Below are 144,179 nucleotides of genomic sequence, written 5' to 3' on the forward strand. Positions count from 1 at the left end.
ATTCAAAATAATGAAAATAAAATAAATATTTCTAAGTTATTAATGTAATATGTAGATGGATTCCCTGTGAGGGTAAAGTGGGTGGCCTACAATGCACTATGTAAGGTGCTACAGGTTAAACTATTGTAATTTAGACAATTGTGATGGTGTTTTTTTTTCTTTTAAATGAACATTGAAAATATGTACAGTATATACCAAGTCTAGAGAATTAGATTATATTTGTACGTGTAATTTGCCTGAATTCTACAGCAGCGGCACTCTGTTCCATGTTTGGTGAAACTGCCCCTTTTCATGTGACGCAAAACTGTTTCTTTCCGAATAAATGTTGCCAGCTTTGTGTACAGTCACAGTATGTGTTGCATTTCTTAGAAATAAATGTTATTTTCTACAAACAACGTGTATGCTTTCTAAGTGGACTTAGTTCAAAAACACACACACACATTATATATTATACACACATATATACACACACACTATATATATATATATATATATATATATATATATATATATATATAATATAACGCTACTGATATATTAAACATGTGTTATGCAAGATTTACTCCACTGTTCAGTTTATTTCCTTGATGTTGCAAAGTTTCAAATCAACGCGCTTAGCTCTGGGGTAAGTGCTTTACGATCCTATCCATCATCGTGGCACCGGGCGTGTTCAGAAGGTGTAGTATATCGATGCAATATACAAATACTCGTGTTTATATATATATATATATATATATATATATATATATATATATATATATATAGTACTATGTTTTTATTTTACATATGAGAAGATAATAATTTTTTCGAAAAAAATACAATTTTTGATGACCCTTTGCACTTAGAAATCCCTTTTTCCCATTTGAAAAATAAATGTGTGTGTATATATGTATATATATATATATATCTGAAATGCATCATGTTTTCAGTGCAATTGGATCAATATTATATACATGTATACACATTCCTTATCACAAACATAAATACATAATGAGTTATATACATATGGCATAACCGTATACATATTATATGCCATTAAAAAATACATTTTCATATTGTTATAAAAATGATGGTGATTATTATTAACATTCATACAATATTATTATTACTATTGTATTTTAAATATATATATATATATATATATATATATATATATATATATATATATAATTTAATGTAAAGAATGTCAACTTTTTTTTATTAAGCAGCCTTATAACTTCCCCTTTTCGATTATATATATATATATATATATAAAACTGTATTCCATATATAAATGCAAACAATGCAATATATAATGCATTACATTTTTCTGAAAAATATAAAACAGAATTTAGAACAGCACAATGTTGTGAACATATTTACATAAAACGACTATAATGTTTTTTTTTTTTAAATTGTAATTATCCCTTTATAAAATATTTAAAACCTGTATAAACATCTACAATTTAATAGTCTAATTCAGACGAAGAACAATAAAACAATAATAATGCTTATTAAAAACTCACGCTTTAGAGATGCCGTTATGGCTATGGCCTACACGATTTATGTCAGATTTTCACAGCTTGCTTAAAATTTAGAATAAACAAACACGTTTCTCCAGTTTCGAAGATAATGTGATCCTGACAATACAGCAACATTCCAGTAATATTAATAATGCTTTTCTCTTTGTTTTGTTTGTTAAAGTATACAACCGTTAATCTTTAAAAAATAACCAAGTAACACTTATATATCTCTGTGTGTGTGTACATATATATATATATATATATATATATATATATATATATATATATATATATATATATATATATATATATATATATATATATATTCTTTTACAGACGCAAATTACATTTTGGTGTAAAAAACTTGATACATTTTTCCCCGCCTCTGTTTTCTGTTTGTTTCTTGTTTTTTACACTGTATTTTCTGAAGTGCATTTCATCATTTGGTTTCGCTGGGTAGGCCTACTATTGTTTTGGAAGTGTTAGTGTTATCAATTCAGAGAAACTTCAACAAATACACACCGATCTCTTTATAGGGCAGCAGTGTGGAGCAGTGGTTAGGGCTCTGGACTCTTGACCAGAGGGTTGTGGGTTCAATCCCAGGTGGGGGACACTGCTGCTGTACTCTTGAGCAAGGTAGGCTTCTTCACCTAGATTGCTCCAGTAAAAACCCAAATGTATAAATGGGTACTTGTATGTAAAAATAATGTAAAATCATGTAATCATTGTAAGTCGCCCTGGATAAGGGCGTCTGCTAATATATATATATATATATATATATATATATATATATATATATATATATATATAAAATTGTGTTTTGTCACACTTGTACTTTGCTTGAACAAAAGTTATTGTATTTCTTGCTCTTATTGTATTACTTGTATTGTAACACTTGAAATGTATTTGCTTACGATTGTAAGTCGCCCTGGATAAGGGCGTCTGCTAAGAAATAAATAATAATAATAATAATAATAATAATAATAATAATAATAATAATAATATTCTATTGAAATATAATTGACAATGCAAGTGCTGATGGATCTAGCATCTTCTTTTTTTTTTTTTAATTTGATTTTTATAAGCCTATAAATGAAAATTTAAAAAAAATGCATTTTAGTGTAAGGTAGACCTTTCGGCATGAACCTTTCTACCAGTACCGATTAATGCAATTCATTGACTGTTATACGCTCAAATGCGCCTATTGGGTATTTAGGGTCCTGTTAAAATATAACAAAAATATATACACTGTAAAAGAAATACCGTATTTTACAGTACATTTACCTTAATATTAACTTAATAAAACTGTATTTGTACATTAATTCTATTCCGTATTATTAAAAGTATTTTAAAATGTGTTACAGTATATATTGAACAACTTTTTCAATTTTGAGAACTGAGACCTTTATATATAAACGCATTTTAGCCTAAACACTGACATCTGCATTCAGATTTTGTTATATGAAAATGCTAATATTTACTTTAAAAAGCACTATGCATTGCTGTTAAATCTGCATATATATATATATATATATATATATATATATATATATATATATATATATATATATATATATATATAAAGAACAAAAATGAAGTCGAGTAAATGTTAAAAAAATGCGACATATAGTCCTTTTAAAATGAGGCTGCTTCTTAAATACTTTATGGTTGAAATAGCGCTTTTCATTTGTCTGGCTTACAGTAATGCCGCAGGCTGGTTTAGCTCCAAGATATGGCCCAGGTGACAATGAACAAGTTCACAGTATTTTTCGAATTAAGATTGTAATGATCCTAAAGTTGGTTGCCAGGGAGACATAATCCTGCCACCCCTTTGGCTGGCACAGCTTGTCGGTTTACTTTCTTCCATCAAATATAACTGTGTAAACACGGGGCTCAGATTGACAGTGCGCCTTCGGCTATAGTTCATTTAACGGAGGAAATTTAACACCAGTACGTGTTATTGCACCTCCAGAGTACAATAGATCAACTAGATTGCTAGTAACAATAGCGATACCTTCCCTTTTCTCTATTTACTTTTATAAGTTATAATAAGATACACCTAACTAAGCAATGGTGCTCTGTACAAGGGTTTTTTTGTCAAATTTATAAGCAATCTGGCCAAATTTTGAACTTTTTTTTTCTTCTCCTTGTAGGTCCAAGTGTCAGTGAAACTTAATATGACTACAATGCAAATATTTAATAAAAGAAGGCTTTAATGGTGAGCTAATTTGATTGGGTTGACTAATTCCCCTTTAATTGAAAAAGAGCTCCTTCTTTGGAGTATAGCCTATATATATATATATATATATATATATATATATATATATATATATATATATATATATATAGAGAGAGAGAGAGAGAGAGAGAGAGAGAGAGAGAGAGAGAGAGAGAGAGAGAGAGAGAGAGAGAGAGAGAGAGAGAGAGAGAGAGAGAGAGAGAGAGAGAGAGAGAGAGAGAGAGAGAGAGAGGATTGTTGGTCATCTGAATAAACTGTTTTCTTTCCACAGTTTAATTTGCTCAGGGATAGGTCTTCATATCTTCAAATGGACAGAAGGTCGACTTTCTGGCTAGCAGGTCATTTCTGAGATCTTTCAAGGCCGCTTCACCCTGTTTATTTTATAGCACTGCTGCATGGCCAGCTTGTATGGAAAGCAGTTGATTAACTTTTTGACTCAGTAAAGGCTTTGTGCAAATCTGTTATGACCACTCATGAGGCTAAATGACCAGGAGTTATGTTTGTTATCTCATGAAAAGTTAGCTGGATATTTTTTTCTTATTTTTTTTTTTTGATGTTCTGCAACACAAATTAATTTTATATTGTACATTGGACGCTATACATGTATATCTGTAACACATTGATGTCAATTGAGCAGTATCCTGCTAACAGTAATGCGTATCATTTAAAATAATATCCTCTAGTCCCCCTTTCAGTGTGTCTTTACCAGGCGTGTGTTGCAGTTTAAGGTCATGCACTTCATTAAGACATCCACATAACTCTATACTGTATCTATAGGTTAGTCTTACTGTGAAGAACCGCTGATATAGGCTACTACATTAAAAAGTCATGGTTCTTTACAGAAACAAGCGAAATATTTGTTCCAGAGAAAGACAGGAGAAACCATAACGTCTCAAATAGAAACCTAGTCCACTAATGTACAAAACATACAATGACACAACACATATCCATAGTTAGTATTCATAGATTATTATTATTATTATTATTATTATTATTATTATTATTATTATTATTATTATTATTAGTAGTAGTAGTAGTAGTAGTATTAAGAAAACAAAATGTGGAAATTGAGACTTTTGGGGCCATACCATATTTCCTCTGTTATTGTGTATGTGGTTTAAGAAGACATTAACCTATAAAACGTATGATAGTGTCTTTAAAAATGCTGTTTTTTTTTATTTGAGCAATATCAAAAAGTTCTGTTAAGTTGTTTTCTTTCACAGTAGTTTGATTTCTTCCACTTATTTGAGTTGTTGTTTCTTCTTCTTCTTCTTCTTCTTCTTCTTCTTCTTCTTCTTCTTCTTCTTCTTCTTCTTCACCTTTGTAAAAATGCAGCAGTGTAAACAGAGGTTTATTTTTGGTAAATGTGCCTGTTTAGAATACCTATATATATATATATATATATATATATATATATATATATATATATATATATATATATATATATATATATATATATATATACACACAGTGCCTTGCAAAAGTATTCAGACCCCTGACCAATTCTCTCATATTACTGAATTACAAATGGTACATTGAAATTTTGTTCTGTTTGATATTTTATTTTAAAACACTGAAACTCAAAATCAATTATTGTAAGGTGACATTGGTTTTATGTTGGGAAATATTTTTAAGAAAAATAAAAAAAACTGAAATATCTTGCTTGCATAAGTATTCAACCCCTGTGCTGTGGAAGCTCCCAGTTTACACCGATGAAAGAAATTGCCCTAACGAGGACACAATTACCTTACCATTGGCCTCCACCTGTGAACCATTAAAGTTGCTGTCACATTTTCTGGATAAAAACCTCACTGTTGAAGGATCATTGGTCAGGCTGTGAATCTGAAGGAAAATGAAGACCAAAGAGCATTCTACAGAAGTTAGAGATAAAGTAATACAAATGCATAGATTAGGGAAAGGGTACAAAATAATATCCAAGTGTTTGGACATCCCAGTGAGCACAGCTGGATCAATAATCAGGAAGTGGAAGCTGCATCACACCACCCAGGCACTGCCAAGAAAAGGCCGTCCCTCAAAACTCGGCACTCAAACAAGAAGGAGACTTGTGAGAGAAGCCAGAGAGGCCAACAATCACTTTGAAGGAGCTACAGAGTTCAGTGGCTGGGAGTGGAGTAATGGTGCACCAGTCAGCCATATCAAGAGCTCTGCATAACACTGGCCTGTATGGGAGGGTGGCAAGAAAGAAGCCGTTACTCAAAAAGTACCATCTGAAAGCACATCTGGAGTTTGCCAGAAAGCATGAGAGTGACCCAGCTGCAATGTGGGAAAAGGTTTTGTGGTCAGATGAGACCAAGATAGAGCTTTTTGGCCAAAACTCAAAGCGCTGTGTGGCGCAAACCTAACACTGCCCATGCCTCAAGACACACCATCCCTACAGTGAAGTATGGTGGTGGCAGCATCATGCTGTTGGGATGCTTCTCATCAGGGACTGGGCATCTTGTTAAAATTGAAGGAAGAATGGATGGAGCAAAATACAGGGAAATACTGCAAGAGAACCTGCTTCAGTCCGCTAAAAAACTGAAGCTTGGGAGGAAATTCACCTTCCAGCAGGACAATGATCCCAAGCACAAGGCTAAAGCAACATTGGAGTGGCTCAATAACAAAAAGGTGAATGTCCTACAGTGGCCCAGTCAAAGTCCTGATCTCAATCCCATTGAGAATGTGTGGCACTATTTGAAAATTGCGGTCCTCAAGTGTCGTCCAACCAACCTGAACAACCTGGAGCAAATCTGCCAAGAAGAATGGGCCAAAATCATTCCGACACTGTGTACAAAGCTGGTACATACTTGCCCCAAAAGACTTAAAGCTGTTACTGCAGCGAAAGGTGGCTCTACCAAATATTAATGTGTGGGGGTTGAATACTTATGCAAGCAAGATATTTTAGTTTTTTAGTTTTCTTAAAAATATTTCCCAACATAAAACCAATGTCACCTTACAATAATTGATTTCGAGTTTCAGTGTTTTAAAATAAAATATCAAACAGAACGAAATTTCAATGTACCATTTGTAATTCAGTAATATGAGAGAATTGGTCAGGGGTCTGAATACTTTTGCAAGGCACTGTGTGTATATTATTATATATATGTGTGTGTAATGCTGCACTTTTCTGTACTTTGCAGATCATTATTTTATTATATTTTTAGAACACAGACCTATACAATACGAATATCTTTCTGAACCTGGTATCACAGAATTCTGGGCACTCGACCAACCGATTGATTGAAGCATTAAGGTACGGCTAGGGGTTGCTTAACATAAGACAACCGCACACTTAGGCGAAGCCACCCCCTGGAGTGCCTTAATGGTATTATAAATCGAATTTAAAATTACTATATTTATTTACTTTTTAAAGGAACACAGCATATGTTCAATAACAGTAAATCACAGTAAATCACTTCTAAAATCGTGTTATCTGCGCTTACATTGATCTATCTGCTGTCACCCTGATTTGGAGTTTAACATACCAGTAAGAAACTATTTAGTGTTACAAATGAAAAATGAACACTACATGCTTACAACATCCGGAGGTGTTCGTCTCATCATGAGCTGACAGACTACACACACTAAAGGTGTTGACAATAAGCCTGTATATACTGTAGGTCCACCCAGGCCTCTGCCTGCAACATACTTTAATGAAATACCTACAACATTGTCGAACGTCACTTATTTGAACCCGTTCAACGATGTAGCTTTCTTCCAAGTCACCCTACAGAAATTAACGCGTTACAACGATAAGCATAGAACGGTGCTTTATACCGTATTTATTGCGCAATATTTCAATGTAGGCCTAGATTCTAAGTTCAAGTATACGTGGTTACAATACTTTTATTGATTCTATTGCAAAAAAATAATGATGGGGTGGGGTATGCCCAATTGTGTCTTGTCATTGTCAGTCTTACTTAGGGCTGATGCTTTTTTGCATAGAGCTTGAACTCTTTTGTAGATCACATCTATATATGGCTGGTCTCTTTAGTCTAACTTGGACATGTGCAATGTTTTTGGACAGACTGTGGCTTTGCTAAATCAATTCTTTCGATTACTTAAATAATATTCTGTTCAAATAAGACACGTCTTTATAATATAACTTTCCTTAGCGCGCTAGGTTCTATAAAAAACAATTTTTATACATGATTTATAGTTCAAAATATCGAGCATTTTAAAAAGTTGAAACGCAGGGTTTTGTTTGATATTACTATTGGAAGACACATTTTACACAGGTTAACTATAAATCTTATATATGTATTAGTATATTCTTTAATATACTTATTTTGTTATGCTTACCAGTATGTAAACTGCTTGTATATAAATGTGTACTACAGTATGTTCCAAAATGAAGTGTCTATCTCACGGAGTTAAGCGCCCTCTTGTGGGGATTGTTGTAACTGTCACCCTAAAACGAGTTGTTTTTAGGTGTAATGGCGTGTGAGGGATCTATCTGTCTACTCTACACTTACAGTTTCTGTTTCTTTAGTTGTTGAATTGCAAACGTGTTTTAAATAGCTCGATGACAGCTACACAGTCTTTTATTTAGTTATCAATTTTAAGATGCACAATCAGCCATGATCAGTTGGTTTTACAAAAAGTGATTACATGGTTAAAATGTAATCACTTTTTGGACTTCCAACGAAAAATCACTGCCATCTTATATACTGGAAAGTGTCAGTGACCTGTCCTCAAGCGTCGTTTACATAGCGTGAAACAGAAGGTGTTTCTTTTTGCATTACGTTTTGGGTCTAGAAGTACTACATAATTATCTAAAAGGCGAAGCAGCAACGTAGGAATTTAAGTGTGTCGTAGAACGTGCATACTGTAAAAAAAACAAACAAACAAAAAAAAACTGTCTAGAACGTTAGGCTGTGTGGTCCAGTGGTTAAAGAAACTGGCTTGTAACCAGGAGGTTCCCGATTCAAAGTCCATCTCAGCCACTGACTCATTGTGTGACCCTGAGCAAGAATCTTAACCTCCTTGTGCTCCGTCTTTCGGGTGAGGTGTTGTTGTAAGTGACTCTGCAGCTGATGCATAGTTCACACATCCTAGTCGCGTAAAGCGCTTTGTGATGGTGGTTCACTATGAAAGGCGCTACATAAAGATTATTATTATTATTATTATTATTATTATTATTATTATTATTATTATTATTATTATTATTATTGTAATATTATTGAATTTCCCCATCTGTAGCAGCTGCTCATCTGATTGGTCGTTGTCTTCATGGCTTAGGGCGCGAGTGGCCTACAATGAACCAATCAGAAGGCTTCCTAATCAGCTGTGGACGACATTCAAACCAATCAGGCATAGCCTCCCTGAAACCCGGAAAGCCACAATTTCTACTCGTGCTGTCCGAAGAGCGTGTCCCGCAATGCCTTCGGTAATAAAGCAGTTAGATCTTTGCTGAAATTGTGTTTATTTTTGGGTTTCATTGTCATGAACTCTGCAGTTGAGGTATCGCTTTATCAAGTGAGTCTACCGTTTAACCACGTGTGTACGAGAATAAAGAAAGACAATGTTAAATACAGTTATAAAATGAACCGAGCGACATTGCCCTTCACGAAACACGCATTTATCAGATCCTTCGCAAAATGGTTTTAAGAAGCGTCGGATTTGCGTGCATGGCATTACACAGTTGCCGTATATTCTGGAAAACGGTATGCAGTTATGCGAGTTTGAGCCTCAAAACTGTTTGATGTAAGTTAGTACGTCTGGTTTAGGGCGTCAGCTCGTGCAGTTTGGACGGGAGGACCTCGAAACTGCGATGTTTTTCATCAGAACCGTTTTTAATGCTGTTTATAAATATTCACAAAATCTAAATTGAATTTAATAATAATGATACCACTACTACGACTACTACTAATAAAATCGCATCTACAGTATTTTCCATCACATACAGTACAGCTAACCATAGTCTAATCATCACTGTCTGTGTGCTATCCCAAGCGTACAGAAGCCGTTTTTAGTCCGACAAATTTCGAACACAAAAGCAAAGAATGGTTGAAAGACACGACATTAAAGACATTTTAAAATAAGTTAGTTATTTCAGCTAAAACCCTTAGTGTCCCTTTTCTGACTGGGTTTTCTGACTTTGACATGTTATGCTCAATATCTCTTTTCAGATCGACAGCTTTATGACGAAACCAAGCAATTTACTTGCCTGGACAAATCAAAGACCATCCCCTTCGGGAGAGTGAATGATGAGTTGTGACTGCAGTGACGGGTCTGATGAACCAGGTCCGTACTTATTAATACTGCTTTGAAATCAAAGGTTATATATATATATATATATATATATATATATATATATATATATATATATATATATATATATATATATATATATATATATAGGGCAGCTGGCTCAATTGTACATTGAGTTTTAGTTTTTAATTGTGTACAAAATGTAAAACAAATAATAAAATATAAACATATCCTCACATAAGTATTGTCAATAAATATTTTTAGTGATTCTGGACTTTTAATAGGACTGGAGTGAAGTTTATTGTAAAATGAAAACTAAGACTGCAGTTTTGCTGCCCTCTGTCAGCAGCCTAGAAATTGCACTTCATATGACCACTGAAGTGGCTCTGCAACTGCAGTTTGACATGAATAATAATGAATTGCAATGCAAGCTAAACTGTGGTTGTTTTGTGTCTTGCAGTAGTAGATTATTAAGTTAGTTGGGTACATGTTGGAGGCTGTGTGTAATAACAGTATTGTTTCAGGTGCTTTAATATATAGGGTGTCCCATACCCATACATCAGGCAACATAGGCATCATTAGTTTGCTGTCAGGAGTGAAATGCCTTTTAGCAAAGAGGAGTGAATTGCGATCATGTTAACAGGTTGTGGCTGTCTTATTTACAGAACATCCTAATCAGTAAGCCATATGATATTGCCTGTGATGCCAGTTTCACAAGCCTTTGTAAATGTCTGTCTGACCCAGGCTGAATGATGCAGCTGCTGTGCACTGTGGCACGTTTATGAAATAGCAGATCCTTCTCTCTAGCTGCTGTTTTAGGTCTTTTTCTAGCTGCTGTCTGATTTTGCTTTCACATTTCACTGAAACAAACCAACCAAACTCAGTTTGTATCCCCACACCGGCTGAGACCACCTACTGAGTTTTCATTTAAACTGAAAGGGGCCGAGCTGGTTGGGAGCGTTCATATATGCATTCAAAGTAACGGAACCACACTCCAGATCAAAATGAGCTGTCCGAGTGAGCCGTGGGAATGGTCCCTTGCCTGTCTATTGTCATTCCCAATATGATTTTCTTCATAAACACATATCACTGAGAAGGTAGTTGAGCCTTGACCTTAAAAGTGCTGGTAAAAATATTAAAGGGGTGAGGATTAACTAAGGACCGTATACAGTTTACAAAAAGGAGGCTTCAATAAAAAAAAAAAGTATTTCTTTTCTTCACTATACAGGGACGGCTGCCTGTCCAAATGGGAAGTTCCACTGCACCAATGCAGGCTACAGACCAGTGAATGTCCCCTCTTCCAGAGTCAATGATGGCATCTGTGGTGAGTTAGGTTTAAGGCCATTTTGAAAAAAACATTTACCACCATGCTGAGTTAGCATGTTTTGTAGCATCAGCAAGTTGTTTACTGTTATCCAAAAAGTGGTGCAAACTTGCAGTAAATGCATTGTGCTAAAATATTAATGTGCTAAAATATTAATTTTAGCGAGGGGAAAAATATATACAGATTGACTACAAATCTATAGAATTACAAATTTATACTCTCCTTTTTGTTCTTTTCCAGACTGCTGTGATGCTACAGATGAGTACACCAGTGGTACTGTTTGTGCAAATACATGCAAGTGAGTATTAGCCTTGGCTTTCAAATAAAAAGGTGCAGGGGATGCTTGTTTCCTGGTGGGCCTGATTTATGTTCAGTTTTGCACCAGTACAAACTAGCAATAAACAACTCTCACCGTTATTTTATCTGCTTCTACCTAAAGCCAGATTGTTTCTTGCTAAATATCTAGGCCCTACGTTTAGGTCCTTTGTTGTAACCACTAGGTCACACTGTCTGCCAGTCCACAGCTTTACTCACGATATTCCAGAGTTCCATGAGGGCACTTTGACACTTCATCTTTCTTGTTACCCTTTAGGCCAACCTTAAAAAGTAGAAAATTAAACGGAACAGTTTTTTCTTTCCCCTGACATTCATGGTTTATCGCAGAGCCACGGGGTGCAAGAATGTAACCTTTACTGTCCCCCAGCTGCTCCACTGCTTTGTGTTTCAACAGTGTATCATTTACCAAACTGACACACTTGACTGCTACCAACGTTCATAGTGATATTCACTGCTGATTGCTTTTTAAATGACAAATACATTTCTAAAAACCAACAAAAGCCACAATGGCCCATTACACAGTGTTCAGTTTGTATAAGGTTAGAAAGTTCTGTTCTGCACTGTGTTGCACATGCAGAACAAGGGTATAGTTAGAAAGAGAATAACTGTTATTATTTAATTTATTTTCATGATTTCCGCTGACGCAGAACCAAAATCCTTCACACTATGGACACTTGTGTCTTACATCGTTAGTAACACAAAAACAAGCACACCCACCGACAGTAAAACCTATTGCCACGGCTGTAAATGCAGAATTAGAGACAATGGAAATGTGAAAACGTGAAATTGACTGTATGCACATGGAATAATCTAAGTTTGTACAGACCCTTACAAAGTTTCCCATTGTAGCATAGCATATTAAGTGTAATAAAGCTTATTGCGTGGACGGTAAAGCATAGATGGGCATTGTAAAGCTGAGAGAGATATGGTAACACATTAAAAAGCATGGTACACGTGTGGTGTAATCATAGGAAAACTGCAGAAGTACCCTCAGATTCGGACAATATTAAAAAGTTGCTGTAAAGAATGTCCTAAGCAGGTTTCGTCACAATTGGCGGTCATTAACTCACTGTTGAATACCGCTAATGAAACAAGATGCAAAAATGTGATTAGGTTCCTGATGCATTAGTGAGCCTTTGTTTTGAAGGTATGAAATGCTGGAGAATGTTGCCGTATACTTAATAAAGTTAGCTCTGTGAAAACCCAGCGTCCATTACACATGGACGAGGTGTGCACCATTGCTGTAGACTGTCTCTGATCGGATCCCTGCTTGCTTGCCAGGGAGCTGGGGAAGAAGGAGCGAGAGACTTTGAAGCAGCTAGCCAAAGTGGTGAAGGCTGGGCTCCAATGAAAGAGCACCTGATCGAGGAGGCAAGGAAGACCAGAGAGGAGAAGAAGGTAGGTACCAGGCCTGGGCTCAATTATTAGGGGTTAAATGTGTGGTCCAGTGGTTAAAGCAAAGGGCTTGATACCAAGAGCTTCACGGTTCAAATTACAGCTCAGTCACTGTGTATGTGACCCTGAGCAAGTCACTTAACCTCCTTGTGCTCCGTCCTTCAGATGAGACGTAAAACCAATGTCTTATTGTAAGTGACTCTGCAGCAGCAGTTGTTGATGCATAGTTCACCCCCTAGTCTCTGTAAGTCTCTTTGGATAAAAGCATCTGCTAAATGACTAATAATAATAGCACTGCACTTTGTCTACAAGCACTGAGTATAGCTAGTAGGGCTGTCTAGTTGACATGTGTCCACACTTCAGTTTAGTTTACTACTACTACTACTCCTAAAGGTTTAGCCAATCACTAAACATTACAAAATAAATACATCGAGATATCAGCTCCTGATTCAGCACGTTCTGAATAGATTAAGGAATGGGGAGCACTGTTTCAGCAATGTAGACTTTAAGTGTGAGGCTGTGTGGTCCAGTGGTTAAAGAAAAGGGCTTGTAACCAGGAGGTCCCCGGTTCAAATCCCTGACTCATTGTGTGACCCTGAGCAAGTCACTTAACCTCCTTGTGCTCCGTCTTTCGGGTGAGACGTAGTTGTAAGTGACTCTGCAGCTGATGCATAGTTCACACACCCTAGTCTCTGTAAGTCGCCTTGGACAAAGGGGTCTGCTAAATAAATAAACAAATAAAAAAAAAAAAAAAAAAAAAAAAAAATAGTACACTGTGAGATCATTGCGTGAGTTGGTCTGTAGTTTTAGTGTCAAATGATAAACTGTTCAGTTTACTTTATTGCACCTGACGTGTACATCTTTCCAGATATTTGTGGTACTTGGAAGAGCTACAGTACAGGCTGATAAATGTTTGTCATGTTAGCAGAACGTTCATTGAAACTGATAGCGATAGTCGGTGTGTGCATAGCATCCTGCTCTAGTAAGTTAACCTTGTGGTTTTCCAAATGCTCTTTACTCCACCACACAAGTACCTGTCTGCAAATAATTCAGATTTATCTGATTGATTTCAACCTGTGTATTATGTACTGTATAACGCCCAATTAATGTTGATTTACAAGTTTACAAAACATGTAAACATGGCAGCTTTAGCAGTAGCCTACAATGAAGGATTTTTCTTATAGGGTGGGATTCCTATCCCTGCCAATGACAATATAGGGGAGCCGCCTGTATGTACAGCACCCTCTATTATAGTCCTGGTACTCTGAACAGTTAGCCATAGCAAGAATCTGTATTGAGACACTCAGCCATGGAGAAGAGCTGTTTAGAGGTCAGCAAGTAACCAGATGCATGTAGTAGGCCTTGAAAATGAATAACTAAACAGTTTCATTCTTGAATATTTATGCTAAGGCACGCAGCATGAATAAACATAGTCATATACACAGCAAAGCTGTTGGCAAGAGCAGCTGGTGTGATAAATAACAGTCGCAGGGACTTGCTGGAAATGCTGAAGTGAGATTGAGACTGAGGCAGGTTTGATTTCTAGCTTCCTGGAGCAGCTTGCAGGTAATCGCGTGCCTGACATTCAGAGCGTTCTGTAGTGTGTTAAACTGACACATTTACAAGGACTTTCATAGCAACAAACAGCTCAATGATTAAGCCTTGGTCTCTTGGTATTGCTGAACTCCTGCTTCAGTGACTCCCTTGCTGGGGCTGACAAAGGTTACAGTGACCTTCCCATGGCAGGTTGACGGCTTAGATTTTCAAAACAAGTCATTAAACCCACCTTTGTTTCCTTTTTTTCTTTTTTAAATGGTGCTCTTTTAAAAAGATATACTAAAGGAATTCACATGTACTGTTATGTGTTTGAATTGCATATGCTCTGCATACAAATAGTCCTATATTAGTAATCTGAACAGTGGTGGTATTTAGATCCAGTGCTGTTTTAAAGACCAGAGTCTCAAGTAGTTGGTTTCTCATTTTGTAACATTAACATAGATTTTTGGTATTAGACTTGATGTGGGGCTCACCTGGTGTGCAGGGTGAGAAATACAGTCAACAACTACCCCACCAGAATAAACCCTGGTTGCATGGCAACAGACAAGACAGATTGATTTATTAGAAATGAATTTGTGAGCCAAGGTCCTATAAATATGTCGTATGGTAAATTCAATACGAGAATGACATCCCCCTGGGCACATGTTTAATATCTTTCTAGTCCGACATGTTTACAGGCGCCCTGGTGTAACGCATTGGAAATGCATTATGATTAATGTTCCTGGCTGACATTTAACTACTATATTTATGGCCCTTTTTTTCCCTCCCTCAGGGGAGATCAGTGGGGTGGAGGAGTGAGTGGGTTACTGATAATGAATGAAGGTTTTTAAACCAAGATGAATGCATCTGTGTTGAAGTACTGCTATGATGGCTTGAGGTTCTGGTTCAGAGAGACCCTGAGGATTGAAAACACAGAGCACTGAAATGTCAGCTTTGAGAGACCTGGGATTGAGAGTTTGAGAAGCACAGAAGATGAAAATGAGATTAGGAGGCTGTGTGGTCCAGTGGTTAAAGAAAAGGGCTTGTAACCAGGAGGTCCTTGGTTCAAATCCCACCTCAGCCACTGACTCATTGTGTGACCCTGAGCAAGTCACTTAACCTCTTTCGGGTGAGACGTAGTTGTAAGTGACTCTGCAGCTGATGCACAGTTCACACACCCTAGTCTCTGTAAGTCGCCTTGGATAAAGGCGTCTGCAAAATAAACAAATAATCAAGAAGTGCAAAGGCTGCCCAACTTTGTTCTGCAAGAAACAGTGTTGATTTAATCAACCGATATAGAGATAAGCTGCAGATGGATTTTACAGCATCTAAAACATTTTCAAAAATGCAGCAGGGTATATGTTGATGAAATCAACTGCTGTGCACTGTAATTACCCTCATACACGTTTCCCATAGTAAAAGCATAGCAAAGTGTTATAAAGCACAGTGATATCATGGTAAAGTATAGGTAAGCACTGTAAAGCAAAGAGAGGTATGGTAAAGCACATTAATAAACACGGCTAACCAGGGTAAGCTATGGTAAATGCATAGTGTAACCATGGGAAAAGCAAGGTATAAATATAGTGCAAAAATACTGCAGTGAACTTTTATAAGGGTAAGGACATTGATTCAGAAGCTAACTGGCTTAATCTTGGATTGCGTTTGACAGAGAAAGCTGGAGAAGCTCCAGGAATCCCAAAGAGCCTTGGAGAGTGAGGCGGAGGCAAGGCGAAGGACCAAGGAAGAGGCTGAGGCTCTGGGGCAGGAGGCCAAGGAGAAGCGCCGCTCTGCCTGGAACGGTGAGACCATTCCTCTGCACTGCTCTGGACAAACGTTTTGCATCACCTACAATTTTAGGATTGAGACATAATTAAAAAAAAAAAAAAAAAAAAAAAAAAAACTACACGAACATAATTTTGATATCGCAAAAGTCTACTGGAAGCCATAATAGTAGTACAGTATTTCATGTTCGAAACTTTATAAAGCACACTAATATTTCCTTGTACATACTATTGAACGCAAATTTCTAGTTTTATAATAAAACTGTGTTTGGTGGCAGTAGCCAGTGCTACAGATTTTTTTTGTGTGCCGTATGATGGGACTTCCCTGTGCATTTGCTGTTTCTTTTTTTCTTTCTGTTTTTGAAGGTGTAACTTTTCACAGTTTGGTAGCTTTCTTTCACACCAGGAAGTGTAGCTGGAAATCCAGCTCTGGCTAGCAGCTCTGCGATTTGTTGTTTTTTTTAAAGGTTGAGGGAACAAGGAGGCTGATGTTCTGGTAGGATTCCGCTGTGATTCCGCTGTGATTCCACTGTGATTCCGGTGTGAATCTGCTGTGATGCTGCTGTGGTGCCACTGTGATTCCACTGTGATTCCGGTGTGAATCTGCTGTGATGCTGCTGTGGTGCCACTGTGATTCCACTGTGATTCCGGTGTGAATCTGCTGTGATGCTGCTGTGGTGCCACTGTGATTCCACTGTGATTCCGGTGTGAATCTGCTGTGATGCTGCTGTGGTGCCACTGTGATTCTGCTGTGATGCTCCTGTGATTCCGCAGTGATGCTGCTGCTTGTTGTGTTGCAGAGCTGCAGGTTGCCAAGAGGAAAGAGCAGGAATCCCAGCATGTGGCCAAGCTGTTTGTGGAGCTCGACTCCGACCACAGTGGAGTGTAAGAGACAGTCTTGACTTCATGACTTCCTCAAGGGTACAGGTGTAGTGGTGGGAGCTTGAAATGGCACACATTGCACTGGCCAAACCAACACCAGACCCTGACCAGGATCAGGCATTGCTAGCATGGGTAGCCACATGAACCCACCCTCAAGCCACAATTCTATGATATCTTTGAATTGTATTTGTCCTGAAGTTAATTGTATATCAATGTGTTTCAAGAAAAGTCAAGGAGGCAAACGTTTTGCCATTGTGGGTTCTGCAGTCAGTAACACTTGGATACATTCAGATAGGTTTTCCTGTATAGCAGCATATTTCTTTCCATACGTGTTAAGGGCTAACTCAAGAAATGTACAGGGATTTAAAAGTGTAATAAACAAGGTCTTAGCTTAGCATGTCAGCATTCTCAAGCATGACCACATTCTCTTATTGGCACTTTTTTGACCAATTATGGCAGTAGGACTCCATCTGAGCCTTGTACTCTTTCGTCATATGCTGCCTGTGTGCGGTCTGGTGGGGTCCTGTTACTTGTTACGCAGGAAGTGAATGGGGAGAGTACTTCCATCAGGCTCGTAGCAGATGGAAGCATCTAATGGGCTTCACCTGAATGAAAAAGTCTGGAAAACAAATAAGATCAGAAAAAACAAGTATGGGTTTTGTGAGAATGTTGTTAAGCTATTGAGAGGGACATTCCTCCCAGCCTGAGAAATAAATCTGCACTTACAGTAGTAGTTAGCCTGGACTTGCAGTAGCTCTGTATCCTCTTCTGTCGTACTGATCAGTTTCTGACGTGTGCCTCAGAATTTCAGCACCTGAAGTTCAGGCTCGCCCCGAACTGGATGGAGACGCCGAAGGGACAGTGACTGAAACAGAGGCTCGGGTGAGGAAATGGTTTACTTTTTATTTATTTTTCTGAACCTGCGGGCCAGTTGCCAGATAAGCTCTGCCACTCCTGAGGGAGACAGGCCTGTTTCTCCCACTCTGGACACTAGATGGTAGCACCTGCTTGTATAACATGTATTCGGTCACATTCCATCTGTAGCGCTCCTAGGTTAATATAGAGTGATGTCTGTACCAGCGTTTACATTCCATTGAAATTCACAAGAACCCACAGTGAGGCACACATATGCCTCTCTGTCTTTACACCTTTGCAATAGGTGTACAAGATCGTAGCTCTCCCTAAATATTGCTTTTTTGTTTAAAGTTTTAGAATCACGTCTAGTTTAGGGATACACTTCTATTGATACGCATTATTGTGTGCATGTGTGTGCGTGTGTGTGTGTGTGTGTGTGTGTGTATGCAAAGGGACAGTGTTTTCCAGGAATCGATAAATACTAGCCCAATAGATTTGGAAATAGTGGAAAATGAAATTGACCTGAAATTCTGAAATGCTAATTCATTCTGGTCGAGTTATTTTAAGAATTTTATGATGAAAACTGGTCCTAGTGATCTTTATTTATGGCTTTTTGTCATTTATTTTTGAGTGTGCAGAACATTTAGATTGGATCGTACCACTGAGAGAAAAACCCCACAGTAAGCATAAGCAGACACATGACAAATTACATTTATTAGAGAAAATTGTAAGGTACTGCACGCAGGCAATAAAAATGTGCATTATAAATATCATATGAGAAATACTGAAATTGAAGAAGGAATCTATGAAAAAGGAGTTTATGTTGACTCAGAAATGTCTAGACAATGAGGGGACGCTATAAAATAGGCCAACAAGATGCTCGAATATATAGTGAAAAGTGTTGAATTTAAATGAAGGGAATTAATGTTACAACTTTACAATGTATTAGTAAGAATATTGTGTTCAGTTCTGGTCACCTTGCTACAAAAAGGATATTGCTGCTGTAGAAAGAGTGCAAAGAAGAGTGACCAGAATTATTCCGGGTTTAATAGGCATGTCATATGCAGACAGGCTCAAAGAATTGAATCTATTCAGTCTTGAACAAAGAAGTCTACGCAGCGATCTGATTCAGGCATTCAAAATTCTAAAAGGTATTGACAATGTCGACCCAAGGGACTTTTTCGACCTGAAACTTTTTTACACAGAGAATTGTGAGGGTGTGGAACCAACTCCCCTGTAATGTTGTTGAAGCTGACACCCTGGGATCCTTCAAGAAGCTGCTTGATAAGATTCTGGGATTAATCAGCTACTAACAACCAAACGAGCAAGATGGGCCGAATGGCCTCCTCTCGTTTGTAAACCTTCTTATGTTATGTTAATAAGTATTCAAGATATATGTATGTACTTTTTTTTTCCATCAAAACAGGCCATCTTGGGAGGCACGGTAGGAGTTGACCTCAAAACATTTCAGGACAACATTTGGCACAAAATTAAAGACAAGTACATGGTATGTAACTATCTGTGTATTCTACACAAGGTTTGGGTGAAATCATTAGAAACACATGCCATATTGCTGTCGATTAGGCAACTAGGACAGCAATGGTTCAGTGTGACAAGAGGTATTTGTGACCATTCCTCAATGGTTACCAGCCTCTAGTTCCTTTGGGGTATTTGGGGGTGGAAATCTATAGAAATAAGCATATGCAGAGATGAATCTCAGCAAAGGGACTGTCGGAAATTAGGTTTAAACATACTTTCCTTTTCACACATTGCACTTGTATAAGCAGAGCACTCCTGAACCTTCAGCCGTCGTCAGCCATGAGGATGACCGTAGCCAAACCAGCAGTTGGCATCCTCATTGTGGAATAACTACAGTGACTCAATTTACATTCATGCAGTGTCCTCCATTTACAATCAGGGTATTGACAGCAGGATGTGTATTTGTCAGTTTGTGTTAGTGGAAAACCGTATGTATCCCTTATATCAGCATGCCGGGGTTCAAAGCAGTTGGAAGCATATTCTGCAGTGTGAGCCTTCTCCAGGTCATGGACCGAGGCAGCTACAATAAACCTGGGAGGCTGTAAAACTCCTGACTGTTGCTTTTTTCTAAAATACTGTCTCATGATATTACAACAGCAGTTTGTTATTAAACCCACGCTGAGTGTTTTGAATCATATTATATTAATTGCAAAGTGGTAAACATTATGCATTCAGTTAAATGATTATACCACAGACACAGTCATTTAATAGAAATGGGGGCATTCGTCACCCTATCGCTTCAACAAAGTTATTTAAAATATAATTACATTTGAGATAATGAGTGCATTGTAAGAGAATAATAATAAAAAAGAAACAGTGGTTTCAGAGATATCATAAACAGCAAGGCAGACGGTCTCGGTGTGCAGGTTTAGCTGAAAGCACAATTTATTTTTTATTATGCTCTATATGGACAATAATCAGTAAAGAGGAGGATTATTCAGTAGGTGACGGAAAGTTTAACTAATGTGTTCTTGTTTAGATTCACTTTGCATGTCATTTTTCTGTTCAGTTTGAAGCCCCATGTGGTTAAAATCAGTTCTACCCTCCAAGTATCGCTGGTACACCAGAGTGTAACCATTAACCTGCCCCCTACAACACTCTGCCCCTCATGAATGTTTTGAAAAAACATCAGTAAGAATTGCCACAAAGAACAAATGCAGTAATTCTTACATCCACTAGGGCAGAGTGTTGCAGGGAGGGTAGGTAATGGTTTTAATGGCCTTAACGTTGCTGCTGGATCGGGGAGCTAGGTGATGTGCAGAGGGCTAAACCACTAGCCTTTCACCTCTGGAGGGAGGCCTTGGGTTGAAATTAATGTGGTGGTCTCCAGTTAGCCCCCCAGTGTGTAGCAAGTTCTTATCGCTGCTGTGTGTGTGATTGCAGATTGCAGTGCGTGTCAGCAAGCCAGGGAGAGACTAGTGACTAAACTGTTTGGTGTGTTTACAGGTGACAGCTCCTGAACCCCCGTGCAGACTGGCTCTGCTAGAGAGCATGATGCTGAGTCTCAGCATGAGAACAGGGGGGAGAAAAGGAGGAGGGAGAGGGAGGTTATAGTTTTCCACAAAGCAGGCTGTCCCAACGGGTGTCTTTTTGATATGTCGCTCATTGAGCTCCACAGTATGGCTGTGGATAATCAGTATCAGCAACGTTTAACAATCACAAAAAAATAAAGCTTTGTGTAGTCTGGTTAAGTCTTTTTTTGTGTGTTTTGTTTTATATGGCTCAAAATTTGGACAGGCCCGGTATTCCGTGACCTTGACTTGGAAGGCTTCCCACCATACTTGAGATCGATTTTAGAAGCTTCCCCTGGATTTAATAGAGCATTTTACAGTGCAGGGGAATCGCCCAGGATTTTAGTGATAATAGATACTTAACTATAATATAAAATCACTTGCTTTCAAGATCAAAAGATCTTGAAATCCCTTGTCACTATTACCTTGATTTACGTGGCAAATATAAATCATTCAGCTACTATTTTTAAGTGCAATCCCAGGATAGGTGGTTAAGGCAATTCCCAGTGCTGTAAAATGCTCAGATAAAACTAATCCATTCATTTACCAGTATGACAATTACCTCCATGTTTTACTTACTTTGTGAGAATGGAGCATGAAGCACAGACGATTTGAAAGCGTCGTTTTTGTATACTTTGCCTTTCTGTGCGTCGCTACACATAACTACTGAAACAGCATTCCCTTCTGGTTACAAAGGATCTACATTCAGCAGATATGATTAGTATTCAGACAAACAAACCCTCTCCCTTACTAGCATAAACCCTCATAGAAGTTTCAAGGGGACTGGGTGTGTGGTGCATGAAGCATTCTTCCAATGGATTCCACTGAAGCTTGTTGTTTAAGGGTTTACTGTTGCAGTTTAAACAGCACTGCTGTCTCTTCCCATCTTCTAGAGCGCCCCTGTGCAGGTGCCAGACTTCGATGAAACGACACAAGCTGTTATTGATGGTAGGTTGTTAAAGATCATGCTTTATTTGTCGAATGTCTTGAAAAACTCCATGATTGTGTTCCACGGTGTTGAGGTAAAAGGTAAAAGGTCAATAATTGCAATCACACTATTCCCATAAGAAATCAATTAAAATATTTTTGGGGCATATACAATCCGGATCTTAACATTACAATTACATCATATGAATAAAACATATATAAATGTATTTATTGCTATGGCTATGGCTGAAATGCATTAATGAAATGATGACCCTTCATTCCCTAGTAAATTTGAACAGTAGATTTGCATATATAACAAACATTTACTGTGCTTCACCGCTGGTGTTTTTTTTTTTCTCGGATCACTCGGAATGTGCTATTTGATGCATGAAAAATAGATTGCAATGGAGTGGGGAGACCGACATCAGAGCTGACCCAGGAAGACTTCTGAACCGTGTCAGAACCACACGCAAATCTCAAAAGTAACGATCAGAGCAGCCAGCAAATCAGACCAGCAGTGCTCGCCCAAGCGCATATGTGTGGTTTGTAAGCTTTTCCGTGCTTGCCCATTTTTACATCCTCTATTACATTCTCATTTGTTGTGTAGGGCTCTGACCCAGGGCTCCATGATTCAGAGGTTTATTGGCTGTCTTCTGGACATAGCCTTACGGGTGCCTGATGATATGCTGCCATCTACTGAAAATGTTTCTGATCACACATATTTAGACTATGTGACTGAGGATCCTTGAATGGAAACCTCTCTACACTGCCTTCGTGACAGTGAGGTGTAGCCAGGCTTTGGGGTCAATTCCTGGTTTTCAGTTCCATTTCCATTTTTAAAATCAATTCCCAATTCTCTTCTAATCAATTCCAACACATTAGCAGTATTCTGTTAAAATGACGACAATTATTATGTCTCTCAAATATAAATTCCAATTACTTCGAAGGAATTGGAATTGAAAAACAGGAATTGACTGGGTGTAACTTGAGTTTCAAACTTTAAAGATGCAATTTACAATCCTGTTCAATTTCACAGTAAAAAATAATGACAGATTACCACTATGAACCCTTTTTTGTGTTATAGGGGATAAATCAACATAAAAACATGCATTTGCTATAATGTGTTTTTTTTTTGCCTTCGGGGCAGGGCAAGCAACATGCTGTGTCAGAGCTAATAATATTCCTAAACCTGTGTGCTAGCTTTCTGTTTAACTAGATTATGGGATTACAGGGGTCCCGACAAAGACAGAGAAGAACAGGGAAAGGGAAGGGAACATTAATATTTCATGATCCCCAATCTTCCTTTAGGGGGTTCCCTTACAAGCAGGCAATTAGTAGCAGAATATTCATGGCACTCGGGCACTTGGCTTTTTTTTTTTTTTTTTTTTTTTTTTCTTGTCAATTAGTGTCTTAGCAACATGCAGTCTGTGGAGTAGCAGCTGTGGGTCCCTTGTTGTGATTTCTACCCTGCCTGGTGCTCTGTGTGTCTGTGTGTCTGCGCGGATTCACATCTTTGCCGTGGTACTGTAGGTGGCTAGGACACTAGCAGTTTACAGTTTAAAGGTTTTTCTAAACACTTAACCATTGTCAAAGATCTGCATATCAAATAAACAGGTCAGGCTGTAGTGAACACAGTAGTATGTGTACAGTGTAAGGGTCTGGTTCGATATTCATTCAAGGTCATATTCACATACCCATGAATGGTGCACTCTTGTTGTCTCATCCACATTACTGTTGTGTTATCATAAAGTAACAATGCTGTGCTGGAGGGCTGCTTTTTTGATTGGTTACAAAATATATTCCTGATATGTTAGAGTCTGGTTTCACAGACCCTGATCACTCATCTCGGACTAATGTTATTGTAGATAAAGTAGTCCAAAACTAGGGCTAATCGGGGTCTGTGAAAACAGCCATAAACATTTAAACATGTTCAATCCTACAATTAGGGAATGGAACGGAATTTAGAATCCCAGATAGGCGGGGAGTTCTGGATGTCTGCAGAATCCTTCATGGGGATAGCTGGTGCAAGTAATTAGCTACTTTTCCAGGGCTTTTGAAAACTTGGTTTGTTCCAGTTCCATCTACTATCACCTAATTGGTTCCAAATTAGTTTCCTGCCAGCTTCCCTCGAGGGTGTGAAACCAGGAAGACGCCAAAGAGAACCCGAGAGGAGAGATGTGTGGCTCTTTCTCTTACAGAATATACGTGATTAATTTAACGCTAGCCTACCAGACGTGACCTTGATATTACAGTTACAAGAGAAAATTAATAAAATTACCGCCGACAGTTTTCACTAGAAGTGTTAGTCGGTGGTAAAATTGCTCGCTTTCATGTCAAAACTTTTTGTCTAAATTTGTAACAGCTGGTAGGTTTATTTTAAGTATATTTATTGTAAAAGATATGTTACGTCTCATTGGGGGTTTAATTGGTGAAATATTTTTTCAATTTATACACGCACACATACACTGTCTGGTGGGGTTTTTTTCTTACAGCCTATCAAAAATCTTGAGCAACAGTAACTGTCCAAGGAAACTTATAGTAGTATAATCCACATTACAAAATCCACACATAATTTGATGCAATTGGTAGTTCACCTCAGGGTACCACCGTATCTTAGCCCTGTATGTAAACATATGCTGTCGGAAACCACGTTTGTCCTGTTCTCATGTGTACTCAATAAAGGTGTTCCTAGTTCGACAAAAATAATTCAGCACTGAAAGAGTTCAAGAGGAGCAGGACTGAGTGTCAGGAGGAGTTCAGTTCAGGATGGGACAGCAGTGAATGTCATTCTCTCTCACTTCTTTAATGAGCTTTCCGAGTTCACAGTTATCAGAAGCCAGTGTACTAGTCTTGCCTTTCACTGTGAGTATCAGGAACGCTGTTGACTTTCTCTGAAACGGTTTGCGTTACGGGATTTTTGTGGTCACAAGGGTCAAATAAATGTTTCTAAATCCTGGTGGATCTAAATAATGCCGTCATCCTTATGGCCTCCCTGACGTTTTACATATTTTTACAGACCAGAACTACACTGAATAGATTTGCATGAGTGTTTGATTTTCATAGTCTTTGGTGCACAAGGTCCTATTTTAATGATTTAAACAGCGCCGTTATTTATATCAAACACTGTGTAGATCAATTGAATAGACCCCAATATCTGGTTCTGGGTTTAAAAAAAAACAACATAACATTCCATGCAATTACAATTTAGCCATAGCATGTACCAGTGTGTTACACCGCCACTCCACTGCGCAAGAGTTAACTAATTTTGATGGCAGAAGAAAATTACTGCAAGTGGAAGGTAGGAGTAGGCTGGGGGGAAGGGGGGTGGAGGAGTTCTATAACGTTAATGGCCTCTTTTTATCCGGCAGTAACAGTGCTACAAATTATGATCTAAATTGGCAGGCTGTGCTCAGTTAAGCGATGGAAGGTGATGGAGCTGGAAACTGGAGCAGAGTATTGAGTATTGATCGGGCTGGCAGAGATGGAGTGGGAGGGGAAGCGAAGCTGGGTCACAGGTTTGCATTTCGCTCCTCTGTCCTACAGAGGGAGGTACAGACTGTACAGACAAGAGTGTTGCGTGCGTCAGAAGCACCCAAACACTATGAACCAAATCCTGCTGCGACTTACAATTGTTACAAGATATCACATTATTTTTTACATACAATTACCCATTTATACATTAGGGTTTTTACTAGAGCAATCTAGGTAAAGTACCTTGCTCAAGGGTACAGCAGCGTCCCCCCACGTGGGATTGATCCCATGACCCTCCGGTCAAGAGTCCAGAGCCCTAACCACTACTCCACAGATCTTTTCTAAAGCATTGTCTTGGTCACCCTACTTAAATCTTAGCTGAAAATAAGTAAAAGTGTCTCTCAGAACCAGCCAGCTGGAAAAAAACCCCCGGTTTTCTTGTAGAACCCAATTAGCCATCTATTTTGATGCTGTTGAGCTTGCACTACAGTTAAATTAATTGAGATACTTTTATTACTGCCCTGCAGAGAAATAAAAAGGCTTGGTTCAAGCTGTCTTTAACATATTGACAGTGTTAATACGTTGACCTGGAGGACACAGATCCATCAATGCGCTCCAGTTAGTGAGGTGCTCCACCATTGGGGAGCAGCTCCTTTAAGTAACTCTGTGCGCTCAGGGGGAGACATGCTGTTTTTATCAGCTCTCTTGTTCTCACCTTTATGTATCACATTAAGTTCTTGATGTTATGCAGCACTCTTTGACATGTGGGTAGGGGGTTGGTGCTTCAGACACCTGTTGATTTTGAGGGTGGAGGTTGTAACCGTGCCAATGATGCAATTGCTGTTTTCTGTATAAAGGAGTACAGCGTTAATATCCCCTCCTATCCTATGGAGTTCTGTGTCTAGTGGGAAGCTGATTTTAAACAAAAAAAAAATCTAATGAATAACCGAGAAGAGCTGGCTCAGTCTGATTTTGATTTTGTCCTGTGAATCGGATTGGGATACTTTATCATTAAAAAGTTTTGTAAAAAAAAAAAATGGTAGGGAATTTCTTTGAAAACTGGTAAGAAATGGTATATTTGTTATGTGTTGTTAAAAGTAAATTTCCCTGGCACAGTGTCTCATGTCTATTCTACCCTGTGTGCTCTTCCCCTGCATTTGATGCCAGTGAAGGGACTCGGCCTCGCAGCAGGCTGTGTTTGATCATTGGACAATTAGGAACTGTATCACTCATCTGTTTCACCGGCTGCCTGTTATACGTCTCAGCGTTACTTTGATGTCCAGACAACACTCACAGGATATTCTTATTGTGTTGTTTACAGTGGCGTCGTGAAACAGTTTTTCTGCAAACTAGCAGGGACACAATTTTATTGCTGGCAACAAACAAAACTCTACCTGAAAAATAAACCCAGTTCTCAAAGGAAAGACTTAACCCTAATGCATGGGGACGGATAAAAAAACAAATACAGCTTTCTTCTAGTCTTTATATGGGGACATATGGAAGACGCAAATGCATGATGACCTCCTATGAGGATGACATTTTTACCGCCATATAAATCAAGGGAGAAAAAATGGACATAAATGGATATATTTATTCTGTGTCTATTACTTTTTTTCCCAGCTGTTTTCAATATTTTTATCCATGAATGGGTTAATGACAAAAACACCTGCTGGGTTAAACGCCTACTGGTCGGGCGCCCTACGAGTCCAGCGCAGGGACTTCCCAGAGTGGGCTGTGACTTCAGCAGCTTGGTAACATCCATCGCTTGGGTTTGGCATGAGGGGGAGAGACGGAGACAGCGATGGGTTTGTCAGCAGGAACAGAGGCCACCCAGCTGATCTGCAGTCCTCCTGATCAGTAACTGGGTTTCTTTCTAAATCATGCATTTCTCTGAAAACTGAAACCAAAGATAAACGCATCGCTTTCATATATGGATTATCCTTTTTTTTTACATGCTATGGATATACATCACGATTTTGTATCGACATTACAGGGGTGCAACACTACACTAATGTCATGTACAATATGAATCATGGCATGCAAGGCCGAATATGATATGAATCATGTGATGGGTCCTGATGGGCTACTTCCATGGTGCATACTATGATAGAATTATTATTTAATGATGAACTGTTTTGTTGAGAAAAATTAAATGACATATATAAAACTATATGGGGTATATAGAACTATAAAACACACTTGTTTCCTCATTCAAGAACCATTTGGTGAACTACAGTGAGCTGTGATGTGCTTTTGGTCTTGTATCACTATAGAAACGATACATGCCTCTACTACAGTAAGATAAACCATGTCAAGAAATCGCTACACAGAATAATTTCTACACCCCTCACTAACACGTGTCATTAGGTGCTTTTATCCTTAGCAGCATGGTGGACTTAATAAACTAAACATGTGATTTTTAGATAGCCTTGTCCAGACATGTACATTATTTAGTAAGTGTATTTCCCAAAGCCCTTTGTTTTTCTTACCCCAGGTCCTAGGAGGCTCCTCACTGTGAGGAGAGATCTGGCTCGGCTATCTGTTGACCCATTCTGCTTTTATCAGAGAGCTGAGTGCAGGTTTTTCCACTCCTGGTGAGAATGCTTGTGGGAGAGCTGCTGAGCAGAGCAATCAAGCAAGCGAGGCTCCATCTTAATGAGTTACTCAGTGTGATACGTGTGTTACAGTCCTGCCAATTAGCTGCTGTTTACAGCATTAAAAAGCCCTTTTAAGCCACATTAAACATGCACATTTGGAAATGTGTTTGTGTCTGTGAGGTTAATGAATTTCTGTTCTATGAAGGCGTTTAAATTAAAAAGTGAATCTGGAGATTTCTGCCTCAGAGCAGTTTTTATTTTTTTTGGGGGGGGGGGGGGGGGGGCAGTAAACAAATACTGTCGGAGTCATTTCAGCACAATAATACTCTGTAGATGAGAAGAAGACAAATAAATAAATAAACACATGCACTGACGGCATTTTCATTTTTTTCCTCCTTAAACCCTGTAAGCTACTGGTAGACTATTTTAACATTCTCCTATATTGGTAAAAAATGCTTGCCTATTCTAGAGAAAGACAGAGACACACACACACACACAGACACACACACACACACACACACACACACACACACACACGTTGATTTGAAGTAGGGAGAACTGTTCCATTCTCCAGAACCTTATACAGGTCTAAACTAAGTTGTGGCTCATTATCTAGGGTTAGGTTATTCTACTAACCATTTATAAAGACTCTATAGGTATCTAACCCTTCAGGGGTAGACATCAACATCAGCGTCACAGTACAGCCTGCGTCATCAGAAATCTGGGTCTCAAAACCTCTCTCTAACAAGGTAAAACTGCTAAGTTAGGCTCTTTGCGTAGGCTGTTGGCAGCTATACCATTATAACAGCTGCGCTTCAAGTTGACATGGTTTGAGTTTTTTTTTTTTAATTTAAAAATGCCCACCAGCATTACCCTGCTTGTATCGTACCTGCATGTGTGGATTAGAGCATGTTTATTGTCTGTGACATATTATTGGCTATGACGTGACAGATATTGCCAATAAAATGCATCTAGAAGCTATTTGTAATGTGATTGGGTGCGACTCGGAATCACACCCAATCAGAGTGGTCAATAGCACCCTAAAATTCATCTGTCTTGAAACTTGGATCCACGTATCGTAGGACCCTGTGAGATAAAGTTAAGCTGATAGGAGTACCGTACATATTTTCCCCACCCTTACTATTGCAACTCATCGCAAGACAAAGAAAGTGTTGGATGGTAGAAAAGATTTAGCCGGTTTGGCACAGGAAGCTGTCATGTGAGCTTCCTAACCCACAGGTATCGCACTATTTATGGACCATGATTATTCACTAATAAGGACAATATTCCACTAAATCTGTTCATTACTACCATAGCAGCATTAAGAATGTATATTTAGTTTTTGCCCTGCTCATTATATAAACTAAAGAACACCCTGAAAGACGCATATTAACTTGAGTAGCTTGTAAGGCTTTGTATTGGGAGGGTAGCTCTCCAATACGGATGTCTTACACCTAACTATTAAAAATAAAGCACCAGATTAAAAATCAAATATCATTCTGACATAATGTAGTCCCAGTCTTTTTAATGCGTTTAGTTTTAATACTCGACTAAATCCCTCAAGTTCACGTAAAACTTCTATAATTTTGCAGCTGAGTAATCTTCAAATTTAATAGCCGTAAGCCTCCCTAGCTCCATATATCTGATGTTAGTTTTCGTCCCCTCCCCCCTCTGAAACAGTCTTCTTGCATTTTATCTCCCTAATAACATAAAGCCCTTCCGCAGTCTCAGCAGCAAGATAAAGGAAATACCTTGCTATATTTTAATAGCTTCTCCCCGCTATCACTGGAGCAGAACTCCTCAGGTCCTCTCCCGTTCACCTTAGGACCAGCGCCTTCAGGAGCTCCCTGTGAATCCTGCGGACGCAACAGACCCGACCCCTGTCTCGTTACTTAACTCATCAAGCGCTGGACACGTTTCCTAATGTGACGGCTACTTTGTAAGTTAGTTGCCGAATCCTCAGGGTCTTTTTCATGAACTATTTATTATTGGCTGTTTTTTTTTTTTTTTTTTGAATCCCTGAATAGATAATCATGCCCTCACCAGTGCACTCAGAACATTTTGTTTTTAAGACTGGGGTGTGAGAAATGTATTGCCAGTTTTCCCCAGTCATCTTGATCACTAAATACCTTGGGGGTCTAATCAATTGATTTAAACTGCAGTGCATCTAAAGCCACCAGCATGATGAATCATTAAAAGATAAGCCCTGTGATTTTACTTTTTTTTTTTTTTTTTTTTACAGACAACAGTACGATAAAGAGACTTGCATGTACTGGTAGATGTTTGATCTCCCCACTCAGGCACATGAAGAACCCCATTTCAATGGACTAAACTGTGGTATTTCAATCCCCTGCTATTTAGATGAATAGACCACTTGTATTTATCTTTTTACTACAACTGTACTACACTAAATAGATTGGTGTCCCTGTGCAATGGTAAGCCAAACATTATTTTAACATTGCAGCAGGAACATTTGTTCTACTGTACTACTCATTATACTTCACGCAAACCAGCAGTGGTTGTGAAGACTGCTACTACATCCTGTAGTCACTGTGCCTTTATTCATCCCATTTCTTGTTGGAGGGTAGTGTACCTACACAGCATAAGCATTTTAAATACAGCCTTGACTTGCAACAATATCCGAGCACAATTTCACCACAGGAGTATGGATAATTGACTACTGGATACAGGGCTGAATTTGAAATAATTAGGTGTCTGCTGTAGAATGTTGTGTAACGAAACAACTTGCTAAAATGTGTGTTGCAGTCTGGGTAAGGTTCGCAGTGTGTACAGCACCTGCTGTAACACTGCCACCATAGGCAGCCGGTTCATACAGCACAGACTCAAAGAGACAAGTCTTTAACTCCTTCAGGAAATCTGCAGCATTGACTTTCCTCCAGAACAGCCCATGGCGTCATGAATCTTGCTCCTCAGGTATTTGCAAGCGGAGTAACAAAACGGCTTCAGAACTTGCTATTTTTAGTAGCCACTTACAATGCTGCCACAGCGTTCTTCGTAACACCAGCCTGAAACCCAGCGAATTGTTTTCCTAGCCGCCGAGGCCTTGTGCACAAGATTATTCTTACAGCTGTCACTTCTGTATCGTTTCTCGGGGGTCAAGCTATAGCAGCTGAACATTTGCTGGGCTAAACAGATGCAGTAAACCTGTGTATAATTGGCATCAGCCTCAGACAGGGCTTTCTCAGCTATTGGACTCTACAGAGCATCTGAGCACGTTTGCATGAAACCTGTATGTTGTACTTATTTTACTATTTGTGAAATGTTTCACGCTGTGCTTTTCATTAGCAGCATCCTTTACCTCTGGGCAAAGCAGACCGACAGGTTGTGTGTTTTATTTGACAGGCAGGGTTTTGTCAGGACTGCAAGCTCATTGCTGTTGAGACACTGGGTAAATAAACTGCTGATTTGAATAGGCAAATATTTAGGGGGGCTTTCTGTCTGCACTGTGAAGAGCCGTATTAATATGTACAGAAATGGCAGCTGGGATAGGGATTAAACTTCTAGGCACTGAGTGATAACAAGGCTTTACTCATTGTCTTCAGTTCTACTCATTGTCTTCAATTCTACTCATTGTCTTCAATTCTACTTAAGTATTGAACAACCCTCGTCTTCAATTCTATTTAGTTCTGAGAGGTCCATGCAGGTACATGTGAAGCAATCTTGAGGCAGTGAATGCAATTTAAAAGTTAAAAAAAGTGGTCAAAATGTAAAAAAATAAAAAATAAAACAAAATAAAACAATACACACACCCTACGTAAACAGTTGTAGCAACACATGGGACCATGATGTAACACAATAAAATAAAAAGGTCCTTATGTACCCTTTAAGTATTGACATTACTGAACAACCCTCTGGTGGTCAAACGGTGGTTCACAGTGTCTCTCTGTCATAGACTTGTTTCCTTTGCATGTCATCCTCCGTGTACCCTCCAGTGCCAACAGTGTTGTGCAAATTGTGAATCGCCCTGTATATTTTTGATGTACAATAAAACACTATATGCTCTATGTACAATACATAAATAAATCAACAGTGCACAGTAAGTGATCACCAGGAGGTTCCAGGAAGCAGCAAGAACTATATTTATCCTGAACTTCTAAAGCACTCATAAATAAAATAAACTTAAGTCAGGTTTGTCTACTGACAGAGTTGAAAGTGTCACATGATTTGTAAGGAGTGAGAAGACTATTTCACTTCCGATTCTCCAGGCAAGCTCAAAGGCACAGATAGAGAGAAAAAATGACGATAGTTCAATATTAAAATGATTGCAAATATCATGAAAATGAAAAGCAATTAAAATGATGTGCAGCTGCTAGCTCTTTAAAATTCACCATTGAAGAAGTCCAGCTTGTAATGATTGCAAACATAAAAAGAAACATAAAAAAACCCCAACATGGTATTGAAGCTTGTTACTCTTTAAGCATTCACCATAGGATGTTGTAACATGAACGAAGAAGCATTGATCTTGTTCTTGCATTCACACGCCCCATGCTGGAGTGCTGGCTGATGAAGTATGTCCATGTTTTATATTAACCCTGGCAGCACAGTGACCCCACGCCCCATAGTGGGATGCCAGTAGATGTTGCATGTCCAGGTGAGATGGAGGAAGTTTAGTCCAGCCTGCCCATTATATAAACAGCTTTCCAGTCAATTACCAGTGCCTGCAGAACAGGAGCTTTGGGGATTAAAGCCACAGCGGTGTGGCACGACCATCGCAAACAGCACTAGCCATATTCCACTGAGGAAAATCAATAATACATTTTCCTGTTTGACCGTAGACACCTTGGGCTACACATTTTTCATCACATGTAGGATTACAGGAATGATACCGTACAGCTAAGACCAAACGTTTTGCAACACCTAGATTTTTAGGATTAAGACATCATTTAAAAAAAAAAAAAAAAAACAACTATATGAACATAATTTAGATCTTTTATTTAACATCATGTAATCAAAGAAACTGCAAAATGATATCTCAAAAGTCTACCGGAAGGCAGCAGTGTGGAGTAGTGGTTAGGGCTCTGGACTCCTGACTGGAGGGTCGTGGGTTCAATCCCCGGTGGGGGACACTGCTGCTGTACCCTTGAGCAAGGTACTTTACCTAGATTGCTCCAGTAAAAACCCAACTGTTTAAATGGGTAATTGTATGTAAAAATAATGTGATATCTTGTAACAATTGTAAGTCGCCCTGGATAAGGGTGTCTGCTAAGAAATAAATAATAATAATAATAGTAGTACAGTATTTCATGTCAGTGGCAATGTCTCAGTTTTTCATTAAGTATATGGAAAACTACAAAGCGGTGTGTAATTCAATATGTTAACTTAACATTATTCAGCAGGATTCATTTGACTTTATGAAGCTAAATAAGTTAAATCTATAGGGTGATGCAAAACGTATAAATAGTGACTTCTCTGATACAGAATTCAGTGCAGGTTGTTAAGAAAATGCTAACCATAAAAAAAACCAAAAAAAAAAAAAAAAACATTACAGCTTTTCTGAACAAAATGGTGCAAGCACATACCCAGCTGTCAACTTTTGCTGCTTGCCAAATATCAGCCACTTACTTTGTCTCTCGATTTAGCCTTTTTTTTGTTCACAGTTTACTTTTTAGGTTTTTTTGAAGCAGCCGTCATGAAATGTAATTTGCTTGTGCTGCTGCCAAACCCTGGAATGCAGCGCTCCATCATATTCACAAAGTGTCTTGCTTAAGTTGTTTTGAATGCACTGTGGTCTTTGTTTACTGTCGATTGTACATGCCGTCGACCGTGATTGAGAAGAGATGATTTGTAAACTGGGATTGCGTGTCTCTGTTGTTTGTTTCTACAGTACTTGTGTATTTAATCTTTTTTTGCAGTGCTCAGTAGGTATGTATAAATGAATACACACATTTTATTCATATGTTACTTTCATTTGATTTAAATTCCAATTGAAAATTGATTTTTTTTAATTACTTTGAATGATGTTAGGATTTACATTTTTTTAATTTCACGATTAATTGTATATACACTGTATGTTAATTAATTTTAACATTGTATATATTAGGATGGCACAGGGACCCGCAATATATGCTGGTCCCTCATTATCTCACAGTCTGAGAATTAACTAGTTATATAGTTTCCACCAATAATGGCCTAACCTCGGCCGCACTAGTGAATTATTGAACCGTGAAGTAACAAGGGAACACAATACAGTATATCTAAATACTATACATTACAGGATCAATGCCAGTGCTGCGTTTGTAATGTAGTCACACTATGTGCTTGAGTGCAAATGGTTGATGAATTCCATACCAAGAACTTTAAATGCATTTAAATACATGTCATTAGATTTGAGAAATGAATACATTTAAAAAAAAAAAAAAAAAACTCTTATTAAAATGGTAAGAGATTATTTGACAGCATTCGAGCCAGCGGGCTGTGCGTCACCTTCCAGGGGGCGAGGGTTGCTTGGTTGAACCCTTCTACATACGTCACACTTCAGGCATGTGCTGTGATGTGCACAAGATCATCTTGGTTAACTTGGATACTGGAATATCAACAAGGTCTGCTGTGCTGTAGCTCAGTGTCTCACTAATGCTCTAGCTGCAATCAGGCCTTGCAACCTACAGCACAGGAAGGGATACCATGAAGAAACAGTACTATTCTTTTTGATATATAGTGTTGTACTCTAATTTACAATATAAAACAAGCCAGCAAAGAACCAAAATAATAGTGATGATGTGCTACTAGCTTATAAGAGGTGATGATTTTTTTAAACCATTTAAAACTTCATTTTTCGTAATATTTAATGTTTAGCGAAGTGGCTGTATGTTTGTGGTTTCCGAGATTTGCTCTCCACTCTGAATCTGCTCCCAATACCCCCCGCTCCCCCACCCCGCCCACCTTCAAAGAGTTAACAATGTTCCCTCTGCTTAGCAAGGTGCTGTAGCTTATTAGGACTGTCACACTCAGCTGCACCGCATCGCACTGAGGCGCAGAGAAATATCGCAGCACACTGATTTTCCTTGCCTTTGTTAATGGTGTCGGGAAAACCAATTGCACTTCTGAAGGAACGTAGGAATGAGCTGTGCTGTAAATGCCAAGGGATGACGGAGTGCCTCATAGGGAGGCTGTAGGATGAAGTGAGCCTCATCACTACATAACCCTGAGATAGATATATGTGTGTGTATTTATATATATATGTGTGTCTCCACTGTGCTAAAAATGTTATGGCTTGCAGCTTCTGATGAGCAAGTAGATGCACTGCATAGTGTTAGCTTTAATTAAATCTATTTTGTATTATTATTATTATTATTATTATTATTATTATTATTATTATTATTATTATTTAATGCCTTCATCAAAAATGTTATATCTGTCATTGACATTTATTTATTTATGTATTATGTTTTACCACATGTGGTCAACTTTTATTTCCCATAAATATTAATTTCACAAACATAAATTTCAACATAAATGCTAGGATCATTCTCTACTCGGCATAATCCATCGTTTTAGTATTGGAGATAGTCCTTGTTGGCTTTGAAATAGGATGCTTAGAGTTGTTCAATCAGCTTTGTTTAGGAGGCAAACAAGGGTGATATCAAGCTAGGCATGAAACAGTGTGGCTAAAATTACACCAGTCTCAGGCATGCATTTTAAAAGGCATTTGCTAGTCTTTAAGTATCCATCATTAGCTTCAATTGTATTTTTTCATCCGCTTTCAAAAGATTTAATACTGTTTTCACCTTTCCCAAAATCATTCTAGAAGCCCAACATCACTGCTACAGCCTTACAGCATTCCTCTAAAATGTCCTTAAAATAGCGTAGAGTTTTGGTTTTGAATGCTACAGTACAGCTTCTTTTAATATTGCTACATACCATTGAGTGTTTTTTAGTTATGGACGTCGTTGTCATGCTCATAACATGTCTGCAGCTTTCATATTCACGTTGGGATTTAAATACAAAGCTACTCTACCTTTAAACTTGCCAGATATTTTTTTGCTCAGTCTGAACAGTGCATTTGTGTGTGCCTTTTGCAGGTGATGTTGTGTGTGCACATATGTCTAATCGCAGGTGTGTGTTAAAGTACGTTGAACATCGTTGGAAAGTAGCTGTTTTAGTAATATCAAGTGCATTCGTGTTCCTGTGGTGTTCATAAACTGAAAAACATATTTCAAAGACAAATTACATGTGGCGGCTATATATCAATATTGGGTACTCTCTGCAGCAGACTATAAATAGTTCTGTTATTTTGTGCTTCATGAAAGAGTTGGCTGAGACGTTTAGTGTTGGAGATGACAAACAGCTGGCCTGTGAAGTGCCAATTAGGAGCAGTTTCCTGTAAAAGGGGGGCCCCTAGAGAGCAGGGGATTTCGTTCCCTGGGGAGGCACTTGGCTTGGGCGCACATCGAACGGAGTCATCCCCATCCAAGAGACTGTCTCCTCACTCTCACACAAGATAAATGGGATTAGACATGATCCTAAACGCTCTGTGAAAAGTTAGTGGGATTTGATTGAAGCACACTCTTCACATGCAGTACTGCAAATAAGTATGGAAACCCCCAAAGATCACTCTAGCTTGTGACTTCCTATTCAAGCACTGTAGTCAAGCATAATCGAAACATGTATTCAGGGTCGTTCCCATATGCAGAAGTAGACATGGTTAAAGTGATATGGTTGGAGTGGACTGCCTTTCAAATCCTGCAAGAAGTTGAAATTGGCTGCCATGAATTACTTGATAAATCGACAGTTCTCATTGTGAATTGTGTCATCAATCGATTAAAGGATCAGAGATCTCTAACAGAAATGCTTTACTTAGGATATATATAATGAAAAGCGTTGAATCTGGGAAATAACCCACTACTTTGAGTGTTGTTCGATACAAAAACTGCATTATTCATTAAACGCCGTAATTGAACTGAAACTGCATTAAGATGCTTTTTTGTACCCTTACTGTTCTAGCTGCTGAGGAGACCAGAGATGACTACCGGCTGACAGAGAAGCACCTGTATCAGATAAAAGAGGACATCAGGTATGCATTACTTTAGACCTACAGTATTTATAAAAAACATGCTTTATTTTGCAGCGGAAAATGTATTTCACTGTCTGACACAAGAAGCGTTGCTAGTTTTCAGAAGAGAGACAAATAAATCTTAACTAACAGTTTGTGGTGCCGTATAATTTAATTTATCCTAAGGCAGTCCAGTTTTGCTGCAACAGCTGATCTCAGGAGCATGAGAAAATTACCCTCAACATTATTCCAAAGCATCGCCCTGGATAAGGGCGTCTGCTAAGAAATAAATAATAATAATAATAATAATAATAATCATGCTTAATTCCTAGTGCACTTTTCTGGACTGTATCAGCTATCTCACAACAGAGGGGTATTCATTCACCCCTTTTTGGTTGTCACAATCTTCTGCAGTCACCACTAGTCACTTACCAGCCCTTTCCCTCTGGCGTGACTCATGTCCCTGTCAAACTTAGACAGCCAACTAACTAATGGCAAACTTCTCTAGATCTTACTGTAATATAGCACAAAGTGTACTATATAAGCACTGTCCAGGTGCTTTTCATTATAATTTCCGACTCTTTCAACACTGCAGATCTGTATACAGGTCTAGGAATTATAAATCTACTCAAAACTGTGGGGTGCTCTGGTACTGTAGGAAAGAGCACTCCACTCTAAACAGCAGACCAGTCCCATTTTTATTGTGCTCACAACCTTTTGGTTATTCGCTTTTTTTAATGTTTTAATTTGAAATATGGAAATATATGAAAAATATACTTCTGTGGAAGGGTGTGGGTATTCACCGACACGGGAGACAGAAGTTGTAATTGAAACACCACACAGGTGCTCGGTTTTATTTTGTTTTACTCTTTGTTTTAGCCCGCAGAGGGCGCTGTGGTCCGTGGTCTGGCTACCACCTATGGTATCCAGAACCTACGGGCATACCACGTCAGGGTACACAGTTCAGTTGCAGGGGCACTCGCAGGTGCTCGAGAATAATGAAAACAAGAAGGCAAAAAGAAAAAGGGAAAATAAAACACAATAATCTAAACTACAAAATAAAGGTGCTGCACTTTGCAGCGTGAACTTCCCCAGTCGCCGCTACCCGTACGACTCGGGTCTCCGTCCTACTCTCCGCTGTTCCTCAGATATGTTTCTTTTAAAACACACTAACGGGGTCTGCCCACGGATTCCCCACTCTCTCTCTATCTCTTCAGATTCTCTGTGGATGGTTTTTCTCCCATCCATCAGCTGGTCTGTCCGAGCAGCGTACCCGCTTGCTCGTTGTACAGGTCTAAAGGGGCAGATCTGAGGAAACAGCATAGTATTAATTTATAGGATCAGCAATCCCACTAAAACCTGCCTCCCAGCCACTCAGAGAGGGGGAAAGCGCACACACCCTCTTGCCCACCTCTCTGTGTCACCGCCATGACTGGCAGGCAGATCCCACGGGACTGCCGCCCCCCTTCCTGCAGCATCATGCATGCGTCAGACGGCCAGTCCAGATCTCTCCCTGTTACAACTTCATACATAAAATCTTCAGGATCTGCTTCCTGGTACCCGTACAAGAGGTCACACAGTCTAATTGCATTTTAAACTACAGCATTAGTGAAGCAGCATCAGCTTCTTCTGTTGTATTTGAAATAACTGTTTGAAGTATGAATAAAATGAGCAAACGGATAAATCACATCACAACACTCCCATGATAATGGTGCTAATAACACACCAGAAAATGTATTTGACAGTTTTTTTTTTCCCACTCCTGTAAGTGGACACACACACACACCCTGTATATAAAGAATGATTTTCTCATACAAGCAGCTTGATAAGGATAAGGCTTGAAGGCAGGCTGCAGAGGAAGTGGGTTTCCATTGGCTGGTGGTGCTGAGAAGGCAAAGGACATTGTACAAATCACTACACTGCAGTAATAAGCAGGATAGGTTGGGGGATATTAACCCCTGACAGCTCATTCAATTTGATTACAGCACCTTCTTTGTAACAAGGGGTTTATTGGAGCAGCATTACAGTTCACTGTGGTGCTGGAGCGTTGGCTAATCTAGGAACCAGATCTTTTGATGACGCAGTTCAAAGTGAAAATCCTAAACGTGTGTACTTTAAACCCATTTTTTTGCTAATATTTTGGTTCTTTGCTTGTTTTATACTTTACTGTGCAGATATGTCAAACACAACTCTATAGATGGAAAGTTGGTGCTTCCCCAAACCTCATCAGTTCAGTCTCACTGCAGCGATCAATCACACCATCCAACCTACAGCAAAGACTCAAAGATGCAACAGTTTATCTATCTCAAATATGTGTTTAATCCTGTATTACCGGGGGGAACTAAAACATTCTCTGCACAACAAGAGTTAACAAGAGAGGTCAGAAAATGAAATGTGAAGCTTTGCTTAGCACTTCTTTGAAGGGAATGGCGTTCAGCCCTTCTCCAGTTACATGCAATTACCGATTTTACTGTACTTGCAGTTTAGCAAATTCAGTTGAAGTCCGTATGTTCCTGTAATTTGTCATCGTTTGGGGTTATTGTTAACCCTGGAGGATCTAATCAGGTTTGAAAAGTCTCTAAAAGGGTTAAGGTGTTTAAATATTAAAATAACGCGTAAGAGCTCTGTGCTGTTAACAGAGGAATGAAATCGATTTGTTCTAAAGGAAACCTGTTCCTCTCCTTTTTATTGAACCGCATGATACATGGAGGTGGTTTAAAATGCCTTGGCACTCGCACACAACTCAGGTGTAGCTGCTGCCACTTCAAAACAAAAAGCTTTAGTTTTCCATTACTAAGGATTTCAATCCCTGATTTAACAGGCCCTGGGAAAAGAGCAGTTTTAATTGGGGGGGGGGGGAATCTATTGTCAAAGCAAGGCAAGGCATGAGAAGTTTAGGGGTCAAGGGTTCGAATCTGCTACCAACAAACACAGCCTGCTTTATAATTAATTGTTGTTTTAACATTCGAGAAAGGAAATGTATATATACGTTTCTCTTTTTGTTTGTTCTCAAAATAACAGAAAGGCTCTTTTTAAAATAGAGTTGTTTCCTTCAACTGAGATTACCGGGTAATTAGAGGATTTTTTGAAAGAAAAGAAAAAGGTTTGTGGATTTGTGCGTAATGAAGATAATTTGCCAGGGAACAGATGGCGAGTGTTGATTTGCCTGTTGACAGGTATCATGTTGTCAGTGCTTCATGTTGTTATCATACAGAGAACAGCAGCTTTGAGTCTTAATTGGGACCCAGAAGGATTTACTTCTGAGTTAGAGAGAGAGCATTGAGCGCTGGGAAGTATTAAAGGGAAACGCATTTCAAAACCGCTCAACCTGCTGTGGTTTTACCTAAAAGCAAAAAAAAAATTCTATCTATCTATCTATCTATCTATCTATCTATCTATCTATCTATCTATCTATCTATCTATCTATCTCTCTCTCTCTCTCTCTATATATATATATATATATATATATATGTATATATATATAATATAGAAAAGCAGTGGAAACTTAAGAGCTTATTTTTAATGATTTTCCTTTATTTTATGTTCATTTAAATTAAGAACTGGGCATGTAAATATATCTTCATATAGTGTCTGACAAATACAACATCAAAGCTCAAGCAAATGTATGGAAACTTAAAAAAAAAAAAAAAATTGAAAATTGTAATGCTTTTTAAAATTTTTGTTTCTGAAAAAATAAAGCACCAGGTTGAGAAGTTGTTTTAGACTGTTCAGTTTGTAGGAAAGGCAGTGTGATGGTGGCAAGGGAAATAATTAGTTAAGACTACGATGGTCTGGATCTATTTAGGTGTTGAATGCAAGGCTTGCAACATGCATAAACTTTCAGAAAATCAATGCATGATCCCATGCTAGACATTTTCGGTTTAACATTTAGTAAAATACAGTTGTTTTTTTTTGTTAGCTAGCTTAACGTTCAAACCTTAGTTAGGAGCACCGAGATGATTGTTGGTTTCAAATCCAGACTAAGGGCATTTATATCTATTGTGAAGAGTCCTGTAAGACTTGCACTTCAAGGAAATTTCAACAGAAATATGCTTTGTAGTGTCTTGTGCTTTGGAACAGAGTGCTCCAAAAGAGGTTTTACAAAAGGGTTCAAATGTGTGTTTCTCCTACAGAGTTCAATATCATGTCATGAACTGTGTGGTAGTTTTGTAATGTGAACGTCTGCCCACCATTTGAACCAGGAGCAATGGTTTACACTCAGGCTTGTATAGGTAAAGTGCTAGTATCTAAGGTCTAAAATATCACAGCTATCTGAACTTGTTGTTTAGAATCATTTTCTGTTTGTCATTTAAATCTTGTTGACATATTACAAGTGACTGTGGCTTTAACATGGCCTTCTCTCTACGTGCAGATGGTACACCAGAGTGTAACCATTATTTTGTCCCCCTGCAGTACTGAAATACCACATTTTCCATAAGTGGTATTTTTTACTGATGTATTTCTTGCCTCCACTAGGGGCAGAGTGTTGCTCTCTGGAGTACCAGCTGTTCTTAGAGAGGAGACTTGTTTTAGAGCTTTGTAAAGTCCACAGGGATACTTTAAACAAGATGAAGAATACATTGATAGGCAACTCTGATACTTTAAGCCTGCACCAAGCTGCCTTGTAAGGCACTGCGCCACATAGCATTCTTTTCTGTATCTTGTCAAAACTGTACCATCCTGTTATCTTCTCCACAGAGTGCCCTTACACAAGCACTAAGCACATTTTCTTGTCAGCTCTGTCCAGTGTCGACTGTATGTCTGCTTTGAAATGCCAACTCCAGTGCTGTCTGCCAGGGAATAAAATGAGAATGCAGTAAACTCATGTCATCATTGAATGAGTCTATGCTTTTCCCAAGAATATCATTTGTGCTTCAAGCCAGGAATCCCTTTTGGTTTGTACATGATTTGATCTGAATAATTAATGAAGACGTAATTAGTGCGCGTTTTAATAAAATTAAATGACTCTTCAATTACACTGTGTCTGCTTCAAGAAATCTTCATTAGCTTTGTTTTCGTTGCGTTTGTAACCCTAAATGAAGGCTCTGACACTGTGTGGTAAATGAGAAATGAATGCTGTAGATTCTTAATAGGACCACCACAGGGTCTGGTGGATAGAACAGAGCAATAGGAGGCAGTGTGCTCTAGAAATGGGATTTGAGGCAATATTGTTTGTAGGTTAGAGCCAAGGGCATCAGTTTCCATTTGGCAAAAAGGCGGTTTAGAGTTGAGGATAGGGAGACAGTGTGATCTATCACCAGGAGTCTGCATATCTGTGACTTATTTTGTATTTCACTTTAATTTAAAATTTCTAAGTGCTAAGGGGACTGGGAGGCAGTGTGGCCTAGTGGTTAGAGCAGAGGGACTAGGAGGCAGTGTGGCTTAGTGATTGGAACTGATGGACTGGGAGGCAGTGTGGCCTGGTTGTTAGAGATGAGGGACTGGGAGACAGTGTCGTCCTGAGGTTGGAGCAGAGGACAGACAGTGGTGTTTTGTTTGTAATCGTTGAGTGTGATACAGTTGATACCATTTTTAATTAAATGAGTTTCCCAGCATAGATGTGATTTAGTTAAATCCATTTCCCTAGATTGTTCAGCAACAGATAATCATTCCAGTGCTGTGTGGAGTGCATGTTTAAACATCTAGGCTTCGTCATCTCTGACTAGCCATGAACCCCAAGACCTCTCAATCCAGTGCGATTATGCTAACTGCCTGGTGGATGACAGTTTGCTCATTCAAATTCCACACTTGTTTTCTTGTTGTGCAAATCAGGCTCAAGATTTCACTTTTTTTTGTAGTTTTTTTTTTCTCTTTAATTGCAGAAAACTGGAGGAGGAGCTTTCAATGGATTTCGGGCCACACCACGAGTTTGTCTTCATGCACAGAGAGTGTTACGAGATCACCAATGAGTGAGTACAGGCAGTGCCTTTGCCCTTTCCAATAATATCATGCCGAATGTCTTTATATTTAGAATATGGGACACAATGTAAGGTTCCCCACTTAGTTTAACCCTTTCATGCATGAAATATTGAAAACAGCTAAAAGAAAAAAAAAAGAAATGTAGTTTTGGACACATAATAAATATATTTGTCATTTAAATGTTTTCAGTGTTTTTCATTGCTATATATGGAGTAAAAATGGCATCCTCATAAGGGTACATAGTTTGATTGCATTTATTTTTATTTAGGAATAGTAATGGAAAAGAGTGTCCTCAAAAGCTAGTGTTTGTATATAGCTGTTAATTTAATAATAATAATCCTCAGGGCACATTTTGATTACCATTGATTCCTAACTTAGAGTACAGCATTCAGTGCAGTTTTTATTTTACATGCTAGTCTGGTGAATCAGTACACAAGCCTTTGAAACTGCAGTTTTAAGAGTACTTCTAATAATTGCTAATTAATGGCAATTATTTCCTCATCCTGTGATTTGATAATGAGCAGAATGGGATGTAGAGTGTGTGTGTAAAGGCTGTAAATCTGTCATTAATAGATTAAACATTTAAACCTTCTATGAATGTTTGTTTATCGTTTGAACATGCATACACATTTTGAATTAAAAAAGTTATTGAAAGAATATAAAAAATCAGTGCAAGATCCACACAAAACAGCACATTTAGGATTTTCCTTTACGATTTAACCCTTTGCAGCCCTGGTGTGAAGGTATAGGAACAGGGATGGATAGACGGATATGATCAAACTGACAAACGAAAGGTTGTTTCGAGTTTCAGGGAAACTGAGCCATGGGCATATCAGATCCTTTCTCTTTCCTTTTAGGTAATCCCTCTTGATGAAGTGTGCCTGGCTGGCTGCTTTTCATAGATTAGCTCTCCTGTGGTCAATTTGCTTTTCCTAATGTCAGGGCCCTCCGGTGTTGGATCATCTGTCGCCTAGCAACCGCCGCTGCAGCAGGCAATGCCAGCCATGCATGTTGAATTCCACCTGGTGGTGGGACACAAGTGTGAACAATTTCCAAATGATCCCTGCTCCCTGCAGGAATAATAGGTGCCCAATTAACTGGCAGGGATTTTGTAATGCGCCCCCCCCCGTAACATTTACTGTTCTGTATTCAGTAATTAGGGGATCTTAAAGTGGCAGTTTTGTGTCCCACAATCACGTAATTTAATTTGACATTAAAATACACTCTTTCACAGACAGCTGTCAGTGCACTGTGCTTTTTAAATACCTGGTTGATAGTCCAGTTTGTTTGTAACCCCTGAGGTTTAGCTGACAGCTTGGAATGTTCGTTATCCAACCAGATTGCTGTATTTTTCCGAGCTGTTTGATAACTCCTGTTACAGCTTCCTATCTGTGCTCTTAGCTTGCTGTTGTGCGTGACTATGAAGATTCCATGCCGCAATGTGATTTTAAAGCACTGGAGAAATGCCGAATCAATTTAAAAGGAAATGGTTATCAAATTAATGAAAATTACATTGAAACATGTTGCTACATTTAAGAATTGCCACTTTCATTCTGCTCTTGAGAACTGACCTTTCCTCCCTGCTGTGCAAGTTACCATGTCATTCAGTCAGTATGCCGCTTTGAACTAGTGCTGCGAGGGGAACCCATTCCTATCCTATTTGAAGGATGCCGTCGTCCAAGAGGTGTTGGGAGTCCCGCTGAATTTTTTTTTTTTTTTTTTTTTATGTTCTGTGAAATAAATAATTTAATTTTAAAAAAAAAATGTTTTTACATCTCCTATTTTATAATGTTTGCTCCAATTCTGGGTAGTTCTGAGTTCTGTTGCGCACATATTATTATCACTTTGCTCTTAGTGTTACAGAATAGTGTTGCAAAGTTTAAAATAAATACAGTGCGTTCTCCTTTGCTGTGTCCCAGTAGAAAAAAATAATTCTTGTAAGGATCGCAGTGTATCCAGATCACGCTCCTTCCTGCAACAATGCTGTTGCAATATAGGTAAAGTAATGTGTTTCTTATAAACACTGCAGGCGGAAGTCTTTAACCTGCCTGTACCTGTCTTTGAGCTTGCTTTCATCTTGTATCTTGTATCCCATATGATGATGTGACTTTTCAACTCTGCTGGCCCTGCCTTCTCTATATACACACGCGACAGAGAGTGTAGGCAGGACTATCCAAGTTTAAAGGTCACATTGTCACATGGTTTGAATGGAATGAGGAATGCCTGGCACTTAGGATTGTTAATAATTTCATATAGGAGCCACATAACCCACAACTCCTCAATTATTGCAAACACCAAAAGCTAATAATATTTGTACCCCTCCACCCTCCCTCTCAGCTACAGTAGTATTCAGCTGACTTTTGAAATATACAAATCTGTAGGTTCCTGCGCAGGCTTTCTTTCCCTTGCTCGTATCGTCTTATACTTGCCCTTGTTCACTCTGCAAGGGGGCTTGTGTTGTATGCAGATTTGCTGAGAAGCTGTGGAATGAAACAGTCCCCAAGGTAAAGCCGGGAGGGTGTGCAGGCCGCGCTGCCGTAGCTGTAGCAGGAGCGTGAGGGTCCCCCGGACTGCCGTAACACGCTGGAACTAAAACAGGAAAACCGTTGAGCACTTTTGAGAAGCAATTAACAGTTCTTTCACACAGAATGCAAAATGAGATGTCGGGTGTTTTCAGGTTAAACAGTCAGTTTATTACATTACTAGATTATCTCTCTCTCTCTCTCTCTCTCTCTCTCTCTCTCTCTCTCTCTCTCTCTACATTTTAAGATACGTTTATAAAATCTGCCCGTTTCACAAAGTGACTCAGAAATCCAAACAAGGAGGGATGGAAACACTCCTGGGGTAAGTGGAGGGGACTGATACTTCACATTATTATTGATATGGGTGTTATGAAGGAGAAATCCTGCTTAGATATCAGGGGGAGACTTGCAGTGACTGTTAGGGGTTTGATTTTCATAACCTTGGTACAAGTATTTAGATCTTCCACGGTTTCAATCGGTCGAAAAGACGCCCTTGTCTTCAGTGCAGTTTTATTCTTGCCTTGTCTTCAGTGCAGTTTTATCCTGCCCTTGGTTTTGCAGCTTCTTGTGAGTGTAGTACTAGAAGCTCAGCTTCCGTGCCCCTGAATTTATCACACTCTACCTGGTGTGACTTTGGCCATGCAAGGTGACTTTTGGACCACAAAAAGAGATTTTATCAATTAAACTAATATTATGTTAAACAGTTCCAAGAGTACAGCCCTTATGGTGTAAGATCACAGTGCTTTTCACATTAGCTGAACATACAAACAACATACAACATACGAACATACAAAAAAAACTATGTAGAAATAGATTCACATTTTAGAGAAAGGCAGAACTTTGTTTGCCACCTATTATGACAACGTATTTTTAAAGTGATTTATATTGTTGTTTTTTAGATATATTTTTTATAATAAAACATTGAACCTTGTTTTGTCTTCTTCAGCGTGTGGGGTTCCTGGGCTGGCTCTGAAGAGAACAAGTACAGCATGATGAAATTTGAGGATGGCGCCCCCTGTTGGCAAGGACCTTACCGCTCAGTACAGGTATCTCCATGAGTTATTTAACGTATTATCACAGGAAATCATGGTACACCTGTCTGTCCATTACTAAAAAAGCTTTTAAAAGCATTGTCGACAGTAAATTTGACATGTACCGTGAGGTACGTTATATAAACCACAGTATTATCACTAGCCTATCTTTGCACTGCGTTCAAGTGCAAATGTGCTTATGTTTTTGTATACAGTACTGATGTTTTTAACATTGCACGAAACCACACCAGTATGACATTGCATCAAGATAACTACAGAAACAGAGACACTCATAGAAAATGTCCAATATAAATATCACCTTTATTCGAGAACGGCTTCACAGAGAAATTGAGTTAATAAATCTTATAGATATATTTTAAACTTACTGCACAATATCCACTTGCTAATTCAATGCTCTTTTTGACATTCAGGTCAGAGATAGCAAAGGGCAAACTTCACCTCAAATATAGAGGTCTGTCCAATCATAGTTTTATTTGTGGATTATCTTTCAACGGATGCTAGGAGGAAGCCACAGGAATCGTATCGTCCACCTGTGCTATATTGAAGGGGTGGTCAATTATTGATGTCAAGGGTCCAATTACTTGCTACCAGTTAAGGTTGAGGTGTGGATTTCTTCACACTGGGACCCACACAGAAACCCATTGGTGCAAAAACAGCTTTTAACACTGAAATCAAATTCTACTGAAATCCTACTGAAAACTTCAGAACAAAGTTCAGTGTTGCTGTTGCAGTACTACTGCAGTATATTACTTTTTGGGTATCCAAATGATAAAGACCTTGCCATTTGAGATATTGACTTCAGGAACTGTATTCTGTGATGCCCTTGGTCAAGTAAGCTGAATGTGTTGGTTGACAATGACATTTGACCTCATTGTCATAATATGAGCTGCTATTTTGAGACTGCTTGACTTTCTGGGGAGGGGGATAGTTTTATTTGGTATTAGGTACCCCGATGCATTCTATGATTTTTTTTATCCTGTTGTATCCAAGTAGAAATGAACGGTTATCCCCACGCACTGCCACTTACTACTTTATGCACCCTTGGGGGATGCTTTGTTTTTGTTCACAAAAAATATAATTCTTAACAAATGATGAATTTACATGACTGATATGTGTGTTTAAACATACTGTATATAATCCTGTACCTATTGAGACACGAGCAGGGCCTATGCAAATCTGTTCATGAAGCCGAACGAGAAGGTTGCATGGCAGGGGCCATGTTGAGACAAGCTGGCTGCCTGACTCCATCTGTCAGCTGTTCCCTATTTTGATTTCTTTCTTTTTTCATTAATGCTGACTGACTGTAGCCCCCACACAAGCTGGATCTCTACTTTGAACCCCCCCCCTACAGGGAGCTCAGTTTAGTCCCCATTTCTCTTTGCCCGGGGCAACTTTAAATGGCTGGTCTTTCTTTCCTAGCAGCTGCTCCTATTTGAATTTCATATTTCTGCAGCTGCCAGAGATGAGCGGAGGGCCTGGGTTTGACAGGGAATAATCAGGTGAGGTGCTGGAGTGAAGTGTCACATCTCCACCGGCTAGCCCAGCTACCACGTCCTGCTTCCACGACAGTGAATTCAGAAACGCAGCGCTGCTGTCTGAGCACTTCATGCATACTCTACGGCTAGATTAGCAGGCTAGTCGATGCTTTGTTGTTAAATAAACTCCACTACACTCCTACAATCCTTCTCTACCCAAAAAAATAAAAAAAGAGGATTTAAAAATGCAACAGCAAGGACTGTGAAGAAACAACACCGGTACAAGATGCCTGGGACAATTTCTGACAATTTCGGGGAATTGATTTTGACTACAAAAACAGGTAGCCCTGCATAGCCCAAGGCAGCCAAAGCACTGGCTAATCTATGTAGTAACAATTGACAGACGTTTATTAAAAGGCAATTTTCTCAAACATTATTATTATTATTATTATTATTATTATTATTGCTGCAGTTCTTCTAAACTGGCCCTGTATTCTCAAAGGTTTAAGAAGCCCTGATCCTGCAACTGTGATTTCTCCCCTATTTCTTAAGGGCCGGTTTTTCAAAATTTGTAATCTGGATCAAAGTGGTCCGGATTTTGTAATCCTATATTTTGTGATCATGTTTACTTTTTTTTATTATTAAAGCTATACCACTAAATACGTGTTTTCCTTTTTGCTTGCATGGATACAAAACTTAAATTAATATGTAAATATGATATTCAAATTTGATATATAGTGTGTGTTTGCTGTGAGATTTCAAACAAAATATCGATGTTCTATGATCATTTAAAAGCTAAATCCACCTCCGCAGGATCACACTAATCCTGGTATTTTGGATCAAAGTAATCGTGATCTCCTCTTTAAATTCTGAAAAAAACAATTGCAACGTTTAATCGTGATTAAAAGTGCGATCGGATTACCAAAACGAAATCCGGATCACAGTAATCCCGATTTCATTTTGATGTTTTGAAAAACCCAATTGCACAATATAATCCAGACCAAACGTGGAAATCCGATTACCAAAGTTTTGAAAAACCGGCCCCTGGAGACCACAAACAAAACAAAACTACAAGGAATAGTGGAGTCATTAAAACCTGTCACCTGTTCATAGTGACACAACTGAATAGCCAGCTCATCCAAGGGCTGCTTGTTATTGTAATTGTGTTCATTTGTATGGGGTATGTTCCCTCTCTGATTCTTTAGGGTGGGCAGTTTAAGCATCCCCTAATTCATCTCATTCACTGGGAGATTTACAATCCTTACCCGCCTCTTGGGGGGTGGAAACAGTCACTTGGGACAGGATTGGGCCAGTAGAACAATAAACAGCCTTTGCACTGAAGGACATTAAATGCCGAATGTTCGTTATTTTTCTAATTTATTCACACCACCGTTTTTCTTCTAAGATGGAAGACTAGCTCAGCCATGCACTCAGATTCCAGGCAGCCTGCAAACGGCTGGGCTGGTTCTAGTCTTGGTTCTAGTCTTTTAGAATTAGAAACGCCTCTCCTACTCTGTGAAAATCGTTGTGTTCTGAAATACACAAAAGTTGCATCTCCCTGCTGCAAGTCCATTTCCGCCAATATGGGTCACAATTCCAACCTTAGATTCTCCACAATGAACAATCGCAAAAGTATAGACTGTATGAGTAATTTCAAAGAACGGACAGGTGGGGGTCATTTTTTATAATTTTTTTCCCTGTAGATTGAACTATCAACTAATTTACCAAATCGGTTGTTCTGTGTGCATGATACTTTCAAAGAATGAGTGACAGTGTGCCTGTCGGCTATCTATCTTATTTCATGGAAAATTGCTTCTTGTTTACTGTCCCCCCCCCCCCCCCCTCCAGTTTACATTAGCTGTGGATCATGGTTCTGTGATAAGAAGCAGAGAGTTTGCAGCCTGGCTTGTGCAACTTGTTTTTAACCAGCAGGCTCCCCTCTCTCATCCTCCCTTCACAGTGAATAGGGGAGCAGCTGGCACTGCTCTTAACCATCCGCGGGGCATGTTTCTTCAGTGAAATACCCACTCACACGCACAGACAGACACATTGCCATCCTTTGTTATTGTTTTACTGCTTTCTGGGTTAACTTCTTCCTACTACGGTTCTCAAACTGAGACAATTTAAAATAGGAAACAGTGTAAGCACGATGGTTTATATATATATATATATATATATATATATATATATATATATATATATATGTATATATGTTATTGGAATTTCTGAACAGTGGTGGATCTTTGATCTCTGAATGGTCTTAATGTTGAGAGTGTTGAGATGGTTTTGCTCTCGAGCTGGTTGCAATGAGGGGATGCATTTTTAAAATATAATGAAATTGCCTTTTAAAAATAATTTTGTTTTATTGCTGTACGTTTCATTTTCATCTTGCTTTATTGAGATTTCCGGCATGACATTTGAAACCAATCCCTTGAAAGAGGTTTGAGATTACACTTTGTGGCCCACGCTCTTTGATACTGAATCTACTGACCAATGTAATGTATTTAAAAAACAACAAAAGAGAGCTCTTGTGTTATTAGTATTGCCATGCTCTTTGGTGCCAGTTCAGCACAATCTTCCAGAGATGCAGTCTGTAGGTTTTCAATATGGTCTTACTGAATTCTATTGTCAGTTTGTTTGTTTGTATCTGGAAATCTAATTGAATAGCATCGTAGAAGATGGGTGATTATGTTTTGTTTTTGTTTCTTTAAAAATAATAATGTAGGTGACCCTAGCTGTGCAATATATCCAGTTAATCACCCCTTCTCCCTCTCCCTCTGTCTCTATCTCTGTCCATGCAGGTAAAGCTGTTGTGTGGGGAGCAGACGGCAGTCATGTCCAGTGCAGAGCCCAGCCACTGTGAGTATCTGTTTGAGCTGCAGACACCTGCGGCATGCAACCAGCCTGCGCCAGCCCTGAAACATGAGGAGCTCTAGCGGGGTGAGAGAACCAGGGATTCACTCTGAGTGAGAGGGGCCTGCTGACCAGCTAGCAAGCCTCATGTCCAGAACGGGGTGGGGTGATAAGATGTGCTGTATGTGTCCGTCGCAGAATATTTATGGTACTGTAGAGCTATACAGGGGTTGGAAGCTTTGAAACACTTGTGATATGTGGCATACACTTTTGTAAGTGAGCTGTCCCTTACATGCCTTCTTTGTTTTGTGAATAGGATCTTTCACATGAGTTTTGTATTTCAGAGAAGCTGCCTCCCTGCTGCAATATAACAAGAAGCAGTGAAATTGTGTTTGTCGTTGCCGCTGTCTGTGGCTGTTCCGAGCCCAGTCTCTTTGTTTGTTTGTTTGTTTGAAGGTTACTGCAGGCTTGTTGGAAATGAGACGAGGACCTCTTGCACAGAGCACGGAGGATCTCAGTTGCCCTTTGCATATTTTAATTCATTGTGACAGATGGTAGCAAGTGGGCGTTGCACCTTAATGTTCGCAACAGATTTCCGGATCCTAAAGAAGTTAATTACTGAACACCATGTTTTGAAATGAGAAAGAAAAAAAATATCTCCTTGCACCCTTTTGAAAAGACAGATTTTAAAAAGTTAAATAAAGCAATGTTTCAGACAGAAATAACCAGCCCACTGTGTGTTAATAATGATTGAGAATTGATGACATGTGTAAGCCAGCGTGGTTTCTGAATTTGTACTTGGGTAAAAAGGCCAGCTGGAGTAAATGTGCGCACACGCATGGATTATTTCATGTTGGAGGTCTTTTTAAAGGCTCTGAACTTTCTTTCCCCTTGCTGCTAAAATATGTGGGCTATCCTAAAGGAAGTGTATCCATGGAAGTCCCTTATTCTATTCCAGGTACCTGCTTTTGTTTAACTTTTAAAACACAATGACATTATTATTATTATTATTATTATTATTATTATTATTATTATTATTATTATTATTATTATTATTATTATTATTATTATTATTATTATTATTATTATTATTTTATTATAATATTATTATTATCATTATCATCATTATTTTAAACACTATCTCTGGCTCTTTTGAAGATGCTTCCAGGGACACAATACTGTAAGTGCAACATGGTGAAGATACATGATTATGTTGTTGATCTTTCTTACTTCACAACTCTGCTGTCCTAAAGGTGGTGTAATAAAAGCTCTGTGGTTAGCAGATGAGATCTCCATCTGGCTAGGAAGCAGAATACAACACTTGTTCCATAAGAAATGCATGCCCGTTCATCTTTTAAGACACTACAATTTTAATAGAGGTGTACTGTCCAGACCGAGAGACAGACAGACATTGAAAATGTGAATTACAGTAACACTGTGCACTGTAGAAACTAAACTGCTGCGTAGATGTCCCGATTGCTGGTGTTTGCAGTTTTTTGTAGTTATTTCTTAGTTTTTTTTTGGGTACATGGCTTGAATCTCTCCGTTTTGATAGGTTAAAAAAAAAAACATAGCCTTAGCCTGTGCATCCTTTTAAAAAAAAATGAGAATCAATAAATCTGAATGTTTGTTTGAATCACTTACACAGATGATTAATGCTTGTGCTGATAATGTGTAAGTTGAGGTGCGTGTAGTGATACCTGACACTGTGTGTGTACAGTATGTGTGCGACACATGCTCGCAAGCAGTACACCACAACTCTCAACACCTCATTTTATTGTCCCGACATTCAAAAGTACAAATAATTCAAACACAACAGTTTAATGAAAAAACATTTACAGCAAGGTTTTTTTTTTTTTTTTTTTTTTTTTTTTTTTTTCCAGTTTCAGAAATGATCTAAACTAGCAAGGATAACATGAAGTCATTCATCGCAGTAATTAGATTAATAATAAGAATAACTCAAGTCGGACAGACCTGTCTGGTCCAGTGAAAGGTTTTCTAGTTTCTCAGATATTAAACAAACACATTTCAGAAGAAAATTAAAATGACAAGAGCCACCCCCCCCAAACCCCACACAAACACTAGCGATTCAGATTCTGCAGGTGGGTAACCCTGAACCACACTGTAATATTAATATACTGTAGCATTTTAAAAGCGCTACTGGTACGTGATGCAGTCCCAAATATTTCAAAGCATTTGTTACTGATACACACAGATGCACATGGATAGCATGGATACACTGGTCTATCCGCTATGAGGTATGCACTTGCACTGAAGAGGCTTAACACAAGCAGCTCTGTGGCTATTAAGAGTGCCCAAACAGCGATTCTGTTAAATAAGTTGAGTTACGGTTTGTTACAGGGGACTATCAAATGAAACTAGTTCAATTTGCCGCAGGAGCCACAACAGCTTCTGCGGAGCTCCTGGTCAGGTGACTACTAAAAAAAATAATGTCCTACATTTCAATATTCACCTGGGATAAAGGGCTCAAAATACTAAACTAATCCTAAACTCGTATTTCTGAATCCCAATTTCTACTTACTGACAAATATATCAATTTTTTAAATATTGAAAAAAAAGAGTTCTGTTCTAGTGCATTGTTATCCTGATTTTTGTCTACTAATTATATTAATTTAACCTGGATTGCAACACCAGTCTGTACGCTACACCGAGGATGAAAACTGCCATGTAACCAAATGAGTTTCCTTCTCTTCAAGATGTTTTGTGAGCTTAAGTGTGGTGTGAAGGGGAAGAGGAAGAGAGGACTAGCTTTAAAATACACAAACTCAGCACAGGTTATATTGAACCAGAACAACTGTTAACATTCTAGTAAGACTAAACTTTATTGAAAAAGATTGAAAGATTTTAACAAGACAAAAAAGCAATAGCAAATTCAACTATCAACTAGGTTATGCATAGCGAGTAACAGCTTCTAGTAACCAGGGAAGAGCGTCACCAACCCTCTCCACCTTTTTTTTCCCATCATTTTAAATGTTTATTTAGTTATATTGGTACAAAGCACAAACGTACTAAAAGTTTTCAGTGCACTGGACTAAAAGGAGAGCCTCCCCCTCCAGTCGATTTGTTCCCTTTAGCTCGTAAACATCCCCCCCCATACCAGAATCACGCAAAACACAGACGACAGAGAAAATAAATAAAATAAATAAATAAATCTATAAATAAATAGCTTTATTTGGGTTCTTCCGCGGCGGTAGGAAAGATAAACCCCAAAAATATTCACAAGTGACGTGACAACATATTAAACGAGATTTGCTCACAAGTTTTCTAAGTAACTTAATAAATCACTTTTAAAGTTCTCATATGAAAAGACAAGCTAAAACATAAAACCAGTGACAACTTATTTTAAATATATATATATATATATATTAAAAAAATGAGACTATATATATTTATTCGTACACAACAAATAAAGACACAGCTGCACCTTTTCTAGAAGCTCCTTTTTGAGTAAACAAATACCTAGACTAACAAAACTAGCTAATTATATGATTCTGACCGAATGCATCACAACCAACGCTTAAACTAAAAGTCAGTACGCCAAACAAAACTTGTTAAGTGATACTAACATGCCCCTTTTATTCTGCCTTTCAACTTTCGCAATACTTTCAGAAAATAAAAGGCCAGGGGGCTACAAGTCGAATAAAAAAAAAACAAAAAAAAAAACCAGCAGCTCAATTCAATGTGAACATCGAAGTACCTCTAAACAACACATAGAACAACGAACTTGGATATTTAAGATATGTAAATCATGTTATATAATATAGCACCTACCGCTGAACTAAAAGGAAGGTTTTTATTATTATTTTTATATTAAGGAATTGAAACAAGAAAAAAAAATATTAATTGATATATTTATTACTGATATCCCATATACTGATGACTGAAAGAAAATCCGCTGACAATGCATCTCCTTGCTTTAGGGTTCTGGACTCTGCGGAACTGCTTGGGCTAGGAAAACCCTTCTATTTTCCCTTTATAATTATAATTACATTCTATGAAAAGTTATGAAGAAGATCACCTGCCTGCATTTTTTATTTTCACTTGATAAAACCTTCCGTCTACAAAACAAAATCGGCAATCCGATTTTTTCAAAAACACACAACCTTGATCTTAAAAAGTACCACTGCAGAATGAACAAGTTGGCAATTTTTCCCCCCTACATTAGCCAGTCAAAATATTATTTTTTTTATCCAGATTCTTGTAAAAATTCTTCAATAATTTTTTTATTTTATTTATAAAAATAGATTTTTTTTTCTTTTTTCGAAACCCATTTTCAAGCAAAGAGATCTTCTCTTTGGCAACAGTGTTTTTAAAATCGTTCCGTATGTCATCAGATCAGGAAACTGAACCCACCCCTCTCCCTTTCCCCACCCCAAGTGAGGAAAAACATGTGTTTTGTTTGCAATACAAAAGAAAAATGTATGTTTTTCCTTTTTAACAAAGGAAACATTTGTTGTGTCATCACTTTGACTTTAAAATGGGGTAGTTTACCAATTTACCGGACTTAAAAAACAAACAATATATTAAATTAACGGTCAACTACTTAAAAAAAAACAACAATATATTCAATTAACGGTCAACTGTTTTTTTAAGAGGAGACACCCTCCCCCCCCCCCCTTTCAAGAAAGTTGTTTATCAGAAGACGGCCAATCTGGGTAGGAAGAATACCCACAAAGTCTAGAACAAAACGCAAATCTTAAGAAAAGACATTCACGTCTTTGAAATTAGGGGGACCGGTTTTGCTACTGTGTACATAAAAAAAAAAATATCCTGTTACAATCACAGGGCTTCCAAATTATTATTTTTCTTTTAATACTTAGGCAACATTGGCTTATAGGTCCAAAGTTATATTATAAGCCATCCCCAGTTCTTTCATTTTTCCTGTGTGGAGTTGCTGTGTTGTGGGGTTCAGGATTTGTGGGTCTTGCTGGTTTTGAAGGAGACTTGGAGGACTCTGTCACCCAGACGGTAGCCGTTCAGGCTGGCGATGGCCATGGCCGCCTCGTCGTAGTTCGTCATGGTAACGAAGCCGAAGCCTTTGCACTTGTTGGTGTTGAAGTCACGGATGACCTTGACGTTGTTGACCGCTCCGAAGGGCCCAAAGAGCTGCCACAGCACACTCTCGTCCGAGTCTGGAGACAGGTTGTAGACGAAGATGCACCAGCCAGTCCCGGTGTGTCCGGGGATGTTCATGCCCACCAGACTGGTCATGCTGTCAATGGTGATGGGAGAGAACCTGCAGACGGGAGGGGAGAAAAGAGAGACAGGAGTTCAGATGTGATCTGGAGGGGCTCTGCACCTGACACCAGGTCATCACTGACAGACCTTGTTTTGTTAAACAAGACCTGGAGTGGGGTAATGCTAAGACCACATTTTCACCGTCTGGTATACAAAAATCGTTCTGATAATTTCCCTACATTTCTTTTGCTCCGGAGAATGCAACCAATGTTTTATGATTCATCTACAGTGTACAGCAAGGATGCACATGTGGGTGCAGAACCTAGATCCTGAGTTACAATACTTCTCGCACAGTAGTCCACTTCCTATCAGGGATGTTTGTGCTACCTGGGAGATGAAAATTATTGCTTCTAATTCAGGGATAGAGACTAGGGTTTGAATGTGTTTGAGCATGTAACTGAACAGGAAACACAGGGCAATGAAAATGTGATTTTAACATCCCAGCTGGCTCCCGCTGTTCACCTGGCCCCTGTAGTGGTAGGTCGCTAGATCAGGTATGCAGGTTGCAGATAGTCAACATCGGTTTGAAATTGTTTTACTCAGCTGGGAAATTATTTTCTTACAGCCTGTGGAAGCTGCCATGGCAATCAAAGTAATTGATTATTTATCTGTATATTTCTTAAATCTGGATTATGATGGCAATATCTTTTCAATGTCCAAAATAAAATCTATTAATCCTATTAATTTTTGTTTAGGAAATGTCCTTTTTTTGTCCATACCCATAATGGATTTTCTCTGTTAAATATATCTTGTATACTGGGGGTCTCCTCATTGCTTTAAATCGCATTTACTGCAAAATGTGCAATATTTATTTTTGCAAAAAGATAATCAAATTGGTAATGTTACTGAGCTAGCATTTGGAGAGAATGCATAATGGATCTAACGCATTGTCTAGGGTTGATTTCTTAAAGCATGGAAAGGAGTTTGCATGGAGCTCATGGGGTTAGCAAGGGAGTGTGTGTGGACATTCTGAAGCTCCATGCAGTCTTCAGTGTATTTTTTATTAAGTCCCCTTAACCACAACTTCAATTCTATAGCTTGTAGAGGCATTAAATGAGACATTGCCAAAAGCACAAAGTCAGGAGGAGGCAAGCTTCTGTTCCTTTTCTAATAAAAAAAAGAACTGGGGGAATACAACTTTTACTTCTTCAATAATCACATTTTCTAGTGATTGATCACACTTTTTAAACATCGGTTTTCACACACAGTTGACTCGACTTAATTGCAATCTGCTTAAAGGAAATTTCCACTTAAATCAACGTAAACTGTGGTAGTGGTTAGTTTTCTTTGCTATATAGTATTGGAATTCACTTTGTACTGTAGCTGTGTGTGCAGTGGTAGTCTGGCTCTGGGGGTTTGAGATTATTGCAATTGGTTTAAATTAAGTTTCTGCTTTATCGCAGCTGTCTCAGTAGCATCGTTCCCATTTACACAGCACTATGAACATTGGATAACCGTACCCAGCCTCTTCCTGTGTGAGCCACTGCTTATGCCTCCGTCTACCAAAGCCAGGCTCTCTGTTCAATTAATGGTCATGCTGTTAATTAACCAATATCATGTCTGCACGAAGGTGAGTGCAATTGTATTTAAAGTGCTCTTAATTTAGTGTTTTTTTTTTGTTTGTTTCAATGTGGACTACTCTCCACTGGTGTTTAGTTTGAGACCACCAAAATAATTTCACCTAAAACTCAGGCCTCCAGTGTTGAAATTGTTTTAAAATGAGTTTGCAATGCAGTTGTTTAACCTTACTGGAACTATTTTGTTTGGATCAGCTTTTACCCACCTCTAGTTGCCCCCGAGGTCAAACAGTAAGAGTGTCTGAACTGCAGCTGAAACCATGGCATAGACCATTAAACATATACTGACCTACAGTGGAAGGTGCACAGTAAGCCAAAACAAGTCAATTTTAAAGAAATAAGACAGCAGTACAGATTACTGTTTGTGAGAAGAAAAAAAAAAAAAAAAAAATCAAATAACTTTGTAAATACCAAACCCTTGGGTTATTTTTTTAAAATATTTTTTTAAAAAGTGTAGGAGTTTGACTGGCTTTTCTTTGATCGCTGTACATCTCAACATTTATACTGTCCACTTACCAGTCCCCTGTGCAAGTATTTTTGAATGGACAAATGATTGGTTCAATGAATGTTAAATGTACAATAGTACCAATCACTAAGAAGCTGTGAGACCACAAGGGAGGAACTAAGTAACAAGGAACAAATGGGCTGGTGCACCTGAATCTAAATGGGGAACACCTGAAAATAAGAGCTACAGAAGACAGATAAAGCAAATAAATGAGCAAGTAAATAAAAAGCTGGTGTTGAATTAAACAACCAAAAGAATTGAACTCTGGAAAAAAAAAATAAGCATTTGGTGGTTAAAAAAAAAAAAAGAATAACTGAAATTAATCAAATGTAAATGACCTTGGGGGGGGGGGGGGGGGAGGACATAATTGTTCAGCAACATGGACATCTGGCAGTTTAAGTTTTAATTACCTCTTTACGCCATAGGCCATATTAAGCAAATTGTCCAGCCTGTAAAGAGAAGGAGGGTCTGGGGTTAATGCCTTGCAGATGGCAGACTCGCTCAATGGATCTAATGCTAAAGCTTTGCCTTATTCAGGAGAAAAAAATAAACATTCAGAAAATGCCATTATTACAATAAAGTGGCACCAGTCTGTGAAGTTATACCTGCAACAAACCAAGCAGCTTGTACAAATCCAATCTGTTCATTATATCTCGAATATTAGACTAAGATGATGAGACGTAAGAATACTGTATGTAGCATCCAGTAGTTCGATGTTGAAATGTGTTTACGGATATACATCTCTGATAAAAAAACAACAAAAAACCCCACAGTATTAATTTATTATTATTATTATTATTATTATTATTATTATTATTATTATTATTATTATTATTATTATTATTATTAGGAGGGGGATTTGTTTTTTGGCACCAATGTATAATACTGTGTCTGTGTTCCCCTCTGGAAACTGTTTGAGACTTTTCTTAAACAGATGCTACTGTATACTGGTAGAATACAGAGTCCCCTGTGGTATCCATTGAGGGATACAGTGATGGGTCACTTTTTTTTTTTTTGTACTGAAGGAAATATATCACAGTGCAAAGCTGCATACAGCAGTTAATATGCAGCAGCAGTGTTGTGAAATACATTGAAAATGATTCATGTGCCAAACCAGCAAAGCAAAATCTTTCTATTTGCTATGGGTATGTTTAGCTTTTCAATAACCTCCTTTTGTCTGTTATTTAAACTGGCCATTGTAATGTTATAGAAAAGGGATAGCACAATCTGCAAAAGGACAGCTACAGGCTTTGTTTATCGCACACAGTGGAGACTGAAGGGCAAAAACAGTTGGAACAATGGCTGTGGCAATTACCCAATGAACCGAGCACAGCCTTAACAACCTGCTTTCAGTAAACCGTTAAGCTGTTGGGGGAAAGACAGCACAAGGCATCTTCTTTACAATAAAACCAGCTTTGTTTATTACATTTATTTCCTACCTGGCTGGGTTTATTCAGTCATATTAACATTTACCTATGAAAGCATTTAGGCGACAGTACAGTGTACACTGCTCCAAACAATGAAGGGATAGCCAGAGACGTTATAAATCCCCAAAGCACTTTTAATGCAAAAAGGGCATCGTGGGAGGTGTCAGGTAATAGACAGTCTATGCCGGGAATGGGGGTCCTAATCTCCACCCTTCTCCATACAGTGTCATTTATAGTGTGTGGTCATGCAGACACACTGGAATGGAGTTGAATGTGTTGAGGAGTGCCTGTATACACATCTCTGAATATCCCTTCATGTTTTTTCAGTGGATGCAGACTGAATGATATTCAATCTATTCAATTACACATACAGTATGAGGAGGACAGCTGAAATGGCAAACTTGGAAACAGTCAGTTAAGAATTGGGCAAGTTCAAGTTGCTTGCCACAACATAAAGAAATAGTATATAGATAGATAGACAGATAGATATTTGGAGCTGGAGATATTCTAGACATTTCTCAAACAAATTATGGGAAAAATCTTTTGTGCAAAAGTTTTGTTGAGGAAAAAAAGTGACAAGGAATATAATTTTTTTGCAAAACTCCAGAAATGCTAATTCAAAAGTATTTTTTACCCTGACAAGGAAAATGAAATTAATAGCTAGTTGAGGTACCTTTAGCAATAGTAACCTCTTTTAAACAATTAGGATATTTGTCAATGAGCTTTTTGGCATGATTCTTTAGTGACTCTTCAACGCAACATTGTTCCAGTTCATTCAAATTCCGAGGACTTCTCTTGTGCACAGCCTTCTTCAACTCATACCAAAAATTCTCAATCAGATTTAGATCAGGACTTTGACTAGGCCATTCCAGAACCTTGATTTTATTCTTCTTTAACCATTCTGAAGTAGATTTTGATGTGTGCTTTGGATCGTTGTGTTAGAACATCCATTGGCGCTTTAAACCAAGTTTTGTAGCAGAGGGTTTCAGATGATTGGCCAATAACTTTTGGTATGCTATGGAATCCATTTTACCTTTTTCCTTGGCCTGCGACCATTGAGATCTTCACCATGCAATACTCGACCTATGGTTGAAATGGAAACCCCAGTCCCACTTGCAGCCAATTCGCTTTGAATATCTTTGGCAGTCAATCTCGGATTCTTATTAACCTTCCTTACAATTCTTCTACTTGTTCTTGGTGAAAGAACCTCCTTTCTTCCATACCGAGGGAGTGCTGTGACAGTACCATGAGTCTTGTACATCTTGATAATAGAAACAATAGTTGAAATTGGGATACTCAATGCTTGAAAATCTTCTTGTATCCTTCTCCAGCTTTATGACAATAAATAATTTTCTATCCAAGGTCAGATAGCTCTTTAGTTTTTCCCATATTGACATATTGGTAATATCCTATGCCTAACCCTTTTATACTCTCTAAGAATGCTGGATTGTAGGTGAACATTCTCTAGACTTTTATAGAATTAGGTTCTGCATTATCATATTGAAATTTCTGGAACCTTGTAGACAATACTTTCCTAACATTAAAGGGTATGAATACTTTTGAATGGAGTTTTGCAAAAAAATTGCTGAAAAATAAAATTATAGACATCTATTTCTTGTAACTTTTTCCTATTCCACAAAAATAAAACTTTTGCTACAAAAATTTTTTCCTATAATTCTTTGTTTTTGAGAAATTTCTAGAAATTATACATTTCCATTGGGGTATGTAAACTTGTGGCTACAACTGTGTGTGTGTGTGTGTGTCTCTATATATATATCTATATATCTATATATATATATATATATATATATATCTATATATATATATCTATATATATCTCTATATATCTCTATATATATCTATATATATCTATATATATATCTATATATATTGTGTGTGCGTGTGAAACAACTCAACAACCAACTCGCAGGTATTGATGAATAATATACAGTATGTGAGGGGTATGTGAGGGGTGGGGGTGTACAGCTACAGCAAGTGGACATCAGGATTTGTAATGTCAACATTCCCTTTGAAGAGATGGAAACACAGTTGCTACAATATCTATTGAAGTCCACCCCACGCACTCAGGCATTTACAGAGGTCCAATACTGAGAGGGAACAACTTTTTTGTTACATACATGCCCACATACACACAACACAACAAAACACAACTATAACCAAGTAAAAACACACATACTTCCAGATCTTACTTCATAAAACCCACAACTTTCTGCAAACCCACACTTGTCCAGTCTTACTGACCCACACTTGCCATGTTGCCAGTGCAGGGGGTATTTACCTGAATCTCTGGGCCTGGTGGTGCAGGGGGCCGGGGTACCGCCGGTTTGGGGACTGGTAGAGCTGGGAGAGGAGGGCCTGGCTGGTTTTCTGGCTGGGGTTGTTGGCGAACTTGACAGTGATTGGTTCAGCGGCGCCCGAGGGTTTCTGTCCATTCAGCCCCTTGATGGCCTCCTCTGCCTCTATCCTCTTATCAAAGCGGATAAACCCCACGCCCCGGGAGGCACCTGAGGGGCCAGCAGGCCAAAACAAAAGGGAGAAACGTTACTTAACCATTTCAGCACCACGGGCAGAGATCCGCATTGTACCTTAGATAAGCTAAAAATGTAAATAAAATAAAAAACTGGGCGACTATGTAATTAACAAGCAAAAAGCTCTGATGCTCTCAGCACATTACTAGAACAGTTCTGGTCGCGTTTGTAACTGAAACCTTGTCAGATTTTACACATTTAGTAACATTTAGACCTTTAAATTGATATGCAAAAGTTTACAGCGACCGATAACATTTGTCAGGATTCTCTCTCATCAGAAGACCCTGAGGACAGCAAGTATAACCTCTTTCAAACATTTTCAAATGTAAGATAAACATTTGAGCTACAGTACGTATTGCAAATAATATGGGTTATGTTTTAATGGCGATCAGGAGACCAATGACAGCAGCCCACGAACGTACCTCCGGCATTAAAGTGTTAAACTGCGGCTTCTTAATGAATACATTTTGTATCTTTTGTTTGACAGGCCCTTTCAAAGCGGCTTTGTTTTTGCTGGGCAGTTACCCCCTGCTGAGGTAGAAAAGGTAGGATCAGCTGAGCCTGGGAGGAACAGGGCACATTCTCCCAACTCAAGGCTAAAATATTTAGTGAATACGTTAACTTCAAAACCAGAGGGTGGATACAATTGATAGTTTCATGTATACCAATAGATTTGGTAAATCTCAAAATAATCAGTACTAAATCACAACTTCAAAATACTGTACTTTTGTAACAGGAATTAATTGCTAGAGGAAAGGGAATGTGAAATTACTGCAGTGATGTAAGTGTCTAGAACTGTACCTATGAGAAGATACTTAAGATCATGAAAGACACACACACACACACACACACACACACACACACACACACACACAGTCACACACACACACACACACACACAGTCACACACACAGTCACACACACAGCCACACACACAGTCACACACACACACACACACACACAGTCACACATGCTCACAAATTGCAGAGATGGTTTACTAATAAACAGAAGTACGAAGGACAGCAGATACAAATCAATGGTGCCCTAACAGTGCATTAGCACGCCCACTACACACAGCTCCTGAACATTTTAAATTAAAATCAAAATATTCCTTGGGGAAATTTGGAAAGATCTGGAGTGCTGAGACTGTTAATGAAAGCCCACTTTCCGCTCAGATGAGAGCGCTGCCGTACCTCAATTTTAGTCTTTAAAGCAGCTGTGCCAAAAGAGCTGGAAATTCATTACACACTTGCATGTTAAATACATTTTTAAAAGTTAAACTCATCTCCTTTTGATCCCTTTTTTTTTATTATAATGATGCTTGAGAATTGACAGTTGTTTAAAACAGAAGCCAGCACAGGGAAGAGTGTGCACATACAGACCAGAAGCAATGAAGATTAAAGCCCTCTGTCTTACTATCTGTCCATGGAGGATATATGTAGTGATAAAAAGACCAGTTAATGGTCAGTGGCCCAGGGGTGACGGTGGAAGGCCCTAGGTGAAGGGAACAGTTAATTTACATGAGCATTTCTTTAAGGTGCTTTGGGTCACAATATTTATCATAATGTTATACCTCATTTCTAATGCCTGCGCTAATAGCTCAATGGGATGTCTAATATCATGGTGGGGGGGTGTGGGTTTGAAAGTTTGGCGGGAATGCCTGGTATAATTCCTAGCCCAGCACGGGAGGAAGGCTTCCTCTGGAGACGGCATGCACACTCAGGATAACTCTTTTATAATAGAGGAGGACAGCTGCCCCCATGGATACCTGTGACCTGGTCTACCAGGATGCGTGACGTGATGATGCGTCCGTACTGGGAGAAGAGCTGCTCCAGTTCCTTCTGGCTCATGGTTTTGGGAAGGCCGCTGACATACAGGTTAGCATCACGGATAGAGGCTGAGCTGGGCCGGGCGTAGGACACCTGGGCAAAAAAAAAAACAAAGCGCACATCAGAAACAGCAGCTTGTAGGGAAGATGACAATGAAAATACAAAAAACTGTTATAGTAAAGGATTTGACTAATTGCAAACTATAGCACTTGGAACTTGCAGTCTAACAACACAGTAACTCACTGCATTGAACTGATGCTGTGTTTGGATTTAGAATTGCCAACTACCTACACTAAATAAAAAAATAAAAAACACTGAGTTTTGTTTTTTTTCCCTCTAATGATTTAGTGTAGCTGTTCTGGGATAAAACAGTCCCTCTAAAACAGACAGCTTTTACAGTCTAACAGCTCAGACTCAGTGGCTGGCACCATGGACAGCGCATTTCTTTGAAGGACTGCAGATATTAAAAAATAGGTTACACAATTACGTTAGGAGAGATGAAAATTGCTCGGCACTCTCTTGTATGCGTACGTCTTGAGCTGTGTAGCTGTTTATTTTGTTTTTTTATTTTTTATTCCTGCTGCTATGTGTCATTGGCTTAATATCTGTAAACAGTAACTATAAAAGAATGCTGCATTTTAACAGGGACAGTATTCTGGCTCTGAAGGTATGATAGAGACAGCCATAAGAGCACCCCTTTGACATCTTCAGGTAGACCCCCCCCCCCATTTAAACAAGTTAATGTGATAAGAGAGGGGGAGGAGTCCTTGAGATTTGTTCTATTTCTCTCACAGTTCCAGATGTCTCTAATCAACACCTTGCCAGCGTCTCCTCTTTTTTACACTACAATCCTCTCTGTTCACACCTCCAGCATGCATTTTTTAGGAGGCACTTTACAGGAAGACAGACTGAAAATTGGGCTGCCAGCTCAAGGTGCTGCGTAGGAGAAAACTGCTAACCCCCTGATCTCCTGTTAACTGCTGCTAATGAAACCAAAGGGGTTTTCTCCTATTTTACATGATTCAACCTGCTTATAATGATTTGTCCACAAAGAAAACTAAGTAAGTTCCATGCAATTTAAATTTGCAAGGGGAACATTACTATAATTCAATCTCCCCTCTCCTTTGTTCTGTTGTGTGTGAGAGAGAGAGAGAGAAAGAGAGAGAGAGAGAAGACAAAATTCAACCGACAAAATACCTATGTAAACTTTTTGTTTTAAATGATCACCACATCAAATCTTAACCTAATGACTTCACTTATTCAAATGTGTTACGATTTCCAAGTTACCTTAAGACCTGATTAGACATCCTCACTTTCCCCTGCTCCAGCATGTCAACAATGCCTCTTTGAATATATATGTATAGTACATGCTCAAAGGGCTACCCTGTGTAAATCATTTTAATTATTGAGCACAGCAAACTGAAGACTCACCAAAGTGAGGGATGTGCTACGATGCACATGCGCTGAGGGGGAAGATTGACGATCATGCATCCTATTTCCCACAAAGTGGGGTGGCTGTGGCTGATAATTCTGACTGTTACTTGAAACAGAGCCTGAACTTCAAGGATACCTGACAGAGTGAGTGAGTGAGTGAGTGAGTGAGTGATTGATTAAGTAAGTAAGTAAGTAAGTAAGTAAGTAAGTAAGTAAGTAAGTAAGTAAGTAAGTAAGTAAGTAAGTAAGTAAGTAAGTAAGTAAGTAAGTAAGTAAGTAAGTAAGTAAGTGAGAGAGAGAGAGAGAGAGAGAGAGAGAGAGAGAGAGAGAGAGAGAGAGAGAGAGAGAGAGAGAGAGAGAGAGAGAGAGAGAGAGAGAGAGAGAGAGAGAGAGAGAGAGAGAGAGAGAGAGAGGAGAGAGAGAAGCAGTATGGCTTTATTTTAAAAAGCCAGCACTTGAAAAGCAGACAAAAAAAAGTGTTTGAGGGAAACGACTCGGAATTAATGAGAGTTGAAATGTGATTTAAGATAATTATTATAATGATAGTTTTTGCTAAAATTTGACATCACAATAAAATAACATTTAACTTATTTTATCATTCAATTGTGCTCCTGCATAATCTAATAACTAGCTATTGTTAACAATACATTGTATGAATACCACTGGTGCAGGGTCACTTTCTCTTACCTTAATAGTTTTAGTTTGAAGTCTAAGTCCGTTTAATGTGTTAATGGCTTTCTCTGCATCCTTTGGATCGATGTAGTTCACAAAGCCATAGCCCAAACTCTGCCCTACAACAAACAAAGCATAATGTAACATTAAACCCATGTACAGTAGTGTACATACAAAATACAAAACGTCTCTGCATGATGAGCTCTATGTGTGAATTTAATTTGTTTAATATGTTCTGTCGCACAACATAAAACGACTGTGTCCTTCCCAGGCTTTATTTTATACAAATCCAGGTATTCAAAGCTACTGTTTGTTTGTTTTTATTTTTAGAAAATAAAGCGGTAAAAAAAAAAAAAAAAACACCCAAAAAACCTGTAAAAATCTCTAGGAAGGCACGGGTGGTCGCGTATCTGTCCTGTGTAGCCCAGTGTTCAAAATGATTGCATTAAAAACACATATCATACTCCGAGAACTGTTATTCGTCATCTTTTTTGTGTGAGTAGCAGCTGAAATATGATAATTCTGACTGTTAAGTTATTCAAAGGTAATTATTTAGGGTTAATACAACTCTGTACTGGATTTATATCAATTCCTGACACATTCCTAATTGATATGAAACCTTTAAAATCAATATCACTCTATTCCTATGGAAGAATGCCAGACACTCCTGTTAAAGTGTGATGTCACAAGTGATCCTCAAACCCCTTCTCTCTTGTAGAAGGTCCTGGCTCCTTTTGAATGGAAGGCTTATGCAGCTAAAGTACATGGCTCTTCATAAGAACATAAGAAAGTTTACAAACAAGAGGAGGCCATTCGGCCCATCTTGCTCGTTTGGTTGTTAGTAACTTATTGATCCCAGAATCTCATCAGGTAGCTTCTTGAAGGATCCCAGGGTGTCAGCTTCAACAACATTACTGGGGAGTTGGTTCCAGACCCTCACAATTCTCTGTGTAAAAAAGTGCCTCCTATTTTCGATAGAACCAACTTCATTTCTCATGGGGTTCCCCACTGATGATACGGAGGGATACCTAACAAAATACCCCTGTGTGATCAAATTGACATGTATGAACTAAATAGTTAAATCAGACCAGTTTGGTAACAGACTGACTGATCCATCTTTTCAGGGCCACTTTGCGAAGCTGACTGCTGGTGTTGTATTCAGAGCCTCTGGTTTGGATGACTACTTTCTTTGTTATGTTTTATATTTTAAGACACGTTTCTCTGCGGAGGGTAAGCATAATCTTGAATTTATATCTCACCTGTATTGAAGCATGACGTTATAGGACTATTATTATTAACTTTAGAGATGTTGTTATACTGTATGCCCTAGTGTAATTGGGTGCCTTAGACTGCCTGAGGTGCGTGATATAACCATATTGCTTTATATATTATTGATGCTGTTAGTTTGCAAAGACACCAGACTGTCTGGATTGTCTATGCTAGGTATGTGAAACATCTGTAAGCCAGTACACAAACAAAGCACTATAGGAGTGTATGCAATCGAGTTGTCCTCCTGTTTGCATCCCCTTATTCTACAAGAGAATTAAAGAAGTGCACGAATGTGACATGGACCACAGTTTCCTCAATAGGAACCCCAGCCAAGCTATGCAGTGCGTGGTGTTATCCCAGCTAATTGAAACAGACAGTAGTAAGTCTTCAGTGTAAAGACAAAGTGAATCACAAATGCAGAACAGCAGTACTGAACCAAATAAACACAATCCAAACAGCAGCTTGGGGCCAAAACAGGGAGTCATTCCTCACATCAAAAAACATGCATCTCCCTCACTTTCAAAGTATCACTATTTCCCATCGTTAATCAAAACCTTCCTATCCAAAACAGTGTGTCTCCTGTTACCAGTCTGTTCAGAAATTCCAGAACACTACAGTGAACTGTCAACCCTCCCCACCCCCCCAAGGATACAATTAATCCCATGAAAAACTAGGTCACCGTGAACTACATCCACAGCAGGTGGAACAGCACCTCATAAGAATTGTGCTAAGGAATGTCCATATCAAATTTCAGCACAATTGAATACCTGATTCTAAAAGGTATAGCAAGAGATGTAAATGTTATCAGGTTCAGTTGTTTTTACTGTCTGCCTAGAAACTTCTATCTGTTTACTGTACCTATTTCTGTATTCAACCCATCTGTCAACTACAGGATGTGTGGTTGTGAGGTTGCTGTGATTATGCCATGCTCACACACACATACATATCTCCATATTGGTTTCTACCTATATCTAAGGTTCTCTTAATTGCCTCACTGACTTCCCTTGTGGCCCAGAAAGCGCTGATTCCCTGTCATGTCTCCCTGGGTAGTTAGAGAATTAGGACACGTGGAAGTCGCTGCATGCTGGAGCAGATTCTCCAAGAGGGGATTCCGCCCACCAGCAGTCAGCACCTGTACAGGAGCTCCCGCTCTCAGCAGCTCTCATGGGCTCTTCAGTGTGCCTGTAAGAGCGCCTGCACACACACACACACACACACACACACACACGCGCACGCACACATGCGCATGCACATACACATACACAAACCACAGCAACCTCACAAACACACACACACGTGCGCATACACACACACACACACACGCGCACGCACACACACACACACACCACAGCAACCTCACAAACATACACGCGTGCACGCACGCACACACAACCACACCACAGCAACCTCACAAACACACGCACACACACCGGCCACCACAGCAACCTCACAAACACACACAAACACACACACACACACGCACGCACGCACGCACACCACAGCAACCACACAAACATACACACGTGCACGCACACACACACAACCACACCACAGCAACCTCACAAACACACGCACACACACCGGCCACCACAGCAACCTCACAAACACACACAAACACACACACACACACACACACACACACGCACGCACACCACAGCAACCTCACAAACACGCACGCACGCACGCACAAACCACAGCAACCTCACAACCACACACACACACACCACAGCAACCTCACAACCACACACACACACACAACCACACGCACACACACACACACAATCACACACCACAGCAACCTCACAAACACAGCTTACATAATTAACTTTTCAAGCACCTCGGCATGCTTTATTAATAATAATAATAATAATAATAATAATAATAATAATAATAATAATAATAATAATAATAATAATAGAAACCCAATCACAACACCCCCTCCCCCGTTTCCCTTAAACACCCCTTTTGTATTATAAAATTGAGTGGGCAGAAGGCAACACAGCACAGACTATGGGCAAACATAGGCAGGCAGGCTTGGCAAGAGATGTCAAAACAATTGGTAGGTCTCCAGTTTAAACACAGCAGCTCTCCAGCCTGCAATTCAGAGCATGGCATAATCACAGCAGACAAAGTGGCTGTCTGTGGAAGAATGAGACCGCCGTTCTTACAAGGAGTAAATTACCAATAAATCTGTACAGCAGATAACCAAATCCTTTCAGAGACAAAAATGTACATATTCACCCCCCACGTTCCTGCTACCTACACAGAGATACAGGTATTCAAATAGATATTTCACTCTTTTGTTTCCCCCCCAATAGCACATTTTGAAGATGTTGCGTGCTGTAAATCTTTCTGGAAGGGGATACACAAATTAAAAGGAAGGAAGTGCACCTCTAACAGAGGAATGAAGACAGATACTGGAGCTGCTGATCAGAACAGGCTGAACCCCCTTCACTTCAAACACAGGAAAATCTGTCATGACATTTAAAATGCATAAATGGTCAAAAAAATTGCCTATGTTTATGTTTTGTATATAGGATTCATGACAATTGCCAGAGAGGGGAACTGGACCAAAAGAGCACTAGTACAGGGATTCAATTGTGAGAAGCTGAACAAAAAGTAAATCAAAACAGATCTGAGAAAATCAGCACCAACTTAACACCTGCCACTGCTGGTAACACTTCAATTACTGCATCTAAAATGAACCAGACGCCACTTCTGTCTAACAAACACAACACAAGAATATATATACAGGGGCTCCGGCATACTGGGAGAAAAATAAGCTGACAAGACTTGAGGAAGCGTGCTGTGAAAATGCAGTTCATTGCAATAATTCACATAAAAATACATTGCAAACAGAAATACCTGTACACTAAAGTCACATTTTCAAACCAATGCACTGTGTGCTGCAAATTCCTTTAAAATGTTTGATTGGAGAACACCATGGTAAAAGCATAGGTAAGCAGGGTAAAAAAATGTATTTAATTAAGTGTGGTTTTATTTACTATACTTTTTTTAAAATTTTTTTTTACTAAAAACCAAACATGAAACACAGTACATTCTCCTGCAACACCTACCTGTCATCAGGGTGATTTTGCAATCCTATTCCGCACAATTCTGCTACAGCTTGAAGCATTAGGAGGTCATAAATAACATTTTCAATGACTTTTGCTGTTTTTAAATGTATACAATTTTGACACAAAATGTCTGCGTAAGCTTTTTGTTTCCGATTTTAAATTATCACATCAAATCTTAACCTAATGACTTCACTTATTCAAATGTGTTACGAGTTCCGGGTTACCTTATGACCTAGTTAGATATCCTCACTTTCCCCTGCTCCAGCATGTCAACAATGCCTCTTTGAATATATATGTATAGTACATGCTCAAAGGGCTACCCTGTGTAAATCATTTTAATTATTGAGCACAGCAAACTGAAGACTCACCAAAGTGAGGGATGTGCTACGATGCACATGCGCTGAGGGGGAAGATTGACGATCATGTATCCTATTTCCCACAACGTGGGGTGGCTGTGGCTGATAATTCTGACTGTTACTTGAAACAGAGCCTGAACTTCAAGGATGACCGACAGTGAGTGAGTGAGTGAGAGACACACACTATACCTCGTCAACCTCGCACCTCTGCTGCAACCCTCACAGGGCAAGCATACTTTACCAAAATAAGTATGAACAGTAGCCCCCCCCCCCCCCCCCCCCAGTTTATACTGTACAATGCTAACGTATCCTTTTTTAAAAGGTTGCTTAAAATCACATGCTTTCGGTCTCTGAACAGTCTGTGTAACAGCACTTTGCATGTGATACCTTGGTATAAAACATTAATAAAAAAGATGACAAGATGTTTGTCTATATTGAGTGGGTGCAGAGTTAAATCATATCTGAGTGATATATATGTTTCAGTGAATTCAGTTTTATTTAAAAAAAAAAAAAGGTTAAAATGGTTGTGCCTCAAGCATCAGTGGGGATTGCATATCTATTCAATTTGAAGCTTTGATGTTATATGTCAAATAAAATGGAAGTTTCCTGTAATGGAATGGCATACTATGGCAAAATAATCTCTATAAAAATAATAATTTGTATTCATATATTGAATACCCTAATACATTTGATTAGTCACAAAGAAGACATTATTTTGTATTTCTTAAGTGGAACTGGGTTTTGTAATGTGTAAAGCCGACGCTGCTGAACAGGTTTGCCAAGTCTCAGGAAATAAATGAAGCCACAGCAGCGCCGCCATGGTGGACTTTCATTCTACACTGAAATGAAAATGTTCTCTTTCTACTGCTTTGACCCGGTCAAGCGAAACAAGAAGGACAAAGCGGAATGCAATGTATTTTGGTTCACTGATAACACCTATAGGGCTGACGGTTACAATTTAAAAAGGTAACAATATTTACATATAGATGTTTTACAACTTTGTGGTCTAAATAGTTACGTTTGAAGTACTACTTTGTCTTTTTACTCCAATCAATTTTTTTCTGTTTGTTTTTGTAATAAAGTACAGTAAACTACTGATTTAAATAACAGGGTCTGTAAGTATAGCGTTAACTTTTTCAAAATTTGACATTTTTAAAAAGAAAATTAAATAAAAGAAAATGTAGTTGCAAGTACCAATTTGAATAGCTAAAATCTTTAAAACTATGGAAGGCTGATAAAGATGTGTGAGATGGAAAGAGGCGAGTGCATGTGTGAGAGACACCCTTCTATTAAAAGGAAGCAGACATACAGTGGTCTTCACAATCTTACATTTTATAAATTAAATGTACGTCCTTTCACATGCTTGATTGAGCCAAATTTGGGGCAAAATCTGGATATCTATTGGTAAAACTCAGTAATGCAACACTCATTTTGGTAAGCAAAATGAGTGTATATACATCTGAAACCTAGAACAAGAGGGTTTCTGTCAGGGGGACCTGTGTCCATTTTAATGTTTAACTAGATTTGCTCAGTGATTACACAACAACAAACTGTAGCGCAGAAGAACTGTATGACACCAGCTCGACGGGACAGTGAACTCTACTTACAAGTCAGGGCTTGCGCACTTCACTCTAAGTGTGGTATTGTCAGTTTCCAGGGGTTAAGAGGCCACACAGTCCAGAAATAAAACAGCCACGTACTTTCTTTGCTAAACAGGCCACATTAGCCCAGCCTTTTTAATGAGATTATCAAGTGTGAAGTATCACTAAGTAGGATATAAAATGGAAGAATTATCTGGCATTATCTCAGAAGAGCCTCCTCATCCATCTGCCTGCCCACTATCCTGCCACCCACACATTCACTGGTTCTGGACTGGGCGCTGCTCACACCTACCACTGCCCTCGGTCTAGCAGGGATTCACTGAGACAGGGCCATCTGAAATCTAGCAGCAGTCACGGCAGCACCTGTTTCCAGTAATGATTTGGAGCTCAGCCTAGATTGACTCAAATTCTAATGAAACTAGAGCACTGGCAAATGTACTCTTGCCTCATCTGCCTGGATATCTTATAATATTATTACTATTATTATAACTCCTTTTTGTAACGCACACCCCTTTCAACCAGGCTGCCACTTTACTGTACATGTATGATGTGGTATGTGATATGGAAGAAGGACTCTCTGAATTAAACTATTCTGCAAGAAATTCTACAGACAAAAAGAACCAGTACTATGAAAAAGTAGGTCATCATACCCAACCACTATGGGTCAGAACTCATGTAAAAATCCTAAATGATACCCTTTATTTATTAAGTTATGTTATGGAACATCCATAACAATATTTCATCATAAATATTTCATTCCCAAGATATAGCTACAACTATTAACTATTAACTACCAAGGACACATGCAGTCTCTCGTAGGGTTGTGCCCAAAGCCTAAATCAGACTCCCAAACCTACATATTCAGGTGCTTGAACCAAACCTCACGTTTGCTGAGTAAGTGGAAGGATAATTTTTTATTGGCTGCAATAGCAAGGGGCAAACAGACACTTCTTATAAAGCTGACCAATCCTCCAGACTTCCTAACTGGTGAGCTGGTAAGATGCAACAAGGGCAATGTGGTTTTTATTACATTTCTTAAAAATTGGGGACCCCCCCAATTCTTAGCATCTGGACCCCTATAATCAAATGCAATACATAATACAGAACACATGATTATTGTGTGCAGGTTGGAAGACCATGCTGGACGGTTAAAGGCTCCCAGCCCCCCCTGCTTACCTGTAATCTTGTCCCGGACGAGCTTGCAGGACTCGATCTCTCCAATGCTGCCGAACAGGCTGCGGAACTCCTCCTGCGTCATGTTCTGGGGCAGGTAGTTGACGATGAGGTTGGTCTTGCTGTCGTCGGCGAGGCCGCCGGACTGCATGGGGGAGGAGCAGCTGCGGCTGTTACTGGAGGGCCCGTTGGCTGTGGTGGCAGTCGGCCCATTCGTCACCTGAGGCTCCATGTTGCTGATTATCTGGCGAGGAAGGAAGACCAGTCATTCCATGATACTGACCAGCAATGTGAAAAAAATAATATCTAAAATTCAATCAGATCACTATTTTATTTTTATTTTATTAGAAATTACTCAGAAATATAAATAAATTAATTTCTTTGAACATTTTTGGTTCCTTTGACAACAGAGTTTGACATTTTACCCTCTCTCCTAATAAGCCAATGCCCATAAGTCTTGTCATAAATTATTGTTAAACAAAACGTTTGTGACCGGTTGGAAGCTACAAAAAAAAACAAGAGTGGTCTCTTTAGAAAAATGCATCCAGAACAAAATAAGTAGAGATCAGCTCATTTCCTCGAGGGTCCCAGGCTGGCTGGCAGGCATATCAACGGTTATAATAGAAGGTCAAAAATCATACAGAACTTGAATATTAGTACAACATAAAATCATTAAAAACAGTCACTAGTGGTATTAAAGCATGAGTTTTCATGCTTGTTCTCAAAAGAGGCCCTGGGCTTAATGCAGAGGTGGGGAAGTGCAGCATCTCAAAGAAAATGTGACCAGGTTACTAAAGCCAACATCCTTGCTCTCCTACGATATGTGATGTGAGATCTATAACACCTCCAAGCTAGCAGCCTTTTATCTCATTGACAGAACAGCCAATCTGAGAACACTAGACCCCTCTCTCCATCCTGCAGAGGGAGTCTGTACTGATATTAAAGAAACTGTTTTCATCAAATCATTTTTAGTTAGTGTTGTAGTTTTGTTTTTATTACCCTTACAGTTTTATTTAAGGAATCTTTGACTCTTGGTTTCAATTGTATTTTTTTATTTTGAGTGGCTAAATATAGATTGCATTACAAAGACTAGGCTGAAAATGTTCAATCGTGTACAGGGGATAATGTATGGTTATACAGACGTGCTCAAATTTGTTGGTACCCCTCCACAAAAAACGAAGAATGCACAATTTTCTCTGAAATAACTTGAAACTGACAAAAGTAATTGGCATCCACCATTGTTTATTCCATATTTAATAGAAATCAGACTTTGCTTTTGATTTTTTATTCAACATAATATTGCAAATAAGAAAACAAATGAAAATGGCATGGACAAAAATGATGGGACCGCTAACCTAATATTTTGTTGCACAACCTTTAGAGGCAATCACTGCAATCAGACGTTTTCTGTAGCTCTCAATGAGACTTCTGCACCTATTAACAGGTAGTTTGGCCCACTCTTCCTGAGCAAACTGCTCCAGCTGTCTCAGGTTTGATGGGTGCCTTCTCCAGACTGCAAGTTTCAGCTCTTTCCATAGATGTTCGATAAGATTCAGATCAGGACTCATAGAAGGCCACTTCAGAATAGTCCAATGTTTTGTTCTTTTCCATTCTTGGGTGCTTTTAGCTGTGTGTTTTGGGTCATTATGTTGGAGGACCCATGACCTGCGACTGAGACAGAGCTTTCTAAAACTGGGCAGTACGTTTCGCTCCAGAATGCCTTGATAGTTTTGAGATTTCATTGTGCCCTGCACAGATTCAAGGCACGCTGTGCCAGGCGCAGCAAAGCAGCCCCAAAACATAACCGAGCCTCCTCCATGTTTCACTGTAGGTATGGTGTTCTTTTCTTTGAAAGCTTCATTTTTTCGTCTGTGAACATAGAGCTGATGTGACTTGCCAAAAAGCTCCAGTTTTAACTCATCTGTCCAAAGGACATTCTTCCAGAAGGATTGTGGCTTGTCAATATGCATTTTAGCAAATTCCAGTCTGGCTTTTTTATGTTTTTCTTTCAAAAGTGGAGTCCTCCTGGGTCTTCTTCCATGGAGCCCACTTTCGCTCAAAAAGCGACGGATGGTGTGATCAGAAACTGACGTACCTTCACCTTGGAGTTCAGCTTGTATCTCTTTGGCAGTTATCCTTGGTTCTTTTTCTACCATTCGCACTATCCTTCTGTTCACTCTGGGGTCGATTTTCCTCTTGCGGCCGCGCCCAGGGAGGTTGGCTACAGTTCCATGGACCTTAAACTTCTTAATAATATTTGCAACTGTTGTCACAGGAACATCAAGCTGCTTGGAGATGGTCTTGTAGCCTTTACCTTTACCATGCTTGTCTATTATTTTCTTTCTGATCTCCTCAGACAACTCTCTCCTTTGCTTTCTCTGGTCCATGTTCAGTGTGGTGCACACAATGATACCAAACAGCACAGTGACTACTTTTCTCCATTTAAATAGGCTGAATGACTGATTACAAGATTGGAGACATGTGTGATACTAATTAAAGAAACTAATTAGTTTGAAATATCACTATAATCCAATTATTTATTATCTTTTCTAAGGGGTACCAACAAATGTGTCCAGGCCATTTTAGAATATCTTTGTAGAATAAGCAATAATTCATCTCTTTTCACAGCTTCTTTGCTTTATTCTATGACATACCAAAGGCATGCAAGTATACATGATAAAATAGCTTTTAATTTCATCACTTTTCAGGAGGAATGAAGCATTATTTCAATGAGCTGTAAGGGTACCAACAAATTTGAGCACATCTGTATATTGACTTCCGGTGTATACATAACCCTAGTCCTTGTGTGTAAATGTGTAAATCCTGGAACTTTTTTTCAACTACTGTAGCTTTCGTAATTTGTCATTTACATGAATCAAACCTTCCTACCTGGGCAAGACTCTGCTGTAAAACAAACAAACAAACAAAAAAAAAACAGTTCCGTGGTCCAGCTCTATTCTTTGGTGAGTAACTAAATGGGATGCAGTGCAGTAAGTGCTGAGTAGATCAATAGTTAAAGTGGGGAGTGTTAGTGGTAAAGGACTATAAGTTTAAGATCCTGCATTTGAGAGTGCAATGCTGTGCTGCAATGCAGACACATTAAGAATGGAGACCAGCATCCTTCACATAAAATTACTGATGAAAGACGAATGCACAATCAAGACTTTTACATCACACCCTGATAATCCCCTGACTGGAGCTGTAGGGCCCCTCAGGGCTGGTTCATACTTCTGTCACAAATGAATGCCATACGTCAAGCCTAGACAGCTATAAAAGCTGTACAGCTTCACTCCGACCATGCAGTAAGTGATGAAATTATTCAACATTATCCAACCCTATGCGATTTCAGGTCACAGACGCATGAGAATGCTGTACGACTTTCCAAAAAAGACGCACGGCGCAGGCGTGTGGATGACGCAATTCCGGCGTGTCGCACAGGGTCGGAAACCCTCGATTACAACCAGAAATTAAGTCTGAAGTATGAACCAACCTGTACAATTAATATGTAAGAAGTTTGTTGCCTTATATGTCTGTATATGTATATGTTTGTGTGTGTGTATGTGTGTAATTATATATTACACACACACACACAATCAGAAAGAAAAAAGGTAATGTAGGTACACAAAAATGTGAATAATTGATAAAAAAAAAAAAAAATCTATTATATCAGGATGTTTCGGCAGTGCCTTTTCCACACAGCTGAGAGAAATAAAGAGAGAATGAGAGAAATAAAGCTTTTTTGATATTAATGTATCCTGCTAATTAAATACCACATATTTCTAAAACCAAAGCTATGGTTGTGTTTAAATTTCCTGCAGTGCACAAGCAGCAAGCTCTGTATACTCAATGGGACGTATGCCTAGGGTCTCTATACAAACTGAAACGTAGAGCTCTAATTATAGAAGAAGAACACGCTCTGCCTTCAATGTGGAATTCCCACTCTCATAACACATTGCAGGCCCTTTATAGGTTCTCATTGGATTGGAAGATGGGAAGCAAAAAAAATACATAGAAATATTTGATCCACGACTGCTTGTACAGCCTCTCTGTGTTCTCAGCATTTGTTATGTTTTAAACAGCGCAGTTATTTTAACACAATTTGTCAATGTCGGACTGCAAAGGTGCAGTACATGCTCCCCAACCCCTCACCATCTTTTTGTATGGGACCAATACTGCTGTTTTCAGTTTCACAAGATGGGCGTCTCTGCAAGTTAAAAGCAGTTTCTCAAAAGGAACTGATGGAACTACACTTTGTTTTACAAGTGAATCCTGTCAATTCCACCGCTAAAAAGGCAACACTATCATAGGAAAGACCAGAGACTATATGAGATGTTGCGTCTCAAGGAGTTGTTAACCCCATACAATTATTTTAAATAAAACAATTAAATAAGTAATAGAATACACTGTCATTTCACATTGGGATGGGCCATGCAGCTAATACAAGATAAACAAGCAAACATCGCCCATCTCATGCTACTTAATATCAAATGCACATTTATATAAATATCTCTCAATCAATACATCTATCCAGGCAGTCAACCCAGCTTTTGGAGCAACCAGAAGTGTCCAATCAGAGGTCTTGTGTCATGTTTAAAATGCAGTTTGCAATGGTCTCCTTACCATCTTTGGCTGTGTCAGCATCCCCTTCTCTGCCCAGCCCTGCAGCTGTGGGAGTTCCCCCTGACGCCACTGTGTCTCTGTCGAGCCCTGGGGGGGTTCAGGGCACAATTTAACATGATGATCGAAGGCTACAATCACAATCTTGTTTCTTTAAAAAAATATACAAACGGAATTACAATAGTCAGTTGGCCACTTTGCAATGCTGATGTGGTGGTGGTGATGGGGACCTAAACAATATTCACAGTAGAGTAATGAAACTGCAGGTGCACATTATGGGGACAGAAGACTCTACAGGCACGGGTAATGCAGGTCCCTACGGCTCACACCCTTAAGGGTTACTGCATTGACTGTGCAATATGGGCATCACTTATGTTGAGGAAGGGTTGTTGTTATATAACAATAAAATAGCAGAACGCAGTATTTTCACCAGCTGATCTGTTAGCATGATTTGTTTTGTTTCCTTGACAGCATTGCAAAGTGGCCATATTACTTTATAAAATCACCCTGCATGTACATATACTCTATTAAGGGATGGGTTGTCATGTAAATCTGTAGTTTGTGCAGAACTTTACACAGCTAATCATTTTACAGTATTCATTAATGTTTTAATTTACACATAATTAATTCTGTAAAAGTCATTTGCAGAGGTTTGATGGTTAAGCCGAGCACTATCTAAACAAACAACTCTATTATATACATGGGATCAGCACTAGGTGGCTTCCTGAGATGTAAGCAGACATGACGCAGTTTGCAGCACCCATACCGTACAGTTCATGTTTATTGCAGCATAACAGATGGAGGTTAAAGCGATACAGAAAATGCACTTTAAAAGTAACTTATCACTGTTACTACCTTGTGCAGTTATTTCAACATTTGTAGTTTATTTTATTTATTTGTTATCTTTAATAACCCTCCAACAGATTTCTACTACTGGAGGGATGGTCAGGTCAAACAGTCACTGTCTCTTTAACTGAGCTGTGAAAAACCTTGAGAAACACAGTAATAAAATGACATGTCCCCCTCATGCACACATCACACACACACACACACACACACACACACACACACACACACAGAGCGCAAGAACAAATCTGATCATGGGAATGCTAGAAATGTCAGTACAGCACAGTACAGTATGAATACATGCAACCTAGAATATTTGCAGCTACACAGTATAATCTTCCAATTGTCTTTTATATGTTAATCTGTGTACAGTACAGTTTACGGAAAAAGACCAAATGTTCTGAATATGAACAAGAATTATTATTAATGTATTACAAGTCTAGCATATATGAATTCTCATTTGTGCATTTCATTTCGCAAACTGATCTAAAAAGAAAGCAGCATGTTTAAATAACTAAGTACAAAGACATACAGATGTTCAAAAGGTAGGACAGATGCCACTTCAAACAGGTAAAAAATAAACAAAATGGAACAGATTTAACATAGGTAAGAACATCCCATAGAAAAAATAATCCTACTTAACATGCATGTCTATTGTGATTCATTACCCCATGTCTTTTCTGAATTAAATAGCAGTGGAGCTGAGCTGAAGTTTAATTTAACACTGGAAATGACAACAGCAATACAAATGGTTTTTGAAAATGCTTGTGGATGCATACCTCTAGTCAGAATTCATGGTACATTAGAATGGAAATTACCTTTTCTAAATACTGAACCTCTTTTTTGACAGTGTTCAAGGATAATCTGCAGTTGTCTTTCTCAATCCAACAACATCGATTTAGGATTAAGGATTCATCTATCTATCTATCTCTCCCTCTATATATATTATATATATCTATATATTATATGTATCGCCTTAAAATTAATCCATACAACATATTATACAATATGTTGTCAATTTAAAATATAGACTGACGGTATTTAACCATATTCCTAACTATACAGTCTACATCTGAGTTCCAACTGAAATAAAACAGCCAAAAGCAAAACCTATTACATTTTAGTGCTGCAACAATACTTGCGTAATTGCTTAAAACAACATCACAAAAGAAGCCCCAATACTTTATTAACATTTTAAATTAAGAAAGGCAGAGGACAAGGTTTGTGAGGTTTATTCACTAGAGATGTGTAATACTATATTACACTTTTTTGTTTGTTACCTAATTAAAAATGAAAGAATATCCAAATAACTACGTACACTCATGAACTGAAATACAGCTTGGTGTTAAAGAAATAAATGGTGATTGTGTGCGCTACTAAAAAGAAGCCATAAGAGAAGAGACCCCCAACATATCAGCCTTACTTCTAATGAATGCTGATAAATTTGTTTGTCTCCAGTCGTGTTTTTTTAAAAGTTGCTGTATGTGAGCATGTCTACAGTTTGAACCCTTTACCAGGTCAAAAAAAGGTTTTCTGTTGCATTGATTTTTTTTTCTCTCCTTCCATCAAAATCTCCTAGCTTTTCCATATCCTGCAGGTCAGACGGAAGTCTTGGCAATCAATCAAAAATGTAATCTGGCCCAACACACAGTGCAGCTGTTTACCCAGCGATCGATAGGCCCCTGCTTCACTTCAGGAATGGATTGCCACTCTCTGAATAACAAATGTTTTGTATGTAAGCAATTTTTCATTTAACTTTTCTCTTTTTTGATTAAGTCACCTCCCTCCCCCCCTCCACCTAGGATAAATATTTATTTCTCACAGCACTTTCTTTTGAATACATGGATACTTCATGAGGTCAAAAGGCTGTGGGTGGAAATGGAGTTGCATTGGGTTAGGTGGCTCTGTAGAAAAGTGGCTGTGCTTTTGGGACAAAAGATCACAGGTCTGAGTTCTTTCGGAGGCAGTATCTATATACAACTACATCCTAACAGGTTAAAAGACAAGGCTCCTTTGAGAAATAAGCAGGAAACTAACCATAGACACTCCCTAACCAAGCAGAAGGACAGATTTATTTAGAGAGATCTGCAGACAATTCAGGCATGAATTTCCTTTTAATCCCCTTAAAATTCAAATGAAAACTTGATGTTAGTAGTGACACTGGAAGTGGTGTTACTGTAGAATCCGGCCTGGACATTATTAATTGTATCTAAAATAATAAATTGTACCGATTGTTGCGAACATAAACTAAGGAGCTCAAAAGAAAAAATATTGACAATATATTTGTCAATATTTTCATTCTGTATATTTGGAACATCCTTTCATCACTTATTGTTGTGTTCATTCCAACATACATTGTCCATTTTCATTTTACATTCTACCAAGCCTTTTATATATACTAATAATGATACTAATAATAATAATAATGATAATGATAAATAATACAAAAAAACCCAACAATAATAATCTGATATGTTTAAACATACAGTATGCCATAGAGGGTTATCGGGAAATCACCCCTTGCTGAAGCCAAGTTATCTATATTCCGGAATTCAGAATCTTTCACAGAACACTGATCACATCTACAGTAAATACTGCATGATTTTTAATCACGTCTTTATCCCTAGAATAAGCAACCAACTCATTAACAAAAGCTGCTTAATTCTCGAGCACATGGTCAGTGCCCCGTCCCTGTATATGGGGAGAAGGCATCCCTGTAAATGAGATGTTGCCATGGACCTATTTGGTTAATTAATTAATTAAAAACAGTGAAAGTGGATTTAAGTCATTACAGACGAAACTGTGCTGAGATAAATACACGAGTTCTGTGTAGCATAGCTGTCAACAATCATTTATCAGCCAGTCCCTGCAGTGCAGTTTTACATACAATTTACACATCCAATCTTCACTGTAATGCAATTGGCCCTCATTAAGGAAAACTTTAATGATTTATGTAAAAAGAAAAATAAGCAACAACGTTTTGATGAAGTATTTCACTATTCTGGACTACTCTAGTTAACTAATCGTTTGCAGGTCCATATATATTCATTCCCATTAGACATTCCTTTCCATTATAGAGCAGTGAGATATCGTTTAGCGTTTTGTAAAGTTACTAAGAAGTTGCTTTGATCAACCATCACCCTGTTGCCATAACACAAAGCTGGATTTTTGACACCATTTCACACCTGGATTTTATCAACCACCTAACAGTGGTTATCCCAGGATTACCCTAAAAGGGGTAGACTGCCTGCTGCTGTGAATGGCTCTAAAAAGAAAATCTGTGGCTTATCCCAGTGGGGTATAGGTTGAGCCGGTAGCAGTAGGTAATTATTTAACATATGGTCCACATTTTAACCCTGCCCCCCCCACCGATAAAATTGTTAACATAAATCATTGTGATTATCCCCTAAAGTGCTGTGTGCTTATTTACCCACACTGTAATGATTATATTGTTCATGCCATTGAACTGCATTCTTTAGTGAAGTATAAAACTATGTACAAGAACATCTGCTCTTTTAAAGCCATCTGTATCTTATATTACATCGCAGGTAGCCTTGCTCTGTATCAGTTCAGATAAATAAACAATTTTATTCTCCTTCAGTCCAGTGTTTTCATCGCGGAGCTGCTGTCATCACAGAGTTCCTTGCTTGTCTCCAAATAACCCTTAACCAGTGCGAGTGAAATCGAGGCACTCTCTGACTTCTCACCAAGAGTCCTGTCCCCCTGCCCCCCTACTGGGACGGCACTTTGAGTACGCCAGAGTGCAGAAGGTCACCATGCGAAGGCAAAGCAGCAAAACACATGAGTCATTACTACCCGCTGTTGTGATGCAGGTAGCACATCATTGTTTATACCCATTAGCTAATTGCTAGCAATGCTAGACCTTTCCTAGTATTTAATCATTGCGAAAAGTATTTTTCATTTCAAAATTTCATTTTGCAGGTCAGATAACCCCAAGTCATTGTTTTCTCGTTTGCAAGATATTACTGTTAATTCTTTGCATGGCTTTGTCAGTGTTTTTTTTCTCTTTCTTTTTTTTGCATCTAGGAAGCAAAGCTTGAAATAATTCTCTAGGCATTCATTAAGAGAGGCTCTAGAACTTCCACTCTGAAAACTTGGCCCTTGCTTACAGAACAGCTTGAAACTCACTAACTTATACTTTCTTGTAAATAAGCATTTTCTGTTATTAGTTTTAACTTGTGCTCTTCTGGATTAAATATTCAATTCACTTTGCGTTTGTTTTTTAGGAACTCTGTTTAAAGCCAAAGCTTTAATGACTGTTACTTATGCATTTAATTGGCTTCCTGTATTCTATTCATTTTAAGCTTTTTAAATTCTACAATGCATTGCATACATGCACACAAAAAGGTCTTATTCTAAAGCATTTTATGTATTTTGTCATTTGGTGCATAAAAAGTTTCACATAAAGGTAATAAACATTGGTTAGTATGTGTGTCTTTTTTGTGTTCACAATATTTGAATTCCTTCTATATTATCATTTGCTTTTATCCTTTCAATTGTAGTTCGTACAGGGAAATACCTGTAGTGGTGTCTTTGTTATTTACTGAATATTTTATACTTTGTGGCCCCATAAATGCAGAATATTGATACCACTGGGATAAAATGCAAAAGAGATGCGATTTCAAGGTGTGCTTCCTGTCTCCCGCAATCTCTTTGAAAACGAGATGGTACATCTCAAAGGATACGTCCTGGACAGTGAAAGTTTTGAATAAACTAATAACAAATCACTATAGTATAGTAAACATATGTTTAAGCTAGAACTGCCACTATTGAGATGCACCAATGCTACTGGCAATTATTTAATATAAAATAAACATATTGCATAGACATTACACTATCCTTACCAGAAACAGCAACTGAACTCAACAGATAATACACAGCAATATTGTTTTTTAAAGCACTGTACTGAAATATGGTTACTTTGTACTGTGTAGCTCTGAGGCTGCAGGTACACAGAGGTATTAAATCACAGAATTTGTCTGAATATTGTAGCAAACTGGTAAAAATAAAATACTTATCACAAATCAATGTGACACCACAAGGTTGTGAAATATAATTAGAAACCACCTGCATTACCAATAGGACCATATTGCAGTGCCATTTGATGGTACACTAGAGTACACGGGTACACTTTCAGGGGGCTGCCAGGCTTCTGCACATGTACAAACGTGTGGAAATACTATTGCGTAGCAGTTGGAGGTCCAGTTTTAAGTGTACATACTTTATAGGTGTAAACTCTGTAATTAAGCTCACAGTAATACCTGGGTGGGCTCAGACTTGTGTAATTGGAGACTTTCCACCCGTCAGAAATGGCAATACGCAGTTGTTAAGGTTATGATCAGGATCAGGAATGTTTAATATTCGATTGATTTGGATTGTGTATCAGCAGTCATACTCTGAGACGCACCGTAGTGAGAATCCCAATCGAGAGAACTCAGCTCGCCGCTGATTTACTAGAACCAAGACGGATTACTGGTAATACATTATTTTTGAGGTTGGCTGTCGCTGTAAAATGATGGACATACTAAAATGGGATTTCTCACATTTAAATTAAAATGGAAACAGCAAACGCATTTTGAATGGTTCTAGAAGTTTTGTGCGTTTGTGCTAAGGAAGTGAAATGGCCAACATAATCAGCATTGACAGTGTGGTGGGAAGAAGTTAGCGGTTAACTATTCCTGCAGCTCATTTGCTCGTAATATACTAACTCTTTCAATGTGTCTTCCTTCTGGTTGGATGGGTCTGACTGTAATCGGGAGGTCAGAGTGGTCTTGTGTTGTCTGACTGGTTGTGGTGCCTGGAAAAGTGTATTGCAGTGCCATTTTCTCTTATTGTATTACTTGTATTGTAACACTTGAAATGTATTTGCTTACGATTGTAAGTCGCCCTGGATAAGGGCGTCTGCTAAGAAATAAATAATAATAATAATAATAATAATAAGGCAGCTTCCCACTGCTGCAGCCATGTGGCTTTTGGTGTGGGCGTAAGGTGGCAATACTGTGCAGTTCTGAAAGTCCCTGATTTTTAAGACTGCAGTAAGAGTTGAATTACTGTTATCAATAACATACATTTTTTCTACATAAAAAGTCTAGTGCTGCAGTCACTGTTATATACTTGAAACAACTTCCTTCCACACTCAACGGCAGAACCTGTTTCCACTAACCTGTTCAAACTACCCTCTGCTTCACATTTTATACCCATTGAACAACTCAAGCTGTCTAAATTCAATTCTGTAATGCAGCCTAGTGCTCTCACCCCTGAGACACAGAACAGTACTAGAACCAATATCAACATTCTTGCAGAGCAGCAGTGTGGCTGTCACTGAGATCCACCCAAATCAACTTACATGCACATTCAACACAGAGCTACTGTACTTAAACCTACCACTTACTTTACTGTACTCCTGCACACCTAGCAGCGGAGTTCCTTTAAATAGCATAACTTTTTGCTTTTCAGCCAAGTACTGAGATATTCCATTCTGCTTTATAGCGAATGCTGTGAGGAGGCTGTGGTCCAGAGGTTAAAGAAAAGGGCCTGTAACCAGGAGGTCCCGACTCAGCGACTAACTCACTGTGTGACCTTGAGCAAGTCACTTAACCTCCTTGTGCTCCGTCTTTCGGGTGAGATGTTGTTGTAAGTGACTCTGCAGTTAATGGATAGTTTACACACCTTTGTCTCTGTGAGTCACCTTGGATAAAGGCGTCTGCTAAATAATAATAATAATGCATTTTTAATCCAGCTTGAGGACATTTTTCATTTATTTTACTGTACTACAAAAAGCACATTTCTAAAACAGTAACATATTAAGGTATTAATGTGTCTTCAAAAATAGCTGCAACCCAAGCATTTGAAGCAGTAAATCAAATGACCTTGAAGTGTCCTTCAATTTTTATTTAAAATCACAAATGTTGGACGGTATTGCTTAGTGTTTTTTTTTTTTTTTTAAACACAAGATTTAAAAGGATTGCTAACAATGCTGCCCTCCTTTCTTTCAATGCAAAACAGACGAGCTGCAATTTTAGCGGGGTAACCTTTTTTCAGAGATTTCAGAGGCAACCTTTCAAGACTCCTCTCCTGCCAATCTACTGTACAGCAGTAACTGAACAACAAAGTCATAACCTCCGTTTATTAGTAACTTCAATTACCTAAGATTTTCAGCCAATTATCTTCATGACACGCTATGAATTTCAAACAACGCATCGAAGCCCCCACAAATGCGTGCCCGTCCTAATGTTTAATAACTCCCACCCACTCACAGAACAATATGTTGCTGTTTTCTTTCCCCCCAGATTCCCAGATTTTTCCATAACCCATGGGAACCCTGGAACATCTGCTAAAACAGGCACAGACACGGGCCAACATAAATGCAAATCAATTTCTGTATGTATTTATTTTTTTAGCCTTTAAAGGGTAGGTGAATATTTTGACTCATTAAGCTCCATGTCTATGTTCGATATAACCTCTTACTAAACAGTATTTGTGACTTTTTATGTATTGTTGCATTGTTTCCCATACGCATCTGTCGTCCTTCTAATGGAAAATGTTGTTTTCCGATTTTAAAAATACCTTTGGCTGATACAGATCAAATTCAGATCATTTAGCTTTTGTAAGAAAAAAAATGAAATAGAAACCTGTTTCACTTCATGTTCTGGAGACATTCAGTGCTAAGATCCCCGTAAAGAAAAAAGGAGGCACATGAATAAAACGACCATTTCTTAACAAACTGCTTCTAAAAAGGTTAGAGGGGCCAGTGTAACAAACTATCTACTGAGTCACTATACAGAATATATGACTAAATTAGTGTTTCCCAGACCAGAATCTGTTGATATATTTTTCGTATTATGTTAATTTTTTGTATTATGTTAATTTTATCATAAATACGATCACGTATGCTTAGACAAAAAGGCTCTTTATTAAACTAACATAAAAGGTAGAAAAAAAAAGTAATAAACCTCATAAAACAAACACTTAATTTACAACACAAAACCATAGTCAATTGTTTAACCTATATTCTATAATAATAATAATTTTTATTTTTATATAGCGCCTTTCATAGTGGACCACTATCACAAAGCGCTTTACAAGATACAAGACTATGCCAATTATATTCTCAAATTAGTCAAAAGTGATTACCATTGAAATCCTGAGGGTTCTGCTCTTCCTTCCACAGACTACCAGAGCTGCAGGTCCAACACAATAGGCTTAGCAGTAAACTTCAGCAGGTGCACTATATTTTGTCTTTCATTGTCAATCTGTCTTCTTTATTCATTTGTCTTACTCCTAATACGTTTCCCATCCTGTATGTCTTTCGGCTCCCCGTCATTTATTTAGCCTTCTGTACATCAGCATCCACCTATCTGTATATAAATCTGGATCATCCCTATTGCTATGCTATGTTGTATAATTAGTGTAAAAAGGCAGAAGCTCTAAACGAAGAGGTAAATATAGGGGATTATTAGTTACCATAATAAGTGATGTATATAAAAATATTAAATTATAGAACTATTATAAAAATAAAACAATTCTAAGATTTTAGGATCACTTTAAATCTCAATAGGTTTACATCTCAATGCAACCTCAGGGCAATTTTGGATTATCAGAGATTTCCATAACATGTAAAATTTAATTTATTTTTTTTATTTTTTTTTATAATACAAAAATGAAGCCTTTCAATCATTTGTGAATTGCTTCAATGTATTATGTAGCTAGGTCCCAAGACATGTCCGAAAACATGCGTCTCCCTGTCATCCCCGCTGAGAGAAATGCAATCGGACTGGTTTCCTGGCCCGAGTGTTTGGGAGGAGGATGCAGAGCGAGACCTGCCGGATAATGCATTCCTAACTCCTGGCAACGAGATGAGCAGCCTGAGGACTTCAAAATGGGACAGATTTTTTTCAGCTTTTATTAAGCAGAAATATAAATAAACTGTTTATCCAACCCTTTCACCTCGCTGTGGACAACTTCCATTGCCGTCTCTGATTATTCTAAGGGCAAGCTTGCAAACGTGGCTTCTGGGGAGTCTTTACATGCTGTAAACAGAGCTCTTAATTGCTGCTGGAAGGGCTCCTTTTTGTGGAAACGCTGTCTTAGCATGGTTAGGGTTAACCACAGTGAAGCCCATCCACCCTACAAGAGTCCTCAGTCAGAATGCATACTTGACTACATAATTTCTCTGGAGTTTCTCAAGAGAACAGATTCCCTGCTAGCTGAAAACGCTACTCTGCCAGCACAGCAGCAGCTTTATTAAACTACAATACAAAAATAAAACCAAGGTCAACAGTGAGCATGGATCACTTCGAAAAATAGAAAAGCTATATAGGAAAAGCACATAGAGCTCGCTGAACAAAAGCTTCCCTTAAATCGAAGAATCAGGGGGCTGGAGTACCCATTATTACTAGATGTTGAGATTGCAAACCATTTTACCAAAGAGAGGTATTAATCAAAGCACAGTGATCAAGATTCTTTGGTTTTCATCAAGTACATAATCGGCTACACGCTTTCAACATCCAAGTACCAGCTTACCTTCATTTACCTGTCTGAGTGTGTAAACGCTAACCCACGACAGTGTAATTATACATTACATAAAACTAAAAAGCTTTCTCTACAAATGTGCATATTCATACAAACATTTGACACAAAATATATGTATCGACATACCCACACCAAATCTCTGTTTAGCTAATCTGATCTTTAACAAAGAGAAGTAATACAAAAAAATGCATCTGTTTAAATACAGTATATCACAGCAGATTCATAATTGTAGCTTTTAGGGGTGGTGTCCATTCCAGACTTAATTACCTGCCCCCCTGCTTAACTCAGTATCTGCCGATACAGATTACCAATTAATATCACACACACACACACACACACACACACACACTTCTAAAGAAAAAAAACAAGTAGAGTGCAGCAGCAAAGAAACAGGCAGGCACAATAAAGGGCAGACCAACACCTGCACCTCTTACCATTTTAAACCCATTCCACTCCATTTGTAAACCGGCAGCAGATTTGTATTTATTTTTTTCCCCCCCCAAGCGAATTCCCCCCTGGAGCCCTCAGTATATCAGAGACAGAAGACGTTTTCTAAAAGCAGGCATTCTTCTTTCCAGAGCTGCTGAACGACAATGCAAGACATAGGCATGAGCACTGTGCTGCAACCCACTCCAGTCTCCTCCTCCCCTGTGAGGTCAGCGCTGCCCACTCTCTGGAACTGCAATCTGCAGCGCTTTCACTGGCTCCCACATCCACCCCTCTCTCTTTAAATGAACACATTCACTCTATCAGGCACACAGATACCACTCGCACAAGCTTTGGGGAAAGGAGCAAGGAGCAATCAATTACTGCTGGTATTAGAGTGGATAGACTGATACACAGATAGACCAGGAGAGTGAGTATGGATGTGTGTGTGTGCACAAATGTGCATGATTTTTTTCTTTTTCTTAAGGCATAATACAGTAGATCTATTTTTGTTTTAATTTGATTTTTTTTCTTACAACAGACTTGCCTTTTTACTCTCTTTTGGCACACACACAGAAAGATATGAATGATTGCACACAGAGACTGGTTTCATTATTTTGTAATCAACAGGGTATTTCACTTATACAGTAGAATCCCATTAGCTTTTTGATCTTCGGTTTGTCAAAAGCTCGTACACCACAATTTTCAATTCTCTTATCCACAGATGAAAAGAAGCATTCCACGAAGGCAGCTGGTATTGTTGCCGATAAAGCTCTGTTAATTTAAATGCGGTTTCTGGTTTGAAAACCGAGTTGTCCATGTATCCACCTTACTACCTAAAAATAATTTTAAAAAAACAGCAAAATCTACTAAAGATAAAATATTAAACTGCATATCTAAAATCACTCTACACAGTGCAGTAATACAAGAGAGATATACCTGCATAATATACAAGCAAGAACTAAAATGAACCTTTCTGCTCTTTGTACAAAAGTGTGGCTCCATCCCCGCTTCAGCATGCACATTGCTATATTCCTTTACATCCATCATTTGTACAGACACTAAAGAAATGCATTCATGCTCACACAGACCCACACTGCAAGAACAGCTATCTCAAGATGCTCTGCAGTAACGAACAGATCTCATTTGAGGATTATTCTTCTAGCTGATGTACATATAAGCATATAAACATTTACATGCACATACCCTTTCCCATAAATGTTACACAGTGCAATAAAACATATAATAACATATAAATACATTTTAGAAAAGGGGGGAAAAAAGCCAAATACAAAACAAACAAAGCAGAAGATTAAAAAAAAAAAACACATAAAAAACTTTTTTTAAATGCATAAAAAAGATCAAATGCAGATAGTTTTTAAAAACATATTTTAAACCAGTACTATAAACAAATACTTACCATGACCATTCTTCTTGAAATTTTTATTTTAAATTAGGAGGTGGTTCAAAATCTTCTCTTTGAAAAAACAAAAAAACACAAAAAGAGAAAGTCACTCCTTTTAGAGTCAGATCCAAGGGGAAAGCACAAGTGAGGAGAGGCGAGAGAGCGTGTGCATGTGTGTGTGTGCTGGTCGGAGGTTGAGCAGTGGGTGGTAGCAAAAGCTTTCCTTATGTTATTCGGGGCTGCAGGAAAGAAAGGGTGGTGGGGAAAATAAAAAAGACACAGACTCCACTGAAACTGACTGCCAGCATCTCCTTTTTACTCCCATTTATGGGACCATCTGTTAGCCTGGTGTAGAACCTGATTGGCTTGCTTGAAAAGGGGAGGGGGATTGTGTGTGTGTGTGTATGTGTGTGTGAGAGAGAGAGAGAGAGAGAGAGAGAGAGAGAGAGAGAGAGAGAGAGAGAGAGAGAGAGAGAGAGAAAGAAAGAGTGAGGAGGGGGATGCTGATGGGGCATCTAAACATCAGCTGCTATTGAAATTAGTTACTGCCAGATTGACAGTGATAATAATTCTGTGACCTTTCCTTCCTGCAGCGACAGAGAGCTTCCAGCTTTAACCATTGTGGGCCCTTTTTGTGAGTTTAACTGGCATCAACACTATCTACATTCAGTGCCACATCTGAGATACAGCCTTTACAGCTACAGTAAGCACTTCATTGCGCACCTCATTTAATTTTACTAAAAATACCAGTATATGAGATTAATAACACTACATTATTTCAACTATAATACTGTTTAGAATCCTATAGTAGTTTTTATTATGCAATAGGTTTCCATTTAGTATATTTACAGTATCCTTTATTCATTTGATTTTGTGCTTGTTGTCCAGCTGGACACTGAATTTTCTCCAGCAGTTGAAAATGAAAATGACCTTCAAATGATTCAGTTGGTTTAACACTTAAATGACATTTTATTTCTGCTGTTTTGGACTTCTGGCATGCAACAAAGGGTTAAATAGTAACAAACCAGAACTACAAACAGACAGTATGAGTGTACCTCTGCCTATGCATGTGTTTTATTACAAAATCTATTACACACACAGTATATACACATTGTACACTGAGCACAAACAAAAACTCAAGTCCTGTCTGTATTCCCCAGTCTACAGCCGTCTATGCAAGGTGCCACAGCTGAGCCACGCTTCGCGATTATATTTTTCCGCCCGCCCCCAAACCCCAGGATGCTTCTCCCTGTCTGATCCAGGCGCTTTAAACCTCATCACTCCTAATGGCTGCATTCGAGGTGCATCAATAATTAACAAGGAGCCTCTGGGCTCTCCAAAGTGACAAAACCCATTTCAGATCTTCGAGGGGAAATTTCAAATCTCCACCACCTTCAGCATGGATTCATCAGAGGCTTGCTTTGCTCCCAGTTTAGTTTCACATTCATAATCCCAGACAGATTTTCTAAATGTTTTTCAAAAGGGCTGTCATATCAGCTTGGGCACACTTCTCCTTTGGTCTGTTTTCAACTTTGTAATTTAAAAAACTAAATCCTTCAGACTACAGCAAAAAAGTTGAATACCCAGTTTCCAAATAGATTAATATCAAATCAATGGCAGGCCAAAAAACAAGTGCAACCACCAGCATTACTTGGTGGAGGTAAAGAAGTACAAAAAAAAAAATGTAGATGTATTATTTTCAGTTTGTATTAAATGCAAAAAGATGAGTGATGATATACAATTAAAAAAAAAAAAAAAAAGGGAGTGTGAAAGACTGACACAGCTCAGGATGTGATCTAGGCAGACTGGGTACCTCATCAGTCCTGCACTGGGTACCTCATCAGTCCTGCTCCAGCCATGCTTTGCCTGATCCTGTGCATTACTTAGCTCTCCAGCACCCTATTTCTAATGAAACCTTACCAAAGGATATTCAGTGGCAAAGCAAGAGTTCTATACTGAAGGGGAATAGCAGCATAAGGGAATTTACAATGTTATGAGCCACTGTTAGAATGGTGCAACATATTTTGGCTTACTAATGGATTCACAATAGTGTACCCTGGTATAATCCTAGAAGAACCTGTGTGTTTCCGTATCGGGGCCACTGTGCAGCATCTGTAGCAAATCCAATGTATTGCCACTGTTGATAATGCAGTTGTCTGCTATTGTTTTGCTAGGGTTTCCTTCAGTTAATATGCTTGGTATTATAATAGTATTTTCCCATTATATTAATTCAATCCGAGTTGTTAAAAGCCTGTTTTAAGAGCGTATTATGTACCATCTCCAATCTATGGAGAATGTATATACAGTAGGTTTAATGTCAAATAATACAAAGCAAAAGCTCCTTCTATAATAGTTGGCGGTGCACGTCAACAGATCACATGGAGCGAAACTTCTTGGCCTTACTGAATATGTTTTTAAAACAAGAACCTAGCAGAAACTGTGTAGTTTAATTTTCTGTATCATTATAATGCTGCATGTCATCAGTGTGCAGTGCGTTTCAAAGAATACAACTCCTCCTGCAACACAGGGCTTACCAGAATGAAAAGGAACTGAACCATCAGAGCACAAGGATAGAACTCAATGAAAATCTGCAGGTTATCAAGTCTTTGATTTAAGAGATATAGAATTCAAATGTAAAGCACCCACTGCAGCACAAAACTGTGATTGTCTCACTGTCCCAGGTACTGGCAAATGTGCCTAGAAAGGACATTTTATAAACATGTAAGTCCTGTTGTGTTGTGCTGAAGACATGAATTTCAATTTACAGTAACCGGACTTAAACAAACTGTTATGAGGCTAAAAATGAAAAAAGGAAGTGAAGAACTTAGTCTATATACAGCAAGTAACTAACAGAAACGAATGGTCCCATTTTCACATATTGAACACAAGAAGGGCTGTAATGGTCCAAACGGTAGATTCAAATGCAGTCATAGTTCACATCCTTTAAAATGGCTATTCAATATTTAATGACACAGTATTTACCCTTTTAAATGATTACCCCAGTATATGTTCATGGTACAGTTTACTATGCTTTTACCATACATTACCTTACATTAACCATGTTTTTGCTGTACAATCCCTATCTGCTTTTCATGATTTCGCTATGCTTTTATTGTACTATATTATTTGCTGAGGGATAATCTCAATAAATATTCAAAAGGTACATATTCAATGGATACACAATCACGGTATGGGCCCTATATATACATATCCCACAACAACGCAATAAATAAACAAAACAAACAGTCACCCTGCTCTTTTTGAAGAACTAAACCCCTTCATTCTCAGATCTCCGGCACCACTGCCTCCCTGCAACTCCATTTCAACCAAACAAACCTGGCTTCTTGAATTCAAGAAAAAAATATATTCTATCTATGTAGCAGTAAGAAACAGCCAGTATTAGTAATGATGACTATGGGGCCTGTCGATATGACATACATACTCTTTGCGGTTGAAAGGAATTCTGAAAGAGGTTTATGGTATTGTGAATTTATTTATTTAATTTTTTTTGGTGTAACCATACTGAGAATTATGTAGAGTGGAAACTCCAGAATGCAAAACTCCCTCTCTGATTGTCTACAGCTCCTCAGCAGTCTAGAATACATGTTTCTGCCTGAAATACAATACAATGCAATTCTATCTGTTTTATTATAGGCTATCATAGACCATTTGTGCATGGACTGCATAATACAGACAGAACACAAAGATGCAAGGTACATATTTCTGCCACATGGTTTTATTTAATCTCTGTGGTATTCCATCTTTTTCAAATCATACAACAAGGTAGAAGACACACAATGCAGTGTCAGAAGCAGAAGTTTGACAGAAACTGAAACAGTAAACTGGGATCAGAGATCAACCTAGTTTACACCAGTGTGGAAGAAATGTTATATTATTATACACTACAGTTTGTCTTATTTTTAATTAGACCACCATAGAGATATTCCATTGCTATAGCGACAGATGAGACTTAAGGAAGGAAAGAATACTAATGGTTTGTTGCATAATACAGTATGCTGTGAGGTAAGCAACGTGTGTATTGTAGTGTACTTACAGTATCACTCCATTAAGGAATAATACCCTAAATCCATGTTTACCTTTGATTTAACGGTTCCGATATATTCCATCATTTCTACCATTGCTTCTGCTCACCAACACTGGCGACGGACTGTGATAGATGGCTGCTTATACACTCTTCTCTTTTTAAGGCTCTTTGTTACTCAAGTACCTTTGATGGAATGCACAGTTCATCCCTGATTAAGGAAGCCCAATGGCACTAACATTATCGTACAGCTTATACTCACCAAAGCCTGGCAATTTGAGGCTGAGAATCTAGTTAATTATTCTGAACTCTACACCGCTTAGTCAACAGGCTTGTTTTAAATCACAGATTAGTGATCTGAATTGCACATGCCATGCTGTTGCAAACATAGGCTAGTTTAAATCTGAATTTATATACAATTACAAGCTTTGTAACAAAAAATAAATGTGTTATATTATATATAAATATATATATAATATCACGTTGGCATCTGTTTATCTTGGCTCGTTCACTGTTCTCCCTTGATTATTGAATTTCCATTATATATATATATATATATATATATATATATATATATATATATATATATATATACTTTTTTTTAAAATCATACATGCATTTGCAATGTCAGATAATAAGAACTATTTCTAATAGGTCATTTATATGATCTGGTCCGATGACTACAATTTGACATTTTATTTTTATGTTTTGAAGCAGTTTGTTATGCTGGTTTTCTTATTTTTTTTATTTCAGTACCAGAATTGTATTCCTGCTGTATAAAAAAAAATCCTCAGGATGCTCCGTGCACTTTCTGAACAAAAATCAACCTCCTGGTCAAATCTGTATGTTGTAGTCTGGTGGAGAAATGATGTAATACTTCAGTGTACACACTTATTGCATATACACAGCTGCTTCGACAACCAAATCAAACTCACACCATACAACCAATAGAAAAGGGCAAAATCTGGCCAGAGTTTAATATAAACACCATACTGCAGGAAATGATATTTTATTATAAATATAGTGAGCGACAGTGTGCCCTGGCTCTATCCCATTGTTCTCCCTTGATTATTGAATTACCATATCAATGGACAACAGCTTAAAAATAGCGAAGAGGAAGAATTTAAAGACACACTCTAGCCATGCTCATTGGGGCCTGGTCTACAACAAAACAGTTCCCTTTTCGTTAAGTATACTGTTTAAGAATCTGAGCATAAGTTACTGTTTGTAATTGTTATGTTTAATTTGTTTATTGTTAATTTCATATCTCTGGGTTGTTTTGTTTTTTTGTGTGTCATGTCTGTGCTGAACTAAAGCAAAGGGGAAAAGGGGAGTGTTTTGTTTACAAATTAACCAGCAGCCGGTAAGCATCTTCTGACTATTTTTATGGTAAAAGATTTAAGATGAATTATTACAAATACCATGCTGGGTATAATGTTTTTCATTGAATAGATATACTTTCTCTGTCCAATTTCTCATAACATCTACCTATAGCAGGTGTTGGATTTTCTTTGGATCTACTAAAGTCACTGCTACCAAACATTTCAATACAGCAGCCTAACACACTTGGCTAGAATAACTATGCATTTGCTCAACTATGAAGTGAAAAATAAATATAACTCCTTGCTAGTGCAAGGTTATGAACATAAGATATACAGAAATCTATAGTTTTATTCCAGAATGTAAAGTGTGATGGATTGTTTGAAGTTCAAATAGATGAAAGGCAGATACTATATAAAGAATATCAACACCCTTCTTTTTTCACAATTTTTAGACCTGCTACTTTTGAGTTTAGCTGGAGTCTGCTTCTGATGTTAAATATTTAAGTCTGTGCTCTGCAAAGCAGACTGAAAAGTTAAAGTTATTCCACATCTGTTCAGAGATTAATAAGTGGTTACCTTAACTTTCCTCTGCCAGGGTATTCACACCTCAATCCGCACTGACTAATAACAGAAGGGCATTTATTATTATTATTATTATTATTATTATTATTTATTTCTTAGCAGACGCCCTTATCCAGGGCGACTTACAATCGTAAGCAAATACATTTCAAGTGTAATCATTCCCCTACAGCAAAACACTCCCTCTATCGAAGCCAAAAAGCCAAGCTCCTCATGGAAATACACCTGAGAGAGCCTGGACTGCAGGTGACACTGCAGGTCTAACGGACCAACATTACGATTGAATGAGGGCGAGTAATGCTCCTGTTGCTGTACTGATGTATAGTAGAACTAGAAAATGTTTTCTGAAAGAGGAGTATCTGTATTAAGGATTAAAAACAAACAAAGTAAACTAGGGGCTTGATTTGATTAACATGTACCCTATTAGTATCAGTCACAGCTGGGGATTTGCCCCTGGACTGTATCAATCACCTATCTGAGGTTATCCAGACTTTATCTCGAACAAGTGGGATTCCCTGAGACTGTGAAATGCTCTAAAAAACAGTTGTGGCTGAATCAAATCAACAATGACAGTTTTTGAAGTTCTGGATGATCTGTGTCTTGATTATCTAATTAAAAACGTTTCAACATTCAAATCAATTTAAAAAACATATTTCAACATAAAAATGATACTTCAATATTTAATTTTCTTTTATAAATAATAATAAAAAAGGATAAATAATATTTTCCCGTGCTAACAGATAGTTTCAATGTTGTTGATTTCCAATTGCCTGGAATTTTGTAATAGCTACTTAAGCGCTTGAGGGTTCTGGGAAATCTTTACTGACTGCTGCAGCACTCAATCCCCAACAACCCAAGGTGCTTTATGAATACTTTAGTCACAGAAGAACAGGGAAGCGTGTGGGCGTGTTGGTAGGGTTTTCCTCTGTTAAAGAAAAGCCTAGGTATCAGCTTCAAAACTCAATGCAGAAATTGTCCAACCAGTCACTAAGGGTGCTTGTAGAGCAGTAATTTAAAAACCCCTGGGCCATCTGTTCACTGCCTGGGGAGACGAGTTCGAACTACTCCCTCTGCCAGCACCCCAGCAGAGTGCTTCTGAGGACGGAGAAATGTCCGAGAATGAATTTTTGATAACCAAAATTATTAAAACAAGACAAGATTCATCAAAAATTCATTCTTGGACGTTTTTTTAAGCCAGAAACCAAAGAAAGCAAGAATCTAATTCCATGTACTTATTATCGCAGACTGCACTAATCTACAGATACAGAAAATACATAAAATCATCAGTTTATTGGGTTATACACATTTTGAACGAGGACCCTAGTAAAAATGGCATTGTTCAGAAACATCGCTGGGAATCAAAGGGTTAGACACACAAGATCTCTGAAACACATCGATTCCAATGCCCTGACTGCATCCCCCCTAAAGGAAATGTCTCTATCCAGCCTTGCTCCAGCATTAGGATAAGCTCTCAATGGAAAGAAGCATGCATGCCTAAAGGGGTAATTAACATGAATAAATACATTTTAAACAAGTGGGCTCCTTCTGTACGCTACTGCCATTGATGTGCCAGGCAGCACCATGCTTAAACATTTAAAACCGAATGATGCTGTTAAGAGCACATAAATGATTCATACAAAAGAAAAGAATAAGAACACACTGTGTTTCCTATGGTTGTGCAATGCCTCATGTGTTTTAGTCCTGTAATGTATATTTGCTGTATCTGGACAAGAAAGTATTATTTATTAATGATAACACATGGTTTACTAAATGCTTACGGACAGAAGCCATTACACCTTGAGAATGGTTGATATCTCTATTATCCACAGCAAAGCAATCTTGTATTTCAGATTTCATTGTCGGGCAGCAAGAGTGAAATTATATATCTATTGAATATCTCGACAGCTACATATTGTTGAATCCCATAGCCTTTCCAGAGTCTTACAATGCAGTACAAATATCCTGAATTTTAAAAACAAAAACTACTGTAAATGTGCTAACCAACACCATTGCTATTGCTATTTATCTACAGTATGGAATTGCTAAAGGTAAGATCCAACCACATGCTGACAATGAAGACTGCACAATACTGTGCTCCGCAATCATAAAAAAAGATAGTCCCTTTTTTTAAAAGCATAAAACTTTATTTAAAATAAAAAAAACTTTAGTATTTCATCTTAAATGAAGTAATGCCGTTGAAGTAATTTTGCATTTTGATTCCCCTGTTTTTGTTCTTGGTCTTTATTTAAGAGTGATTTACTCAACATAAGGTTACCAAGCTTTGAAAAAAAAAACCCTGCAGAGTCAGCAAACACCTTGCAGAGAGTGTGGAAAGAGCCAGCACTAACAGAGGGCATTGGGACACAGCCCAGCAACAGGGATCTCAGATGTAGAACATATAAAAAAAATCTCAGGCCAGGGTAATCCCTATATTATGACCAGCTTCAGATTTCAAGGACTGGCAAAAGTATTGATTTGAACAGAACATTTTACAGCGCTGGGGAATCCCTCTGGATTGCACCACCGCCTGCTCAGTGCCATTCTGGGATTACCGATGCTAATAAATGATTGATGTAATGCAGATGGATGCCCAAATCAATATTATACAATGGCAAGGATCGTCCTCCAATTCATTTCAACATACAGGACATCAGGAAAAAAAAAAAGTTCCTATTACTTATTGTGAAATGAAATCAACAGTTAATGGGAAAATCCCGTTGCCCTTAGAACAGATATGTTTGATAAAGTGATTATCCTAAAACAATCTCATATATGAGTCAATGTATCGAGTGGGAACATATTCCTGTTTATAAACATTTGCATAGTTTTTTTTTAATAAAAACTTGAACAGAATATTGATACAAATGGGTTCAAATGAAGAAATGCCCTTCTAGTGTTGCTTTATTTTTTCCACAGCGGAATATTATGAAGGTCATTTGAAATGTCTTCTAAATGTTAAAAGCTCCTCAACGTGAATACATTTTGAGCTGTAAATTCACACATTTTTCCACAGAAACAAAACAGGCTAGCCAGACTGCCCAAACTAAAGAAGGTGATCCGATTAAGCAACAGTAACAGCTCTCACTGTATTTATGATTTAGACAAGATTTTACATTTAAAAGAACATTATTTAAATGTGGATGCAACGTTTTTTTTTTTTTAAACTTGCATTACAGTCTTAAATTATATTGCCATTGTGTATCTTATTTCATTACGATCTTTGACGTGTTGCTTTGATTCATCATTTTGGTCCCGTTTGTATGTAAAGTATGTAAGTCGACCTGGTGTTCCTGTAATCCAAAGCACTGTTTGCATTGGATATTAGATTCAATACATTAAACACAGAAAACTCCCATCTCAACGCTGGTAAATACAGCAGACCGAGAACTGAGATCTCACAGTCATAAAGCGATTGTGAGATGTTAGCACGAAGATCTGGGACACATCATTTTCAATTTAAGTAACACAGCGCTGGGATTTCAGAGCCAGCACATTATGCTGGAGAACCTTTTACCCTGTCAGTGATAGGTAAGACAAGTGCTTTTCCAATGAAGTATTGAACTTGTTTTAAAAACACAAGCTACAGTGAAAGCCTTGTGAGGTCTCGTCTGCTGAGACCACCCAATCGATCGGATCACAGTGTCTATTTCTCTCTATATCGATGAGGGGTTTTAATGATTCTGCGGCATTAGGATTAACAGATACAGTTACAAGTTACTGCTCTCCAACAGCAGTCAGCCCATAATGACCAGGATATTGATTACTTTGATATTAATATAATACAGGGTGATTACACAGTCAGTTGGTCACTCTGTAATGATCCTAGGAAGATAAATATTCCTAGTGCAGAGTAATTCAACTTCACAGGTGGAAGTACAGTGCCAACTGATTGGCAACACATTTTTAAGGATAACCGCTCTTATGTCATCAACTGCTTGATAATATGGGTCGAAAATGGTTTCAATTAATAGGATAAGCATTATCACTGAACAGATATGTTTTATATTTCCATGCACTGTTAGATATGTTGATTTTTAAGACCTTAATTTACTCAGGACCATGTTTCAACGATATAAAAGCCAAAATGAATGTATGTCAAACTATTAGTTTCACATCAGTATTTACATATGACGATGTTTAGATCAGCTATACAGGACCCACTGCAAATATATTGAGAGAGATCATTAATATAAAATAAAATGGAAGCAGAAACATTCATGTTCTGTCGATAGAATGGTAAACCAACAAAGATAGAAAAACAAAATATGGGCTACTGTACGTTTCTAGAGCCTAAAAATAACATGTGTTTGTGAGTACAGCATGTGTCATATTCCTGTAACCTTTTTCCCAAAAACAACTATGAAATATTTTGCAGCAAAGCCCTCGTAAAGCTCAGTTACAGGAAAACAAAACTAACAGGTACATTTATTTTATTCAAATGCACCCCCTAATCCTCATCAGTGTAAAAATACCATGCACCCTGCTGTAACATGAAACAAGATGAAAATTACAATTTTTTTTTTTTTTTTTTAATCCCCCCCAACCCCCTTTTGTTATCATCTTTTATACGATTCCTTGCAAGAACAGAATGCTGCACCTGCTTGCCAACCAGTCAGACAGGGTTCGGTAGTGTAATTTAAACAATTTCCCGGGTAGGCTAAACACTGAAATACTGCAATCAGGGATTGAGGCAACTACTGAGAGCCAGATGGATGGAGCTAATCAGCGCTATGATACAAAACTGACCTGCCATATGTGGAGTGCCAGTTGCTGTATACAAATTGAGAGTTTTTCCACTGCACGTTCTCACTTCTCGTTTGTTTTCCCTTTCTTTCTGTCCTTGATACTTCAAATTAGTGGCTTCTGTTCACAAAATAGCAAGTTAACCCTTTCACTCCTTGGAAGCCATTGCAAAAAACAAATATATCAAAAGGATGCTTTGCAGCAGTTTGAAGCTGTATATGAGAACACAGAACTACCTTGCATTTTCTCGTAACTGCTAATCAGTATATATGGGATTTAAAAAAATATATATATATATACATATATACACATATACATATATATACACACATATACATATATATATATATATACATATTATATATATTATATATATATATATACACACAGACAATTTTACTTAGCTGTATGTTGCTTCAAAATAAAAAAGTGCCATTTTTTTCTTCTTCTTAAATACACTTTTTTGTTTTGGCTTTTGTGGTATAACTGCTCTTTCTGTTGTTACTATGGATTTAAATAGATGTCTTTTTGCTGTATATTTTAATTGAACCATCTTCTTTATTTTTCAAAGGATAGTTTTCTTTATTAATACTCATGTTATCTAATCTTCCGACTGTATCCTGTGACCTGTAGCAACTATGAATACATGAAGTAATTTGGTGATTAACTCATTAGTACATCTGGACCCTCTCTAAATGTCTTACTTAGAGCCTTTAGCTGACTGAAAAATGACTACAGGATGAATATTGAATTTACCTCTAGCTTCTCTAAAAAGAAAACAAAAACAAAAAGACACTCTAAAACCGTTTAGCCCGTGATCCGACAGAAAGAAAATAGGCAGCCATGTTCACATTGTGCTAGTCCTGGAATGCCAGACATTTTGTTATATCTATTTCAGATTAAATGTCTGATTAATTTAAGGAAGTCTTTCGGTAACCGCATTTTCTGTGCTCATCAGTAAATGCAAGTTTAAAATTCTCATTGTTCTTTGACAAGTATCTCAAAGCAATACATTTCTATGTTTGAAAATCCAATTTGCAGTACAGTTCCGAATCATACTAATACTGTCTCCAACTGGCGTTTAAATGCGTAAATATTACCGACCTTTAAGGTACCTCAAGGACATATAAATGTATGCTGTATATATTATTCTTTATTTTTTGTTTCCACAGGACATTCCCTTTAAATATGAAATGAGTCAACCATCCAACCAATTGTAATGTTGAATCCAGCTGTAGAATAAAGCCTAGTATCCCTGCACATTGCTGTTTAGCCTTAAACCACAGAGCAGTATGTTATTTTTATTCCTCTTACAGAACTGGCATATCAAGTCTTTGCAAGTTTCAGTCACCAGTAATTAGCCACTGTTATTGTACAGAAATAAAACCAATGCATTTGCGAACAAATTGAATATCCCATTTTTTTTTAAACTCTACAATGCAACAAGTCATGCTGTTCTATTTAAAGCAAGCTATTCAACAAAATCAATCTTGCAGACCTTGCAGTTGTTGCCAATTATTTTATTATTTTCTCCCAATTTGGAATTATGTTTTAGGCTCAGCTCTCACCGCTACCACCCCTGCGCTGACTCGGGAGGGCGAAGACGAACACACCGTTTTTTTCACACTGCGGACTCACCATGCAGCCACCCAAGAGCTATAGCGTCAGAGGAAAACGCAGCTCTCGGGCAGCTTACAGGCCAGCCCGCAGGCACCTGGCCAGACTACAGCTGGTGCGAGGTGAGCCGAGGACACCCTGACCGACTTAACCCTCCCTCCCCCCGGGCGACGCTCGGCCAATTGTGTGCCCCCCCTGGGAGCTCCCATCCATGGTCGGCTGTGGAATAGCCTGGACTCGAACCGGCGACGTCCAGGCTATAGAGCGCATCCTGCACTCCACGCGGAGCGCCTTTACCGGATGCGCCACTCGTGAGCCCCCCTTGTTTATTCTTTAACTCATTGGAATACCTGAAATTCAGTATCATACTTGCGACAAAATAGTATGAAAAGTATTTTAAAAGAGATTACTCCAATCTTTAATTACTGTAACTCCTATTTTTTTTTTTTAAAAGATGTTTCACATTAATGTCACAGCATTACTCTAAATAACAGTGCGCTTATACATTTTCCATTAGTCCCAATGCTGCTTTATCTAAAACAACACCTCTAATCGGTTCCATACTTATATCTCTGTGCAGCTACATCACAATATCTTTTTTTACAGACACCAGCTCAAAAAGTCAAACATCATGTAAATCTAGTAATATCATTGCTTTAAGTCCTTCTAAGCAAATACACATACGCTATAGAAGCCAGCAGTCACCCAAACTCAGATCTCCAGATTCTGCAGAGAGCTACCTACACCACAATCCTGACCAGAGTAACTGAGATACCTACACCCCTAATTGGAGTACAACATTTGCAATCAGGTCCAAGTTAAAAAAAAGAAAACAAAAAAAAATAGAAAGAAAACTGTGCTTATTTAGTGAGTTGTCTGCCACTGGAATGATAACCGGTTAAAGATTAAAACACCCACTGTCTTGTGACGATTTAATGCAGTAAGAAGGGGATTTACTCAGCCTGTCTGCTTTCAGAAAGGGTTTCCCTGTGACTTGAGTTTTCAAATTGCACTTGCAGATAGATCCACACTACAGGAAGGGCTCAGAATAAATTATATGACCCCCCCCCCTTCCCTTCTCTCTGGTCATTGCCATTTCCTTTCGCCAGCTGAGTCCTTCATCACAAGCCTGTTGCTAAGAGTTAGAGAAGACTACATGTTATGTGAATATGTGAAATACAGAAAAATAGATTACAAGGAGAGTTATCTGAAGATCATTTTTTTATTCTCTCACACACCTGTGGAATGAGGCATCTTGGGACGAAAAGCTTATGTAATCTTCCAAGATGGGATCTTGTCTCTATTTTTTTACTTGTACACAAGTAATCATGTAATATATTTGCATTAGTAGTGTAGTAATGTAATGTAATGTAATGTAATGTAATGTAATGTAATTACGACATTATGGGCATGCATTGCATACAGTGCAATTAACTACAATTACAATAAGAAATAGATGCAAAAATGGACATAATTTGAAACAAATTAATCAAAACTTATTTGCTCTTTCGAGAAATAAACAATATTTTAAACATCCCTTTATGACGTAGTGTCCATTACACAACATACATTTTTCATTGACATCTTAATTGCTAAACCAAGCTTCTGAAATAATAGTTTCGGATATGTTTACATTTACACAATGCCACGATCGCTGAAACAATCTGAAGTTCATACTCGCCTACAGAGATGCAACATCCCTTTCCTGGGTTACGGGGTGGGTCATGCTTTCACATATTTGTGTTTTTAGCTGCATGGGGAGGGACGGAGGTACAAGGAGCATGAGTGACTTACCCAAGGTCATGCAATGAGTCAGTGCCTGAGCTCCGTGGGATTCAAACTCAGAATGACTCTTAGTCTTCTGCTTACTAGAGCGAAACAATAAACACAAATACATTGTACTCACTGCAGATTTCCTAAACAGGATAGATGTATAATTTTAAAGTTAGAAAAGGATATCGAGATACTCAATCAATTCCATTGCCTTTACTGCAAGCCCCCCTGCCACCGCCTCCCTTTTCCCCCCAATTTCTCCTTACCAAAAGCGACCTACCCACCGGCTCGTTGGATGGGATTTCCCTGGGAAAAAGTAGTGATCTGATCTCAGGTAGTGCATTTTCAGCAGGGGCTACACCCAAATGCTGCGGGTACCTCATCATCTTGAGCAGCAAAAAGACTTCTCATACACAGAGAGATGGAGCAGGAGAGGGACAGGAGAGAGAGTAGAAAAAAGACAGCGTGCACGCACACACACACACTCTCTGAGCCCCAGATGGACCATTCCACAAGCAAGCTCAGCGTTAATAGCTGTCTGCTCTGTGTGATTCGAAAACCAACCAGCGCAAACACCCTGAAACAGCACCAAAACAACTGCCTAAGAGCTCACTTCACCATGAGTGAGCATCACTAGTATGAAAACAACATGCAATTCTTTTAACTTCTTAACCTGCATACTCTACCAGCAAATATAACCCCCCGCCCCCTTCCCCATCAAAGATAAAATATTCAGGGACTGCACAGAGAAACGTAGTGGAAACTGAAAACAATCCATTCCTTTACCTCATTGCTTAACAAAGCAGCGTTCAACGTGCGGCTGATCTCAAACATCTTTGCTGTAAAGGGTGGCTTTCCTTTTTCTTTCTTTTGGAAAAGGGAGGGGGAGGACAATCCAAGAAAAAGAAAAAAAAACTTCTAAAAAAAAAAAGAAAGAAAGAAACACACACAAAAAAAAATTGAAATCCTTATTTATTTCTTTTCCCTCCGCTGTCGTTGTCTGCCTCTGTCAGCACAGGACTTTCTGCCCAGGGTCTCTCAACACACGACTAGAAAGAGAGACACAGGGAGAGACAGAGAGAGAGTCAATATGTTATCTCCCCAGAGTCAGCACATTAAAAACAAGCAGTCGTGCTCGTAAGGATTGCTCCCTTATCTTTCACTCGCATACACACAATGTGCTCTGCTTCTTACACAGCTCTCTGGCAGATTAGCTTGTCCCAAAACATAGCTCTTAGTTTAAACTCTCTCTCTCTCTGCCTCTCTCTCTTTCTTTCTCTCTCTCCAATGGGTACAGTTCCCTGTGTTACCACAAGGTGGGTAGGCTGTGCTAACTAACATCTGCTTCCTTCCTCCTTGATTTTTATTCCCCGCCTCCTTTGTAACAGATAAGCAGGTGCAAGATCTCTCATCTCTTTCTTTTTTTCAGCAAAGCTCAAATCAATATGCTTTGTGAATTGGCCTTGTTAATTTATTTGATATTCACACAACGCTCCATCCCTGCGGCATCCTGTAACTTTGACTTCAAATTCAATGTATGCTGCATATTTGTCAAATACAATTGTCTTGTTTAAACTCATACAGGAGGTGGCCACTTTTATAGGAGCTACTTGGAATGGAAGTTATACAAAAGGAGCCGAATCCTATGCAGCACAGCATACAAGACCTATAGCGGTTATTGTTTCATTTAAGAAAAAGCAGGTAAAGTACAATCTTTGACGGATGCTTTGAGACCCACAATTCCTGATGATGGAGGCTGTGCTGTAATACAGTACTACTGTCCCTGCTGGAGTCGATAAGCAAAAATGTTGCTATGCATAAATGTCAGTAGAGCAGCAATATTGCAACATACAGCACATTAAAGGGGTTATAGCTACCAAAATAGTTCCATAAATCTCACCCTTCAGCTTTTGTTTGCTATACAAGTCTCAAATGTGCAGTTTTGAAAGGATCAATGGAAACATGAAGAGATTGAAGCAAGCCTTGCTTTCTGCTAGTCTTGCACTTTCTTGGCCATTTCACCTGGAAAGTAAAATATGACTAGGGCTTCTGTTTTTCAGGTTTTATTAACTGTATTTTTTGGTGCTTATTTTTAGCTATTTTCGAGTTTTTTTTAAATATAATCCACCCCTTTAATGCTTTCTTGCCTGCCATTATGCAACCAGCTGCTTCCCATATTGACCGACATGTTTTGTTGCCAGTAACAAGCTTTGACCTCAAAGCCACTGCTGAAATGAAATGACCTCTGACGTGAAACAGTAACAGACTTCCTCAAAGTAAAGCAAACAACCTAGGCACTTTCTTTAACCTAGTGCAGTACCAGCTGTTTTAAAATGAAAACATGTTTGCTATAGCAAGTGCTTCTTTCAGCAGGCACATTTTAGACCTACAATAGTGAATAAAAGCGCATGACAGGTAAGATTTATGGAATTAGTCTGTTAGCTACAGCCACTTTAAATACTGTATACAATCAAATACATGCCTATTCAATGTTGGAACAACATGCATTTAAAAGGAGCTTTTGTCTGTCTGTCTCCCAGCCTAAGATGAGAGAATAAAGATGTCCATACAGTGAAGGGACCCTATTACGATGATGCATGATGCATTGCAGTGCTCCTTCAGTAAACAGCCTATGTTTCACAGCATTGCAAATCAGTTACACAGAACAGCACATGTCCTCCATTGTGATGGTTGTGTTGATCGTTTCAGGTTGCATGCTGCTGTTCCTCTGTTAAAACACTGGACAGCTGTTTAAGTTGCAACTTTCTAAGGACCAGGGAGTATACCATTTACAGTAACAGCAGTGTGGAGTAATGGTTAGGGCTCTGGACTCTTGACCGGAGGTTTGTGGGTTCAATCCCCAGTGGGGGACACTGCTGTTGTACCATTGAGCAAGGTACTTTACCTAGATTGCTCCAGTAAAAACTCAACTGTATAAATGGGTAATTGTATGTAAAATAATGTGATATGTGAAATAATGTATAATGTGATATCTTGTAACAATTGTAAGTCGCCCTGGATAAGGGCGTCTGCTAAGAAATAAATAATAATAATAATAATAATAACTGTTATGATTGCATAGTTTGGTGGGGAGGGAGTGGGAGCCTGTACTTTCTGTATGTAAACCACATCCATGATATGTGAACCACAGGTAAATCATGCCAATGATATGTTTACATATCTAAACCACACTTTTACTACATGCGGTAAATATTACTAAATAAACTTAATGTAAAACATCTTTGAAAATGTGTGATGTATTAGTGCTGCACTATTAAGAGGTACCAGTGCTGGCCCTGTGGGCACAAAGTGAATAAACGAAACTAATCTATATACGATTCACATTCGTAAGCTACCCGGAGCTGCTTGGTCCTCCGACGCTGTAGCTCCGAGGTTGTTGCATGGCGGACCCGCAGAGTGAAAAGAAGCGGACGGTTGACGGCACACGTTTCGGAGGACGCATGTGTCCGTCTTCGTCCCTCCTGAGTCAGCACGGGGGTGGCAGCGGTGAGCCGGGTTGAAATAAAAATAACTGAACATTTCAAATTGGGAAGAAAATATGAAAAATAATTGCCGATTCCAAACTTATTAAAAAATGCCTCTGCCTCTTTTAAACAAAGTTATATTATAAAAAAAAAAAATATATATATATCTGAATCACTATTTCAGTGTCCGATTTAAAAAAAAAATACCTTCCTCTATTCATGCAAACTTCCCAATACACTAAATAATTGCACAACTAATTTGCTGTTTACTGAAAAACACTGCAGTACTGCCAAAAATCCTGTAGTACTGTATATATGCTGTAGACACAATGTACTAAACACAGTGGCCCCAGCATCAATTCTTTCTTATATTAAAACTTTTTTTTAAAACACAAAACAGATGGGGATTGTGAACACACACAAAAAAATCAGAAATTGATTTAGATACCAGAAATTGATTTATGCTACAGTAATTAAGAACGAGAGAAAAAAAAAGGTACATCAGCTCTGATCAGGACACATTTTTAAAGCATCTTTACTTCTTTTCACCCCCAGGGAAATTGCTCCAATCAATTGCAGCCTATTGACGATCCGCCATCTGCTAAACTGCTGAGCGATGCCAGGAGAGTAGGGGCTGTTCGAACAGTAGCCGTGGTGTCACTTTCAGTCTATTAGGGATGCATTCAGGCCCTCATGCGTGAGAGTACATTATAACCCCCCACCTTCCCACTTCTACTCTAGTCTTTGCTCTTTATGCATTACAACCCTCTAGCCCTGTAATATCACACTCGTCTGGGTACGGAGGCCAAATAGCACTTGCTGAGGCCAACCGGTTGCTGTTGAGGGGGAGGGAAGAGAAGGGGTACATTTAGAGGCACTTGTTTGCAGCTTTTCATCTCAATTTATAAGAAATTAAAGATAAATTACATCATTTCTTAAAGCTGCACTGTCCCACAATAACTTTTATATCACACCGCAACTAGGCGTTGCTGTTTTTGTGAACAAGCACGCAACATGGTAAAAGAATTACAAGTATGGTAGTGTATGCTTGCACTAGCCCTTCACCCAGTCTTGGGTTTCACAAGCCCCCTTGTTTTACTATATAATTGAAGTATAGGTTCCAGGAATTTGAGCAGCCAGGCCCCATTTTAGTTAATTACATCACTGTTCAGCCTTCTTAAAAACAAAATAGACAACCATTATGGCTTCTGGTTTTGTCAGATTACTGACCACTGATCAAACCACCTAAGAGAGTTTAATGAACGCACTTGGTGCCAGCAGCATTTGACGGATCAGTAAATAGACAGTAAGGGGGTACTTAGAGTGCAAATCGTAGGTAAAATGCTTGAGGAATAAGTGTTCTGGATTTAGTTTTCAGAACTAGCAACACAGCATTAGAAAAGGCAATGGGTACCTAAGAAACAAACAGAAAAAAGATTCAAAGCCACAGAGCTGAGGTACCTTTAAGGTCTTCATATACCATTCTGCATTTCACCCAGCCCCTTCTGAGCCAAAACCAACCATGCTGTTTGTAAAAAAACAGTTCTCATTATTTAAAACTCAGAAACATTACTCTAAATTACTCAATGAGGAGCATATTTAACTCAAAGGGTCCCGATGAGGAAAACTTGATACGCATTGGCCAATGATTCACACTGAGATGCACGGTTCCAAAAATAACAAACCTCATCTGCTTATGTAGCATGTCTTTTTATTCTTCTACTTAGCACTGTATTTCTTCATTCTCATTAGAACTAATGTAAAACACATAAAAGATGATCATGCAAGGCTTTATTTTAATGCTATGACTGGAACAGGAGAATTTTTGTTTTTTAAATGATGTAACAGAATTAAAAGCAAAATCATTTTGAAGTCTAGAAAAGGATTTAGTCCCTGTTACAGGGACAGCATTCCATCACTCCAGCTGGAGGGTGTGTCCTGGTGGAGGGTCTTGCTATAAAAAGGTACCCCTCACACACCCCCATACTGAGAGCTGGGACCAAACAGGTCACTACTACCGTGAGAACCAAGACGACTTTGCCGTAAGCAAATAAGTGTTTTAAACGCCGACCTCCGAGTGTGGGACAGTGTTTTCTTTTTGCTTTATTTGTACCTCTGTATTTTACAGAACCTTGTATTGTCACCAGGCTGATACCATTGTTGGTAACTGGCTATGGTTTGTTTCTGTGTGGTTTTAGTTCCGTCCGTCTATCTGTGTTCAGTGTTTGTCCCGCACCTATCACCCCCATCAAACTCCTCCAACATTGTTTGTTTGAAACTGCATTGCAACTTTGTGTCTATCTATTAGAGACCTATTCAAAATGGCTTGCACAGTACCACTAATTTGGCAGGACTGGACTCCAATGAGGATTTGACTGTTTCTTGTGCTTGTCAGTCTGTGAGCCTGGCTTTAGTTCCCATGGCATCTCTGGCAGTGGCTTCATGAACCCTCTTTCTTGTCAGTCTCATAGCAGCCTGTTACTCGCTCCAATGAGCTGGGAGCAATTTGAGAGCTCACAAGGTCCCTGAAGGGCCCTTTTGGGAGGTCCCAACATGTCCCCACTAAAAAGGTTTTATCCATACTTTTTCAGAATTGTCTGTGCTGTTTTTTTTAATTTTTTTTTTTTATTATTATTATTATTATTATTATTATTATTATTATTATTATTATTATTCACCTCCCTGGCTTTGAGTATTTTTTTTTTTATTATTTTACATCCAGGCTTGTACTATTGTCAGTCCTCCTGGATGACTACTGCTTGAATGCACATCATATACATACTTAGCTAGCATTTTAGTTTCTTTGGGAGTAGTAGGTTTTAGAGTACTGTATGAAGTACATACTGCAGCACAGAGACAGGGTTACCATAATCTGCTGGGAATGATGTGCCCCCCCCGCCCCCCCCCCCCCAGTGTCACAGGAATGGTAATGCAGGTAATGCAGTGTAACTACCACCTGTGAATGCAGGTCATTAAGTGGTTATCTATTGTTAGACATCACAACAGATTTAACTACCCAATTGCTCAAATTCCTGCCACTTAATGGTAGTTATGATACTCAGGACTGGGTGTCAGACCCCTGCTAACAACTAAACCTACATAACTTTCTGATGGGACAACTCACAATACCCTATGCATGGCTGTACATGTGAGTGGATATGCACATCTGTTTATAAATGACATTATTTACATATAGTTATCATAATCAGATTTACTGTAACATGTGTGCATATTGTATTTGTGGTTCAAACAGTAAATACCTTTTAAAACTCACTCACCTGCAGATAAATCTGTGTAAGATGTCGGGAAAGAGTTTGGCACTCTACCTAGAGCATATGAAAAAAACAAGCAAATGTTAACTTTGGTTAGTTATTTTGTTAGTCAAAAAACGTGGCTTAGAATTCAATTTTTTTTGTATCTGTGACTAACTAAATTAAAAATGGTAATGGAAATTACAGGCAATACCGAAATTACATTTGTACAATACAACATATATCATTTGTACAATACAACATATACCGTGTGTGAAATTCAACTAAATATTTGAAACCATTATTTTAAAAGCATGTTATGTTTTGCCGTACCTATAGTGCATTACGTTAAAGAGGTATAAGTATCAAATCGGTAACATGTCCCCTTACCTATAGGTAACACAGTTTTGCATAACTTTCTATAGCGTCATGGTTAAATACGTAATACATATTAATTTGAACCCAACAGCTCTATAGGCCCTACAGCCCCTTTAAACACGAAAATACATTTTGGGGTAAAAACGTTACTGCTGACAAATATAAAGCCACGATGTACTATTTTGGCTTTTCATACTTGCTTTCAAACAATATTGACTAATGAGTTTAATTTAAATTTAAAATGGTCTATACATTCACATTCTTTGTACAGGTAAATGGTTAGTTTTAATTATTATAATACAGTACTGTATTTTATGTATATACTGTTGCATTCACATTTTTGAACAGTTCAATCCCAACACATGAACCGCGTCGTCAATACCTGTCCGATCCGTCAAGTGCAGTCTTTGGTTTTGGGTTAAACTGTGCACGTGACCAGCTGCTAACCAGATGTTTTAACAATTTTGGCTACTTGCCTCCAATACCTGTATAAAAGGAAATGTTTCATGTCTCAATTTGCCATACCGCTACGGCGCTAGCTAAGAAAATGTAAAGATACATTAAAAATGCCTGGTATGTGTAGGGTGTCAACTTTTTATGTTACTAAGCTAAACGTGAAAAATTTAAATTGCCACAGTTTAAGCAAGACACACCTGATCTTAAAACGGCATGTTTAATTTAACACTGAACTCCCATCCGATGGTGTTTCTTTGTTGTATTCGTCCACTGTTTAGAGTTGTCGGCAATCTTCGCTTCATAAGACGGATCATGTTGACAGTACAGTTGTTTGTTTGCATTTCCCAAATGTTGCTTTATTGATGCAAAACACCCTGTAAGCAAAACAAGGATTTTTGGTTTGTTTGCTACAGTTCATCTGTCCACCGTTTGTTTTAAAAACAAAAAAGCATGGACACTTCTTTTTTTTTTTTACCTATGTTTTGAGTTGATTTTTAATTCTGTCAGTGAGAGGATTTTTCTCGCCCTACTCACCTCCTGTATATACAGCTGAACAGTTTGTTTGTTTGTTTGTTTTCCCTAAAGAATACTGGGGATTACAGGAATTAAAACAGTCTACTGGCTGTCTTCAGGCTTAACAGTCTCTAAGGATTATTGGTAAACACTTTCTTTTTTAACTTGACAGTGTAAGAGAATTACAGCTCCCCCCCAAAATAGATAAAAGAACATTACTGTGAACAGATAGAGGATGTTCACAGATTCCAATTCTAACTGAGGTTTACCCAAGCAACAACACACCAGTAAATAGAACATCATGTCGTTTCCTTTTAAGTATATTATTTGGTTCCAGTGCCAGCTGGATATTTTACAAAAGATCAAATCTTCAGGTCATCCTGGTTGACTTTAGCTTCATTGCGCCAAGATCAGCTGGAAGGGTCAACTTTGCCCACCTTTTTTAAAAAAAAAAACTCTTTCAATACCCGTATAGAGGTCTAGAAAAACAACTCTCATATCTATGTTAATTTGTATTCATTTTTATTTTAGTTATCCTACGGCAGTCTTTTGTGAAGTTAGATTATTTTACAGTACCAGGGGATGCACCTGAGTTGCATCAATCACTTATTTTTTTAGGTAGTACCGTAGTCCCGGGAAAACCAAGTCGATTGTGTAAAGTTTAATGGATGGTGTTTTGTAGCTGCTAGAGTCACCTAGTAAAAAGTGAACCATGGTGCATTTGCACAGTTACTGACGGCTTTGACAATGACCAACTGCATTTTTGCCATGTTGTCTCATCAGGTTTTCACACTGTTGATGACAGTGGCTGTCTACCGTTGTGCAACATGCAATTACAGTTTCACGCGCCCTTTCTTATATCTAAAAAATGAATAACGAAACTAAACAAACCTTTGTCATCGTGTGTAGCTTTCTGTTTTTAAATTACTTTTGGGTCTTGCTTATTTATTTTTTTAAATTCTAGAAAATCACGTTCACCCGGGCACTTCCTAAGTTGCGCCTTCTTTATGGTTTCCATGGTATCAGACACAGCATCCTGCGGTGCGCGACTTCTCCCCGCCCCGTGACGTTATATTACCGTGGAAACGCGTAGGCAGCGTTGGGTGGCAATGTGCGTGCTGTGCAATATGGAAAAGAAGATGGAGGAAAACGTCAGAGACCCCGATACTGGTGTGTAAATAATAATGGCATTTCATTGTAGTGATTTTTGCAAGGAGAAGTAAAATATAGAGAAGCACGCAATGGCATTCCTGTTGTCTGCATGCTTGAGCTAATGGCAGTGCAATAAACACTCGTTTGTATACAAACACACGCAGGGATAAGGGAACACATACATAGTTTCTGCTGAGACCATTTCAAGACTACACTGTTTCACCGTTTTGTCCAAGATAAAGTAATTTATCTGAGCAGGTGTTTGACTTCAACGTTTTAAACGCAGTATGACCTTTTCATATATCTGTGGTATTGTAGGCGTCTACATACTATCCCGAGAACAATCCGTACCGTTTTTAGTTTTCCAGTATTGTCATAACATTCTAAACCTATTTTATTTTCTAAAACATCAATAAAAAGCAATAATGCAGACACAAACAAGCAAGGTAAGCACCACACCCATGAGCTTCTTTTGTGGGCGATGCGAAGCATTGCACGTACAGTACCTGTCCTATATCTCCCGTTCAAACAAATTTGGACCCAGACATAGTTGGTATGTGTTATGCATATTTCAAACTTCATGCACGGTTGACAGTTATTTGGTTAAATTAATAAATTGCATGTTTTCATGTATTGTTTGTGACACCTTATAAAGATCAAAGAGGTATATTTTCAAAGTGTTCACTCCAGTAAGACATTTTTCTCTATTTATATTTTAAATGACAACAAAAAAACAAACAGATACATTAACTGAAACAAAGCAAATACTGATTTTTTCTCTTAAAGGATATAGTCCAGGCTTTACTGCTACCATACCAACCTTTTCACATGCCTCATTGTTTTACTGATGGTCTTTTTGTTTGCAATACTTAATTTTCCCTTGGATGAAGGCTATTTTTCACTACAGGCTAATTTCCTGTGTTGATAGGGAAAAATGTTTTTCAATCAAATAATGAGACTCCCATTTCTTAAAATAACTTCTGACACATATAGCAACTCTGTCCAGAACTGATGATGTGACATCAATGGCTGTTATGCATCATGTAATTACTACAGTACGTCTTGCAACTCTATATGGGTTTACAATGAAACTGCTACATTTAAATAGGTTCTAGGGGAATATTGAGGGACATGTTTGGGTGAAAAATAATCTGTCAAAATGCCAGGGATACACAGATTTACGAGTATGCAAGGAGTTTCAGTTCTGCTTCTGTCTTTCTCATTGTGACTGAAACTGACTTTCAACAAAGGGGTGCAGCCATTCCAGAATACATGTCAGGGATACCATCTAATGCTTGGGCTACAAATGGCATGCATTACTAGTTTATTTTTTGGCCCAGGATATATGTAAAAGAAAAGATCATCCAAATAGGCTCAATCTTTGGTTGAAGAGACCCTCTTGGTTGATTCTGTATAGCAGGAATGGCAAATGTAGTGCATAGATTGAGACTCTTGCATTACATGGCTTAAGTGCAGCACTTCTCTAGTGAATGATATTAAGTACTGTGCTGTTACAAAGTAAGTGGGATTCAGGGAATACTTTCCTGGACTTCACAGTGGACAGGAGCAGCACTCACCTTATACATTAAGACACCTGCCCAGAGAGACAGACAGTGAGAGGTGAGGGCTTTCTCTAGTGTTATGTTTGCCATTCGTCCATAAACAAGTCCTGTAACAACTGTAAGTCCCGGTTATCAGTGGCAAAAATTAATGATTTATTCAGGATTGAGGACTGTGTCTCCTCCCTACTTCTAGACCAACATATCACATCTTTAATATGTCTAATGCTGTCCTTCTTTTATTCACAATACTGTGCTACCTTGTTATTTCAAAATACAGTAATTTCCAAATTTGGTAAATTTACAATTCCGACATTTATTATTATTTTCCATTCTTACAAACTGCAGTATTCCTACAAATATGTTATTTTTAAACCATTGCTTTTCTAAAAGCTGCATTTTTGATGGCAGGTGGTTTAACAAATGAGCAATAGTGTTATGCTGCTGTTATTTCTGTCTAATTTTGAATTGAGATTTTCCATTTACTAACCTTTTTCCATTTACTAACCTACAGTTTAAGAGGGGATATCAATACAGTTGAACGCCCCTAGTGGTCATTTAAAACCACCTCACTGAAATTCAGAAGCAGTCTCGGTGTTGAAACATAAGCCCGGTAAAAAATAAAGATCTAAGCAGAAGCAGCACTAGAGAATTATGCAAAACACAAATAACTGGATATTAAACAGGTATGAAATAAAAAATTGCAATCACAGTCCCCCTGAAATGTCTTTTTTTTTCTTCCCAGGGAGTGAGGCTGGAGGTGAGGACTCTTTAGTGGGCAATGTGAGCAAGCTGCAGGTCACCCCACCTGGCTACACCAGCCTGCCCAGAAAGGGACACCTCGTCTTTGATGCCTGCTTTGAGAGCGGTGAGTCACAGACTGTATGGAAGGAATTATTCACAGGCCCCTTTGGGAAGTAGGGTCGTTCTGTTTTAACCACTGATTTTGCACACTCACAGAAGAGCAACATCGATGCATGATCAGAGTGTTGTTATTTTGTTTAATAAGTGACTTATTTTGCATAGATACTCACAACTTAACCTTTAAACAACCATACTTTCTCATTTGGCAATGCATTCTTATATCAACAAAATACACCTTGTTGGTTAAATATGGCAAACAGGTCATTGTAGTGTATTGAAGGTATGTTCTGGACAGTAGCACTCACCGTTGTATTTTGTATTTTGCTTTCATCCTTTTTCATGGATAAAAGTAACACATTTGTTTTTTCAGAACTGAGTGTTTGGACTAAAGTGGGTATAAAGCGGGGGGAGGGAAGGAATATGTATATAGGGGTTGGGCTATATGGATAAGAGTTCAAACACAGCCCTAATAGAAATTGTGAAATGTCCCTAACCTCTTTTGCCTCTAGACTGTGAATCAAAGGTGGGGGACATAAAAAGTCTCTGTACACTGTTTCTCCAATATATGTACAGTATATTATAATATACTGTAGAACAGATGGGAGTGGGTGGTATAGCCAATTTGCCTGTGTTATGATTTGAAACACACAGTGCTCTATATATTAACCATGGAATGCTCATAATCTCTTAACATTTGACTTCACTACCATGAGTTCACTACAGTATGTTTTAAAGTGTTTTAGACATTCACAGTTTTTTTTTTTTTTCAGGCAGCCTTTTTTATGACAACCCAAAACATGCCAATATGCATCACAGAATGGTTGTTGACTTGTTTATATATTCTTCACTCATTGCAAATTACGTCGAAAAATGTGTGTTATTGTGTATATATATACTGGAAATTATGATTCTACAGACAGCTGACTAATCATTCCAAATTCTGTATTCTGCAACCGGAATCTAATTTGAAATTTCATTTGCTTCTCTGCCTCTTCTAGAATCATTGGTGTTTTAAATTATAGATAAAGCACTAAAGCTCAGAAATGTCTATGACAGAGGAAATGTATGTCTGAAGAATATTTAGAGTTTTTTTCTTATTTGAAAGTTTGTAACATATCTGTTTTAGAAGATGTTATGGTGTACAGTATGTGTGGTTCTGCAGCGTCATCATAATACTGTACTAGAAGATTCTCTTGCATAGGAAATACCGCTTTGTTACATCATTGTATACATGTGGTTTTGTTTATCACAGTGTATGAAATGTAGTAGTTAGTTACTTAATATGTCTGGCAATACCTTCTTCTCATACTGAGTTGATCTTTCAGAGCCATAGGTAAGTCATTTATTTTTTAAAAAGCTTAATCATCAAGCATTTGTAAAACTACACTGAGAAAGACCAGAGAAATTGGCAAAACATTTCTTCAAGCATGTTTCACTTAGATTTACAAATGCTTGATGACTGAGTGTTTTATAAGTGAATGACTTGCATAACATTTTTATAATTTGTTGTGTGCCCTCTGCGCTTGTGTTACCATTTAGCGTGTTCCTTTGTGGCATGTTCAAGTGAAACATTCAGTTATGAATAAAGTGAAGACCTCAATCAAGAAGACATGCAAAATATACTGCTCTAAAGCTCAATATTATTCCAACAATGAAGGAATTTGAAAATAGCTTGTCTTGGCTAATAGTAAAGCTTTTAATGGGTAATTATCTGCCATTAAGGAACTAAAGTGCATGATGTGAGTGACTGATCAGATAGCTTGACAATCTCTGGGTAGAAAACTGCAATTAAAGTTGAGTTAACATTTAGACAAGTGATCTGTAAACTGCTTTTCATTTTCTTTTCATATCTGTAATGAAAATGAAGCCAATGCAGCCCCTCTATTATTGTACATGTCAGCTTGCTGTAGTTCTACCAGGTTTGGTGCTACATACATGAGCATTCTCCCTTTGTACAGTACAGCGACACACACTATGGATAGTATAAAACCTGGTGCAGTCTCATGACACAGCACCTGTACAGGCATGAACAGGGAACCCAGTATAATAGGTACCGGTACATAAAACCAGTCTTCAGTACTGTCATTGAAATCTGAGATCCTGAAGGAAACAATGTAATGAAACGAGTAGTTTAGGACAGCAATATTGAGTTTATGTAACCTGTTAGAACCTTGCCGTTATGCTTCTGGTTTTCCCTTTTTGTGTTTTTCTTCAGTATACAGTTCCTGAAAAATACTGGTACAAAAGAAGGTATGTTTTTATTTATAATACCTTTTTCGTATTTGAATAAACAGAAAGAGCTGTGCTGTGGCTCGATGCAGCAGTGAGCTCCCAGTGCTGTGCTTTGACAGTTTGTGAATCTGCAGATCAGAGCTGAAAGAGTCTGTTTAACACAGCAGACTGGAACAGGTACACACGGTAGCACTGTAAAAGAATACACACTGACAGCTAGGTATTATAATGCATGGAGTGGGCTGTGTAATGCTAGTGGGGTCTATGGAAACTACCAGAGCACCTACACAAAAGAGCATTATAATAGCATTAATACCCACAACAACAAGGTAGCTGGTAGATTATTGATCTTCTCTTTTTGTTAAGCTCTCTTCTGATGTGGCTGTGGTCAACAAACAATGTGTTAAGCCCACTGCTTTGTGTATAATACTAAATTACTGAACCTCTGTAAATATTACAGGTATACCTCCAGAAAAATAATACTTTATTTTATGAAAACTAAACAGAGAATGTAGAGTTGTTAAAAAGGAACATTGCCAGCACAAAGTTATTTTGAACATCAAGATCATGCCTTCTACTCTGCAGTACTTTGGAATTTAGCTTATTTTGTTTGAAGACGATATTAACAGTGAATATACTCTTTCTGTGAAGAATATCATTACAGCATGCATTCGACATGGTCTGTGTATGTGGTAATATGTCAAGCACTTCCATACCAATGAGAACAATGAGGTGACAATAAAAAGAGAGTAATATACCAGTATTGAAAAGCATAGCCTATATGGAATGCATTTAAATATATGCTTAATAGATCTATACTTCAGTTTAAAAACACAATTATTGCCTCACATTTGGACACTTATAATTGGCTTACTTTTAAGTTACTGCATTATTTATCCCCCATGTACCATACTGATTCCTTGGCCACTTCTTTCAAACATACGTGGACTGTATTATAACAGGTCACAATTGTATTTCTCTCTTCTTTCCCTGCTATTATTGTTTAGCATGTTTTAAATACCATTGTTTTTATAGTACTGTATAACACAAACCTATTTACATGCATATTATATGTAGGAACCTCAAATGCACGTGCATCAGGTTGCATTTAACAATTAAACATCTTAAAACAGTTTTTGCCCTGGTATTGTGGAGCTTAATATTTTTTAAAACATTTACTAAATGATTTGTGGGCAGACTATTACTAAAATTCCATATCACACTGGACTTACAAGTGATGTGATTAACAAACTATTCAATCGTTCACTCTGATTAATCAATTATAGAAAGAATGTAAATATTAAAACCCCCATAGTTCTGATATTTGTTCTGAAATTTGCCGTCAATCGTGCAGTCATTTCCTGTTCCTTGCGTTTTTGGGAGACTGAAGAATGGTCCTAACATGCTCTTTTAATGGTGTGATCTGTATTGCTGAAGCCGTGTTGTCCGTACAGAAACAGAATTTCCATCTCCACTGGCTTTTTATTACAGCCTATCATCACCAGTTCTGTCTTGGCTCCACCTAGGTACACACTGAAGGAGGGCTCTGGGATTGGCTATCCAGAAAGACGTCAAAAGGACTGCTGCATTATATAGCTAGGGCCTGGCTCCTATCTCAGTAACAATGTGCTATGCAGTGGCTGAGTTCAGTTTGAGGCTTTTTCCAAGAATCTATATATATATATATATATATATATAGATTGCTTTTTCCAAGTTTCCCCCTCTTTTGCCAGATGACATGCTCTGTAGACCTCAGACACTGATTAATGGGCGTTGCATGCACAAACTGAGATCAGCTAACATGACATTACCACGATGTCTCCAAGTCTGGAAATTCTTCTGAATGATTTATGGAATTGATATTAATCTCTTTCCAGTAAATGCATTTCCAAAGTTGGAAATGAAGGGAAATTGATGTTACTGCACTAATGTCAAATTAATGTCCTGTTGCTGTTTTAGCAAAGCAACAGCAGCTAAATGTTTTAACCACTTACGGGCTGCAGTGGTGCTTATGAAACCACTGGGCAAGATTGCATTTTACATGCTCACTCCTACTTATGCCCTTACTTTACAATACTGTACTATGTACAGTTGCAACATTTGTATGATAGTGAAGGTAACGGGTTTGAGTAGCTTACAGGAGTAGCCAGAGTGCTTTGCTTTGCACTAGGCTGTAGTTTGCTAGGTAATGGGTGGACAGCGATAGATTGCGCACACACAGTAGATGCATGTTCATTTTACAGGGAATTACTGAAGGTATTAAAAAGTGTTGGATTTTTAAGACCCTGGATTGCGACAGTGAATTAGTCATCCTCTTTTATATGAAGGAGGCAGAAACTAGCCCATCTCATGATGCAAATCTCAGAGCCAAGTTTCAAAAAGAGAGCTTTTCGGTGAGAACAGCTGAGATAGCAGCAGTGAAGAGCATTTGAATTAGGGAGGAGTGCTGCTGTTGTTCTTGTTTTTCGCTTTGCCATCCCTCCCAGTGTAAACATTTGCATATAGAGAGTTTATTAAACACAGGATCTGATAATAAAGCTGACAGTTCAGTTGGAATACAATTGCAGAATCAAGTCTGCCAGTGTTTGAGTAAACTAATGGAGGGGTGGCCACATTTATATATGTGTCGACATCTCTGCATTTTTTTCCTGTGTTTGCTTTGTTTGTTTATCTACCAATATAAAAGCAAAACGAAAAAAAATTGAAACAGTTTATTAAAGTGAATAGAGCTTTAAACATGTATTCCAGTAAATCTTAATTAATATGCATTGTCATTACTTCATAGATTATCATTTTTTTTCTCTAATAAAAGATAAAGGTTATGGTAAATGTGTTTTTGGTTTTTAGTATTAATTAACTAAATTGCTAAATCGCTCCTTAAAGTAATTTTAGCTCGTACAATAGTTCTGTGCATTTTCTCCGCTGTGCACGTCCATTCATTATATATGTGCAATTTTGAAAGAAAACTGTGTATTAATAAACATGTATTATAATTTTTAAATATATTTGGAACTACTCTAGGTTAAAGAAATATTTGTTTGCAAGCCATGCTTTAAGACTGGCTTGCACGTCCTGTATCATTTCACCTGAAGGGTGAAATTGTCCTCACCCCTTTTTTCCTGTCATTAACAACCGGCTGCTTCCCCAATTGACTGACCTGCTTTCAGCCACATACTACTGAGGTGAAATGACCTAGGAAGCGTAAGTGTAACAGATTTCCGATGTTAAGGCATGGGCACTCAGAACTTTTCTCAACCTAATGTAGTACCAGATACCATGCTTTAAAAAAGTACAAGTTACCTATAACATGTGTCTCTTTCAAAACTACACTTTTAAGAACTGTAGCAAATGGAAGTGCAAAACCGGTTTCTGAATTAACTATTTTGTCAGCTTCAACCACTTTAATAGCTTTGAAAAAATACCATCAAATAAATCAAATACGCTTTTACCACAATGTTCGCATCTTATGCAGGAAAATGTGAGATGACAATACTGTAGTTCTGTAAGATTAGATACAGTACAGTACTACATATCAAGTGTATAGCATTCTCTGAGCCAGATTGCCACTTTATGCTGCTACTGTGGAAAAAAAAAACTTTGAAAATTGGATAGGAACTTTTAACCTGTACTTGTGGCCTGTACTGGTTCAGGGGTCAGTATACTGACCTACATTGAATGTTAAGCAAGTTTTACTTTAAAAGTTTGCAAATGTCTGGACATGGAGTTACAAGATGTTGCAAAGTTTCCAGAGGTCATGAGAAGCATTGATTTTCTAAAGACAGTTGGCAGTGTTGTAGGCCAGGGTCACTTTGCCCAGCGATGCAGCAATAATACTGTCTTAAAAACACATCACTTGTTCAAATATCTGTTACAAAAACACCTTTTACAGCTAAAGTAATGTAAGATGGATTTACACACAACACACACTAGCAAAACAGTGAGCGACCTCTTTGACTATTTTCTGGGTCTACAAAACATTGGTGTTAAACTACACTGTTGTATGTCTTTGTATCCTTGCACTATACTAAAAAATTGAATATTTCTTGCTGAAATAGTGGTAATTTTCCTGCATAGAAGGAATGTTATTAAGCAATTAATTTATTTTGTACTGTATACTGCATTGTGGTATCTGATGTCAATACTGGTGCTGTCACCGTGTTTGTCATTTTGATGACACCTGTCACCTTTTTCATAAATATGTGAACAGGACAACATTCCAAAACGTAAATGTTGATGTCTTGTATGTAGCGTAATATATTTGAATATGTTTATTGAAACGGTGCTATGGTTGTGTTTGCTGTTTACTTAAGGTATAAAACCTAATTTGCATTTAAATTAAATCACAATTCATTTTCAGCTCTATGCAAATTATAGGGTCACTCGCTCATTCATATTGCAACTTACATATTTTGTGTTCTATAAAAAAAAAAGTATTATTAGCTAACTATATTATTACCTTCAATATTTGAATTTTGATAATGCAGTTTGTTAATCTCTATTGTGAATATTTCCTCCAGGCATCATTAAAAACCGAGCTTATAGTTCTGCAGTCTTAATGGTAATGTCGAAAAGTATATACATTTACTTAGCGTTGACTATGCAAATAATTTTTTATAACCATCACAGGTAGGCTATACTCTGATAATGATATGACCTGCATTTGTTATGCTGGAATGAGAATTGCATAATTTCCCATTGGCTTAATGCATACAGTATGTAAATGCAATGGCACTGGGATATTATTATTTTTTTATTCGAACACAGTCAGTTCTCCTAGTTTCATTAAAATCCAGAGTACGAGATGTGAACGCAAGTTAATGCAATTACAACTGTTCCCATTGTTACCTTTCCCCTTTTGCTCAGTCCAAAAATATGAAATTCTAATATGTGGTATATATTATGAATAACAATAGCAGAATTGTGCTGTGTGCTACATTGCTGTAATATTGTCTCAGTAAGGCCATATGCTGTTCTTGCTGCTTGAATCACCTGCTATATGTAGCACATCCTTTTGTATAAATAAACTGTCCTTGACATGGCTGATTTAATTTGTTTTGTATTCTGTAATATGTCTCTGTTGTAATAGGCAAGACAACAGACTTTAATAGTTGCTTGTTTGGCAGCTGTTTCCATTTTCCAATACTGCACAGAAATTTCACAAGGCACAGTAAAAACTGATGACACTCTGGGCCATTCTGGAGAACAGATTTTGTTTGACTATCAAAGTCTGATATGCAGTCTTGCCCATCCTTACCGAAACTCTAGCTATATATTGCAGAATACCAGAGATGACATTTGCATTACAAATTACAAATTAATCATTTTTTTTTATTTTTTATTATTATATTGCTCTTGATAAACATAATCTCCCTTGATAAACATACTCTAGATTCTAGACTATTATAATGTCCAGTAACTGTAGTATTGTATTTCTGGTAACAGAACCTCCTGTTTTTTGACCAGAGGGTTTTATATTCAAAATATTTGAAAACTATTAAAAAAAAAATGCCTCTTGTCAGTTCTGAGAAATGATTTATCTTGTCTAAACAACACTGTTTAGCTGACGAAGCCTAAATGTGTTTGTGCGTGTATGTTTATTTATTTTGTGTTTGCTATGCAGATAGGTTTTCTGCTCCCGCAGTGCTGCATTCTGTAGGATGCCATTTCCCTTCACACTCCATCGATCGCGCTGCGATTCTACCTCTCTGCTTTACTTCTCAGCTCCAAATCTCCACTTTCATGCAGCACTGGCGAGCGTGCTCGTTTCTGCATTGCTAGGCTCGGGGAAGTTGGAGACAAGCACTGACTATCAAATAAAACAATACAGTTAATTTGTTTGTTTTTCCTAGAAATTCATGTTGTGAGCTAGCAAACGGCTCAGTTTACTCAAAAAGAAAATAGTGTTATCTGCTTTATGGGTCATATTAATTAAGGTTTTACACAGCTGTTGCAGTGGAGCGATGGGAGCTGTCCTCAGCACTCCTCTCTATCTTCATGACTTGTCCTTGGTGCTGAAGTTGCTCCCATGCCTGAAAAAGCAAATGGCTTTTTTTATTTTTTTGTGGGATGGAGAATATAGAGATAAATCTTGGCTGTCAAGGAAGAATGTCCTTGGCTTTATTTTTATTCCACATATTATTATTATTGCATTTCTCATCTTTGACCCTCTCTTTTGCTCTTTTTATTTCTTATTTTTTATACTCCTCCTTGCTCTCTTCTCCTTGTGGCTTGTTCTATATTTTCCCCTTCTGTCCATTTTCTCCAATTCTTTTTACCTCAGTCCTGGGTGCTTTTTCTCCCATTAAACCTATTAACCTCCTCCCTTTACTTTTTTCCTCCGTTCCACTCCCTCTCTCCATTTCTCTCCTATTTCCTTCCCCCTCCCTCCACTTGTCCCCAGCTGGATCTGTTTCATGTGATTAATGTCCTTGGGTGTTTGGGCTGTTGATCAGAAGTCCCTCTCATTCATTCTGAAAGGGAGACGGGTCTGTAATTACAGAAACTCCACAGTTTCACTCCTTAGGCCCTGTGTTGCTGCCCCGTGTTGTTGCTCTTCTTTTGAGTGATAAAAAGGTGCTGTAAGTGAAAATGACTGCAACAAGCCTTGGAAGCACTAAAGTGGTGCACACACACAGTGCCAATGATGGAGTAATTCATTTCGAAGCACTACTGACGCTGTAAACACACTTTCAAACCAGACTTATCATTTTTCATCTTCAGCAACAATGCAAGAAAGGAAACTGAGCAAGGATCTGGAACTGTTTACCAGTCTGGGTTTTAAAAACTTGTATTTCTTTATGTAAATGGGAAGTGCCAGGTTAAAGTCCACTGTGGTGTCAGATAACATTTTCTTATTGTTTTGTTAGCCTGACTTCTTAAAAAGGTGCAGCATTTCCCTAGGTGTTATATGTAGACACTATAAGAGAGCTGTACATGCAGTTACTACACTGCAGGTAAATACATTAAATGACTACAAACACATTACAAACAATAGAGTTCACAGAAATACATTTGAAGTAATTAGTATCATTAGAATTGGGATAGCTCTCGGATGGTGTTTTACCTCTACACTAGTGCCTGTGTGAAGCCTGCTGTTGGGAGAACCTTATCAATGCCTGGCAGCCTTAACAGGATCTTAAGTCCTGCTGCTGGGGCTTGAACTTGCGGAAATGATAAAGACTTGCAAGCCAAAGTGGCTTCTAGTGCTATTTTGAATAAAATATTTAATCTGGCTGCATTCATATGTCGAATGATGCATCCAAGTTCTATAAAACACACACATTTAATACAGTTAACATCAACAAATGTTTCTGTAGGATTTTTGTATTTCTTTTGTTGTTGTCGTTTGTTTAACTGAATGCAAGATGTTTAAGTGCCAGTAACATTACACCTGGAAACGATGCGCTGCCCAGGCTTTGGACTGCTTTTCAAAAGAGTTGGGATTTTTATTTTGTAAAGCTGCCAGTGCATTGACAGCAGCCACACTTTGTGTAAATCCCAACAATAGAGGATTTCCTCTGCTAGGCTTCTGTCTGCATAGCTCCAACCCCCCCCCCCCTTCACCGTATTCTCTGGCTGCTTTGCCTAACTCTAAACAAGCCTGAATCCGATTAGACAACAATACCAGTACATACACAGGTACATGCTGTACAAAAAGAAGGAGATTTCACAGAGAGAGTGCTTAAACCAACCTTTGACATGTTGCTTTGCTGTGCGTATGATCTACTTTGCACACTGGAGTTAACCTGAAACCACTGGTCTACCATACAGTTAGCAAAAAAAAAGAAACAGAAGCCACTGCAAACTGCCACAGACGGACTGAATTAAATCAAAGGTTTGTTTTTTATTTCATCCCAGCCTGGATCATCAAAGGACACTATGTAGATCTCTGAGTTATTATTGGATACTGTGACAAATTGGCTATACCTGGCTATAAGGAATTTAAAGATCAAGATTAAGTCAGCATGTAATATAAATACTCTCTTAGATAAAATGTGAATGGTTTAAAGGTGATAGCAGGCTGTAAGGTATGATTTAAATACAAACATTCAGTTATAAATGCAGATGAAAATAATTCATTGAAATGTTGAAGCAGGCGAGTATTCATTTGACAAGAATTCCATGAGTCGGAGCTTGGTGGAAAAGCTGTAACTGCCAGGCTACTTGAACATATTGTACTCACCGCTGTGGGTAGAAGCGCATCACTCTTGAATGGAAATCCACATATCCTGCATCTAGTGCTTAATCACTACCATGATAAATGTGCTTTTAAAATAAGCCATGCTCAGTAAACTACTTTCCCTCCATGACTGCCTACTTAAGTGAGTCTTATTATTGGTTGTGTAACACCTGTATTAAGTCTGATCAATCCAAAGCAGTTTTTGCAGGAGCCTGATTGCTCAGCTGGTTATTTTAGTAACTTTACTAGGTAATGGATACTAGTGGATTTGCAGACCATTGAACTTGACTGTTGTTACTGTCTTGCAACCAAGATATCCTAACCCTTGAGCAACTACAGGTGCTCTGATAAGCCCTGTATCTGACGCCCTCTCTCTTCTCTCTGTTCCTGAACTCATTACAGAGCAATCAGCCCCAAGCTCTGAAGTGCACATCCAGAGGGAGCAATAACTGTAAATAACCAGGGCTGCAAGCTCCCCGATAACTTGTTACCAAGATGATAACAGCCCTTCTTAGCAGTCCTGTTGACCTTCTGTTTGCCTCAGGCTTTCTAGGACCCTTCAGCTCCCTCTGTTTTTATCTTTTAAACTCTCTGCAGGGAAGATTATTTTGTGGCATTAGGAAGAAGAAAAAATAGATTGTTACTCTGCCAAAGATGTTCCAGAGTTTCTGTACTGTCTTTCCCATTATTCACTTGCAAGCAGATAACATGAAATTGCAACAAACTGGCGTTTACTTACTGAGCTAGCCACTGCTGCAGAGCTGAACATTATTACAGTGGGGGGAAAAAACAGGCAGCCAGCAGCTGCCAAGTGGCTGAATATTCTAAAGTGTATCCTTTATCGTTTCCAAACCTGATAAAGGTCAGTATTACAGTTTTGGATGTGCTACACTCTTCTGTCACAGTGGACAACAATTATTGGGTTTTCCAAAGTTTAGAAGTTAATGGTTGAGTGTTTGAAGTTGTGTACCAGTACAAGGGTTACTGCTAAACCCAAACAAACAGGTCATTTTAATTTAGAAAACATTACTGTTGGGTTAATGAGCAAACCATGACATTAGACAAAAAACAAAACAAAACAAAAATATGGTTTCAGATAACTGAACCACCCACTCTCTGGAATTTGATTGCATTGCATTTGATTTTTTTTTTCTTTTTCTAAAACGAGTTTAGGAAGGAAAATGAACTTCACAATGATGCAAATGAGATCCACACAGATAGCCTTAAGTCATAATTCTGTTGACAAAGTGTAAAATCACAACAGCACCAGTGGAGCTATCATCTGTCCCCAAAGCACCAAAGCCATCTCTCTGCTGGGTGGAATTTTACATTTTGTTTGTTGAAAACTAATTTGCTGAGTCCTGCATACCATTTTTTTTATGGTTGATGATTAATATTGCACATACAGACGGATGTCTCTGTTGAGAGAAGCTATAGCTATGAGTCCCGGGAGAAGATAGCTTTGAAGTTACTTATGTAAACTGAACTGTCCGGTAGATGTAACATACAGCAACATTCTGTAGATGAACCAAACTGGTTGGATCCAGATCTGAGCCCCCAGGACAACACAAGATACAAAATTAATATTTAGACCATTAATCAATTATTTAAATAAAAGGCAATATAGACTATATAGTATGAATGTATATTTATATATTTATGTACGAACAACTGATGTATAAATATGTATGCACCTCTATATACCATAAACCTATTTATGTATATTGAAATGAATATCTATATTTTTATATAATATGTACTAATATGTCATCTGAACAGAAACAAATAGAGTAAGTCTTCCACTAGCCATGTTTAAAACTATGCAGGACTGTATTGTTTTTGTTGATATGATGATAGTCTGAGCATATATGCATTATACTGTATTGAATATTGCATATCTTTTCTTTGCCTGGAATTTGTTTTGTACAGGAATGTATTTGTAAAAGGCAACTGGTTGATTTTACAATATAGTTCACAAGAACCAGTAGATGCAGCACTTCAGTGCCCCCTCATAGCACGGGAAAGTTGCATTAGCAAGAATAAATTACGCTTCTACTAAGCTTTCTGTTTAATTGATCAGTCACTAGTAATTAGATGGAAATTTACTTTTGCATGAAACAAACATGAATATATTGCACTTCAGGGCAGAATCGATTTCAGATGATATTTTTAATTGCTTCTGTTTTTAGTCCTACCCTCCCTCTGCAAGCAGGTCTTTAAGGATGGTTAAGGAATAATGTTCATACAGCATCTCTGCGTGAATGGCATTGTAGCTGTCAGTGTGCTACCATTGACCCTTTGTACAAAACCGTTGTATTGCAATCTTTACATGTTCTTGCCATTGAAGATTATTAATAACTCAGTTTACCACATATAATACATTGTGTGTTACAGTAGGTAATCATTACACTGCTACTAATTGCCATATAAAGCCAAAGTTTTTCCCTTCAAAGTGAATCATAAAATAAAGCAAAACTGGCAATGCTACAGTAAAAAAACACACCTTGGAAGGTTAATTCAGGGGCTCTGACGTCCACATCTGTTGCTTTAGACTACCCATTTAACATTACTGATGTGTTGTTCACATTGCACCCCAGAGTAATAGCTTTGATAAAATAGGCTCCTGTCTCAGCTGCTGCAAATCAGCTTTTCAAAACGTCCTCTTTGTAGGTGTTTGTGTTGCTATTAATTCACTTTTAAATGCATTTATCTTGTATAGCTCCACGATTGTGCTTTGCTAGTCTTAACGTTTATTGCCAAATAATAAGTGTCAGCCTGTATCTAAAGATTGTTTAAAATTACCAGGAGGGTGAGGGTGAGGGTCTCTGTGGTCAGTATTATTTAGCTTGAAGCAATGGGAAGTTTATAAGAGTACTGGAGCTGGGTATTTGGGAATTATGATGACACAGGCTATACTAGGCTGCTTTTGTTGTCAATTGGGATTCCATCCGTGCTAGATTTGTTAAGTATGTCAGTAGATTGTATTGCCTTGTATATACAAGACCGCATACTGTCAATCGCTGATAATCTCTGATGATAGTGGTAGTGCAGAACACACATTCTGTATTAGATTTGGTAAAGCAGTCTCAAAAGTGAGGAGTCTGGAATACAAGATTCATTTGAGATTTTCACCCCTTCATCTTCCCTGAAGGAATTAGAGGTGGCACTGATTGAGGAATGGTTGCAAATCCCTCCAGAGTAATTTGAACAGGGTGTGTAGACGCATCTAGGCAAGCCAAGTGTTAACATCTGAAGAGCTTGCCGGAAGAGCACAGATTAGCCTCCGGCCGCAGAAGGAGGTGGATTTGCTGAGGCAGAGTGGTGGTTGCCCCATCTGTCAGTAATTAGATCTATGCTACCTGGCACCTGGCTGTCCAGTCCACACTCTTCAAACCGTGCTGGCTGGCCCAATGAAACGGAGCGAGCCACATGGTCCCTCATTCATCACATGACTTCTGCTGTCTGGGGATAGGGGTTTAACTCTGAGACATCTGAGGAGGGGACCGGCTTTGTATTCCGACCCACAGCAAGAAGCTCCAAATAATTAATGTATTGATTGATCTGCTTATTCTCTGTGTTTGTACAGGAGATGTAGCATCTTGTTCAGCAGGGTTTGGAAAGCAATATACGCTTATCTTAATGAGATACATTGTCTCGACTCACCAGTGTTCCCTGAGTGATATATGTTGTACAGTATATATGAGTACCTCTACTATATCCCTATTGCTAAAATAGGTATTGCACCTGATTTCACTATGTAACACAATTTTTGTTCCTGGGTAGTAAGTGTTATTTCCTAATTGCTTATGCCTCAAAAGTATAGAAAATGGCTATTATTCCCCACAAACTTTGCTTTTGTGACCAGACAGTGATATTTTGAAATTGACCTATTTCCAATGAGAAAACGGGGGAATTTGTATCTTTTCGTTCACATAAAGTCAGAAAAAAACAACATATGAATCCAAATTAACATGTATTTATACTGAAGTAATACAAAAATGACTACAAAAGATTTAGAAGTGAGTAGTTTTTCGAGATTTACGATTATACTGTAAATCACTTTCACGAATCAGCCCCCAAATGTAGTCTCCCATCATGTTCTCGTTATACTGTCCTTGGTAGCGGCGTTCAAAGTCCAGTATATCCTGGTGGAAGCGCTCGCCTTGCTCCTCCGAGTACGCTCCCATGTTCTCCTTGAATTTATCAAGATGAGCATCAAGGATATGGACTTTGAGGGACATCCTACAGCCCATTGTGCCGTAGTTCTTCACCAGAGTCTCAACCAGCTCCACATAGTTTTCAGCCTTGTGATTGCCCAGGAAGTCCCGAACCACTGCGACAAAGCTGTTCCAAGCCGCTTTCTCCTTACTAGTGAGCTTCTTGGGGAATTCATTGCACTCCAGGATCTTCTTTATCTGTGGTCCGACGAAGACACCGGCTTTGACCTTTGCCTCAGACAGCTTAGGGAAGGAGTCTTGAAGGTACTTGAAGGCTGCCGACTCCTTATCTAGAGCTCTGACAAATTGTTTCATAAGGCCCAATTTGATGTGCAGAGGTGGCATCAGCACCTTCCGGGGGTCCACCAGTGGCTCCCACTTGACCTTGTTCCTCCCCACAGAGAACTCGGTCCGCTGTGGCCAGTCCCGCCTGTGGTAGTGCGCCTTGGTGTCCCTGCTGTCCCAAAGGCAAAGATAGCAGGGAAACTTGGTAAAACCGCCTTGGAGACCCATCAGGAATGCCACCATTGCAGCCTCTTGATGCCATCTCAGAAAAATGCAGATATGTATCCACTTAGGCAGCTGGAACTAAACTGAACTGGTGGGCTTAAGGCCCCTGTATTTATACTACTATTTATATTACTGGAAAGTTCTAGAAAGTTCTAGAAGTTACTCCAAGTTTACTCAGCACTGAATCTAACTGGAATGTTCTGGAAAATAGGTGAATTTCAAAATATCACTGTCCTGGTCAAAAAAGCAAAGTTTGTGGGGAATAATAGCCATTTTCTGTACTTTTGAGGCATAAGCAATTAGGAAATAACACTTACTACCCAGGAACCAAAAAAAAAAAAATTGTTACACGGTGTTATGCGACGGACTACCAAGGTACTAATGTTTGAGCGTTCTGTCTCAACAGGTAACCTGGGACGGGTGGATTACATCAGTGAGTTTGAGTTTGACCTTTTCATCCGGCCAGACACCTGCAATCCACGATTCCGAGTCTGGTTCAACTTCTCTGTGGAAAACGTACGGGAGTCCCAGGTGAGAAAGCAACAGATATTCCACAGAACAAGACACCTTACAGGACTTAACATCTAATACAATAACAGTTAACAATCAACACCCCCAAAAAATAATTGTTTAGTTTGTCCTATTTATAGAATAAAGAAAGTAACTTGTTTTTAATTTTGGAATGCAGCAAATGATTATAAAGGGCTTTTATGCACATAACTAGCTAAAGAGATTCTCATCATTGTGGAGTTACCACTATAGCTTGAAAAGGGTGCATTTCATAGGAACATTATGTTTGATAGTTGTTTAACTTGTGGGATTGCCATTGTCTGTGACGAAGATGACGACTGCATCCTAAAAGGGGGAAAAAAAGCAGAACTTCTGAAAACAACCATTACAGAAGACTTCTAAAGTCTACTGATGTCTGGACCCAGGTAGTGCACATTGACATCCACTTTTGCATTCCAAATGCAAAACTCACATATAAAATCTTCTCTTCACTTCCATGTATGGGATTTTAGTTGAAGCAAATACTATTGCGCAACTTTATAACTCAATGATAATATTGTACATCTGTCCATATTTTCTGCCATGTGAGACTGAACCAGATGATGTACAGTAGTACTGAAAATAAAGTTTTAGAAATGGGGGACCAACCAGTTTAGTTAAAGCACATCAATCTTATAAAAACTGGATGTATGAAATGGAACTCACTGAATCTTGGCTTTGCTGGTGTAGCTCACACCAGCTAGGCAAGGCCACAGTAGTGAACCAGCTGCAATCTAGCTGCTCAATGCTGTCTTTCAATGTCTGTCATCAGCTTTACCCACTGGTACTGTCTACCGCAGTTGGTTCAACAAAGCTTTAATCAAGAGGTGTGCAGCTCATCTCTCTCGCTTAACTGTCATGGTAGGCAAGACAGCAGATCTGCCCAACCTTGATAGAGGGATAATAGTAGGGAGGTGCTTTTTGTAGAAGGAATAGTCATGTATCCCTCAAAAACACATAACACCTTGCTGACTTGTGCCATGCTACACCCTATTAACAGTGTTATGGCAGGTGTTTCCAATAGTTTTGCCCTTCCAGTGTATGTTAAACAAATATAGAAATGAAAATGAAAGGCGTGCCTGTTGGCCTTTTCAGCAGAGCCAGGTCATTTGTTTTCTTTTATTAACACAGAGCAGAGCCTTATCAGGGCTGTCATTTTGGTTTAATGGAGAGTAGTTTATTAAGTAAAAGGCAGGAAACAGTCTGCCGGCATGGTGTCTGTATTCCCACTGGGTAATATCTTTATATGCAGCCAGTAACAGGCCTTGTTAGGGAAAAGAAAAGCTGTGATGAAAGTGTGGGACGCTGTCTCTTGCAGCCTGACTCTCTATCGGCTCATCTCCCCGCAGTGCTGTAGTCAGCACTAATCAAATTTTATGGCCATGAGATGAATGGGAGTGCTTCGCAAAGAGCCTTATCGATTGCAGGAGAAGATATGGCCAAGCGTCCAACAGGATATTTGCTATTGCGGCAAAAAAAACGTGTCTGTGTGTGTGGTGGGGGGTTGGGGTTGGGGTTGGGGTTGGGGTTGGGGTTGGGGTTGGGGTTGGGGGCGGGGGTAGGGGGTAGCTCAGAGTTGCTGCTTGTGAAGAAAGTTTGCCCCTACTCTCCCCTCATCTGCTTAATCTTTTTTCTAACAATTCAATTTCCTTTTAAAATGAGAACAGCCAGAATTTAATTTACTTCTAAAGGGGTGGGGTTGGGGGATCACTGAATGGCTGAACACATATAAATAAAGAATAATACATAAAATAAATAAGTAAAGCAGTCTCAGGCTGCACTATAGCGATCAGCACATTTGCAGGGCACTCGGCTGGAGTGTCTTATTCCTCTAAGCCTACTGGTTCTCAGTCCCGAACAGGGAAATTGGAAGCAGTAAAACCCTGTGATATTAGAACTGAGATGGCCATTTTGAAGGAATGTAAGCCTGTGAAACAGATTCGGTCAGCCTCAATCAGCTTAAAGGCTTTGTGGAAATTGGCAGTGCCATGGGGTTGTTGTGGTGGGTTTGTGTATGGTTTTTTTTTTTTTTCCTAGTGGACGGTGCTGGTTAGTGACATTGCATTGTAGGCGCGGATGATTATAATATTGTTTGATGGTAGTAACCTTGACCATCTAGGGATTATATTTATCTGATGGGAGTCTATAGAAAATGGGGGTGGGGGAGGGGGAGGGGGAGGGGGAGGGGGGGGTTAGGGAGTTTCTTTCCTAATAAAAAATACCACACTGGGGCCACACAGCCATAAACTAAGAAGAACTACATACTGTACACCCTTCCCAAAAAACCATTAGCAAGAGGTAGCCCTGACAAGTGTCTAGTGCCATTTGATTGAAGAAGCATTTGATTGTAGAGAAATTCAATGGAAGGAGAAGTGATTGTAAAAATAGTTAATTTGTTGTGGAAAGTACTTGTTCTCAAATTCAATTGAGTGGTGATTGTTGCGACATGTACTTGCAGTCCCCTCTAGGTAAAACTATTGTAAATGACAAGTGGCTATTCCATAAACCAGTGCATGAGCGATTGGAAAGATCAGTAAATGAAACATGAACAAAAACAATAAGAAACCAGAGAACAACTGCAGTTGCCTTTCCTACCTTGAATTACCTTCAGAATCCCTTTCAATTAGTTTGCCTTAACTTTGAACCTACAGCCAACAGCCCCCTCGTTTAATATTTTAGTACCATTGAGTTCTAACTGGAAGGGGACTTTTTTGCAAGGAAGACATGGACTTTAATAGGTGTGGACCAGCATGGAGGAGAGGTCTGATCTAGTCTTACACCTTCCAAGTCTTTTCAAAGTGACATAATGATACAGCAAGTGGTTTAAAAGGTGTATACAACATACTATTGTGACATTTGGAACAAAGCCCATCGTTCTCAAAAATGCATCAATGAGGCTTGATGAATGAGTTTGGGACATGGTATTATTGCTTGCTAAATCAGAAGGTCAAGGTTGCCTTACTTTAAAATATGTATCCTGCTATTCAAGTACTATTCAATTTTTTTTTTTCCTGAAAAAGACACAGCTGTACTTAAATATATATATATATTTATATGTAAAATATGGGGATAGCAATTGTAAATAACCGTTAGATTACAGTAGCTGTCACCCCACAAAAAGTGATGTATATTGAACCTGCATGTGAATGCAAACTACGTCATAAAACATGCACTGTGCCATGCACCATACTCCAGTGCATGTCTGTAGAAGCACATGCTCTCATATGCATGCAGTGATGCAAAATCCTTGTGCTGCTTATCCCCTGGGAATCAGAGAGGATGATGAATGCTGCTGGTGTCTCCTCCTCCACCTGGATTGCTTATTGATGATTATAATCATCGCTGCCCCCCCCCCCGCCCCCCCCCGCCCCCACACTCTCACTGTGTTGTGCCACAGCAGTAGGTTTACCAAGCTGAGTGCCTGGATTAAAGGCTGAATCGGAGTTTATCAGGTCTACTCACAGAGGCCCTTAGCTTCCCCCACCCATGGCTTATTTTTCTATTAGGTCTTCATTGGAGAAATGGTACTGGTTATAGACAGCAGAGGAAGATGAAAAAAAGCGACATGTTTTAATGGATTGTTATGATACAGTTAAAGCCTAGAATTGTGTAAGAAATATCCCTATTTTCCCTGCTTGGCCCTTTATAATACCACATGTAAGTAAATTTGAAGGTTCAGTGAAACTGTTTTAACATTGGTTGTGGGGTAAAAAAAAATCAAAACGAAAAACAAAAAAAAAAAATCTGCAGTGCTGTTTTAACATATCCAATAGATCAACACAACTGTAGTTTACTGTTGTGGATCAATAATGTCCTGAAGGGGTGGTGTGATATTGGGTTCTAAATAATCCTCTAAGCTGAAGGCCATTCTTCTATAATGTACTGGTAGCGGGATCTAAAAGGAAATAAGAGTTTAAACCAATTAATTTCAGAGCTGTAACTCAATGGTATATCCTATAAAGTATGTAGGTGGGCTTTGCTGTTATTTTTTGTGGAAATATGACTTGAGGCCCAGATGGAATCCCAACCATTTGCATGCAGTGCACTGCAACGCCACAGTTTAACCCCTCTGCACATTAATTTAAAATTCCTTTAGACAAGTATGTTTTCATAATGTTGCATCTTAATTATAGGAATAACCTCTTGGTTATTAGACCAAAGATAAAACTGGTGCTATTCCTCAAAATAGTGTGTGGAAAGCAAGGTTTGATTTTTGCAAACATTTTCAAAAACACAGGGCATTCTGGAAATGTCATAACTAAATCCTTGCGTTGAAAAAGCAAGCAAAAAACTCCCACCACCGCTATCTAGGCGACATCTGCTTTCTGTGCTGCCATACAATATGCAACCAAGTTGCACATGCAATATTTGCATGACAGATAATGATGAAAGGTACTCTACATGTCTGTGTTTTTGGATAATTTTAACATGAATATTCATTGTCTGTATTTGTAGTTAGTTTTTTTTTTTTATTAAGACTTTTTTTTTAATATATGAGAAACTGTTCCTTACTGGGAAATGTCTGTTTGGTGTCATTGTTATGAGATGCAACTTATGGCCCTATACCCTATAATGGCAGAAATAAGTAATCGTGATGAATATCCTTCTTGAATTTTTATATATTTTCCATTGTGAGTGTATTATGTAGGCCGGTTTTACAAAAATATGTACAGTACATATAATTATAAATTATCAAATAACAAACATCAGTGTTGATGTTTGTGTGGGAATTCACACATACTGTATATATTTAAGCTTTTCATATCAAGACACATTTATATATTTTGTGATGTGAAGCCCAAGAAGACCTGAAGCTTTTAGTTTAGTATAAAAGAATAAGAATTTGCAAACAGCAGGGCTGTGCATCCTGTGTGGTGATGGCGATAGGAAAACATGGGGGCCATGTGGAGCAGTGTGCATCTGCATGAAATTATCTGTGCCGAGTCAGGACATGGATCATCCTTTACAAACGTAATGAATACAGATTGCATACCGGATAGAGGTGCTCTGCAATCTGCTGCGCTGCAAATGAAACAACTGCTGTTCTAATCAAATAGTCTTTTCATGCCAGCACAGCCTCAAGTTGTCTAAATTCAATTCCAGATACTGGGTTATAAATGTTGTAATTAGGGTACTGTTTAAAGCACCCATGCTCCCTTTTTTGAGCGCATAAAGGCTCTTTCATTTACAGTAACCCTTCGGTTTCCAGATGACATAGTGAGTCAACCTATTAAGGGTTTACCAGACAGCAATGACTCTTGCACATCTAATAAAGCTAGAATAAGTGATGTTTTATAACAGTATATTACGTCATGCTGCAACAGATCCAACCAATAATGTTTCAGAAGTCCTTATCCTGAGCATAATGCACATAAACTGCACTGTTACTTAAGCAATAACTACAGGAAGCTTCAAGTGTGCAAGGAGATAACAATCTTCCAAGTCAATACAATCTGAGAGTGCTCTGGACTTTTTTCTTCATTAAAAAAACTCAGTTATTTCCAGATTCAGCCCCAAGTCTGATTGCAGCATAATCCTGCATTTTAAGACGAGCTTTGCTGTGCTGTGAATGGGACTGCATGTGATTGTTTGTTTCATTCAATTCATTTTATTTAGTTCATTTAAAACATTTACTCTGACCTGAAATCGCAGGAAAGTCACTAGCAGAGAGATTGTCCTTTAATTCAGAACAACAGCAATCTGAATTGTAATATACAGTACTAGTCTAGACAGGGGAAGAAACTAAACATAATGCCATACCAATATAACAATAAAAGACTGATTAGGCCAACTGCACAAGGTAACTGACTTGAAAGCATGATATACAACATACATGCAATTGTTTTCATGTGGTGTTGTAGTGCACGTGATAGTTATTTTGGTATGTATATAGTTGTGTTGCAGTCATAACCTGAGATCTCTGACGTGATACTGATTTGACCAACAGTATTATGATAGCTGTCCTTGGTGCTGAAAATGGTGTAACAATTGCTACAGAGATGGGCTTGCTCTAATGCAGGAGACCTAGCCAGTTGGTGGTTTAAATGACTGTAATCTTCTTTTGTTTTTTTTAAGATAAAAGAATATAGACTAAATGCACATATGGTTGACCATAGTATTAATTTCTACAATATTCTGTATTGATTTATGAATCGTGATTGTCTGACTTAACAGTCTTCCACAGCCAACATCTGTTTACTAAGCATAGGCCATACCATACAGCTGGAAGATGGATCCTTCTACACCCCAGTTTTTTTTAAATGTCTTGGACTTGACCCAAATCCAATTTGACTTGAACTGCGAAGCTACTGTGATACTGTTTTAAAAATGAGTCTTGTACATAAGGTTGTATTTTCTTCACAGTTATCACAGATTTGACTATTTCCGTGAAATGTACCCATTGCCATGTAATATGCAGTTCCTGTGAAAAGAATTTTTGAAAGTGTAAATATACATATTTTTATCACTTAAAAATAAATACAGTAAACATTTACACTACATGTTACACTGCATTTAGGAACATGGGAGCTGGTTTAGTTTGCTTCTGGTAAATGATTGAACACACACTGCATAGAGCTGCTGTACCATGACTTCTTTAAAATGTCTTTAAAGAATAAGACACTGCATCAAAGATCGGAAATATTTCCACTAAAGATCATTTTGTCAAGTACAAGAAGGGGATATTTCATGTGCCTGTTGTTCATTATATATATATATATATATATATATATATATATATATATATATATATATATATATATATATATATATATATATATATATATATATATATATATATATATATATATATGCATTTTTTTGGTAATTCACTGATGGTCTTTAAAATGTTTTTTACAATTTAGCATTTACTGTTTTTCAGGTATGCAGTTAAATATGTAGAATAATAAAATAAATGATACATTTTGAATGTGACAATGCTATTTTTTTATATATATTATCTTATAATCTGTGCAATACCTATTTTTAATCTGTGAAATATCTTTAATTTTTTTTTTAATAAAATGTGGGATCGCCAATTGTTTTTTACCCCATTTTCTCCCCAATTTAAAATGCCCAATTTTAAATTGCGGAGGGACGAATATGAGCACATGCGTCCTCCGAAACGTGTGCCATCATCTGTCCACTTCTTTTCACTCTGCAGGCCCGCCATGCAGCTACCTTCAGAGCTACAGTGTCGGAGGACCACACAGCTCTACTCTGCTTACAGGCAGGCCCGCAGGTGCCTGGCCAGTCTACAGGAGTCGCTGGTGAGCGGTAAACCAAGGGCACCCTGGCCAATCTAAGCCCTCCCCACCTTGGGCGGCGCTCGGACAAATGTGCGCCACCCCCTGGCTGGCAGTGGAATAGCCTGGACCCAAACCAGCTATCTCCAGGCTATAGGGTGCATCCTGCACTCCACGCGGAGTGCCTTTACTGGATGCACCACTCGGGAGCCCTGAAATACCTATTTTCAGTCTGTGAAATATCTTGAAATACCTATTTTTAGTCTGTGAAATGCCATGAAAAAAATACAGCTCTAGCCCTACTTACACATTTATATCAGCATAAATATACACACAGAAATGTAAAAATCTCTTCTTTTTTTTTTTTGCAATAAAAATCAAAGAAGACAATGGCGCTGGATATTTCTTATTAATTCAGTCTGATTTGCAGCAACAAAAAAAAAACGTGATTTAAAAAAAACCTAAGCAGAGCATTTGCTTGTTTGGAAACATGCACTGGAGTCCTCCGCACATTTGCATTTTCATTCTATTCAGTGGCTTCTACTTATTACTCTAAAATTGTTTTTGAATCTCTAATTCCCTGGATGTCTTGCTATATTGAATGCTATTTGCTTTGTATTATTGCTGCCGGGGCTGCTGCGAGAGTTGCTGTCAATCTACATTCACGGCTAATGTTGTTAACTAAAGGCAATATTGTTGTTTTCATTGTATGCTGTCATAAACATTTGACAATTGGCTGGGAAACACGCTGGAGCATGCAAGCTCAAAATTCAGACCCCTGAAATGAGGAATTGAAAGTTAGATAGAGAGCTCTATCAGAGTAGGATGTCAAGTGAGCAGAAAGGAAAATGTCAGTAAACATGAAAACGAGTTGTACGAGTTAGTTTATTTATTATTATAACACAAGGAATAATGAACACACAGCTGTACACAATAAGCCTGTAATTATGTCAAAGGATTCTGGTGACGTGACAAACTCCAAGAGAGAAGCTTGAGCCATCGGAACTCTGAGATGGATTGACAGACTTGTATTTGCAATTTTAGTAGAATTGTGTTGTAGCAGATTTAAAAATATGAGGATACATTATAGAACATTATACATTGAAGAAGTTTATTAAGGGTTTACATTATTCTACTTTTAGCAATATTAATATTATTATTGGTAGTGGTACAAGCAGAAATAACACCCAGTTATAACACATAGTCTTACCCAGCCAGCATTCATCATTAGGTAATCAGAAGCGTGAATTCATCCTGATGGGAGAAAAACAAGTTCTGAACACCTGCTTTACAGACTAAGTCTCGTCAAGACGGTCTACAGAGAGCGATCTCTTTAATTATAGACTCTGTATATATTGACAGCGGCCAGATTTCAACAAAACAATAACTGGATAACCATAGGTGTCTACGTGAGGACCGCTGTGCAACAGGCAGCAGCAACAGGTAGCAGCCCTTGGCACTCTGCACCCACTGTCATAGTCAGGTAGAGCCAGTGTGGCAGTTTGTCAATGGAGCAAAGCAGCACTTATTCACGGTGCAGCTGATTAAGTGCCAGCGAGTGCCCGGGGGGATTTCTCGTTGCTGCTTTATTTTCTTCCTCCTGTAGATGACTTGGCTGCTTCCTCCATGAATTTTTCATGACTTCCCCAAAGCAGGCTCCCCTGCCATGCAGACAGAGTGATACAGTATCGATCTGACTCCTGCCTTTTTATTCTCCACTGCCTGCCGGCTCTAGCTTGTGAGTCGTGGTCCCTGAATTCTCATCAGAGATTTGAGTTTTAAATCTGAAATAGCTGCTGTAAGTGGAGCCTGATGTTGCTCTCTGTTACCTGTGTCATGGAATTATTACTAACAGGGGACTTTTATTATTATTAAGTTATCTTAGAATCTGATGGGTTTGTTCAGCTTACTGCCTTGCAATCAAGGTGACCAAGTGTTGATGTTCAACAGCAGATCAGACATTTAACTGGAGAGGCAGTGCTTAAGCTGTGGGAAGCAACATACCCTAGTGATAGCAGATAGATGCTAGGCATTGTGACCTGGTGGTTAGAATTGTAGTTTAGTATTCTGACATCTTGGTTAGAGGCGAGTGCATGAATATGGTTACATAATTAGATTTGCACTAATATATTATTTCCTATTTAACTCAACGTTTCATCAGCTGATTCGGTAATTATTCTCACATTTATTCATAGAGAAGCTACTCTCCGAGTGGAGTCTGTAGTGTAGACTGACACCAAATTTCAGGAGGGGCAGAGACAATAGCTTCATATTACAGACTCATCAGGAATTCTGGGTTTCAGAATCAAACAATGACATTTGTAAATGTCCATTGTGAATTCCATTGCCAATGATGTCCTTTTTGTATCCTGTGTGACTGACAGTGTAGTCAGTCACACAAGCATGACTATGAATGTCTATACAGTAGGTGGGTGCAGACATGTATTCCAGTGTGCTTGGAAGATTATATTAAACATTGCATCTGTAATGAGCAGCATGATTACAAGTGGCTTGAACTGTCCCTTATTGCAAAGTGTTATCTTTGAAGCAGAGCCTTCTTCATCATGTAATGTCAATGGCATGTACATGCTGGTGTAAAGCCTACTGCATATTTAGAGAAAATGTTACAGAGAATTAATTATTTACTGATCACTAAAAAATAAAATATTGCTTTTGCTTGTTACCTCCCATTTGAGGGTGTATACTTTGCTGCACTGGGGGTGCTGGGAGTAAAATTGGTACATCAGCACTCTGCACCACCTAGCTATGTTAGATATGCAATTCCAATGTATTGTGATGATGTTACAGGCTGCTGAAGAACTGTGAGCTAATTGGGAATGCTCACATTGTAAATTTATTACAAAGTCAATGGTATCTAAATATGGCAGTATTGCCTCACTCTTGCTGTTGGCAACTGTTTATCCTTAATGCTGAATGGATTCATGTTTTTTTTTTTTTTTTTTTTTTACCTTACAGCAAGGTATCTACTATGTTTGAGAAAACAAATTGTAAAGCATGTATATTATAATTTAGAGGGATACAGGGTAGCAACGAAGGGAACAGAATAATAATATGCAATTTACTACAGTCCACCGGGTACAAGAGACAAATAGAAATGGTATTAAAATGCAATAAATGGCCCCCAAGCATTACCCAATGTTTGTTGTTTCAATAACAAAGCTCGACAGTGTTTTCCTCCTTCTTTCTTTTTCAGAAAGTTTAGCGGTTCATGGTTTAATTGTTTCAAGGAGAAAGCAGGCTGTTAATTTTGAGTGTTTTTTCTCTGATTCACTGTGAATACTTGTGTACAGTTTAATTTAGGAGTTTACCGGTCAAGGGAAGAGCAACTTTCTCCAATTGTAATCTATGCCTACTAAAAAAAATAAATAAATAAACAGTACTTTTGTCTACAAGTGACGCACAAAAAGTATTATGCAAGTTGTTTCATCTTTAATAGAACTACCATAGGGTACAGTGTATTTGCAGAAATGAACTTGTCTATTGTCACATTCTTATTTTTTCTGTGTATCGAATCATATGTAGGCAAATTTAAGGTTATTTTTCTATTTAAGTTTATTTTTTTTTAAAATCTTTTTGGTATGTAATGTATTTAAATTACATTTGATACTACTGACAAACACCAAGATGTGATCCCCCCCCCCCCCCCCCCCCCCCCCCCCTCAATACATTTCAAGCAATGGTACTCCCAGCACTAACAATTCATGAGCTGAACTGTAATCTTTTCTTGAATGTACAGGTATAGGTAGGATTGAGTGCCAAAGCACTGCATTGCTTATGCAGAAATCAGACAATTCCAGATGATCAAGAACTGAACAAGACTACCAGAGTTTGATTCTTGGGGTACCTACCATTCTGAAAATGAACAGCATTGCATATGATTTTACACTGGATTCAAACTACAGTGGAGTGTCTTTTACTCTGAAACTATCCTGGCAGCAAGCTTTGAGCAGAAGTACTTGTTATTGTATACACAAGGATCAAACTAACTGTCATTCTCAACTACCAAGGACTCGGGAACGCTACCCGTCATTGCATTCATTGCATAGTCACTGATCAAACTGAGTGTGTTATTTTAAAACTTTTGAGGAGTGAGGCACACTGGCTGTCATTGTATACTTAACGATATCTTACTTGTGTAGTTAAAAAGTGAGAATTCCCTGTGCTAGTGATCACATTATTATTCTCTGCTGGGATGCATAGCCCCAGTGACAGGGATGTAGTGGTGGTGCATGCACATATGTAACACTTTACAGTTTCTACATAGAAGAACTGCTTCTCTAATTCTGATTAAGGGTGTCAGAATATGGGGATATAAGGAGGCCAAAATGTCTTCCCGTGGCAAATTTTGTTCAGACAGGTCACATGAGGAAGTTCCTCCAGTAGCAAATCTGATGCGGGTGAGTCACATTAATATTTTGTCCAAGGAATCACGTGACATATCTTGATAATCTGTAACTATATCTGTTTTACTCTTAATTCATCGAGTAAATCAAAATAATTATTATTTATATTTGTACTCAAAATGTGTGAGAAATGTACCCGCAATTACATTTGTTGGCATTATATAACTTAACATCTTACTTTTTATTTGAGCCTGGGCGAAATTTAGCGCTGGACGAAATCTGCCACCACACCAGTCCTTTTGTTTTATGTTACGTATATCACATCAGTTTCTTGAGAACAGCTTATCCCGTAATATGTACTTTTTAATGATGCAGATGTAATTCTGTAGTGATAGCTGTGGCTAGGATCTGCTGTATGTCATGGTAACTAACTAGTTTGCACAGTGCAAGCAGGACCCTTGTTTGTCTTTCCAATTCACTGCTTGGTCTTTGAGTAAATCCAGGCCCCACCAGAAACTCAGAGACTTATATTCTGCTGAGGACCAAGCAGTTTTTCATTTTTGAAGAAAGAAAGTAAAGAAGAAGAAAAAAAGGGATTCACCACCAGAGAGAAAGCATTAAATGATGCGTTTAGACT

At 38.3% G+C, this 144,179-nt stretch overlaps 4 protein-coding genes and 1 pseudogene across 8 annotated transcripts in view; 4 read left to right on the plus strand and 1 right to left on the minus strand.

Annotated features, from left to right (window-relative positions):
• Positions 1-389, plus strand: part of LOC117413678 (doublesex- and mab-3-related transcription factor A2-like) — a 5,310-nt gene extending 4,921 nt beyond the window's left edge. For both annotated transcript variants that reach the window (XM_059031537.1, XM_034022923.3), the window contains exon 3: positions 1-389. This exon is cut by the window's left edge and continues 1,438 nt beyond it. The gene's annotated coding sequence lies outside the window, so the exon portion shown is untranslated.
• A 7,788-nt stretch (positions 390-8,177) lies between these two features.
• Positions 8,178-22,279, plus strand: LOC117411312 (glucosidase 2 subunit beta-like; annotated as a pseudogene).
• Positions 22,280-37,041: 14,762 nt separating this feature from the next.
• On the plus strand, positions 37,042-51,596 carry LOC131696705 (glucosidase 2 subunit beta-like). The gene is made up of 5 exons (XM_059031352.1): positions 37,042-37,139; positions 42,941-43,027; positions 45,807-45,881; positions 46,506-46,605; positions 50,888-51,596. Exons 1-5 carry the CDS (start codon positions 37,042-37,044, stop codon positions 51,020-51,022), a joined length of 495 nt encoding a protein of 164 aa, XP_058887335.1. The 3' UTR covers positions 51,023-51,596.
• A 1,102-nt stretch (positions 51,597-52,698) lies between these two features.
• Positions 52,699-105,828, minus strand: LOC117412002 (ELAV-like protein 4). 4 transcript variants are annotated; one of them, XM_059031538.1, is made up of 8 exons: positions 105,376-105,828; positions 78,288-78,374; positions 73,671-73,911; positions 66,207-66,310; positions 64,024-64,178; positions 62,007-62,240; positions 58,691-58,729; positions 52,699-56,196 (listed from the first exon to the last, which is right to left on the minus strand). In XM_059031538.1, the coding sequence occupies exons 1-8, from the start codon at positions 105,421-105,423 to the stop codon at positions 55,869-55,871; spliced, it is 1,236 nt and encodes a 411-aa protein (XP_058887521.1). In that variant the 5' UTR covers positions 105,424-105,828; the 3' UTR covers positions 52,699-55,868. The 4 variants fall into 4 exon arrangements, with proteins under 4 accessions (XP_058887521.1, XP_033875821.1, XP_058887523.1 ...); XM_034019930.3 differs by having other exon boundaries at positions 62,007-62,232; positions 64,025-64,178; positions 105,376-105,827; XM_059031540.1 differs by lacking the exon at positions 105,376-105,828 and adding an exon at positions 90,529-90,864.
• Positions 105,829-113,746: 7,918 nt separating this feature from the next.
• LOC117962822 (cytosolic carboxypeptidase 6-like) lies at positions 113,747-142,716 on the plus strand. Its single transcript, XM_034924159.2, has 4 exons — positions 113,747-113,842; positions 116,129-116,251; positions 131,792-131,916; positions 139,097-142,716. Exons 1-4 carry the CDS (start codon positions 113,782-113,784, stop codon positions 139,211-139,213), a joined length of 426 nt encoding a protein of 141 aa, XP_034780050.2. The 5' UTR covers positions 113,747-113,781; the 3' UTR covers positions 139,214-142,716.
• Positions 142,717-144,179: the final 1,463 nt, after the last annotated feature.

Source organism: Acipenser ruthenus, chromosome 10, assembly GCF_902713425.1.
Source record: "Acipenser ruthenus chromosome 10, fAciRut3.2 maternal haplotype, whole genome shotgun sequence".
NCBI classification, from domain to species: Eukaryota; Metazoa; Chordata; class Actinopteri; order Acipenseriformes; family Acipenseridae; genus Acipenser; species Acipenser ruthenus.

Bases quoted from the DNA above. Each gene is read 5' to 3' on its own strand.
- LOC131696705 (XM_059031352.1), top strand. From the start codon at position 37,042: ATGCTTTTTTGTACCCTTACTGTTCTAGCTGCTGAGGAGACCAGAGAT. The intron at 37,140-42,940 runs GTATGCATTACT...CTTTAATTGCAG, and splicing joins CAGATAAAAGAGGACATCAG to AAAACTGGAGGAGGAGCTTT. The intron at 43,028-45,806 runs GTGAGTACAGGC...CTACATTTTAAG, and splicing joins TGTTACGAGATCACCAATGA to ATACGTTTATAAAATCTGCC.
- LOC117412002 (XM_059031538.1), bottom strand. From the start codon at position 105,423: ATGTTTGAGATCAGCCGCACGTTGAACGCTGCTTTGTTAAGCAATGAG. The intron at 73,912-78,287 runs GTAAGGAGACCA...CTTCCTCGCCAG, and splicing joins TGCTGACACAGCCAAAGATG to ATAATCAGCAACATGGAGCC. The intron at 66,311-73,670 runs GTAAGCAGGGGG...TGTTTGTTGTAG, and splicing joins CGTCCGGGACAAGATTACAG to GGCAGAGTTTGGGCTATGGC.
- LOC117962822 (XM_034924159.2), top strand. From the start codon at position 113,782: ATGTGCGTGCTGTGCAATATGGAAAAGAAGATGGAGGAAAACGTCAGA. The intron at 116,252-131,791 runs GTGAGTCACAGA...CTGTCTCAACAG, and splicing joins TGATGCCTGCTTTGAGAGCG to GTAACCTGGGACGGGTGGAT. The intron at 131,917-139,096 runs GTGAGAAAGCAA...TTCACTCTGCAG, and splicing joins AAAACGTACGGGAGTCCCAG to GCCCGCCATGCAGCTACCTT.